Genomic DNA, 144,179 nt, shown 5'->3' on the forward strand with positions numbered 1-144,179 from the left:
AGAAACCTTACATTCAACATGTCACATCAGCATCCAGGCAAGAGAGGAATTCTGAGTCTGAGAGGAAAATATTGAGAACCAATGGATGAAAAATCCTTGATAGAGGCAAAAATCTGCCAAAACATCTCAAAACCTGCTTTTGAAAGATCTGGTCTGAGAGGAAGTCCGGATCTGAGAGGACAAGAGATCCAATGGGTGAAAAAACGTAGGAAGAGGCAAAAAACAGCCAACACGTCCCACATCAGCTTTTGACCCATCTGGTCTGAGAGGAAATCCCGATCTGAGAGGACAAGAGAACCAATTGGTGAAAAAACGTAAGAAGAGGCAAAAAAAACCTGCCAAAACGTCCCACATCAGCTTTTGACACATCTGGTCTGAGAGGAAATCCAGATCTGAGAGGAAAGAAAATCAAGAAAATCTTAGTGGTAAAATAAATCACATGACAAAAACTAGTGATGACATATTCTACGAACACTTTTAAAAGAGACATAAAATGATCATGTTATTGTACATAACTAATCTTAGAGATTATCTATACTTTACTAAACACATCTCATTAAACATTCACAGTGCTGCAGTAAGTGAACTTCTTGTTACTTAATGACCCACAAATGTTTTTGTTTTTTGTTTTTTTTGTAATAGTTGTTCATGATTCGCTTGTTTGTTCTGAGCAGTTAAACTGTCCACTGATGTTCGGAATAAAATCATCCCCCTGGCACCCTATATAATAGTGGAGTCCTCTAACTAATGAGTAGTTCTCATTGTGAAAAGATGGGTGTTAAAACCATGCAGTCACTATTGTAAAGAGTTTACTTGTTCAGAATGTGCTGGAAAACCAAAGACTGTGCAAGACATGGTGGATTTTTCTGAAGAACATTGGGCAGTTTAACTGCTCAGATCAAACAAGGTACTCATGAACAACCATCACGAAACAAAAACAACATTTGTGGTTCATAGAGGTAACAATGTAGTCACTTACAAAATGTACATTTTTATTACACTGCACTGAGAGTGGCTAATGGGATGTTTAGTAAAGTCATGAAAGATTATAATTGTTTGTGTAGCTAGCTTAAACACTTTGTTTGTCTATACATGTGACTGATGAAGAAATTTTATGACAAATTAATGCAGAAAATCATCCAATTCCAAAGGATTCAGATATTTTCTTACCACTGAATATGAATGCAGTTAAAGGGATAGTTCACTTTGAAATTAAATTTTGGTATGTTTTAGCTTACCTGAAGGGCATCCAAGATGTAGGTGTCTTTTTTTCCGCAGTAGTTTCAATTTTGATATTTTTAGGTCAAACCGTTCTTGTCTGTTAGTCATTTCATGCAGGTATATGGATACTGACTCAAAGAGCTTGCACAAAGTCCAAAATAAAACAGTTCCCCATCGTCCAAATTAAACAATTCCCCATCGTAAGTACACATTGATGGCCTAAGACACGAAACGAGCGGTTTGTGTGAGAAAACGAACAGTATTTATATCATTTTTAGCTCTTATAACACAGCCGCGTCCAAATGATCTGAGGGCTCGGCGGGTATAGATATATACACTAGATGCCGCCTTGGTTACTGCAGTTCATTGGAACGAAACCGTAGCCAAGCGACATCTAGTGTATATATCTATACCCGCCCTTGGGCAGGTATAGATATATACACTAGATGTCGCCTTCGCTACTGCAGTTCATTGGAACGGAACCGTAGCCAAGGCGACATCTAGTATATCTATACCCGCCGAGCCCTCAGATCATTTGGACGCGGCTGTGTTATAAGAGCTAAAAACGATATAAATACTTTTCGTTTTCTCACACAAACCGCTCGTTTCGTGTCTTAGGCCATCAATGTGTACTTACGATGGGGAATTGTTTAATTTGGACGATGGGGAACTGTTTTATTTTGGACTTTGTGCAAGCTCTTTGAGTCAGTATCCATATACCTGCATGAAATGACTAACAGACAAGAACGGTTTGACCTAAAAATATCAAAATTGAAACTACTGCGGAAAAAAAGACACCTACATCTTGGATGCCCTTCAGGTAAGCTAAAACATACCAAAATTTAATTTCAAAGTGAACTATCCCTTTAAGAGGTGTTGATTCTTTTAGGAAGCTGCACAAATGTGAGTGTCAGTGGGCATTTAAGTTTAGTTACCTAGACGAAGTTCCATTTGAAATCGAAGAGGTTCTTCGGGAGAGAAGCAACTTTGGGATTGACAGTGGCAGACTTCTTGCTGACAAGTTTTCCAGTCTTCTTTGAAACCACCTTGCCTCTGCAGGTCTTCGAACCTCTTTCAGGGTTTATCCCAATGAATCGTCTAAGGGTAATAAAAAAAACACACCCCCACACACACATTAAAAAAGAAAACTTACTAATTTAAATATTGGATTAAATATAAATAAGCTGTAATGCAACTAAATTGTCTCTTAACTTGAAAAGAGACAAAAAAAAATTGCAACCAGGCAGAGCACAACTAAAAGTTATATTGGAAACATGTCTGAATTCGCATGTGCCTTATAAATGCACATGGTGCTGCATGCTTGTGCACAAAGTTTGCAAGTATACATGGCGTGAAACTCACCAAAGATTTATTAGGGTTGTGTACTGTCTCAGTAAAACATTTACATAAAGTGAATGATTCCTAGAAAAAAAGAAGAAATAATTATTATTTCGTCATCTTAAACCAAGCAAAGAAATGATTCCTAGAAAAAAAGAAGAAATAATTATTATTTCGTCATCTTAAAGCAAAGAAATTCGACGTCGAGCACGGAGAACATTGAATAGTGAAATGCCTCTTAGCTGTTGAGAACTGTCTGTCTTCAAAACGTGTTTCGTTCGCGCCGAAAAGTCGAGAATATCCGCCTCCTCTTTCAAAAATAACCTCTTTGACTTTTTAATAGTATGTAAGTTACATGTGAATCTCACAAAAACACTGGTAACAGTTACTCGCACCACTAAATCTATATATATATATAAATATATATTTTGCTTTGGGAATTTGAACAGCTTTACATTATTTGCATGGAAACTAAGTTAAACAAATTGACCACTAACTTTTAATTATTATAATGGATCTGGATATTTCGTGTAGTTTTGTAATTATTCTCCATCTTATGTGCATGATATTATGCGAATATAATTAATGCATCTGGTAAAATTCGCATCGTGTAACATTACTGAATCAGAAATTCATGTAAATCGAGTTCAGGGTTACTACAAATGAAAGCCAAACTAATTTCTAAATGGTAACTTAACTTTAATCAAGCAAATAGTTCGCCGTGATAATCGGAGCTCAGAGAACATTCATTAGCAGGCGAAATGCCTCAACCGTTGAGAGCTCTGTCTACAAAACGCGATTCGCGCTCAGTAACAGCACAATCAAAAATACCTCGTGAAAAAGGCGATTGTACAGGTTGGGAGCAACATAACAGAAAAACAGTAAAGAAATAAACTTACCTTGAACAATGTCCTTCTTTAAGACCGTCTAGATGAGTGTTGCGAAACAATTCTGTTATTTGACTGCTTTCTGTTCGAAAATAGACTGCGTTGAAGATGCCCCGCCACCACGTGCTATTTTTTACAGTCCAAGACTGTTTTTTCCAGAAACAAATGGGTTTACACATAAATGCTGTAAATTTACGACAAGTAATTAATTTATGGAACATAGACTGTAAATTTACAGGATTAAACTGTTTATTGAAATAACAGTATTTTACTGTTGGAAATTCACTGTATTTTTACAGCAATTTTTAACAGTGCACACGCGCGCGCACACACACACACACACACACACACACACACACACAGACAGACAGACATTCCAATTCACATATACTGCATGTTTTGTTTTTGTTTTGGATTGTAGGGGAAACTGGAGCACCCAGAGGAAACCCACACAAACCCACAAAGTTCTGTTATAATCAATGAAACTTTCTACACTGCACAATGAATCTATTATTTACATTGTGTCTACGGTTTGTTTATTATAATGAGAGGATTCACAAGCATTCAGAACTCAGCACTGAACAAAGATTTCAGCGTTTTGAGTGGTGAGTGGATATAAGTGGATGTGAGTGTGTGTGTGTGTGTGTGTGTGTTTGTTTGTCTGATGATCTGACTCTGACCCTGTGATTTTGTGGCTTTTTGTGAAGATGTCGGTTGAGTCATCTGTATACTACTATACTCCATAGAGTTGACATAGTTCATTTCAACTTAGTTCAACTTTTTAGCCGAAATATTTAGATATATTTTTATAAATGCAATGGTGTTCAAAAGTTTGGGGTCGATGAGGTGTATTTGATACTCTTTTATGATCACCACCAAGCCTGCATTTAATTGATAAAAAAAATACAGTAAAAACAGTAAAATTGTGAAATAGTTTAAAAGAACTGTTTTATATTTTGATATATTTTATTGTGTAATTTATTCTTGTGATGGCAAAGCTGAATTTTCAGCATCATTACTTCAGTCTTCAGTGTCACAAGACCCAGTTCAGAAATCATTCTAAAATGCTGATTTGCTTCTCAAGAAACATTTCAAGATTGTTTGATGCATAGAAAGTTCAAAGGTAAAGCATTTATTTAAAATATAAATATATAGTTTTAACATATGTTAATGTCCAATAAAAGGTTCTCCATTTTACAAATTGTCTGAATGGAGCCATATGTGTGAGTTTGCCTAATTAGCCTACCTAAATAGCTCTTTGGTTGTTAGTTGACATTATCTAATAGCTCACACGGCCTAAGTGATGTCATTGGAAAATAAAAGTTGTTCCATGGGTGGACTAACATCTTGTCTACACCAGACGCGAGTGGCTCGGCATGACAAAAGCAAATCAAACCCATTATAATAAGTGATGCTGTCTACACTGGTTGCGGCACGACAAATCCCCGACAGTAAACTGACGCCGTGTTCTAGTGTTCTAACTCTCACGTACTTCAAGCCTTCACGAAACTTCTGACACAAAGAACAAATGGATTTGCAACTGTCTCTTTAGCCCCTTTCACACAGCGCGATGATCCCGGCAAATTGCCGGGAAATTGCCAGAACGCCTTCTGCGTGAACGCAAACACGACCCAGGATCGATGCCGGGTTGAGGACCTAGTAACATGCCGTGTTCAGTCCCGGAACGCGCGCTGTGTGAACAAAAGCCGTAATAATGCCGTGTTGTAGTGATGACACTGAAGCCGGGATCGTTCGCCAGCTGTGAAACGGTACGTAATGCGCAAGTTTATGATCGAATCAGAGAAAAAAATGCACAAGCGTGAGAGAGAAATCTCAGCTCATAAGCAAACTTAAGACGCTGTTGAGACATTGAAGTCACATCGATGTCACGTCACGTGTCTTTACGGGATCTTTACGGGATTTTTACGGGTTGTGTGTGAACGCAACGCACTCTCTGATTCCAGAAAATCAAGTGGCAGTGTCAAATCCCCGGTCACTTTATCCGTGTATTTTCCGGAATCTCTGTGTGAAAGGGGCATTAAAGACCTCTGATTGGCCACTGCGTTCAAGAAATCAACAGATATGTATGTGATTGGCTACAGTGATCAACCCTGCAAAAACACTTGGGTTGTGTTTCACAAACCTTTGACGTTCTCCTGAGCACAAACACAAATATGCACTTGAGCGCTTGCCAAATATGTTCAGCCAAATCAGATGGCCCCCTGATTCCCTGGGGACCTAAGCAGCCGCTTACCTCGCTTATTGGTTAAGTCCACCCCTGTTTATGTCCCAAATGTGAAACAAAAAAAAAAAGAGCTTACAGCAGCAAGGCTCTTTCTGACACCTGAGGGTTAAATAAACTCAAGGGTTTATGCTGACACTGCTAAGGCGAGCCACTCATCTTCCAGACTGAGAAGGCCTTAAGACATTTGTATTAACCAACATTAGTCAAAACACTTCATCATGGTGGATTTTCTTTACTGCAGTATAAGCAATTTACATTCACTTAAGTTTTTGAATATCAGATTGTCTGCCAGCAATGACCCACAAATGACAGGTATTGTAATCAGTTTGACTAAGGCGCAAAGAAGGGCTTAGAGATTCACTTTGGATCTGACACTCTGCTAGAATGCAGATCCATGTTTCCAGGGTGATGAATGTGCTCACATTGCACTTTCCTTTCTCTGTTCTAAGTCCCTTCATTTATGATGTCTACATTCTGTACATTGCCTCGTCTTGTGGCACTGAGCAACACAGGGAGCTCTGGAGGGAGAAAATGCTGTCAGGATTTCTAAAAAGAGTGAAGGAAGTGCAGTCTGTTCTACTAAACATGCATGCTCAAGTACAATAGGTTCAGCAATGAGCAAATGTCTGGGGAAAGATTTTAAAGTCTGCATGAAATGGAAATTTTCAATTTTCATCGATAAATCAAGCTTTCATTTCATTTCCATTCCCTATTTTCTAAATGCATTTTTATTGATCTTTTCTTGTTATCGATTCATCCATGAATATGTTTCATTTTTTTAATTTGTTTTGACCTCGTAATTTTGAATAAAAATAGGAAAATTCAATCATCTAGTGAAACGTCAGACTTCTCCTTGATGTAAAGTATGCTGGATTCTCTAATTATTTCAACAACAGATTTATTTTGTTTTTTTGATAATTCGTTTCACTCAGATGTACATCACAAAATGATTCGTTGAATTTAAAGGTCCCGTTATATGCCCCTTTTTACAAGATGTAAAATAAGTCTCTGATGTCCCCAGAGTGTGTATGTGAAGTTTGAGCTCAAAATACCCAACAGATCATTTTTTACAGCATGTTTAAATTGACATTTTTTGGGGCTCAGAAAAACGAGCTGTTTCAGTGTGTGCCCTTTAAATGCAAATGAGGTGCTGCTGGACGACACAGGGGGCGGAGCTTCATGAGCTCGCGCTCAGTTTGTCAGGAAAAATTCATCTCACGGAATGATGATAATATCAGAAACTCTCAGTAACGGCGTTCATTTCGAGTCGGACAATAATGCCTACAGAGTCAGAGTGCTGTATAGAGATGAAACAGGTATGGTTTAGTAGTTTAATTACGGTTATTATAACGTATTTGTCATCTGCTTGTAGGCTATGTATCCATTATTTATTAATAGCCTACAAGTCTGCTGTCTGAATGATGATCAAACATGTACTGATGAGTTTAATAAAGTTTATTGTACATCACACAAAAGATGAAGCGTCAGTTTTACTTCAGAAAATCACTGTAAGAGCTGAGTAAACACAGTAGCCTAAGTTATAAGAAGTGCACAAGTAGCCAGTAGAGTTGAGGGAGCATTCCTGTGGGCAGAGGTTAGTCAAGAAACGGTTCTAGTGACATCACTAAAGAAGGAAGTAGAGGGATGTAGTCCAATCGAGCCGTTTTTTGTAGTCAACTTCTGTTAAATAAAATATCTCGCTTGGCATTGAACTTTGAGCTTTATAATTTTACAGATATTATTTATGCTCTAACAGCAACATTACACACTAACTAAAGTTTGAAACATGGGATCACGCAGAACGGGACCTTTAATCATTTTTTTTTATCGTAAGTGGTTGCACACAATTGATTTTAGCCACAAGTTGAACGTAATAAATTTTAGTTCAACTTAATGCATTTGCTTAAATGTAGCTAAAAACAATTGTGTGCAACCACTTATGATAAAAAAAAGATTAAATTTAACGAATAATTTTTTTTCAGTGAAAATATCTGTTTCTATTTTTTTATACAAATTTAATGGTAAATACATACCTATAGAATATAATTGAGTTTAATTTCTGTGTAACAAAATTTTAAAAAATTAATGTTTTCTGACAGGTTTCTCAAACACTCTTTCGATCTGCCTTTGGTTGGTCAAACATTTGGTTGGTTTACACTTTTGGAGGGAATAAGCCTTTTGAAGTTTTGCTTGCGTCTCTTTTTTTATAATGCAAAATTCATAGTGCACATTTAAGTAGAGAAATATAACCCTTCAGATAACCCTACGAAATTCTGAGAGAGAGAGAATACAAATTGCCTGAATAATGTATCCAGTTTCACTGTAACAAATTTTCAGTCTTTTATCAGATACCATGCAGTGCATTGCAGTAATATGCAATAAAGAAAACATGATCAGATCACATTTTAATTTTAAGCACCGAAGAAAACGTTGACGTTGTTGTCAGCTTTCAAGCCAAGAGGTTTCACAGTGGTGGACCTCTGTACTTGAGCTGGATAAGGACAAACCACATTTGAGGCCCACAGTCCCTGTGTGGTTCAGTAGTAGAGTTTATTTGGCCATTGCTCGAGCTGCACTGGTTTGAGGAAGTGTTCTCATGTCACCTGATACTCATGACTCAGAGGAAATACACACATCCCTGGAAGCTTGAATTACTGCCTTACACTTAAACAAAGCTGTTACTTATGCAAGAAGATGACACAAACAGCTCAAATCACACATTTCAGGAACATTCATGGTCATGGATTGAGGCATACATTATTTAAAGATGGAGTTCAAAAGAAGACATAGTGAAAAGTGTTTTTTGTCCATACAGTGAAAGTCAATGGGGTCCAAAACAACACTGGACCACAATGTCACAATGTATGGACAAAAACAGTCAAAATATTCTTCAAATCTTCTTTTGTGTTTTACATGAGAAAGAAGGTCGTGATTACAGAATTCTCGTTTCTGGGTGAACCATCCCAAATATACCTGAAGTAAATTTACAGTTAATCTCCTGAGAAGATCAGTCTCAGGGGGAATCGCTTTCTAACCTGAACACCTCTAGGCTTTCACAGCCTTTGTGAATAAGACTGTCCTGCTTAAAACATGATGTTCATCCCAACCTTTTAGAAATATGTTGGCAGACGAGTTTTACAGCCCACTGCAAACAGTTGAGAAACACTGAATCGCCTCATTTCATTCTAAAGGGACTGAGAAAATCACAGGCTGAGACATTTGGGGCACGGTCTGCATTTGTGATGAGATTAGTAACTTCAATTAGCATTTAATAAATGGACTATTGTTACTTCAGCAGCACCACAGAAACGCACGGGCATGAGCTTGTGTGAGATGGTGGAAATACATTATGCACCTTGGGAATAATAATTCAGATCGCAACAGTTGCAGCATGTTCATCGTCTTACAAAAACTTTTGCAAGGCATTGAAACCCTTAATTTTAAACTGCTCTCAGTGATTTCAGTTTATTGTGCTGTATTGGTGCAACAAATAACTGTACATTTATATTAGGCCTACTAAAGCTTTTGCAGCTTTTGTGTGCAATGAATGTAGCGCTGACCAAATATTTTGAAAATGTTGTCATGTCGTGTGGATGTCATTAGATTTTATTGGACAAAAAATTGGAAATGCCAATACAAGATGCGTCTTCAGTTTTTTGGTCTATTTCAGGCAAATTCCATATATGTTTTTGGAAATATTTTAATTGTATTTTGTTAAACGTGAAATGGAATAAATTGAAAAGTTCTAAATAAGTAAATAGGCTTTATAATACACTGTTTAATTTTTTTCATATTTTTTTTTAGATTATATTTTATAATAATAAAATATGAATGAAAAGTTATTAAAATATAACTATGAGCCTGAGGTTGTAAGATTAAGGTGCAGTCATTATTATTTGTGGTTAATTCATTAGTTAGGCTACTTTTAAGGAGCTAAACATTGTTTAAGATTTGTTAATTGTAATAATTTAAATATTATAATTTTGTCAATTTAATATTATTTGAGTTAAAGCCTTACTGGTGGGGCTGACTGTTATGTAAGACAAAGGTTCTGAAACACTGTAGCCTACTAAAAATAGTTTTGTCCACTTTTGAGTAGCCTACACTTTATGATTAAAGTGCACTGAGATATATTGACTAAAAGCTGCATGAATAACTAAAACAGGAAGATGAAATGTGAAGCGAAGGTAAAAGTGAAAAGGGCAAAAACAATAATGAACAGAAAGTAAAATGAATAGTTGGGTGAGATAAAGACTGTCCCTCATATTGTGCTGCCTGACAGTCTGCTTGTGATCGCGCGCGCACACACACACACACGCGCGCTCTCTCTGGGTCTGTGTTGCTCTCGGAGACTCGCACTCGCCAGCGGTTGCCTGCAGCAGTCAGTCAGTCAGTCAGTCCTGTGCTTGTAGTTTGCTATATTGCATGTACCCTACATGAGCAGTCCGACACTCAGAAGCGAGTGCGCGTGGATTACAGTGCAGAGCACTCGCTGCTTTTAAACTAAACCAAACAAACGCTTGCGGCATTGAGAGACTCCAAAACTCAGTGTTGTCGTGAGCACTCGTGGGGGTCGGATCGGCGGGAATGGCTTCGTCTCCGTGCGGCGGTGGGAACTTTGATTGCGGGCTGGAAATCCAAACTCGCTCGGTGGAACAAACACTCATCCCGCTCGTGTCTCAGGTGAGTCCGGGTCAAAGAAACTTCTCGGTGGGGTTATTAATCATCCAAAACCCACACCAACCACTTAAATAAACCAATGTGGGATGTGAAAAAAAGGAGGCTACTTTTCCGTTTTATGTGTAAAGGTTAACCAGAACACTGTCTGAAACCTCACAACACTTCACCATGGTGAAGAGTTTTCGTCAGAATGCCATGTTTGCTACAGTTAATAATGTGCAAGTAAAATAAACTAATATGGGTGCCGTTTAAAGTTTAAACCGTGTACTTAAGTATATTTATGTCATTTAAGCTTCTGTTATTTTAATGAATGTATTTTTTAAATGGCAATGATGGCAAATTAAGTTGCTTCAGTTTAATTGGCGATCATTGTAGTAATTATGGTATTTTTCCGGGAACTGTGGTTGCCATGTTAAGTTCGTGTCAGGGAAGTTTGTTCTGTATTTGACAAGGTCATATTCTGATGAATGAATAAGAGTGAAACTTTGTTTCAGGTTATTTGAGAGGATGGTGTGCAAGCTTCTCCAATTAGTGAAGAACAATTATGAAAAACTGTTTGGATTTGACCTAATCCAACATTTATTTAGTACAATAAAATACATTTTTACTGTAATCAATGCAGGCTATGACATTTTTTGTCATAATACAAGAAAGGTTGTATATGCTTTCATTTATATTTTAATTTATTTCTTCAAGTCTTGTGTGTCCCCGAACAATGCACAGGCTGAAAGCCAGTTTGGAACAGCATATGAGTGAAGTGACAAAGACTACCCATCACCAGTTTATATCACTCCACTCCAGGTGCCCTCCGTGCTTTACATTTCCTTGCTTTCCGGGGTGCCTTTCCCAAAAGCATTGTTAGCCAACATTGCAAGTTCTGTTATTAGCAACATAGTTCAACGATTCTGTGTGAACATTCGCAAAAAGCTTTGCAAAGTCGTGTGGTTGGAACTGCAGCCATTAACGACAGTTATGGTTTAAAGAACAGAAGTGCATCATATTTACTAGTACGGTTTTGGGAATAGTTGTGTCTAACTAATTCCTCCAATGATGCATCATATTATGGTAGTTAAGCAGCGAATTACGCAGGTGTACAAGAAACGGCTACACACTTTCATGGCAATTTGTAACTATTCTTTTTTGAATTAGTGGCTAGTTTGTTTGAATTTGTACTCTATCATTCATACATTTTCTTATGATCTGCTCATGCCACTGATGGGTTAGGTTTAGACGCTTTTGTTTTTTTTCTCTAAAAATCTTACCTTTTCATACAAATCACATTGTTCAAATTCATGTCAAAAATTGTTATATTTTTCAGGAGATTGTAAATGCATTCATACTCTCAGGCCGCATTTACACTGCAGGTATTGATGCCCAATTCCAATTTGTTGATTATATTGGATTTTTTTGACAACCAGCTTACATCTTATTTTAAAAGTGACCAATATCCGATATCTACATTACACTATACTTGGTGCAACATCCCAAGGTAGACGTGCTGACCCTGAAAGGAATGGATTCAGACTAAATGATAATACAAGCTTTTGCTTTCTGCACCATCTTTAAAGGTCAGCATAACGTTGGTATCTTAAGGTGGAGAAAAAAAGAGAAGAGCCCTTGTTGCATGTGATCACGGTTGGCATCCACCTGAGTCACACAGTCGCTTTTTCAATGGCATACGACTCGCATTGATGGGAAAATCCGGTCTGTCCGCTTGCATGGCAGACGCAAATGCAGTGCACGTATATGATTCATATCAGATTTACTTCCACATTATGAATGAGGCCTGAAACAGATCTGAGAATATTAGAATCCATGTGCTTTTTCTTCTTGCTTAGAAGGTAAATTCGGCCTCAGTCTCTCTTTCAAACAGTCCTTTGGCTTTTGAAAAATGGCAGTATCGGTGTGATAAAAGCAGTGAAACATCCCAGTTCTGTAGTCTGATTTTAACTTGTAATCTATTATAGTACAGCATTGCTATAATCTTCACAGCTAACAGCTGCTGATTTCCATTCGTCATTAAATAACAGGATTCACCTAGGTAATGGTGACACAACACATGTGTGCTGTTCTGGGGCCGTATTCACAAAGCATTTTATCTTACCACTAGGAGTAGGCCTACTCCTAAATCGCACTAAAAGATTTTAAAAGAAAAAGATTTAGCTAGGAGTTTTCTCTTAAAAGTTATTCACAACGCCGTTCAGACCTACTCTTAGTAAAGAAAAATGACAACTCCTAAACTAAGAGTGAGTCTTCGTTGCTATGGATGACGTCATTACTCGTGCACGAGCTTGACTGAAGTGACCACCTTGATTGGCTGATGATTGTAACGCGGGAATGATTCCAAACACCTCCCCTACGATGATGAGTGACAGGTGACAGGTCTGAGAATGCGTGCGCTACACAAGTAGTGCGAAGGATGGAAGATGATGAATAACTGAATAAATAGCCTAAATGAATAAAGAGTAAGGCAAAACAAATAGCCTAGTAGCCTAATGAAACATATGGATTGATGCAATATCTTTGCAACATTATTGAATTAATCTGTCACTGTATGCCTCTGCCTACGTTTGCAAAGAGAAGAACATTTTAATTTGATTCACAATGAAACGTTACAATTAGTTTACATGCAATGAGTAGCCTAGTTTTGGTTGTTGTTGGTGGCGTTATTGCATCCCTAGTTATGCCTACGATGCAAAATTGTTCCCTCGCGATTGGAAGCTCCTGTAGCCGCCGCATACGCATTTCAAAACATCGCAACGTGAAATGCCACAAAAAGCGTTTTGTGAATAGGTCTTAGTGAGTTAGGAGTCCTCTCGACTTCTTTTAAGCTGTCCCAGACTTAGGTGCTACTTTTAGGGCTAAAATGCTTCGTGAATTACTCTTAGTGAAAAAAATGAGGAGTCCTAAAGTTAGGAGTGACATGCCCATTATTTTTAGGAGTTGCTCCTAAATTCGCCAGTTAGGAGCTACTTTTAGCCTTAAAATTCTTTGTGAATACGGCCCCTGAAGAACAGTGTTTTGATTTTAAAGCATGTGAGAAATTTGTTTTCATGTGATTTTCACACACACATAACAGCTATACTCAAAACCCTCCCCAGGCACTTGGTTAAAGACAAGCCTTTAGATTTGACATGATTAGAATTTCTATTGCTCAAGTAAATGCTATTTCACAACCATACAGAGGGCAAGGGTGGATGGTTGGATGGATGGGTGCTTCATTCTAATTGAAGTTGCTTTTGTATTGTGATGGGAATTGCTTAAACGTCTTTTGAAAATGTTGTTTAAAGTTCACTAGTTAGCAGGGATCACTAGGATGGCTGATGGTAATAAGGCTGAAAGGTCAGTGTTAGAAGACATGCTAATCGGCCATTCAGTGAACATTTGGGTAATAGGACCTTTTTCAGAGCTTTACAGATTCTGGACAATAGATGGTCAAAGTGGCCTTAGTCACAACCCTTCCCCCAACCTCAGTTTTGTCAAACATGATTGTGCTCTCTCTATAAACATTCACGAGTTCACACGTACATGAAATCAGATGTAGAAATGTATGCGTATTAGGCGTGCTGTCCGGGAGAGGGCACAGAGCTCGGAATTTGGCCCGAACCCAGAGTACCCCCCCCCTCCCTGACTGGGATAGAAAACCAGCCAAGAGTGAGGTGATGGGGTGGTGGAGGGATGCTGTGAAACTGTCATGGGACAGAGGTGAGGGAAGGCTATATTTATACCGGCTTCCTCTTGATTGATTGATTGGTTGATTACCTGAATGTGGTCCTCCCAAACTTTGTTAGATAAAACTTCATATAATGATCATGATACAAATGTAAAATGTTGCCTGCAACTGCCAAGTTTTCTAGACCGTATGCACAAGTCTGGTTGTTGCAGTGTGATAAGCACAGTTGGAGACCACTTTGAAATTGTTTCCAAAAAAGAGATGGTTCTTTGATTTGTTCCATGGGGATTGGAGCTGAATCAAAAAGTACTCGATAGCCAACATTCATTGTGTTGCGTGATGTTTGAATGTGAAAGTGCCATATTATCATCTCAGGTTGTAAGATTGTGTGAAGGACAGGAGGTTGAGTGCAGAGGTCAGATGTGTGCCCTCTCTGGGGGGTGAGCATGATAATGGGAGGAAATGAAAGCTCTATGTTGACGAGAAAGCGTTTTCAGAGCTTATTTAGTGACACACACACACACACACACACACACACACACACACACACACACACACACACACACACACACACACACACACACACACACACACACACACACACACACACACACACACACACACGCAGACACTGATCTCCCCCATATCCTCTCTGATATCAGTCTTACATTCACATCTGTGTAATTACTGCTGTTATCCTCCCAGGCCAAGATCAGTCTTAATGTGTTTTTGCCCGTTGGCCCACTCATGCAACATATGAGACCTTGTTGACAATAGCTTTCTCTGTTTTTCTTAAACTACTAAAAAATGTGATGTAGTAATGAAGAAAAAAAGCATGATTACAAGAATACATTTTTGTAAACCATACCAAGCAGTTTGTCATAATCATTTATTATTAATCTTTATTGACTTATTAATAAATTAATTATAATTCCTTAGAAATGCTTGCGCACCAAAATAATAATATCATTCAAAAACATGCAGAAAAATTGTGGTGCGACACTCCAAAAATGTAATATGAAATAATAATGTAAAAAAACCTTTTAAATATTTTAAAAAGTATTTAACATTCTATTTAGGCCCACTCTTTAAACTTTTTGAACACACTAATTTATAGGCTGTTATAGTCAGCTAAAAACACTCATAATAACTATCATAATAATTTATTATGTTTCAATTTAACTATGGTCTTGAATTTTGAGCCTAAGCCAGGACAGGATTTATGAAATTACTAAGTCTTTGATCTGATCAGAATGCTTTTAAACTTATGTGACAAGAAGGCTTGTTATTGCATATTTGTGCTAGCCGTGTCCTTATTCTGAAGGACAAAGTGTAGTTTTCCAGAAAAGATTTCAGCGATAATTGGCTAAAAATACTTTCTCTGCTTTAGTTTATTAGTTTGAGCCCTCGTGCTTTTGTAAGCTCTGTGCCATCTGCACTTTTGTGAACCTCTGAAAGGTGGTAAAAGTGAGAGATTTTTTTTGTGTGTGTTCAGTTAAGTACACAATTGGGCCAAAGTTACATTCCATATGCAAAGCCTCCGCTACCCTTCTCATGACCTAGAAAATAAATGTTGTCAGGGATACAAAGCTGTACTGTAAAAACACATCATATATGCCCTGTATGGAGACATCATCAAAACTGAGACACTGAGTTACATGTAATCACGAGAACTTCTGTTGGAGGAAATTACATCACGGGGAGCATTGTTAGGATAATATACCAACTAGAAGCAGAAAGGGTAAACCAGTACCTCCTGTAGAGACGGTGACAAGAAAGATGAATGTGTGCTCAGTGTAAACTGCCAAGGATTACATGGCCAAATACCCTTCAGTGCCTGAACAAAGCAAACTTCATGTTCAGTATGCGTAAACTTATGTGTGTGTGAAGGCATGTTCTCTGTGTTTACTTGACTGCGTGTAGTCCTTTGTGCCCCATGTGTTTGTTTAACTAGTGGAGGTGTAAAAAAAGGAAGCCAGAACTGATAAGAGCCGTATTGTGAACTACAACCTCCATCCAGAAACTTTTGTAGCTGTAATTGATCTAACACACCGTTCATACCATGGCAAATATAAGTGACAGTGAATATTCAACTTTAGTTACTAGGTTGTATAGGGCTGCATGATTGAGGTAAAACATTTCGCATAATGTGTTTGTTTATGATTCAAATCCATGGTTCTCTTACAGGGAACGAGGCCCTCTAGGGAGCCTCAGCAATTAGGTGGGACACAGGGTAATCAATAAAACTTATGGATGGTCGATTAAGTAAGGTCATCATTAGAGTGCATAGACACACGAGGAAAAATTAAGCGAGCACACCGTAGTTAAGTATTATGCCATCTGGTCTCTAATCGCTCTTGTGGTACTTTGATTTCATACACCGATCGGTCTGTGCAGCGCCACTTCAATTAGAACACACCTAAATGTCTTCAAGCCATGCAATGGATTAGGTAGGCTAGCCATTTATTAATTAACCAAGGGTCCAAAAAAATCCTCTCAAAGTGATTTTACTGATCGTAAGAACTAGCCTACTTACTGTAAATGCCACAGTAAAATTACATAGAATAAACAAGAAGTCATAAGATCCTGGTGGATGAGTTATGATCTTCCAGCGCTGTTCCAGCTGTGCGCTCCTTTTCTATGGCGCATGGTAAATCGAGACGTGCCAATCTGAGCGATCAAACCAATCCAAGAGCGATAGCTGTAAAACAGTGTCCGATTGGTGTCTACACGTCCCTACCCACCACACCCGAGATCCAGTTTCCATTGGTTCAACTTTCATATGACGTTGGAAAACACTGCGTCATGATCGTGACGCGATCGGATTCCTGAGATCCAGTTTCCATTGGTTCAACTTTCATATGATGTTGGAAAACACTGCGTCATAATCGCGACTCGATCGGATCCCGGAAGTCTTATAGCTTTAGCCAAGCAGCATGTCATTGTCATGCCTTGTCTTTTTCATACAAATACTTGGTATAGTTTGGTCTCTAACTGAAACAAATATGCTTCTTGTATTCTGCTTGAGGCTTTTCAACGATATATGACATGTCTATCTGTTATGTATGATGATTTTACATGACAAAAACGAGGTTTGTTGTAAACCTGAATGACTGTATGTTTTTTTTTTCATATAATGAAAGATATTGGACCCTGTTGACTCATTGTATGGACATTCTGTATCTGAAGTGTCCAAATACACTTTGGCACTGCCCCAAAAAATTCTCAAGCCTTAAAAAGTCAGATAATCCACTAGTTTTAGTTTAGAGTATGTCTGTTCTTAAATCGGAAGGGTTTCCGGTTGATCACTCTTTGTTGAGAGATGATGATTATGTTCTTTTCATTGTCATTCTGGGTTTCATCTGGTTTTCACAGCATTTGGTAATTCCTAGCATAACCTTACCGAGGCGGCTCTCAGAAGTTGCCCGTCTGATTAGGGGTGCGACATACCCCTCAGTTTGAGTTTCTGCATCAGTGACAGCTTGGCTCCGCTCCAGGCTGTATTTACGTTACAGGCTACGGGACCTGTCATTGAGCAGGAAGAGATCTTAATCACCACAAGAGTTTGATGGAATTCTTCCTCCCTGAGCTCACGCTAGTTTCAGGGAAAAATCTGGGAAAGAGGTGGGCTACCTCGGCCCCCCACTGTCTCGCTGTCACCACTGATCTTAGGGCTCACGGGTTATACTCACGGACAAAGAGGCTGCCAGTACGAAGAACAGGTCAGCTACGTTTTTTGTTTCCTGTTGTTTTTCTATTCTAGCTCGGTTTCTGAATTGCCATGCTAATGTATTGCTATTCAGTCTTTAAATGACATAAGCACATGGAGATAATAAATCTCTGTTTGTGAGGTTGGGCATTCACTGTCTTTCAGCATACATTGGCACTGGGACAGTGCTGGTTCAAGTTGCTGTGCATATGGAATGTGAGGGGCTTGTGACAAATACCCACTTACCTTAACAGTAATTACAAAAGGCTCATTATTCTACTGTACTGTACAATGGCTGTGCAATGGTATATTTTCTCCCTGGACAACAGCAAAACTAGAACAAATACTCAACCTCCCTAGACAACAACAAAATCGACATAAATGGTATTTTGCAGCAGTGTTGTATAATGATTTTGTAACAAAACATTGTAGTTTCTTGTCTTGCAGCTGAATGAACAGAGCTGAGTCCCCAGAAGAGGCCTGTCTCACTTTGGACCGAGGTTTTAATGACCTTAAGAATTTCACATGATCAGTTTAGGATATATCTAAGGTTTCAGCATGGAGGAGCCCAAATGCAATGAGACCTCTTCTTTTCCAGTCACCCAACACCTGACCTGTGACATCCATCACCTGTCTAGGATTGGAAACCTTAAGGGGGAAACCATAATGTCAAGGTCAAATTTCATTCCAACAAACCCCTCCCCCTCCCCCCTCACCAAAAATAATAATATTGTCATATTTGTCATAAATGTGACAATTAAGCACATTGCCCCCTCCCATCTTTCTTCATTTGTTAGTGAACTGCAGATGGCTTTCTACAGTTAGTCTAGACCTCCTTGCTCTGCTCTCAAACCAGCATTCCTCTTACCTGTTGAGCTCTTTGCTCCTTCAGAAGGCTTATGATCTCAGAGCTTAGCTTAAATCACCTGATGCCAACACAATGTGAGTCTTTTGTGAAAGCATTTACCTTTCCACTGTCTGCTGGGGAACTGAAGTTACAGACAGGCTTTGTGAAAACAGCCATCATTTAAATACATAGGCAAAAGCCTGAAAAGACACCAGTGAAAAGTAAGCCTGCTCAGTGGACCATACTGCTAGATCTCTCTATTCATTATTTCATTATGTTGAATGTTCATTATTTCATCAAAACCATTTTGGAGCGTGCAGACAGTCATTAGATAAGATCTATCTTAAGTAGCTTTTAGAAAACCGTATTAGAGCGACACCCTTAATCATGGCCTGTCATGGGTATGTTAACTTTTAAAGTGGTTAAAAGCACAGATACGTCACCTGGTCAATGGGAAATATACGGTGAGTGTCTTTGAAATTAAATGCTGCATTGTAAATGCATGTTGACTGTCACCAGAGCTCACAAATAAAAGTTCAGTTTTTGTGCACGGCTAACATAAAAGGCAGTGCAGAAACCAAAGGCATGATGTTGAGGAGAGTGCTTATCCTTTTGATTCTCTCAGATGGTGTATCCCTCAATACTCCCTCCATTAGGAAGATCTAAATGCAGCTCCTTGTGGTAATTACTTCCATCAATCACGTCACTGTTGAGCTGAAGGGATTTGTGCTGCTGCACATCCCTACTGTTGTTGGACAGATAAATCCTGATAATACTATGTTAATGATGCTACAACTAGCCATCACAGCTTTCTTCTGATTACACTCTGGCTGATCTTCCTGAATGTTACTTAGACTTTGTAGTACCTAAGAAGAAGGGCTAATATACATGGAGAACGCTATCCGTTCATTTATATTCATTTCAATGGCAGTTGCTTGTCAGGTGCATGCAGCCTGGGAAATATATGACCTGGGTGTTGCCATCTTTGCTGCTTAGGCACACAGTTCTGGATACATTTGTTTTGTTTTTGAGCCAATCACCTGAGCTGTGCATTGGATGCTGGTCCGCTATTTCTCCAAAAAGGCTTGAGTAGCTAGCAATTCATCTTCGTTTTGATGGTAAACAAAGTGGCTAAACCAGCCTGGAGCAGCATTGGCATTCATGGTCTTTTCAGCTAGGTGGTGAAACATCTACTATAATATAATGGTCAACGGATTTTCAATGGAAAAATTGGTGTAGTTATAACATCTACCAGCAGGGGTTGAATGTGCGGGCAAAAAAGTCCATTGTTTATTGTCAATAATAGTGTGCGATGTATGAAACAGCTCACAAACTAAGCAGCTTTCTGTTTGTCAACTTGGCGAATCCATGTGACCAACTTGAACCCATTGTGAATTTTGCCAGGGGAAATCTTTTGCCCTACCAACGTTAAATACTGAACAACATTAAATGTCCGCACCTTAACAGCCAAAGTTAACCAATAAAGTCTAAAAATAGTTGCTAAATAAGAGGAATTGGTGACAGAATTAAAACATGAGAATTCATTTCATAGATGGAGCCAGGTGTTATATTTTTGTTTTCTTTGGAATAACGTGCCCTAATCAGTTGTTCAAAGTAAGACCAGGGAATGTATGTTTTAAAAAAAAGTACATGGTGCATTTTGTTTGTTGATTTAAAGTTGTCAAGATGTTGGTGGTTGGGAATCTTTTCCCATCTCTTGTGCTTCATTGAGGGGATTGCCAAGGTTTTTTCTGTGAGCAGACTGACTCCAAGATGACCTGGCTATGGTCACAGGATACACATATTTACTGAGATCTTGTTGGTCCAGGAGGCTAGTTTTATATCTTTATGGCCTCTCAGGGTGACAGAAACTACAACTGGTGACAGGTGGGCCTCACATTAATGTGACTGCAGGCAATGTTTTTTTTCTCTTCATTTTTCTCTTCATTGTCATTTACTCTTCAATTAAAAAAAAAAAAAGAAAGAAAATGTTGTCATTATTTATTCACCCTAATATCATTCCAAATTGTTATGCTATTATATTTTACGTCAAGAATTTAAGAAATCCTTGAAAGTGTTATTAACAAGCTGTACAGCTCAGTCATTTGGATCAAGTCAAATATTGTGCATTCTGTTAAATGCTCTATTTTTAAGTGTGTTTATTGCAACACTTGGTTGTTCAAGCCTCTCATATGTTGAATGTCCCTATTTCAGACCCCTCTCTCTGTGTGTGTGTGTGTGGGTAAGGTACATTTCACTGTGCAAACACTGGTGTGGTCACTACATTCCTCAATGAGGCTTATGTTTCATCACTCTCACTGGATGAACGAGAATGTTTATGTGTGGCCAATGGGTGTCTCACTTAGTGTTGGAAAGGGGAGAAACAGGACCACAGGTCAGCCTCTCCATGGCTAGATCAGGATACAGTCTTGGTTATGGAGTCCCTGTGGTCTACCCACGACTAATACTGTTTTCTGAGGTTAGTTTGGTTTCTCAATGACGGAGCTTTAGTTTTTAGTTTTTTGCCTCAGTGTCAATTTAAAACTCAGTTGCTCCTTTTTGGATGCCTGTTTCCACCTCAGAGTCAGAATAGTAATAAAAGATAGGCTAATTGTGATTTTATTTTTCATTATAGTTACTTTATTTATACAAAGGTGACTTTATACATCGCGATTTGACTTAATATCTCTTTATTCTTTTATAACTGCGATTTGCATATTTCACAATTTAAAATCTTGCTGTTGTACCATTGTTTCTCATTATTATGACCTTGTATCTCATAAGCCCTATTCGGACGGGATTAACTATACAAGAGTAGATTGAGTAATGTAATTTAACCACAGGACGTCTGTAATATTAATGGCCAATTTGCACGTGATAAGATATCTCAGTAAAACTAGCAGAAGTGGGAGGGGTAACTCGATTTGCGCATCGCCGTCACCCTCCTGTCGTCATGTGCGTATACGTTGCTTCCTGATATCACGTGCGCAAACACATATAACCTATATTTATATATATATATAACACAGTTATGTCCAGTCCAACGATGTATTAATTCATTTCAGATTGGATTGTGTTGGTAAAAGGCACTTACCTAGCGCTAAAAGATGTTTCGTGCCTCTAACAAGTGCTTCGATCTTCTTTCTGATCTGAATGGCATGTGGAAAACACTTGAGTTTTGCCACAGACTTGTCCCAGCGTCTAGAACGCAACTGAATGCTTTCAGTCGCCGTAATCTTTACTGACATTATCCGTAATGATTACTGAGATGGCACATTCGGACGGGACTAAAATCACAGAGAAGCTCTGGTAATTATTACTTTACCCCACCTCTCCATGTTAAACTAGTCCTGTCCGAATAGGGCTATAGATGCAATTTTATACCTGACACATGATATATCATACAATGTGACTTCATATCTCAAAACTGCAACTTTATTTTTCATAATTGTGCCTTTATATCTTTGTTTTACAATGTGGCTTTACTTCTTATTTTAGATTTTTCTTATTTACCCATTTTATTTTTCATTCGGAGTTGGAAACTGGTTTCCATAGATCCTTCAGTGGAATTTAATTTGTTTGTTTACATGAATTAAAAGTCAACATGACATAACAATTTACCTTATTTCCTTCTTTAATAATATTTCTGCTCTCCATTCTGGGATGGAACATCTACTTTTCACAATCCAATCAATTCCAGATAGTTAAAATCAAGTCATGTTCACTTTAAAGCCTAGATATTCTTCAACCAAAATTTAATGAACTGGTGTGATGCCATTTCAGACAAAATCAGGCCAAAACAAAGTTCAAAGCCAAAACAAAATTTAATGAACTGGTGTGATGTCATTTCAGACAAAATCAGGCCAAAACAAAGTTCATTTGGGGTTCATGTCGGGAGTTCGAAACAGCTTGTCAAAGTGAACTTTCTGGAAATTACATGGGGCCTTAAGAAGCCTATTTTGACTATTTTGACTCATGTATAGTTTCAGAACTGACGTGCAATGATTAATCAAATCATAGTACCAGCTGTCTCATTCAGCAGTGACATCATATCAATATCACATTTCCAGTTCAGGCCTATTAATTGATTTCCTAAGAGATTAGCAGATTAAAAACATTGGACTGAAATGAAAATCTGATTGATTAATATGGGCTTTTCAAGACACTTCCTTTCTGTCATCAGGCACAAGAGCTGCCTTCTTGATGGAGCTTAAGACGGACACCTTATTCACCAGGGATGACCTTTTTTTAAGTAGACTTCTGCTGTTTTTTTCCAAAGGCGTGATAAAAACGAGGTGATAATTGCAATTCGGTGTTGTCTTCATTTAGACTCTGGGTGATAATGAATTAGACAGAAAGAGGTCTGTATTGACTTTCACTCTTAGAAAGCAATCCTCAAAGATTCAGCTAACCTTAGGATGTAGTTGAAGTTGGGTGATTTGCCAAAAAGAACTTGTTCCTGGTCTAACACCTTGCTTCTGCATGAACATTCCTGTTAATCAGATCAGATTTCAGAGTTTGGTTTAGTGCTAGATTTCATATTTAAAACTATATTTGTTTGACACAAACACATTGTTCAAGGACTAACTAACATGTTGATCCAGGAACACATCCAGCTTGGCGAATGAATATCACCCTGTCTAATCTCATATGAAGTTACAGCACATTCATCCTTGAAATTATTCCTGCTTATTATGAAAGTATATTTTGTTGGGATTCCTTTAAAGCTTTCCTCTATTTATTGATGTACCTCTGAGACCACACACTGCAAAGAGATCAGCTTTCCTTTTTTCTATTATGGCTCTGGAGTCATTTTTAAAATTCAGGCCACATTATAACCAGACATACATCTTGGGTAACAGTATGCCAGGGAGAAGGTGGAATCTATATCCAGGACACACCCTCTCACATAATAAAAAACAAACCCATAACCCCTCATCAATTCAAAGACACAGCGTATTTCATTCCACAGATCCACTTAGACATATACAGATGTGGTATAGTAAGAGTTTGTATGATGGCGGCATTGGAACAATGTGCACATAAGCTTTGAATGAACACTTTTACACAGTGTTTATAGCAGCAATAAAGCAAATACAAAGAGAATAAAGGGCTCATTGTTTGTGGAAAAGCTGTAAGACCACAATAATTGCATTGTGTAAGGTTAAAGGTACTTCTTTGATGTTACCTGTTCTTTTTTATCATACATTTGCAATAAACCCTCATCCTTCCCTTTGTAGTGGTACCATGTATCAGATGGCAATTATATCACATGAATATGATTGTTATCATATACCATGGTATTTATGTGGTACTCCTAGACTGACAAAGGATACCATAATAGACAGTGTCAGGAAAATGAAGTAAACCCGGGTGTAGACACAAACCCTGTACATGCTCTCTGCGATATTGGTTTTTAGGATTGAAGCATTTTAACGAGTTTGAATACATGAGCGCTGTACTGGGCCCGTACATGGAGCCCATATTTTTCCATTTTTTGTTTACTTCATGTTACATTAATTTAAGCCATACTGTCTGTGTTTACATTAATACTTTAGCAAGACTGTCATTTTCATTTTGACTTGTTACTGAAGTACTGGTACTTTGGACATCCCTAGTCTCTTTGTTGTTAATGATTGGGCTAATTAAGATGGCCATGTTTTAAAGGTATTCTCAGTCTGTTTTTCTGCTTGTGACACTCAGTAGATGCTCATTATACATCTCCATGTACCATTGTACACAGTTAAAGTGCTTTTCATTCATTTTATACACCCTTCTGACTTGTGGGCACAAGTTAAGCTTTTTTCAATAATTAATCGCTGGCATTAAAGATGAATGTGATGCTAGCTATATGCGTATCCACTTATCAGGAACTGAGCAGCTCTGCAGCTGGGCAGCTCTGTGCATTTCATACAAATGTCTCGATGGCAATGGCTGACTGCAATCTCAAAAATAAGAACAGAATCCTTGAAAGAAGCCCTCAGGACTTTGTACGGCTACTGCAAATTTGTCTCAACTAAAGTTTTAGCTACATAAACTCAGTACACTTTAGTGTGTCTGCAGTACCTTAAGCAGATCAGTTGTTTAAGGATCTCCCCTTCCCTTCAAATAAGAGGGTGAATAAGAGTGTATTTCTCTCCTCACGGCTCATCAGTCCGGGCAGATGATGGGGCATGACAGCCGAAGAGAATGGGCGAAGCACAAGTCCTTAAGGTCCCCTCCGCACTGCTAATACACTTTAAACAGAAATAGCCTGTACTCTTCCCACTCTGCAGTGAGTCACCAGTGAACACTCCAGCGTGACATTGTGTTATCTCTCCTGAGGAGATTGTTCCCAGCATACACTAAAGTTGAAAGAAATTCACTTTTGTTCAGCAATTAAATTGGTCTAAAGTGACCGCAAATACATTTAATGTTACAAAATATTCTATTTTAAATAATGCTGTTATTGCATATTTCATGTGAACTTTCCATTCATCAAAAAAATGAATTAAAAAAAAAAAAATGGAACATGAAATGAAAAAATGTATCACGGTTTCCACAAAACTATTAAATGGCATAACTGTTTTCAATATTGATAATAATAAGAAATGTTTTTTGAGCACCACCAGATCAGCATATTATATTGATTTCTATCATGTGACACTGAAGAGTGGCATAATGGCACAATGTAACTTTTTTAACTGTATGTATCTTTTTTTAACCTTGGTGAGCATTTTTTGGTAAAAATCGTATTGCCCCCAAGCTTTTAAATAGCAGTATAGTTCGGCAAAGCCAAAGTTGACTCTTGTCATCTACGTGCTGTTGGGAACATCTCTGGGGTTCATTGTGAAATTCTCAAGCTAATAGTTTATTTCTCATTTAGCTTACGCTTTTATCCAAATCAATTTATGGTACACTTATTGCAAGAACATTCTGTGAGGTATAGTGTCTTACCCCATTAAGCATTGTAATTTTAAGTTGTCTTCTCAGCCTGGAGGCTCGACAAGATGGAATATAGCTGGCTGCAAATTAAATGGATAAGAAAACTTAATTCTTTAAGGAAACTTTGTCTTGGTAAGTATTTTGTCTTATTGTATCTTGTCTGTTTAAGCATTTGCGATGAGGTTAGTGAAGACGGAAACAGTGTGTCTAACACAAAATATTAAATGCGGAAAAAGTGTCAGGGAGAATTTGGTACAGAACTGGAGGCTAATCTTTTAAAACACTAATTTAATAATAAATTACTTATTATACATCTCTTTTGTATACCGTACATTCTTCACTTGTAGCATTTAAAATGTTTGATTTTAGTTTTTAGTGTGTTCTTATAATTTATTTAGTATAGAATTTCAATCTCAGGCAGAACCAGTCAGAGGTTGTATCCCCTGTGTCTCGTAATTTCTAATTTATCCCTTGATTAGAAATCTCTGTTGGCGGGCCATCAGAGTATCCTGTGCTGAGCGTTAATATGGAACCTGTTTTTTTTCTGCTTGTGTTTCTCTTGACTGACAACTCTGCATCTCTGAATTGCTGGCATGAAGCTCATTCCAAGGGTAGAGTAACATTCATAATTTACATTCTCAGACCCTCTGACTTTTCTTTCAAAACTGAAAAAAACATCTTGTAACAAGAACCTCAGCATATCACAAAATAACAGCTCTTCAAAAAATATTAAATGAAAAGTTGAAAACCCAAATGAAAATGTTCCATAATTTCTCACCCTTATGTCGTTCAAAACCTGTACAACCTTTTTTTCCCAACTTTTTTTTTCAACACAAAAATAAATGTTTGAGAATGAACTGACCACTCTTTTAAATAAAATGAAAATTCCAAGCTCTAAATGACCATGCGCCACCATATAAGTGGTAAACATAACCATATTTTGATTTTTCCAAAGCCATGTGATAGCTTTATATAATATATATTGACCAGATGTTGTATGGACTACTTTTATGATACTTTAACGTTACTTTTGCATCCTTTTTGAAGCTTTAATGTGTCCATCCTCATTCATTTCAATGAAAGTCAAACTGCTTTTAAAACAACATGAGGGTGAGTAATTGATGACAGCTTTAATATTAGGACAAAAAAGTCTGTTAAAAGCTTATATTTTGAAAGCTCACTAGAGCATCCATGTGTTCATCATAATGCAGAATGCTATGAACATATGTTTTCATATTGTACCAGCTTAGCAGATCTGAATGTGTGGCTTCATGAACACAAAGATTACAGCTCAACTCAAAATGCTGCATGGCTGGTGTGCGATGAAATGGAAATTTATATTCATTTTCACTCTCTATTGGGACACCTGATACATGAACTCTGAGGACTCGACTGTCATCTTTGTCAAAGCTGGAGGCGAGAATGGTTTTCATGTGTACTGTACGTGACCTCTCACTTTCTACCAAGCCATTAGAGGGTGAGAAGGAGATTTCTCAAGAGGATCACACCAAGGAAAGATTTGCTTTTGGAATATGTGGAAAGACGTGATCCGCTGGTCAATAATGGTGAGGCATCTAATCTTCAATGAGATTTGTTTTTGAGAGTTTGAGCTCATTGTTTTGTGATTTTATTGGGTGTTCTGGTAGTTATAGGCCCTGTTTGCATTTTGGTCGATCGGATCACATTGGACGACATTAAATACAGGTGTAAACGGGGTCTAAAACATTTTGAGCTTTTGACCACTTCCAGAGGTTGTCGAAAACGCATTAGACTAGATTGCTTTCGAAAAGCCACAAAACACCACCTACTCTCTGCCTACTGACTTAATGCATGAACATTATGTGAAAGGACGCTAGCCAGATGGGATTAAAGCTTTATCGGCTGAAGACGCAAGTTTGATTTGAAGACGAAAAACATACCAAGCAAAATGTTCTCTTACCATTCCTGATTTCTAACACACACTCACCGCGTTTGGCGGGGTCTTGCGGCTTCAGAGCAGAAACTAAAGCTGATGTTCTCTGTATGTTTTTCCGTGCGCATTCATATGTAAATTACGTGAGTTTATTTCATCCATTAGATCGAAAGATCTAAAAAAGCATTTACCGACCCATAGACCCTCCCCTCGAAGAAATCAGGACTGAAGTGGTTGAAAGTGTACAAATGAAATGGATTAAAACACCAGTTGTAAACGGGTATGTCTCCCTCATCTACTTGTGATCCGATTGTCCAAAACACATCTTAATACCAGGTGTAAACAGGGCCCTAGTGTGTTGCTAGGTATTCTGGGTCGTTGCTATACAGTTGCTTACTAACTTAATCAAAGCAATCCAGCCCCAAATTATATTCTTGTCGCTTGAATATAAAGGCGTCTTTAAACAGCCGAGTTAAGGCTTCTCTGTGCCTGCTTAAAATTCAGTGTAAAAGACTCAATGTCATATAAAAGCCAGATTAAATTATGCCAGCTCTGACCCACCTCAACCCCTAATATCAAAGTATACAGTTGTAATTGCTGTTTTAATGCATTTGTCTCCTCTGAGCAGCAGTAAAGCGTCTGTGTAAAGACAACTAAATGGCACTTTAAAAGCACTTCTGAGCCACCTTTTCAGTGTAAATTTTGAAAAAAAATCACCAATTTTAGTATCTAGGCAAAAACAGCATTACAAAATGAAAACCAGAAATTAGTTTTTACATTTTGATGTTAAAGAATGACCTTGAGGATTGAACTACAGACCCAGCCCTTTTGATAAGTGTGGAGTGTTTGACCAGTCCTCTAAACCCAGAGTGCACCTCAGGATGCTTGTTCTGTGCTCTCTCCGCCTTAATGTACCTCACCTTTGCCCTCTATTTAATGGTGTACTCTTACAGTAATGGCAAGGTCAGAGTAGCGGTGTGCTTTTGGTATTTGTAAGAGAAGTTTCAGTGAGCGGTCACGTTGCCAGCCCCCCCCCCCCCCCCCCCCCCCCCCCTCGTGTCGGTAATCACGCTTGCGTCAGAGCTGCAGAATGAAAGGGCTTTATTGTGCTCTGCTGAATCCTCTGAAAGAGCGTGGAGCAGTGAGGAGGACCTGCACTGCAAAAAGATCTGGAAGCTTTTTATCAGTCTGCCCTGGACAAATTAATTTCAGATGACTATTATATTTGAACTAGTTGACCCATTAGAATGTGTTCACCTTAGTTTTAAAAGACAACAGAATTTCAAAATTTCTTATCATTGTCCTTGGTCTTATTGTGCATGATTCATTAGTGCACATTTTTGATGTAACAGATGCCGCATTTGTGGGAAAAATAATATTAAAATCAAAATGAAATTAATTTTTTTTTTTTAAAGTGAAACATGGTAAACAGAAAAGTATGTAGAATACATAGGCCGAATAGGAAGACTTATACAGGATCGGATTGGTTTGTGAAGAGTGGTCTTTATATTAAATATAATATGATTCTCTGCGAGAGACCCCCTTTATAAAATAGAAAGGCAGCAAGATATATTCACATATAAATGTTATAAATAAAAAGTATGAAAGTATCAAAGTATGTTTGATTTAATCTTATTAAATAATCTTATTTCGTATGTTTGATTTAATCTTATTAAATAATCATATTTCATTTTATATTTATACTAAAGCCAAAACTAATACAAAAATTATATGGAATATTTATTAAATATTTATAAAAGTTAACATTATATATATTTTTTTCCTGCTCACTGTTAGAGTAATTTGTCCTTGTTGTTAAAAACTAGGATGTCTATATAATAAAATAATTGTAATCTCATGATAGCAGTAATGAAATTGTAATAATAATAATGTCAATTATGAAAAATACTTTTGAAACCCAACATAAAAATATATATCATTTTTTTCCTTAAGAATAAGGTGCATCATTATATATCACAATGAGACCGTGGGCCTATACCATGAAGCCGGTTTAGGTGTCTAGCCAGGTAAGTTTAAGATTAGTTTGCGCCAACCCAGGGTTTTAGGTACTATGAAAGTAGCTCGGCTTTAATCACCACGGTATCTTGCGCTGCACGGCTAACCTGCTCCAGGGCAGATTATGTTCTGGATTCGAGATCTCAGACTAAATTTGACCAATCAGCTGTGAGCAAAGTGACACATGTCTGATGCGATAGTCACTCCACCTGTTTCTACTCCAAATTAAAGGTCACTACACAGCAAATTATTTTTAAAGACAAAATCATCTGGCTTTTAGTAATGCTTATTTAGAATAATAATTTTGTATGATTTAGATATTATTTATGTAATAAGTATACCCTTAATCACACATATACAATTTTAGTTTATCAATTGTTATTATGCACAGTTAAAATGAATAAATGTATAAAGTACCTTTATATCTCAATACCTTTATCAACTGTATAAACTAACTTAACAACTTTTACTTTCACTGAAGACTTTTTCTTTTAGTTGTCCTCTTTCATAGCAAGAATAAAATGGCGGTCTGTGTAAATTTGTTACAATTCTTTATATTTTTTAATATTCTTAATATTCTGCAGAAGAGAGAAATGAATCGCAGTTTCACTCTTTCTCAGCATGTGATTGGCTGTTCGCTACTGATGTCACACCTAAACTCACGTAAATTCAGGATCAATTGACAAGAGTTGACAGAGAAAGTTGATGAGCATCATGGTACCAACAAAGCCTGGTTGGATTGGTTTGGTTTTGTCAACTCGAAACTAATCCTGCAACCCTGAGTTTGTTCAGCTACCTTCATGGTACAGGCCCCAGGAACGTGTTGAGAAGTAAATATGTAATATGTAAATATAAAAGTAAATCATTTTTTAACTTTGTTCTATTAATATCAGACTAATCAGTCCAGTCTATCCAATCATATTCCAGTAAATTTCATCAAGTCCTGCCCTGTATAATTCCATATGTTATAGAATATATTCTGTCACTTTGAAATGTGTAGTGATTGCTGTCTTCAAGGATTTTCGCTGCTAATAAAAAAAAGTGTCTGGTTCCAAAAATGCATGGTCTGGGAACTGAAGAGGAACCTAGATAGTGTGGAGTTTACAGTTTAGTGTACTGTAAGTCACTTTGGATGATGGCAAGTATTGGTACTGTCTGCTCACTACTATATTTTAGGTGACATTTTAAGTTGTCCCAATCTAAAACCGTACATCTTGTTTTAACAGATAGTGTTAATGCAGAGCAAGTGTGACTAAAATGGAGTTAAACACTGGCCGTATAAAGAGTGATTAAATGGCTGAGCAGTTTGACATCCATGCTGTTGTGCAGCCAGTGATTCTTGGCAGGGCACAAAGCTCACCAATCACTGGGTATTATTAGCCTCAGCATTCCAACATCACTATGTACTACGTCTTCCCATTGCCCCCCCCCATCCAGCCATTCATCTCACTGCTAAGGCACATCTGCATTAAATCACAGTGAAAAGCAGCCCTGAATGTCTGCTGTATTGAGTTCCCAGGTACAAGAGACCATACTTTCCTGCCATCCCTGTCATGTCATAGCTCAGATGTAGTCTGCAAACACAGATAAAAGACAACTTTCCCCAATATGCTGACTTTTCATATAATACACACCTCTGTGATAGAAAGTTAGAACTGTATTGTGTTAGCCTGACTGTATTAATCTCAGAATCGCACCGCATGACCTGAAGGTATAAAAGAAAACTGATTAATTTCTGCTCAATGGCTCTTGAGTTCATAGATCTGCTGTATCTGCACATACATTTTCACGGTCTTGATGTCTATTTAAACATGATGATCAAATTTCCAAAGCCTGGGAAATTGTGGTCCCACCTAATCTAATAATAAGAATACCACAATCATATAACCGATCAGCCGTGTTAAAGGGATAAAACACCAGGAATGCACACAAAACAAATGTGGTGGTCTGCAATGTTCATGTTGAGCCTGAAGATATCCTTTGATACAGTATGCTTGTTCTTTCATCTCTCAAGGTAGAAAATCCACCCTTTTCTCATTAGCTTTTGTTTATATAGAAAGTTCAACGGCTGCGATGTACAGTTTTTGAGGAGCATGTGCTCTGGCTTCACGTTTGGCGCTCTGCCTGCCACATTGTAATGTAATGAGTGTACGGGAATAGATCAATGAGTCTTTGTACAGTGATGACCCGTGGTACCTTATCACAAGCCCTTCTGGTTTGATTTAGTACAGTCTGTGCTGTAATCAACATGAAGTGAGTCTGTATGGGAGCAGTGAAAGAATTTCTTAGTTGGTCCTGTGTTGAATGGGGGATCCCTGAGGTCCTTTTTGCAATTATAGGTGGAGGAAGCTTCATTGACTTTCTGGACAGATTGATGGTAATGTGATTGTAACAGAAAAATATCTTTTAATTTTCAAACTAATTAGCCTACTGCTTCACAATTTTAAAATGCTTTATTCAATGAGCATGCACTGTGTTCAGTGAATAACTTTTGTCTTGACTATTGATTAAGGGCATATTTTAGGTATGCAGGTGTTAGGACTGCATGATTAATCAATAAAACACAAATCGTGATATGGCTTAGTGCGATTAGGAAATCACAAAGGCTGCAATTGAATTAAATAAATATAAATGCGCTGCGTGTTTCAAAGTGATGTGTGGCACTGTGTTCGCAAGCAGCTAATGCTCAGTGTTTTTTTTTTTTTTTTTTTTTTAAATGCTCATTTATTCTTATTTTACAGTGATATTACAACTGTTGAATATCTTTATTTAATAATAATAATAATAATAATAACACTAATTTATTGTTATTTTATCTTATTGATTTATAATCGGAAAAGTTTAGGACAAAATGGGCAGCCCTACAAACAAGCAAACCTTGAGTTTTTTTTTTTAATCGCAGGCATATGAATTAAAATAAATAAATAATTTGCACAGATAAATCATTTATAATAAGCACTGCAACTTTCTGTAAAAAATAAGAATAATCAATTTTGATTTCATGGCAACTTTAGGCAAACCAGATCCAGAGGGAAAGAGTTTTTTTCTTTTCTCTTACTTTGTACTTTTCCACACACTGACTTTGGCTCGGCTGGAGTGCCAATGTTCCAGCTTCCTCTCCAGACCTGGCACTTGCTACCTATTCTACTATCTCGTCTTAATTATCTGTCTCTGTCTTATTGGATTCCAACCAGAGAACCTAATGTACTTTCATCTAGCCAATAGCAAATGCTAATTTTATCATGACCTCACCTTTTCCGTTGTGTGCTTCAGGTAGTCCCACATAAAGCTCAAGAATATTGAGATCTGGATAAATTTCCAAAAGCATAATTATATATTAGTGCTGTTATTTGCACAATAATTGTTTGGTTGGTGAAAATGAAAACCTGAATAAATAATCAAACTAAAAGTTTTAATCGTGTAGATGCGAAGTTTAAATCAGCCTGTACTTGTTATGATTGATTTTTTTAATTTTATTTTTAACTTTGGTTCTGTCAGCAATTAATAGACCATCATTAAAATTAATCAAAAATGATGGATGATAATGAATTCATCAGTGTCAGGCGAATGTTTAATTACTGTTTGTTTAAACAGTTATGCCCCATTGCATAATTGAGTGAGCTGTCATAATGTCACCATGTGTTTTTGATACAAATCTTTTTTTATAACTGATGAGAGATCACATGTATACTTTCAGAGCATGGCAAGATATGTTATATTATTTATATATATATTTTTAAATCAGGTTTCTTTTTTTTTAACCACTTTTATCTTCTATCTTCTTTAACCCATTGATAGAGAGTGTGATAGAGCTTTCTCCACAGGTGCGGCTCTTGAAATTAAAAGGATCTCTTTCATCTTTTACTCTGAAAGACTGTAATGAAATGGAATGCATCTTGTTTTTCAGAGTAAATGTTTTTTGGCAGCAGAACTATGTAATTTGTGACAAAGTGCAATAACATTGTGTAATGTCATGCCATTGCAATATCCCATTTCAGTCTTTTATTTAAATGATATTCATAACCTTTAGATAAGGGTAGAGCTTCTTCTTACAAGGGCAACCATTCATGTTTTAGTGTAGTTAGACTGGACACAAACAAACATGCAAGACTGAACCAGTTAATTTTTTATAAAAACCCACTGTTATTAAACTTTAAATGGACTAAGTTCAATGTATTTGTTTTGTAGTATATTTCAAAAAGTAATTTAATATAAAGCTTGTTGAACCCACAATCCATCTGCCATTGTTTGGCATATACCTACAAATGATGTTGTGCAGTGAATTATCAAGGCTGTTTTTCATTCAGGGTTTAGTCATCTCGCCGCACTCATCAAGGTTTAGGCTTTTTATAGTAACTAAATCTTGTTTTGCTGGAGATGTCTTTCCAGAGCCATTTGTTTTATGAGGGTGATAAGATGCATATGAAATATTAGCAAACATCCAACAGAAAATGGAATTGTCTCTGTAAAGAAATGAAATGTGATAGATGTATAGAGTGCTTGAGAACAGCTTTCATATGCACCTGATGTCAACATACATAAAATCTGATTGTCCTTCACGTCTCCTTTTATAATGGTGCAGCTTTTTTGACTCACAAGTAATATTTTATGAAAACAGGCTTTGCAATGCCAACATCTAGAAAGTGGCATTGCTGATGACTGATGTAATGGGGCTCAAAGTCTCAAAATGAGTCCAAAAATAAGATACAGAATTTCTGAAACCTGAAACTAACCTGAACATTTTGGGGCATTTTAAGCCTTTAGTTGAGAAGAGACAGGAAGTGACAGGAGGGGGAACAGGATAAGGGAAGGACCTCAAGCCATGGATTTAACTCAGGGCACCCGAACACTGCTGTGTGATATGTCAGAACACTGCCCATAAGGCTATGGTTCTGAGATAAACTACATTTTAGGAATTTGAAAATGTTTAAATAAAATAAGAAATATTTAAGATTGTCAGAGCCGATAGCCTGGGCAACCTGAGTTTGAGTCCCGGCTCGTGGACCCTTCCAGATTCCGTCCCACTCTCTTCATCTTCTCTTCCTGACATTTCTCTGTACTTTCCTATCTCAATAAAGGCAAAAACACTATAAATAAATCTTTTAAAAAAGAGGGTTTCGAGGTCACTAATCTAACAAGTGCATTTTTGCATGAGAACACCAATGTTAAGTCTATGTATTTTTTTAACTGATCAGTTAAGTTGTTATGCTGATAATATAATTTGTAAAAAAAAAAAGAAAGAAAAAATTAGGGATGCACCGATCCGATACAATATTATAAGTGTTCTGAAGCCATTATACACTCACCTAAAGGATTATTAGGAACACCATACTAATACTGTGTTCAGAACTGCCTTAATTCTACATGGCATTGATTCAACAAGGTGCTGAAAGCATTCTTTAGAAATGTTGGCCCATATTGATTGGATAGCATCTTGCAGTTGATGGAGATTTGTGGGATGCACATCCAGGGCACGAAGCTCCCGTTCCACCACATCCCAAAGATGCTCTATTGGGTTGAGATCTGGTGACTGTGGGGGCCATTTTAGTACAGTGAACTCATTGTAATGTTCAAGAAACCAATTTGAAATGATTCGAGCTTTGTGACATGGTGCATTATCCTGCTGGAAGTAGCCATCAGAGGATGGGTACATGGTGGCCATAAAGGGATGGACATGGTCAGAAACAATGCTCAGGTAGGCCGTGGCATTTAAACGATGCCCAATTGTCACTAAAGGGCCTAAAGTGTGCCAAGAAAACATCCCCCACACCATTACACCACCACCACCAGCCTGCACAGTGGTAACAAGGCATGATGGATCCATGTTCTCATTCTGTTTACGCCAAATTCTGACTCTACCATCTGAATGTCTCAACAGAAATCGAGACTCATCAGACCAGGCAACATTTTTCCAGTCTTCAACTGTCCAATTTTGGTGAGCTTGTGCAAATTGTAGCCTCTTTTTCCTATTTGTAGTGGAGGTGAGTGGTACCCGGTGGGGTCTTCTGCTGTTGTAGCCCATCCGCCTCAAGGTTGTGCGTGTTGTGGCTGCACAAATGCTTTGCTGCATACCTCGGTTGTAACGAGTGGTTATTTCAGTCAAAGTTGCTCTTCTATCAGCTTGAATCAGTCTGCCCATTCTCCTCTAACCTCTAGCTTCAACAAGGCATTTTCGCCCACAGGACTGCCGCATACTGGATGTTTTTCCCTTTTCACACCATTCTTTGTAAACCCTAGAAATGGTTGTGCGTGAAAATCCCAGTAACTGAGCAGATTGTGAAATACTCAGACCGGCCCGTCTGGCACCAACAACCATGCCACGCTCAAAATTGCTTAAATCACCTTTCTTTCCCATTCTGACATTCAGTTTGGAGTTCAGGAGATTGTCTTGACCAGGACCACACCCCTAAATGCATTGAAGCAACTGCCATGTGATTGGTTGATTAGATAATTGCATTAATGAGAAATTGAACAGGTGTTCCTAATAATCCTTTAGGTGAGTGTATAGTATAATGTGAGATAGAAATGAATATTTAAGTCGTTAAATTCAAGCTCACGTAAACGTTTCCCTCAGCTGTGGCTGTCAATCTTTCTTCATTCAGCATTCAAACAGCACGTCGTGTTTGGTTACGACAGTTTACACGATGAAACTTTCTCCAATATGATTCAATGTTACTATTATTATACTTGATCTGTAGATAAAGGTCTATGGTTTCGCATAAAACAACTTTATCTTGCTGGACTTTATTGCTGTCCCTTAATCATGTTACTTTCTAACTTACCGTACCGTGCCGTGCATTGGGCCGCGCTGTATTGGAGCCTTTCATATCATAATACAGTGACGAAATGAAAGATTATTAATAGCTGTTCTTGTTCTGTCCTATGTTGCTACCTCATTAAACAGCTGTGCTATACATTTAAAAAATGTCTCAATTTTATAGTAGGCGATATATAAAATAATTTTTTTTTATTTATTTTTATCTAGTTTTTCATGAATGTATTTTACAACAATACAAAGAGCAATGTGTAAAGTTTACCAGATTTACTGTTACACTTATTGTCTCTAATTTGTTCCCCACTAAACGTTTTTTTCACAAAATGTTCAGATTTTATACAATTATTGTGCACTCATGATTTTTCTAGACTAAATTTTACTGCTGAATTATCCACTAATCTAGTTTATAATAGCATTTATGTCAGATTATGATCATATATTTTTTGTTGTTGTTGTTTTTCTTATAATGAAGTTGTCTGTATTAAGTAGATTGTGTTTAACACACAAAATAGTGATTATCAGTTCAACACAGAGTTATAGAAATTCTACTTGATTAAAAAAAAAATCGGATAGGATCGGTATCGGTCGATACTCAGAATTTTTGGGATCGGATCGGATCGATTCTGAAAAAATGGTAATAAATTATAAAAATGAGATCTTAATTTTAGGCCCCATACATAGATTGTGTGAATACACTGAGACAAAAGATTATGACCACTCTAAAGGGAAGCGAAATATGTTGATCATTTCCTAACAAGGTCACATGTCAAGTTCTGATACATAAAATGATTAGTGAAAAGTCAATGTTCTGCTGGGAAACCCTGGTCCTGCCATTCATCTGGACGTAAATTTGACGTGCCACCTACCTAAACGTTGTTGTAAACCAGGTATACTGCATCTGTGGGATGTGCTGGACCAACAAGCTCGATCCACGGAAGCTCCATCTTGTAAAGGATCTGATGGTAATGTCTTCATGCCAGATACCACAAGACACCTTCAGGGCTCTTGTAGAGTCCATGCCTCGGCGGGTTGGAGCTGTTTGGTGGCGCAAGGATAACCAACATATAATATTAGGCAGGTGGTCATAATGTTTTGGCTCGTCGGTGAATGTAAATCTTATTTCGAATATATCAATTTACTGGACATTTATTCCATTTTTACATACATGCTCAAGACTTGATTCCATATTGACTATACGGGAATGATTATTGGCCAATGTCGATAATCTCAGTTTGGTCAAATATCTACTGTTTTAGTTAGCCTGGCCAATAAATTGTTCTTTTACTACAGCCCAGACACAGAAAAGGCACATACACGTTGCCATTTTTTTTTTTTTTGTGAGCACTCGCTTGTACAAATCGATATAGAGCCTAATTTGAGACATCTCCTTACTTTTTCATTTTATTTATAAACCCAATCTAACAGAAACCATGGGGGGTTTGTGCAGGCATTTCCAGCTTTTGTCCAATAGCTTGATCTGTATTGAAATACTGGCCCTTAGAGAAATATATATTTTTGTTGGAGCAATCGAGAGCCGGTCCTCTGAAGGCGTATTTAGTGCTCAAACAGACCACACTGTGCACGTAATGATTAAAAGTTTCAGTTTTCTAGCATCATTTCAGCTGGTTTGACATTGTCGTCAGGTAAAAAAAATCACGCTGAATTAATTTACAGCTTTCTGTTTTGGGTTTGTGTAGCACATTGTGTAATTTATAAGCACACATTGCATAGGCCTAATGTCTTTGAAATGCAGTTCACAGGAGTGACTTTACTTTAGTTGAACAAATCTAAAGCTCCATACTGTGTTTGCTCAGTAAAGTTTTAGAAAATAAATTAAACGAGTCGGTTTTGAGCTTTATCTTTCCACAAGATAAAAATAGCCTTCTGGTCTCTGGCTCATTCAACACTGTCAGCAGCGTTTAGACAGAAGCGATTGCTGTGCTGTGTCCCAGTGTTGAATCAGTGTGTTTTTGTTATGCAGCCTCTTTTCTGTTGACATAGCCTGAGTGGGCCATGTGCTAATCCAGCAACAGGAAGTTATGAGTGCCACCACCCTCTCCCTCTGACACATAAAAATACACACGTAAAAATACACACGCTGTTTGTCTCTAACTCTGTCTCTCACTTTCACCCAGCCTGTGCTTCTCACTCAGAGACTCGTATGCCAATGCTTTAAACAGTTTGTGTGCTTAGACCTTTCTCATGTTTCTATGGTCTGACCTCGGTGAGTAAGACTAGATCTGGTCTCGGGTCAGTGTCTCACTCTGGAGCACTGCCACTGCTGAAGGACATGTAAGTGTCACCACAACATTACCTCTACTGAGGCCATGGTGGATTCACACACACTGACTCACACACTCCCTCACTCATTTACTCACATTGCACTGGCCTGCCAACATTTCCATCAGCAAAATTAAGGGTGGACACTGACAGTATGACCAAATCTGTAGGCGGTATGGGTCATTTTATATTGTGAGATGAGATATATATACACCACCGTTCAAAAGTTTGGGGTCAGTAAGATTTGTTTAAACAAAAAGCCTACATTTATTCAGCAAGGATGCATTCAATTGATCAAAACTGTAAATACACTGCCCAGCCTATTTAGATTTAAATAGGCAAATGCTTAAGAGTCTATGATTGGATCATTATTGTGATTATTATGTTGCTAGCATGTTATACAGTACTGTGCAAAAGTCTTAGGCATGTTAATACCCCCCCCCCCCCCAAAAAAAAAAGGTTTTAAGTCAGTTATTTATATCTTTTGCTGTAGTGTGTCAGTAGGAAATATCAGTTTACATTTCCAAACATTCTTTTTGCCATTAATTGTAATAATCCAGTGAGATTTCTGTATGCACAAGGAATCTGACAACAGCCAGGATGACCTGATCTCACCATCATCGAGTCCGTCTGAAACCTTCCTGCAATTAACATGGGGGATATTAACATTAACATGCCAAAGACTTTTGCACAGTACTGTATGTTTGGCAACAGTTCTTCCCTAATTAATGGAGTGTGTAGCTTTTCATTTCTTAAACAGCCATGTAGGAAGACACATCACGGCCATATTCCAGGATGACAATGTCATGATTCATCAGGCTCAAACTGTGAAAGAATGGTTGGGACAGAGCATGAAGAATCATTTTCACACATGAATCGGCACCTCTGAGTCCAGACCTTCAATTAACTGGAAGTCTTTGGGATGTGCTGGAGGAAACTTTACAGAGTGCTGGACTCTTGCATTGTCAATACAAGATCTTGACCAAAAATTGCTGCACCTCTTGATAGAAATAACATCACAGCATTTATTTCCATCAAGAGGTGCATCAATTTTTGGTCAAGATCTTGTATTGACAATTCACTCAAGATCAAGCACTCTGTAAAGTCTACTCCAGCACAAACTGCTATAAAAGATTTCTATTTCAAATAAGTGCTGTTCTTTTGGATATGCTATTTATCAAAGAATCCAGTTTTCAACATTCTAAATATACTGATTATTATCAATGATTTTTGAATGATCATGTGACACTGAAGTAATCAGTGCTGAAGAATCAGCTTTGCCATCACAGATTTTTTTTTTTTACTTTTTGATCAAATAGATGCAGCCTTGGTGAACATAAGAGATTTCTCTCAAAAACATGAAATCTTACAGAACCTACACTTTTAACACATATTTATTTGCTTTTTGTATCGTTTAATTTTTGCACAAACCAAAGTTAGTTTTCTGAGTGGTATATATATATTTTTTAATCACACAACGGATCTACTGTGATATTATTAGTATAGCAGAATCATTACCAATTGATACTTTTTTTCTTTCCATTGCACAACACATACCATCATATTGCCTAAGCCAAAGATTGGGAGATAAACATCTTTAACTCAGAATAAACATTATTCGTTGTGCTTTTCCAGAACTGTTGACGTAATGTAAACGTTGAACCATTCAACCCTCCATTGTTCACAGCCCCCTCACACCCTTATCCTCCAACTGGATTTTTTTCCCTTCCTCAGGGAATGTTTCATTTTTCTCTTTCTATGACTCATGAATGGCCCTCAATTTGTTGGCAGGACCAGGACGGCTCGTAGCCGTCTAATATCAGCGCAAGAGCAGTGAGGCAGGGACAGGGCCCTTTATCTCTCAGTCACCCAAGCCATCTTCAGGGAGATGTGTCAGAGACAGGCCGAGCACTGGACCACAGGATGACGTAGAAACACCTCCCACTCGATTAATCACTCTCCCCTTCTGTCGGTGGGTGTCGACATTCGACTGCATGGGAATGATTCAAAGAACTCCCTCAGAATGACAAATTATGATAGCATAAAGCAAAATGTGAAGTATCCACAGTTTAAAACATCCACGTTTTACACTTTTGCACCATTTATTACTTTCCCTCAAGTCCATATGTGATGAAATTTGATGTTTCTTGTTGTTATTTTTCATCCATCTCCCTGACCCTTAGAATTAAACTGGCTGTTTTTGTTGGAATTCTTGAGGTTAAGATCATGCTATGTGTAAACTTGGGTGATCATTTCTGAATGACTCCTTTTTGCTTCTTAGTTTCAGTAAATTGTCTGGGTGGGCTGGGTAGGGTCTACATAGTACATTACACCATCACCTCTTTTACCGCAAAACAGCAAGACAGATCCTGTTTTCTATGATACGGTCCATTTAAGTGAATTCGGAAAAGACAGATGGATGACGCCAAACGTCAAACCCCAGATGACTCACTCGTGAGGAATGTAAATATGAAGAAGTGTTCGAGATTCATTCATCATTCACTATGCATGCTCAAATACACACTGCCGAGCAGGAGAAATCCGTCACTGATTACGTGGAGTTCTAAGCTAAAAAACGAAATATTGCAAAGGACATGCAAAATACAGAGGAATATTTTTGTATTTGCATCCTTTGTAACTTGCCATATTACTGTTGACTGGTTGGCAGTAGCACATGTTTGCTCCATGTGGCCTGTTGTAGAGTATTATTCTCAGGCTCTGGTGTTGTCTATGCTCCCTGCTGTTGTACTCCAATTAAACGTTTCCTTTAGCAGGCCACCTGCCATAACCCATCAGCAGGAGGTGAGGGATTTCAGCTCTTGAGAGCGGAAATTGTAAAGGGCTCTGAGTAAATGATTGATGAAGTCAATCCTGATGCAGACAGAAGACCATAGCTTTTATTGTATCTTAAAGTGTGAGAGCAAGTGACGTTAAACGTAGGTTGATGAAGAGGATTAGGAGGAGGGAGTCATTATTACCTCTTTCACTGCCATTCACGTTCATTCTTTTACTTTTTGTTTTTTCTATTTTCTCTCCATTCTGCATGCATTGTACTACTGTTCAACAGTTTGGGATCAGTAAGATTTTTCTAGAAATTAACACTTTGATTCAGGATACATTAAATTGATCAAATGTGACATTAATAATTTGTTGTATTAAAATTCTGGTCATTAATTACTCACCCTCGTGCCATTCCAAACCCCTAAGACTTTCGTTCATCTTCGGAACACTATATATATATATATATATGTATATATATATGTGTAAGAATCCTGATAAAATGTATCAAGTTTTCCGGAGAAATATAAAGCAGCACAACTGTTTTCAACACTGATAATAATAAGAAATGCTTCTTGAGCACCAAATCAACATATTATAATGATTTCTGAAGGATCATGTGACACTGAGGACTGGAGTTATGATGATGAAAATTCAGCTTTGTCATCACAGGAATAAATTATATTTTAAAATATATTCAAATAGAAATCAGCTGTAATAACATGAAACAATATGACTGGTTTTACTGTACTTTTGATCAAATACTCAATAAATCATACAGACCCAAACTCTCAGGTTAATGTGAAGTGTACCTTAAGTGCATTCAGTATTTTATGTTAAAGCATATTAATATATTATAATGTTATTATGCTAAACGCGGACTTTTTTGTCTCATTCCAGATTACCACACTGATCAATCACAAAGACAAGCTCAAGAAGACGGAGAAGACTTTACGGGCCATCCAGAGAGTGGGGCAGGCGGTGAGCGTTGCAGTTGGCCGCTTTGTGGCAGTGGGTGAAGCCATTGCAGTGGAGAATGAAGACCTGAAGGACGAGATGGGACTGGCTTGCTTTGAAGCTCGGAGAGCAGGTCAGTTTGACACTACTCAACTGGAAGAGCAGTGACACATAAGCAGCTTTTCCAAGGTAGAGTTACCAGGCAACGAGGAACAGGAAATGGACAGCTAGGTTAAACATAGTGTAACTTGTCAACAAGCTCAAGACAGCCTGTCAGGGTTGTGGACCATGCAGAATTGATTACAAATTTTTTAATTGGTGTAGCACCAGGATGCAGAATTGCATTTCCAATTTGAATTTAAGGAATTATAATTAAAATGGAGTAACATTCAGAGACATCAATTACAGTTTTTCTAGTAAACGTTACCACCCACATACGAGGTACTTCAAGAAACATTAGATCATATTAATAATCAGCCTTTGAAACCACCTAAATCAATGTGTTGCATACACTGAGTTTGAGGTTGGTAAGATTTTTTTTTAGAAAGTAGTCTCTTACGCTCACCAAGGCTAAATTTATTTGATCAAAAATACAGTAAATGCAGTGATATTGTGAAATAATATTACAGTTTAAATTTTTTTTTTTCAATTTTAAAATGTCATTTATTCCTGTGATGACACCAGAATTTGACAGCTCATTACGCCAGTCTTTAGTGCCACATGATCCTTCAGAAATCATTCTAATATGCTGAATTGGTGCTCAAGAAGCATTTATTATTATTATTAATGTTAAAAACTGTTGCTGTTTAATATTTATATGTAAACCGTGATTATTTTTTCCCCCAGGATTCTTTGAATGGAAGTCATAACATCTATCTTTATTCTCATGAACTTTTAACATACTGACCTGCAACTTTTAGTATGTTCCATATAAACTGGACTAATTAAATTCCAGTCTATCCAATTCAAATTTCATTTCAACATTCTGGAGGATGTAGCCAATTGAATACGGCTGTCACTTTTGTGAAAAAATCCTGTTCGATTTTTGAGGCATAAGTGTTCATTGAATCGATTGTAAAATCGATTTTCCATGTCTAAAGACGTTTCCATTTTCAATGCCAAATATTGGCCAATCCACGGACAACTAACAGGCATTAGGACGAACGTAAAGAGGGCGCTTGAGACGCACAAGTCAGCAATATTTCTGATGATTTATTGGCGTGAAGTTTCGTGCACAATGACAAACAGGCGTGCAACATTCTCGAAAAACAATAAGCAGAGTGGACTGCCATAACTTCAATGAAAAACATATAAGCATGATATGGGAACTCACGATCGCACAGTTTGCATACCACATTTTCCTTCTTCATAGTTTGATCTACAGTCCAAAACCCGAAGTGCTTCCATATCGAACTCCTCAAGTTATTAGGGGTTATCACTCATCTCTCATGTCGCACAGGTTGATCGTTGTTGTTCTCCATTTTTTGGGCAAAACACCAGCAGCAGCCGATTGAAACCGATTGAAACTATAGGTGCGTAAAATTTGTGGGAATTTTCTTTTTAGCTTTCACAATGCCTACTGCACTTTTGGAATTCTTTATTTTCTTTTTCTGCTTGTTTGTGAGTTTTGTTACATCTATCTTTTTTATTTGTTTAATTCGTCTAAAATTAATAGTGTACATATTTGGTTAAAATCAATTCCCTATTTTCATTTTCGAAACTTGTGTTGGTTGGTCCGATCGATTGTGCAATCTATTTTCGAACATAAAGCGACAGCCCTACAATTGAAATCAAATTCCAATTGTGTGATGAAAAGTTAACCTTTCATTTATTATGAGCTGAAATTAATATGAATTAAATGAATTTGCACAATGTAATATATTTAGAGCCTATAATTTTATTAAAATGGGGCTTTCACATCCTTATGAATGCAGCTGTTTTGTGATGCATAAGAACCAAATGCAGCATTTCCTAGGCCTGGTTTCTGTGTGCGATTTCTGAATCTGTCCGTGTATGTAAAAGGGAGAGTGCTGCAGTTTCTCTTCTATTAAACTCTCCATGTCCCATCTGTCTCTGAAGAGTTTGACTAAAAATACCCCACAATTGTGCGTTTCCATATCTCTCGTTCATGGTGAAGTGTTGCTGTGCTTGCTCTTAGAATAACCAACATGAGCACAAAAAGATTTGATCTTTTCTGACAGTTTAAAGAGGTTTACAAAGTCAAGCAGCTGCGGCTATAAAGTAAATCTCATGTGAGATGACATCTGTGAGGTTTCTTATAAAGACTAGATGATTCTGAGAATTACTTATTTCTGCATTAACTTATTTAATAGACTTTTACCCCAGAAATGATTGTAGTGATATTTGGAGATTGTCTTAAATTTGAACAAAATAACTGTTCTTTTATCAAACCTGAACACTTATTGTTATTTTTTAATGGTTTGCTTTAAAGGTTTTTATGCTACATATCATTGAAATAAATTCCACTTGGTCTGATATTTTGCAAGTCCAAGTCATTTTTGGAAGACTGTATATTTAGTAGCTAAACAAGTGCTGTGTCAATCAAATCCATGTATCTCAAAGTGTGTTGTGGTTTACATTTGTCTCTCCGGTCTGAAATAATAGGAGCTCTGTTCTGTATCTATAAATACTGATAGTTGGTGGTCTCTCCCGCCTCCCTTCCCATACCTCCCTGGGCAAAAGACTGCAACAACACTGGAATTAGATTGGCTTCAAGTTAGTTATCAGACTCCCCACAGTGTTTGAACGCTCACCCACGCATTTAATCCTCCTGATTATTACACGGGCCGCCCATGTGTGACGGGCAAAAGTTTAGCCCAAAACACATCGAGCCAGGTGGAGAAAAAAAGTTACGTAGTTACGTGAATTTAATTAATCAGATGTTAAAACTGGTGAAATTTTTCTTTTGGATTTTACCACAAGTAGTTCAGCTGAGGTATGAGAGCACATCATCTAAAGGAGATGAAAGAGAGCTTTCGTTAAAAAGGGAAAGCCCTGATTTGAGAAGTGACCCGTGACTTTGTGTTTAACCACAGATGTGACACAGTGGCCTGCACCTCTTTTTGAATTTTTTTGAATGATGTATAGATTACATTGCTGTGATTTGCTTTCTCCGTCTGTGTGGTCTTAAAAGTGCACTGCATTTGTTCCAGTGCGGCTGTTTCTTCCACTATGGACATTTTTGGCTCTGTGTACTTTTTGAAAAGTCAAAAACTTGTTTGCTTACTAAGAATTTCCAGCAGCGCGTTCACAAGAGCACCATGGCATATGCGTGTTGTGTAGACGCGAGAGCAGACATTGTTGCGTAAACGCGTTTGAGATTTATATTTTGGAAATAAAGTGGTAAATTATGTTTTTTCGCAAACAAAGCTCTTTGTTTCACATAGTTCACCCAAAAATAAAAATTCTGTCATTAATTACTCACCCTCGTGCCATTCCAAACCCATAAGACTTCCGTTCATCTTCGGAACACAACTGAAGATCTTTTTGTTGAAATCTAATAGATTTCTGTCTGTCCTTTGAGAACTACGCAACTACCACTTTGACGCTTCAAAAAGTTAATTGTAAAACTAATCCAAATGAATTGAGCGTTTTAGCCCAAATTTTTTGAAGAGACTCAAAATATGATGAACAGATTGAATTTAGGCTTTTATATTAACGTATTAACATTTATCAGCTCACACATCAGTTGTGAAGGATATTCCCTTGACATGTGAGAACCACTGATGTTCATTCTTGTGTGTTACACTGCACGTTTGAGCTTCTGCGAGGGGTTTGTTCTCGCGTGCCAAGCAGGTTCGGTTGAGATTCTGTTTATGTTCGCTGATCAATGTTTATATGTGAATAAAAGCCTAAATTCAGTCTGTTCATCATATAAAGCGACCAGTTTTACGATCACTTTATGAGCTTTTTGAAGCATCAAAGTGGTAGTTGCGTAGCTGTCAATGGAGAGACAGAAATCTCTCAGATTTCATCAAAAAGTCTTGCGGGCTTGGAACGACATGAGGGTGAGTAATTAATAACAGATTTTCATTTTGGGATGAATTTAAGGATTACTTTAATGATGTCTTTACTGGGGTTTGAAAGTGGCAGTTGCGTTGGCTTTTAATGAAGGGGAAAGAAAGCTCTTCGATTTTATTAAAAAGATCTTCATTTGTGTTCTGAAGATAAATGAATGTCTTTGGAACGACATGAGATTGAGTAATTAATATCAGAATTAAAATTTTTGGGTGAACCTTTAAGGATTACTTTAATGATGTCTTTACTACCTTTCTGGGGTTTGAAATTGTCAGTTGCGTTGGCTTTTAATGAAGGGGAAAGAAAGCTCTTCGATTTCATTAAAAAGATCTCCATTTGTGTTCTGAAGATGAATTCATGTCTTTTGATCGACATGAGGGTGAGTAATTAATATCAGAATTTTCATTTTTGGGTGAACTTTCCCTTTAAACACAGAGATTTCAGTCACTTTCTTCTGAAAGTTTCCTTAACCCGAAGCTGATGTAGAGGTTATAAACTCTAGATAAAGTTTTGCTGAGAATGCATTATTTTCTGTTTGTCTTGCTGCTCAGGGACCTCTCGGCCTTATGCAGATAGATAGGTGCTTTTGAGCTACGACTCGATACTATAGTACTTCAAATAATGAAGTGCATTCAGAAGAAGCAGATGCATGCTAAAGACTATGTCTTTAAAGGGCATCGCTGCAGAGATCTCAGTGTTTCACCCTCTATGCAAGCCGAACGCCTGGGGCCATGGTCTCTTTAAAGCAGGGAGCTTTCTGAAAGGAGCTGGCTGAAAATGCCAGCCGCCTAGGACAGCACCACGTCTCTGGTGCCGCTCAAGGGATTCAACTATAAGCTTCCACAAAGACTCTGCTTCAAAGCTCAGGAAAGACACAGAGCTAGTGAACAATCCCCTCCAGAAACAAGAATGTTTCAGTATGGCCGCTGCTAAACAAGGGACTAAAACCAACAAAGCAGGAAATGTCTGCATTGTGCCCATTCAGATGAATATGGATAGGTGTACACAAACTGGCAGAGTAATTTGCCCAACAATACAGCGTTCTGCACAAGGCACCTTGATTGTTAAAACCACTGTGAGATTTAACAAAAGAAAAGCTGTTAAATGCAATCAGGACGGTGTCTTCAGATGGACAAATGTGTCGTTGAACATCCAACAGAGCTGTTTCCCTTCAGAAATTACTCTCATTCAATGCCTAAAACCTTACTATGTATTTCTCACCCTCATTCTTCTCAACTTTTCAAAGAGCCAGTCTTTCCGTCTCTCGGAATAACATTTCTTTATTGAGGCACGAGGCAGGGAACTGCCCTCATCAAGCGTCCTTTCAGCATGTTCCAACTGGGACATGACATCCCGTCCGTGCCACCCTGTCCAAAAATAAGCCAGTATAGCATTTGTGTCTGGACAGGGCTGTGAGCTAGTGAACACTCACTGAGGAAAGTGAGATGTTTATTGATGCTTTAAAAAAAGTGACCACCTGGTGTGATGGATTGCTTTGTAAATGAAACGGTCTGTGACTTGATGTCTTAATGTGCTTATTGAAATTGCTATTTTTAAAAAAATGTATTTATTTATTTTATGAATACTTGTTTGTTTATCTATAAGGGATGAGAAGACATGTCATACAGTATTATGTATTTGTTTTACATGGCCTTAAGTGTTTCCCACTGGCCAGTTTACAATTTCACTGCTGGTGAGGATTTATATACAGTGGCCTCAATGGCTTTCATAAATTTTAAGTGTCCCAAAAGTGTCCAAATACTTTTTGTGGACTTTTTCAGCTATTTTTTGGTGACAAATTTGTAAAAAAGGTGACAGAACCTCCTTTTCTGGGTGTCCTCTGAAGGAAATTTGTTCATTATTATTATTTTTTTTTTTTTTATAAAACTGTTCGAATAGTTTTCTGTTGCTTTGGTTTGGCTTTAGTCCAATTTGAACTTTGAACTTTCTATTCATCAAAGATGTAAACATTTTTTTATCATGGTTTCTAATATTTAAAATATTAAGCAGCTCAACTGTTTTCAACATTGATAATAAGAAATGCTTCCTGAGCACCAAAGCAACATATTATAATGATTTCTAAAGATCATGTGACACTGAAGACTGGGGTAATGGCTGAAAATTAAGCTTTGTCTGTTGCTCTTGTAGTTACTAATAGCTCAAGTCAGTAGAACCCACCCTCAAGTATGTATAATATAATAGAGAATATATAATATTTTCTTGATATGGTTCAGTTAAAGATTTTGTTATCCGTTTCATCATCCTCGAGGCAGAAATCATGAGTCTGAAGTAACAGCACACCTCTCCTCAACAATCGACATGATTTTTGAGGCATCATTCAGTCCATAATGGGACAAGTTCCATGCTGAAGTTTAATACGTAGGAATAGGAGTTTGAAACTATAGACACCTGTGCACGTTGCTAAGCTCTTGTGCGCACATCTTTTACATTCTGCTGTATTTTTCTTTTGCAGGCACTGCAATAGCTCAACTGACAGATGTGTCCGGTCTGGAGCAGTGTGATGGTGACGGGCGCAGCACGGTGTTTAGTGACAGGACTGGCATGGTGAAAGCTGCTCGCATGCTGCTCTCCTCCGTTACCAAAGTCCTGGTGCTTGCAGACTGCATCGTTATCAAACAGATCATAAGCTCTCGCAACAAAGTACGTATTATTGTCTGCTGTGTCCATGTACTTGCGCACTGGCCTTTACAAGCTCAAATGACACTCTTATTTTCCTGTCAAGTACACGAGTACACAGGCGCACACAGGTTAGCCTTTGCTCTCCGATGCTATCGCTGCATGGCCACAGAGGAATACTTAAAATCCTGCTGCTTTGGAGATAATTGATGAGACACGGCACAGGATAAATTAGGAGGCCTGTCTAAACATCCATGTCGGTGAGATGAGGAAGTGGGCAGTGTTTATGTGTGTGTGCCTGTTTGTGCTCTCAGATCTGGAGCTAATCATGTCCAGTTAGTGATGTTTGGACAGCCAGGCAGCAGAACAGCTCTCCATTAGAGAGAAACACAATTGAATTTGTCCCTGACCATGCCTGATAACGCCCACTCCTAGCTAGCTAACCTCAAATAGAGGCTTCTCTTATCAATATTCTCCAATGTGAGCGGACTGCTTCCGCTGAGCTTCTCAGTACAAGACAGGCCATCGGGCAGACCGGCACTTTCCCAGTGGGCAGATGTGCTTTTTGGGCCGATACATCTCATACATAAAAAAAAAAAAAAAAAAAATGTATATATATATATATATATATATATATATATATATATATATATATATATATATATACATATACATATACATATACATATACATATACATTTTGTTTTGTTTTTTTCTGAACGGCCCATAAAACTCATACATCGGCGGCCCATTCGTTTAGTTTTGCTTAATTGCCGGCGCTGGGAATTTTCATTTTATATATATGTATATGTATATGTATGTATATATATATATATATATATATATATATATAAAATATAATATAATATAATATATATATAATATATATAAAAGTTAAATAATAATAATTATTAAAACCACAAGAACCAATTTTTTTTTTATCAACTTGGAATTTGGAACATCACTGATAGCATGACATTTTCTCATTTCCAAAGAAACAAACAAAAATACTTGGAAAACCTTTTTATGTAATAATCATGAAGCCATTAAAAAAGTAAATTTACAACATATGTGATTTACTGTCCGTGAGATTAAATGGAGCAAAATTAGTCTCTTGCTTCTCAGATCCCTAGTAATCTAAAGAGATCTCATACTGTTTCACATGCTGTGCTCAGATTTGCCACAGTGGCTCTATGCTCTTACTGTATATCAACAGTTGTCTCAGTTGGATCTATTTTTATTTCTTGTTGAGAACATTAGGACAGACATCTGAGATAAAGCTCATCCCTAAATAAAGCACAAACATCTCCTGAGTTATGAAAGCAACCTTTACACAATACATTTTTTTTTTCTCTCTCTAAGGGCTGTAGCTTTATTTGTAAAGACGTGGGTTATACGTTTGTGTGCAGGTGTTGGTTACCCTGGAGCAGCTGGAGAGAGTCAGCACTTTTCAGGAATTTGTCCAAATCTTCAGCCAATTTGGGAATGAGATGGTAGAGTTTGCCCATCTCACGGGAGACAGACAGAATGTAAGCACACTCTCTCTCTCTCTCTCTCTCTCTCTCTCTCTCTCTCTCTCTCTCTCTCTCTCTCTCTCTCTCTCTCTCTCTCTCTCTCTCTCTCTCTCTCTCTCTCTCTCTCTCTCTCTCTCTCTCTCTCTCTCTCTCTCTCTCTCTCACACTCACTCACTCACTCACTCACTCTCTCTCACACACACACACACACACACACACACACACACACACACACACACACACACACACACACACACACACACACACACACACACACACACACACACACACCCTCCATCATTCCCTCACTTCACTTCACAGATAGTCAAACAGTGATAAGAACACTTCCTATGGCAGATTTGTAGAGCTTTACACAACGCATGAGGGGTGAGGGGGAAGATAATGGGGGGATTTAAGTTATAAGAACTGAACTGTGCCGCACACTACAGTTTTAATCAGCAGCTCTTAAACCCCATTGATAAAAACCTTTGGGGTAAGATACACTCGACCGCAGTGCAGAACAGATGGGTTTTTGGAAACGGCAGTGGTGCAATATAACTCTTATCAGCATGTGTTTGCAATGCAAACATATTCAAGATCGGGGAATTGTACTGTTCGTATGAATTAATACTAGAATGTTTTTATAGACATAGCCTTCATTATCAATGCTCTATTAGGAAAAAAAACACACCATACCTGCATTTGGTCACACTGGTTTTTAGAACATGGTATCTGGTTTGCTGCTGGGTCGAGATGGTCTGTCAGCTCAAACCACTTTAGATATGGGTTTGTCAAGGGCATATGCTGATGTTGATACATAGATAGATCAAAGGGTCTCAAAAAAGGTTTCTAAAGGAAAATGTGAGCGAAAAATAAGTAAAAGAAGTAAAAAAATAAAAAAGCCCTGTTCTATAGATTAGGGTGGAATCCAAAAGTGTGTGAACACTGCTGTCAATATCAAATTGGCCCAAAATTAGTCATGTCCTGACAATTGCTCTATTACTACATGAAACTATATGAAACCAGCCACTATCAGCAACTGGTTTCTTTGATCTTTCCAGCAGTGCATGGCTGTTTCTCCTCCTGAGGCCCCCTCCGAGGTCCCATCATGATTAGGAAAGTAGTAATGTGAATACAAATGAAACCAAGAACTAATAGGAAAGGTTTTCTCATTTCAAACTGAAATCACTATATGTGCTTGATAATGTTTCACAAACACATCACGTTCCTATCTCTGCAGAGCTTTCCTGCCAATCTGCGGCCTCCATCTTTTCAGTTTTATCCAGAAGAACATAATAACAGATAATCACTTCTCCTTTTGTGAGCCCAGCCAGGGTGAGAGAGATCAGGTTCCTCTCATTCTCTCCACCATGCACACACACAGTCTGTCAGTCACAAATCCCTAATGCCTAACGCCGCGTTGAGTGAGCGCAGATCTATTGAGTTATATTCCAGCTCTCTCAGTGTTGGTGGAAGGCATTATGTCAGTGCTATCTCTTCCAAGGACCAAATTTACCGTTCATTCTCAGCAAGACCTTGGAAAATGAACACTTAGAATGAAGTCAGAGAGTTCTGTGGACCTCCTGACAGGCTGCGCCAGATGGTTAATATTCAAGACAAGTGCTCTTGATTTGCTGAACAAATTTTAGTTTTATTACAGTCAATGAAATGAGTTTCATAAGCACTTTGTGGAAATCATAACTGAACTAAATTGGTAATAGTTAAATTCCAGCCTTGTTTGTTGCAAGCAAATGATTTATTCTCTCTATAAAGTCAACTGAGGTTAAACCTAAGCCGAGGTTTCAAAACGCTCGAAAGCACTCAAGGCATTGCGTGTTTTCTCATATTTGTCTTGTGGATTCTTGTTTTCCTCAGGATCTGAAGGATGAAAAGAAAAGAGCTCGGATGGCCGCCGCACGTGCTGTGCTGGAGAAATGCACCATGATGCTCCTCACAGCCTCTAAGGTAGGATTGTGGAAGAGAGTACCATCTGCTGTCTAAAAGATGTTAATATAATATCACCAGTTCTTATGCGGTAACCACGCATTCGCACACATTTGTGCATAAAACCTGTTCTCAAACGTTTTCATGCGGAAATCACGGTGCATCAAAAAAGTTTATACTACAGATTCAAATTTAGAAACCGATTGAATCATCAAATCATTTCTGGTGGCCTTAGAAAGACTATATAAATTTGAATGTGAATATATTTATACATGTACAGAACCGTTCAAAAGTTTGGGTTTAGTAGGATATTTGTTTTAAAGAAATTAATATTTTTATTTTACATTGATGCATTTAATTAATCAAAAGTAACAGTAAAGATGTTTACAGTGTTACAAAAGATTTCTGTTTCAAATAAATGCTGTTCTTTTGAACTTTATCAAAGAATCCTGAAAAAATATCATGGTTTTCACAAAAATATTAGGCAGCACAACTGATTTTAACATTAATAATAATAATAATGTTTATTAATAACATTCATTAATAAATGTTTCTTGAGCACCAAATCAGCATATTATTTATTGCATTTTATACATGTAATAATATTTCACAATATTACCGTTTCATTCTATTTTTTGATCAAATAAATGCTGCCTTGGTGAGACTTCTTTCAAAAACATAAAAAAAAAAACTTACTGACCGCAAACATTTAAAAGGTATTATATATAATAAAATAACGCAAAATGTATATATTAAAAATGTTTATATAAAAGTTTTAATTTTGCATGAAAGTAAGAAAAGTTGTATGCAATTATTATTGAATGAGAGCCATACCTGACTTGACCTCGAATATTTAAGCAGATTCATGTGGGAGTTCAAGATAAAGCAGTTGGCTCTATTAGGTCCGTTACATTTAAGATTTAGTAAGAGAAAGAAGTTAAAGTAGTTAATATGTGAAAAGTGTTCATTCTGTCAGGAAATAAGGCCTTGATTTCAGCAACCCACTCAAATGTTTTGAAGCACTGCATAAATGACATAAATGGGTGATTCTCCAACTACAGGCACTTTTGTTGTCCCTGGCCTTTTTTTGTAAATAAATAAACAAACAAGTGCACAAATAAACTGTCATTATGAAGTTCATGCTCCAACATCATAGTAACCACCAAATCTTGCCCCTTTTTTCTTTTAAAAATGCTTTTGCATGGCTGTTTATTAGCAGATTTTGCAGTTTTATGCTTGTCCCCAACCCAGACTGGCCCTCTTTGAATGTTAGAAAATTCTATTAAAGGATCGATTTAAAAATATTTTTTAACATGTTTGTCTTAAGGACAAATAAAATAATATCATACCATCGAAATTCCATATGTATATCATAATTTTAAACTATTTTTGGAATGAAATACGTCTGTCCCCAGGTTTTCCGTCATTTCCACCTCCCTCAACAAAATCCACTTTAATAGATCCACCTTAAATATTTTATTTACTTGGTAATCATGGAAATAATAGTGAAAAGGACGTATTAGTTGAAGATGAAACTTCAGGCACATGTGCTCTTCAGCACAAGAAAATAAATCAAGGTAAGTCAAGCTTTTATACAGAATATTTTTATTCAGCGTCATTTCCACCTTGGCTGTAGTTCGGTTGAATTATGTACAACAAATATGAAAATAATGTATTTATGTTTATTACGAGTAAACAACATAATAAGTCCAAAAGTAGCTAAACCTGACATGAGGGTGTGCTAATATTGCAGAAAAACTGCTAAAATGTCATTTCCACCTCCGTCATTTCCACCTCTGAGAAATTTGAGGCGTAGATTTGGACATGATATATGCTGTTTTTGTGCGCTTTTGGCATGTTCTCATGACATATTTGTGCTTTTGGACTGAGAACTTTATATATCACCATTCCAGTACACTCTAAATGTATTTTTATTTATCTATATTTATATGAATGTTTTGAGCAGGTTTATATAATTTGCATATAATTTGTAATCATTATTTTTAAAACTATTAGGTATACTGTTCAACTCATATATGTTAAATAATAAAATACATGGTTAAAAATATTTTGGACTGGCAATTTAAGTAAAAATAAACAGAAACAATCTTTCCACCATAAACCGTCATTTCCACCACTACAGTTTTTAAGAAAAAAAATAAGAATAACCAATGATGTGGATCTAAATGTATTTTAAAATAAGTAGTAATAGTTCATTACTTACAATATATGTGTGAGTGACTTATAATAAACATAGACCTGAGCAAAAATGAGATGCTGTAGGCAAAAATCCCAACTCGTGGCAACCCGTGGCATTTAGCAACTTTAAATGAAAATGCATTAAGTTCATGAAGTATTAAGATTTATTTTGTTACATGATTAGGTAGCCACTGATGTTGTTGACAGATACATAATCTTATATAACAATTTTACAATATTATATTGTAATAAAATACATAAATTGAAAAGTGGTGGAAATGACATGGCTCTTCAGAAAAACTGTTAAAAATAATAATAATCCATGGAATTCTAAAACTGCCCACTGTTATATTGTGTTAGAAGACAAATGAATGAAGCTAGGAAGATTGTTTTAAGAGTGTTTTAAGAGAGTGAATTTTACATAAACTCACAGTGCCAAAAGTGCTTCTAGTTGGAGAATCACCCAAATACGACAAGGCCAAAACATTTTTGATGGTTAATTGCTTATGAAACAGCATAATAAAAAGTTTTTATTCTAAGTCATTAAGCTTATTTGTACCTCAATATCTCTTTCCTTATTCTGAAAAATGAAGTGAAGTGTAAAAACACCCTGTTCACATGTCAAATTTGTTCTGTTGTCCCTCTCTGCCTCTCAGACTTGTCTGAGACATCCAGACTGCGAGTCGGCACGGATCAACAAAGAAGCAGTCTTCCAGCGTATGCGTCTGGCCCTGGAGCAAGTCATTGAGATTGTGACTGACACGAGGAGCGGAGGGGAGGCCAAAGCACTTCCTGTCAGCATCTACGCTGGGATTAAAGACTTTAAGGTGCAGGTGTAGGCCACGGGCTCTTAGATGAAGGTGTCAATGGATGAAGTTTCTCTTTTAATGTCAGACTTCTTTTAAAAGTATTGCTTGTTGTCCAGTAAGTCAAACAATACACCTATACCTTAACTTTTTTTTTTTTATGGGAAGAAATGAATAATTTCATGAGCAGCAAATCTGCACATTATATTGATTTCTTAAGGATCATGTGACACTGAAGACTGAAGTAATGGCTGCTGAAAATTTAGCTTTGCCATCACAATAAATTTACATTTTGAAATATATTACAATAGAAAATAGTTATTTTAAGTTGTAATAATATTACGATACAATACACTTTATTAATCCCCGAAGGGAAATTAAGGTGTTACATCAGCACAAACCAATAAAATAAAACAAATTAGATAAATGTTTAGCATACAACAATACCATGTAAACTGCTATTCATATTACTAAGCAATACCTAAAATTATAGTATGTTTAAATATAAAAAAAAATTAATAATAAACTGTACCTAATATGCATTTCAATTCAATGTGTGTTTGTACATCCTAATTGCTGTGGGTATAAAGAACCTGAAGTAAGATTATTTTCTTCGATTTTCTTAGATTCATTCTGTGCTCTGACCAAGCCAAAGAAATTTTGACTGATTCTGATAATTGTTTTAATGTTATGGATTGGTTGAAACAATGAAATATCTTATATAAGATAAAGATGCTGACACTGAACAGTAACTGATATGTCATGCACCACTAATCTTAATATCTCACCAGATGTTTGTGTGTATGTATGTATGTGTTTCAGGTTAAAGTGGAGGGTCTGAGAGACTCTATGTACTGTGTGTCCTGTGAGGCAATGGCGGCTCAGCTGGAGGCTCTGGTAGAGAAAACCGAAGACTTTACAGACTCTGCCTACACCAGCCACGAGCAGAGAGAGACAATCATACAACTCTGCCAGATCACACGTCAGGAGACCAAACAGCTCATCAACACATGGAGACATGCGGTAAGACACATACACGCATTAGGGATTGCACCGACTAGTTATTCACCGCATGACTTGAGTCTCATTTGATGGGGACAGCAGGGGGGAAAACTTCACAAACTACATCCCAGATATATTAAAGCAAAGTTTTCTCTTGGCTTGTACATCTGCCATTCACGTCTTTGTTGTGCAGTGTGTGAAGGATGTTCTGCATGTCTCCCCTCCTGTGGAGTAACTGTCCCTGAACCTCATACACTGGGAAAAATAAGCCCTGCAGTGCAGATCTATAGGTTTTCATTCATTCCTGTAGATCTGCCTTTGGTTTCTTGAATAAGCTATTCATTTGCTTGCATTGTGACATGTTTAATTGATACTTACATGATTTTAAGTTCTGTATGTAATAACGTTTATATATGTTCTTTAAGATCAAATATGGACTAAATCTTATGTCTTTAAAATATAGAGGAATTAAAAGAAATATGAAGAATATGAAGGTTGGTATTTACTAACGTGGTATTCATTGCTATACACTGAATGGCTTGTGAAAGAAAAACTCTGTTCTTTTTGATTCACTTTACATAAACAGGAAAATGTCAACATCTTCACAAGTTTTCAAAAGGGAAAGTTGAAGTGTTAACTTTGCGTAATTCTTATGCATTTGTGCAAAGCAACTTCCCGTGACATTATTAGTAACATGATCTCACCAGAACACATGGCAAATGTTAAATAGTAGCCCAAAATGTATAAAATTAAGTCATGGAAAACCTGGATATTAGGGAATTTAAAATGAGGCCTAGAAAAGTCATGAAAATAAATAAAATCATTAAAGTGAAGGAAAAGACCTTGAAATTCTAGTAGTATAATTTTTTTCTAGTCATGCTCAAAACTATTTTGTATGCTAGAAATTTCTCTTGGGTATGTAGCAAAACTTGCTCATTGGCTCATTTTTGAGCCTTTTGAAGTGATGGTTCACCCCAAAGTTTTTAATTCTCTCATCATTTACTCACCCTCACGCCATATCCAAAGTATATGACTTGCTTTTTTCAGATAAACACAATCCATTTTGTGAGTCCATAAAATGCCATTGAATGGGTGCTACTGGGTTGACTCTTGAAAAACCACACAAAATGATTGTGACGGTAATTAATTTGACCCCAGTGGATGAATCAGTGTCTTCTGAAGTGAATTAAGGGATATAGAATATGGTCATGCAGAATAAAGCATTAATATGTGCTTTATAAGTACTAATAAACAGCCAATATGCTAGTAATATGCATACTGATAAACAACTAGTTAATAGTTAATGTGTTCTCTAATCTAAAGTGTTACCATTTTTTACCAGTGTTAACATTTATTCATTTTATTTCTATACATTTGCTTATTTTCTTAATTTGTTTTTTCCAATGAAACCGTTTCCTAGTTTTTATAAGTCTCAGACTATTCAAAAAATGTGGTCTTCATCACAGCTGATTCTGGCCAAGAATCACCCACTTAGACAGGAAGAGACTGTCTGACCAACATCTAAAGTGACAATTTGTTTTCTTTTACTTGCTATTTAGGGGGAGGGTTTATCTCAAATGGGTTATATCAGAATAATAGATAATAATAGTGTGGAAATTTGAAAGCATCCTTTAAAATTATAGACACTGATCATAATTACTGTTTTCCAAAATGTAAAATATATAGTTTCCCCCCACAAACAACTCCGAACACAAAGTGAAACATACACTTCTGCTTATGGATGACTGGTTCACTAGTTTTCAGACAAAACTCTGATGCCAATCTTGCAAACTTCAAATCCAGTGATTCGTTCTTCCTCAAAAGAAAATGGATTAAAACAAAAACCTGTGTACAATGTCTGTAAGTTGCAGAAAACAAGCCAATCAGATTGGAACTGTCCATTTAAACAAACTCCTGACGATTTTGAGTGCACCTGTCAATAAACAGACCATGGGCATGCGTTTTCATCACTCAAACACTGCAATTTTTACGACGGGGTATGTCTTTGCTGTCATCAGCCAAAACTTATTTAGAGACAGTGTTGTTTTTACATCATAATATTAGGGTTGTTCCCCACTTTACCTGTCCAACATTTCAGTGACAGAAACATTAGGTGTGTGTTCACTGAAGTGCCTGGTGTGATGTCTCCGAGTAAAGCATGAAAATGAGAGCGCTTCAAACATTCACATGGCTTGTGTGCCGTGTTTGTATTGACATCCCACCGTAATCCCGTCTGAAAGCAATCCCACCCACCTGTCTGTCTGTCCTCTGAAGAGAAAACCGCAGATAAAGACTGTCATGTCCGTCTTTCAGGCTGCTTGAGCCACACTGACACTTGTGTTGAAACTTGACAGGCTCTTCAACATGGCTGGTGCCTTGTGCACGTTCGGTTGGTTGAAAATCAGTGCAGTGTGTTAAGTTCTCTTTCTATCTTTGTTTCTGTTTCCTTCCAGCAGCAATTGCTTAAAGCCAAAGAGGCCACAGACGAGATGGAGCTCTCTATTTTGAAGACTTGTCAGAGTGTCAGTGATCTCAGGCGAGAGGTGAGATTCTTGTGACAAGCTATGCGCAGGGATTGAATCCCATGAGCCAAAGCATCTAAAACAATCTTTCTTCAAAGGCGTCCATCGCAGTGTTTCCTGTAGCGCCTCTGCTGAGTTCACAGTGCCATGACAACTCATATTTGCTCAAGTTGTACATTTGTATTTGATCTGAATGTCATGAGTTGAACATCTGTGGAAATGTTTATGTGATAAGTACTGTGTTTAGGGTCTTATTATAACCTGTATATAGGACATAACATGACCCTATGTAATTAGTATATTGATCTGAGAAGGAGAAAAAAATCAATATCAACCCTTTTATTTGCCTGTGCAATAAATAAGTTTAGCGCAGATATAATTTCATTGCCTGCTGAGCTTTACGCAATGTCGCTTTGCTGAGAGCGTCATCTGTCGCTTTCTCACACACGAGCATTCAACGTGAGAAAGAGTGGCGTACACTTGAACTGACGCAGAATTGACACACTGAATCTAAATGCAGGGCTCGACAATAAAGACTGCCCAATGGCCAATAGTTGACGGAACTGTCACTGTCCCGATCAGGCCAGTGCTGTATTGTCATGAATGTTTATCATTTGCAAGTGTTTTTAAGCATTCAAGTGCAAGAAAACACGAAAGAGAGCTCAATTCGGTACTCGCTGTGTGAGAAGTTTCCGGAGCGCACGCATACTGAATTGATTTCTCTTTCACTTCTTCTTGCGCTTGAACGGACAATTTCACACAAAATTGTCAACATGTCTGTATTGGCGTGTATTCATAGTGAACATAGACATGCATAGGTGAGTGACGCAAATACACAATTTCCCATGAAAAGCATCCCGCTTGGCCTAAAATATAAACGCGTATAACAGGCTTACCATAGTGAATCAAGGTAAGACAAAAACATGTTTTGGAAGAAGGATTGATGGTGTATTGTATTGTTCGTTTTGAATTATTATTGAATCAGTACAGTTTCTTCCTGGTTGTTCATAAGTTAATAAGTGTTTTTAAAAAAACATTTAGTTATGTTACTAAAACAATATTGTCTTGTTTAGCATGTAATTAATACCAGTTCTTCGGGGGAATTCACTGGTCAGCCCACATTATTGCACATTTTCCCCTTCGTTTAGCTTCATAAGGTAGCAGTGGGGAGGGCCACTGAACTGCTGAAGCTGCATTCAGATCATCTGGTGCTGCAGGCCCTGAAGGCCTCGGGTGGGGATGGAAACCTGGAGGCTGTGGCTGACTATGCCGGCACACTCACCGAACACAAAGAGCAGCTGGTTGAGGTGAGCTGCACTATTTAACATGATTACATTATGAAGCATTTCACATTTAAAACATTTCTGAGGACTCCAATGTAATTGCAGGGCCGATTTTTACGTTTCACTATAGGTTCAACTTTAATGTGGTGCCATTTATTCTGATTTCAGACTTGTCGTTTGCTCTGCCACATTTCGGGGACCGAGCCGTTGGAGATCACCTGCATTCACGCTGAGGAAACTTTCCGTGTCATTGGTCCGCAGGTAAACAAAAGAGAGGTTGTCTGCTATAAGAGTAGGAATCTGGCATCTCAGCTTGATATGTTATTTGGCAAGGCTTTCAGAGACTTACACTATATAGATTTTGTTAATAAAAACACTGAATATTGTTATTCGCCTTTTTTTGTTATTCATGCTTATTTTTCAAAAATCAACAATGCTTATTTGACACATTTTGTGCTCTGTTGTTGACTTTGCGGCTCTGATTACAGAAAAACAGCCGAGGCAAACACACTTAGACACGCAGGCAAGAAAATAACTAAAATTGCTAAAATGGCATGAAAATTGCAATTAAAATGCATCTTCAGCGCACAGAGCTGGATGGAAATCATCTTTGCTGTTCAAGTTTCCCTTTTCAATACAAACAGTAAAAAAGATACAAACATTCCTTTAAAACGAAAAGGTTAGATTGGGCCAATATGCAGAATGTAATATTTAACCGAGTATATTTGCAGTGCATTTTATCAGCACTCTTCATTAGCATATCTGATTGCATGCTGGAATGAGTGTTCTGAGAGAGGGCGACCTCTCTCACCAGCCAATAATGATGAGGCCTAAAGATCAGGCAGCCAATAAGAGCACAGCAGGAGAGCAGCAGCTTCAGGGGTGCATGATAATGAGTTGCTTTATCAGTTATTCCAAAAGCCACAGGTAATTACCAGCTGAATCCACACCCTCAGCGGAGACCAGCTCTGCTTCGCTGTGTGTGTGTGTTTTTTGAAACGTCCTCCTAGTAAGCTGTAAATCATAATTATGCAGTTGCCGACGGAGTTAGATGCTGCATTTTATGCTGTGGGACACTGGAGAGAAACCAACGATGAATATTGATATTCAGATGTTGCACAGGAGTCAAATTATGCAGTCACATAAAAATTACACTTCAGTTCAAAAGTAAAAATGTTTTTGAAAGAAGTCTCTTCTGCTCACCAAGGCTGCATTCATTTGATCAAAATAAAGTGAAAACAGTAATATTATAAAATATGACTATAATTTAAAGTACCTGCTTTCTATTCCTGTGATGGAATAAATACATTTTCAGCAGCCATTACTCCAGTCTTCACTGTCACATGATTCAGAAAACATTCTAATATGCTGATTTGATGCTTAAGAACTATTTATTATTATCAACGTTGAAAACAGTTTTTTTTATGATCATTTTGTTCAGGATTTTGGAATAGAAACAGCATTTATTTGAAACAGAAATATTTTGTAACATTTGTCTTTTGTTACTTTGATCAATTGAATCTGTCCTTGCTGAATAAAGGTAATAATTCCTTTAAAAAAATCTTATTGACCCTAACATTTTTTAATGGTCATGTATTTAAAATGGGTGAGAAAGATCTTGAAAATAGTGCGCTAAAATCAGAGCGCTGTTTCCTCCCAATTTCTCCTCTCAGATCATCTCAGCGGCACAGACCCTTGCTCTTCACCCCACAAGCAAGATAGCCAAAGAAAACCTGGATGTGTTTTGCGAGGCCTGGGAGTCCCAGCTGTGCGACATGGCCATCCTACTGAAGGAGATCAGTGATGTGTTTGAGGGCCGCAGAGGTACGTCAATCAAGCTGTTCAGTCTTATAGGACTACAAACTCGAACAGGTCCTTCTTGCAGCTTCTTCCAGCCCAAGATATGAAGCACCCATATGTCTTTTATGTTATCTGCATTTACTGCACTACCACAGTACATACTACAGTATTGTAATCTGGCTTCTATGGGTGCTTTGATTCCATTTACTAGAAGTTATTTTCAGGTGCACAAAATGCATTTGCTCATGCCTATGGGCAGGGCAGCGATAACAGTTTTTAAAGGTCTTTTTCCTCATGGCCAGATTGCTATCTTTTCCATCCGCTAAGGATGTGCGGCTTTGACATTTACACTGCATCCACATCCCTCACATGAGATAATTGAATAGAGGCTGGATAAACCTCTGTAGGCAAGGTTATGGGCGCACTGCAGCGGTCCCAGTGAGATTACAGGTCTGTGAAAGTCCTTTCGCCCATCTGTATTTGGACATACCGCTCAAGGATGTGTTTTGAGCGATGTCGACTCTTCCGAGTGAAACTGTGGTTTTCTCATGGCAGCGCATAAAACGCTTTATGTAGGAACAATATTTGTCAGAGTTTGAAGGAAGGCATCAGTAACATGACAGAAATCCGGTGCCTGGGGAGATGGTTTGTTCCAGATGAGAGATTCCCAGTCATCATCAGTGCCAACCAAGATATTTCCCAAAACAAACTGTCACCCCCCAAGATCATGCCTTTGTATCTGTTCATCCACATCATAATACACAGCCATTTTTAGGCTAGACGTACATTTGAATCATGTTTTATAGGGTTCTGTTGGCATATTTTAATGTTATGGATATTTTTGGTCTTAATTCATAAAATGTCTACCTCATTTTAGGTGATAAGAAAACATATCTGTCTCTTCCGAGACCAGGGGTGAGTCTCACAAGCAATTATGATTTTATTACAAATTTCTCTTTTCATATAATTTCCTTCATTATATTTACTGATTCATCTGTTCTCTAGAAACACTCTGCTAACCTGAAGACAGTCAAGGCTGCCAAACTTGATGCTGAGGTACAATTTCACATAATAAAATGATCAGAAGTTGGCCATATGTGACCAGAAGTTGGATAAATGTTAATTAACTGGGTTGACATTTTTTCTGTCATGCTCTATTTTTGATTCTCTTGTTTTTGTCCAGCAAATTATATAGCTGTTTGCCATTCCATTTCCATATGTAGATGATAATATTTGCATTTTCAATCCATGACCCCCAAAACCCAATAATTGTCTATAAGTGTCGATAATGACCTGGACTTGACATAACATAAGCTATAATGGAAGTTAATTAAGATTTAAAGAACTAAAATTTACAACTGATAAGTATAAGTGTGATAAAACAGAATTAATTAGTTTTATTTATGAATTTTGTCGCAAAATTATTTCATTTAAAAGTCAAAACTACAAATCATTGCATCTTTTAGACTTACAAGATGATATGCAGTGTTATTTTAGTATATTATCTATTTTTATTATTATATTATTTAGACACTATTATAGTACTTAATTTATTGAATTTGCTTTAATATTTATATTTTCGGTTTCATTATAATTGTAATTCAAGTTTTACTACTTTTGATCTATTCAGGAGCAAACCACTATTGCTAAGCTGGGGCTGGAACTGTGTCTCCTCACCTCAGATGTGGACTCAGAGGTGGAGCGCTGGGACGAGCAGGACCATGAGATTGTTCGACTGGGTCAGATCATATCCAGCATGGCGTATTCCATGTACCTCTTCACGAGGTAACTCCCTTTTCATAAACTTTATAGTCAGATTATCAGATTGGTTTGAGTAGTGCTATATTACACAGGAAATTAAGCACAGTGTGCTGGAAAGTTTAAGCTTTCTGAAAAATGTCTGTTCAGAAAAACAAAACCATGTTGTTTTTCCACTCTATGTCAACCTACACAATCAGTTTTATGGATCTTTAAGGATGTTTTATTAACTCGGCTGTTTTTCCATCTGTGATTTAGGGGGGAAGGCCTGCTAAAGACAACTTTGGATCTATTCCACCAAGCTGAGGTAAGCCAGCATTCGTAGGTTTTTTTTAATTGAATCTGTTCGAGGTGTCATTAGGAGCGATGAGTCCCCTGGAAAAGATGGATCAATATATTATTAGAAGGGCCAGCTGTCATTTGTCTGTGAGATACTGTGATCCAGAGCAGGTTGTGTGCTGTAAATGGGGAGGAAATGCTGATTAGGCAGTGTGTCTTTCTATTAGTAGAGGGTACGCTGACCTCCATCCAAACACACCACCTTCCTCTTAACACCCTCTTATCTGACAGAGCAAGCCTGCTCAACATCACAGCAAAGTTCTCTTAAAGTGCCCCATTATGCTTTTCTGGATATTACCTTTCATTTAGTCTAGCTGTTTGTGAATGTAAAAGGTCTGCAACGTTTCAAACATCTAAGTGCACAATAATTAGAGTTATTACCTCCCCAAATAAAGAATCGTTTCTTAACTGCAAAAAAACGTATGAACCTATGTAGGTTTGTAACAAATCTTCATAATGGCAGCCTATGGTCTTCATTGGCTGCCCGTGAACAGCATCTACTTTGACCCGCCCTCAAACACAATAGTTGTAGCTGAGGCCTGGAAGAGTTTGGTTCGTGTTGTCGACATTTTGGGAAAGACGCTGTTTTCTGCGCTGCGAAAGCAAATCCACTTTGCATGCACTTCCAAAGGACGAGGACTCGCGTTCGAATTGGTTCGTATCGCTGTGTATACAAGTGCTAATGAAACGTCCGTGGCTACAATTCAGATATGAAAATGGGAATTTGGTTTCTGACATGCACTGAAAGCTGTAGACCAATCACAACAGACTTGGCCGTCTGACCAATCAGAGCAGAGTAGGCTCTCGGAAAGGAGGGGTTTAGAGAGACTGAATCCTTGTTTGAACCATTTCAGACACTAAGAATAGAGCTGATGCTATGATGTATAATTTGAGAAAATTAAAGTAAATTAAAGTACAATCTTTTGACCTTGGATGCATGTAAATCTATTGTAGGAGATTTAAAATAGCATAAAAGGGGCACTAATACGTACCTCTTTTAATGGCCTTTTCTGACTTCACTGAATTCACTTTTTCAATTGCCATAATTATGAGTTTCCTACTAGTAAACAGATCTCGTCAAACTCACAATTACAACTTGGAAACTCATAATTTAAAGTAACAAAGTCTCAAACTTATGTTTGTTCTGTCAAAACAGCGGCAACCATACATTAAAACGTCTACTACGTACCTCTATACATATATGCCATTTTGTATGACAGTTACCTGATTCGATTTGTTCTTTACAACTGTGCAAGAGCAAAAAGAGGTGATTTAATATAACGATTAAGTATTTTGCTGTGGTAATTATGGTATTTTTCCGATATGGATCAATTTTGATGTTATGAGCATTGCTATAGTAACGACCAGTTTCTGAAGATCCGACCCGCTTCAAAAATAATCTCCTGGTAATTATTATTAAACATGACACAGCGTGACGCTAACCTTTGTATTTGACTCCTGAATGCTGCTTTTGTCATTTTGACATTTTCACTGAGATGTCGGTCTTCAATTTCAGTGCGGTGAATAATTTTTCATTTAGGTTTTGCTGGCTAAAGCAGCAGTGATATTGGAGATTATACTGATGAAATAGATTTAAATAGTAACAAAGGCTAAGGTGCACTCATTACTATGAATGGGAGAATGTGCAACATGAAATATGGTGAAATAAGTCTTGTGTTGAACTGCACATGTGCATTGACTGGACCAACTTAAATATAGTTAAAAAAAAAATACGTTTTTTTTTTTTTTTTCAGCATAAGAAACAACATTAATGAGATGGTTCATGTCAGATCTTGTTGCTAATTTGAAATATTTTATTTAAATGTGAGTGAGACGATTAGTTTTGTGAGATTGCAGGATTTCCCCATTTAAGTCTGGTCTTGGATGCCCTCATTAGCTGCCCGGAGGCATTGCAAATATGACCACGGAGAGAACTGACTTTCATTGAAAGTAACTTTGATAGTATTCAGTTGGTCATGTGATCTCAACAGGCCACTGAAATGACCTGAGTCTTTATCTTGTGCCAGTGTACAGTGTGAATCTTGATGCACTGATTTGTGTCATTTTAATCACTTTATTTCATAATCCAAATTGTGTAAATTTTGTGTACAATCAGGTCTTACATTATGGATTGTTTTTTTCAGGTGTTGTCAGACCAAGGTCTCCAGCTGTGCCCAATCCTCCACTCTCTCTCCACACAGGTAACACAGCCGGCGTGCACACCAGTCCTTTATGTACCAGTTTAATTAGATGCCTGTAAATAAAGGACTGTAATGACTGCCATCCATCTCATCGGGACCACAGAGACATGGCTATCAGTGTTAGTTAACCCCTGCTCGGCTGGGGCGGACAGGGGCCACACATCCATAATCACAGAGCCTGACACCTGTGGTACACCGCACGGTTTGATTAATAATCGCAAACATGCCTGACCCACAATGCATTTCCCCAGCTGCTAGCTGAGTACAGCTAATACAGATTGCTTACGTCCACTTATTTATCCATCAGTTCAAATCCAGCAATTACCTCACTTTGGCAAACCTAATGCAGTTTTGGGTGCAAGTCTCAATCAGGGCAATTAGATTGTTAAATTTGTCCTTGCCTCAGGAAGTCCTGAAAGGGTCATAGAAAGAAGGAAAAACAATGCTATATGCACAGAATACAATACACCACAATAAAAAAAGAGGAGTATAAAATATATATATATATATATATATATATATATATATAGCTCAGTTTCAAAAGTTATTTTATTTTATTGTATATGTATTATGTAAAATAAGTATATATAATATATACAAATAAAATAATAAAATTTGCATTATTTCATATATATCTTTTTTTTTTTTTTAAATTGTCCTATTCAGCCTGTCATGTTAATACTTTTGCATATTTAGAGGGCATAATAAAAAAACTTGATGTCTAATGTAAAAAAATGAGTCTCCAAGCAAAACAGCCACTGCGTTAGAATTTGTTTAGACTTCTCATCTCTCATGTGACAGTACTTTAAATGTTATGGCAATATATTGTGTCTGTTTAATAGCTGCTGGATGAAGACCGAATGCTTATTATATCTGAGACAGAGAAGCTGTCAACCGCATGTCAACAGCTTCAGGTCTGTGCCAAGACTCCGGTTCAGGGGAAGAGCGCCATCTTTCAGAAGGTAATGCAATATAACCGCAGGCCTGTGCTTGTGAATCAGTGAGTGAATGGAGCAGATGAGACACAAATAGGGATTTTGTTTGTTTGACTTGACAATTTAATCCAGTAATTCACTTTAATTTATAAATTAGAATTGGATGATTCAAATTAGATTAATTTTAATATAGGCATTTAAAGAGAACGATAAAGACACAGGTCACTGCCACGTGTGATTAGATAATAAATCTGTTTCTCTTGCAAAGACCCTGACCTTACTCTATCGTGACTCCATTTAACCCGATAAAATGGCATGCTGTCTAGGGTCATCCTTCTGTTTTGATAAAGCAAAGGTCACAGCCAAAGGCGGGTTTAAATAGGTTTATAGAAGCTATGTTTGTGTCGTGCTGTGAAAACCAAGAAAACGATCTCCGGAAAACAAGCTCAATCAGAATCTCCCAGCATGTCTCGCCCTCGCATGGTTTCCAAGCATTTTATTTAGAAAAAAACAATTATGTGTGAACCAGTCTGTTCCACAAATCACCTGTCAGATATGTATAGATTTTTGTCGCAGCAAAATGATAACTTGTCTGAAATGTGAGCCCAAACAAGCAGCCATGTTGTACTTGTTATATTTTTTTTATTTTGGGTAGTTTGGTCAGCTAATGATGCATCTGTTTCTCGTCTTGTTCAGGTCGACTCATCCATACAGAATACCAAAGGCATCTTGACTGTGGTGGTCTACTTACTGCCGATCTGTAATAAGCTCATCAGAAAGGTTGGTAGCAACATGAAGATCTGGGATTATTATTTTTTTTTTTTAAATGTATTGGTATCGGTATATATTATATATTTAATTATGTTTGCTCATTTATATATATTTTTATATTTATATTACCTTCATGTCATCTAATACAAACTTATAGTTAAAGGTATAGCGGAGGATTTTCACGAATTTTAGAAAAGAACCGCCCTCTCCACTTTTTGAAAAAATGCACATGCGCAACACTCTACCTGCTCCCGAGAGGGAACGCCTATTAAACGTATGCACGAGCTAATCATAGCTTACATTAACTTTTACTAGCAGAGATTTTAAATGAATTTCTCCAAATAGCATGCCAAACTTTACCTGTCAAGTAGAAACTTCGCGACTGAGGCATCAGTGGGAAGCCCAACCTGTGTTTTGAGCGCACGCCATCGTGTGAATCGTGTGCACGAGCACGTACGACGGCCTTACGTAAACATATCACCAGAATGATTGACACTTAGGAGGACCAATAGTTTTGATAATCCACCCGGAAAAAGAAAATCCTCTGCTATACATTTAAGCTTTAAAATGAAATAAATATTCAGAAAATATATTTTTTTAAATATATATTTACGAAAACGGCTTTTCAAACAAGAAAAAAAAAGTAGGGCAGGACTTGATTTTGTCCATTGGGAATTAATTTGACCGTTAATTTGCCCCGCACTCACACCAGTGAAGAGATATCACTGCAAGAGGGAGGGATTACGATGGCACATGAATAATAAAAAAACAAAACAATGATGTGCATGGATAAATAATTTACAATAAATACTGCATTATTCCATAAATAATAAGAACTGTTCATTTTGATTTCATGTGTGCCGCGTCATCCTCCGGGTGGTTTCTACCGCGACCACGTAACTCTATCTTGGTCACGAGCCACTTCCTCTATTTATAGTACTCAACTCCTGTAAAAGGTGTACCTTTATAGATTCAGGTAGGCGTATAATATTCTCTCTTTCAGATTATATTATCTCAGTGTCTACTCTGATCACTAACCAAGCACAACCAAGCCTACCTGGGTGGTGTGGGTTAGCCTTCCGTTCAGTGCACCACAGCTGGCTCCTCGCCCTCAGAGGACAGCCATGCCTGCTTATGCACTCCCACGGCCCACACTATTGCGACTGGTTGGCAACCATGACCGACTTTGTAAAGTCTGTCGGGATATCGTTATACAAATCTATCTTTTTCAGACAGTCATCTCATGATACCCCAAATGAATTCTCACTCTAAAGCAATGAACAGACTGAGACTATACTATCAGAGTTTGAGGGCAGTCCTCATTCTCATTTTATTATTTCTTGCATAGACAAAAGCTAAATACACCCCTCTCTGCAAGCTGGAAGTTCCATGGGCCAGATACACAATTACATTTTAAGGCTTACCCCATCTCTGTTCAGTGTATGTGTTCTTCTCTAAGAATGTCAGGCGTCTTCTCTTGATGTTGTGGTTTTGTTGCTGGCTTCCGCTCGCTTGTATGCTCTCTCTCTCTCCAAAAGATCTCTTATTATAATCACTAATGACGCATAAAATCTCTACATTTACGCACATGCTGCTCATTTCCTGCGTGCCTTAATTGTTACATTACTTGCGTCGATTGCTTTATTTACCTGCTTCAACACTTTTATGTTTGCGTTAATGGCATTTGCAATACACAAATCAGTTTTCTACCTTTCTAGACATTTTATTTATTTATGTCTTTATATTTGGCAGTCACACACAACAATGTTCTTGTCCCTCAGAACCCAAATTCACCCACACACATAATGCAACATGCATCAACTTTACAGGATGTGGTAAACCTGTAAGAAAAAGTTTGGTGTTTTTGTCACCTTATGAAAACTTCATGGCCCCTAGAGATTTTCCAAGATCTGTAATTCTCTGCGTTTTATTATATCTTTTCTTATCTAATTGTTTAGAAGAGAAGACTCCATTTCTTTTGACACATGGTGACTTAAAAAAATGTATATGATCAAATCGTAGCATGTTTGTATTTAACTTTACCTTCTACCTTTAATTCCAGTGTCAATCCGAATGCAGTTGCCTGTCTTCTCCTCAGCACTGGAGGGAGAAGCAGCTGAGCACGCCTGTCAGCGAGGAAACTCTGAACGGCAAAAGCTCCAACGGCTTTGGGGTCAAATCCCTGGAGCAGCACATGGCCAATCTAACATTCCTGGAGAGCAAATAGATCTGAAAACCTGCCTGTTCTCCCATACACAGTGTATGGCAATGCACTCGCTCACAACGTGCCATTCTTTGTGATTCTGCCCATTCGCTTTGTGGTGTACGATAGTGTTAGCGTTACCAGGCTCATTCCAGATACCAAAAGATATTGAAGAAAAACCCTTCATTGCATGTGTTGAAGTCATTATGCAACTGTTTCAAATGTAATGGCTGGTAAATAAGCTACGGTTTTAACCGAAACAATATTCAACGGCGTTTCTCGTGATCAGCCAACATTGAGGTGTACATTCTAAAAAGTTTTGATGCAAAAAAACTGCACACTGTATTTAACATAACTGCCTCATGTTCAAGTTGATGCCAAATATATCCAGTTTTAATCATCTTCCTACACTGGTCTTGCCACATGGCAGTCTGCTCAAGGCTGTAAGACACAACTTCAGTGACTTTGGATATTGCTATGAGAAATTAGCATCTTTGTGTTTTGTTTGAGAGTTTACAGCAAGGGAAGTTACTTTCCAAAGAGGCATTTCTGAAGGATGTTAATGAAAAATACCATTTCCACTTTTAGAAGACAGTTCATCCTAAAATGTTTTTTTTTTGGCACCCTCATGTCGTTCCAAACCTGTATGACTTTTATTCTGTCAAACGCAAAACAAGATACTCCGCCCGGCCAAAAAAAAAAAAAGTCACTGTTTGGATTCAAACAGGCAAATAGCTTTTCATTTCTTAAACAACCATGTAGGAAGACACATCATGGTCATATTGTCAAGATTCATCAGGCTCAAACTGTGAAAGAATGGTTGGGAGGGAGCATGAAGAATAATTTCCAGAGTCCAGACCTTAAATTCATTGAAAGTCTTTGAGATGTGCTGGAGGAAACTTTACAGAGTGCTGGACTCTTGCATTGTCAATATAAGATCTTGACCAAAAATGTATTCATCTCTTGATGGAAATAAATGTTGTGACTTGTGATGTCTGGACTCAGAGGTGCCGATTCATGTGTGAAAATGATTCTTCACACTCCCTCCCAACCATTCTTTCACAGTTTGAGCCTGATGAATCTTGACATTGTCTTCCTGGAATATGGCCTTAAAGCGTCTTCCTACATGATAGTTTAAGAAATGAAAAGCGACACACTCCATCAGTTAGGGTTAGAAGAACTGCTGGCAAACATATAACATGCTAGAAACATAATAATCACAATAATGATCCACATTTTTTTTTGGCTGGGCAGTGTATTTTGAAGTTCCAAAAAATGTTTTTATCCATATAATGAAAGTCATTGGGTCGTTATATGGACAAAAACAGTTGAAACGTATTTTAAAAATATCTTCTTTTATGTTCCACAGAAGATCATAAAGGTTTGGAATGACATGAGGGTGAGTAAATGATGACAGTGTTTTTGGCTGAACTGTCCCTTTAAGTGTACTTTCTTGTAATAGTATTGACTGCCTTGTAGGTCACTGTGATTTCTATTTTTACTTCAATCCTAACAATGTAAGTCAAGCTTTGGTACATTAACCTAAAAGGTTAGAGTGAAGAAGGTATATAAATCAATAGTTTAACTTTAGGCTGTCGTGTACTGGAGAGCAACTTTTTAGTGTGGCACAGATTAAAAGGCTCTTCAGAATTGGGTTTCCACTCACACACCAATTGTAGTTGATACTTTGCTAAAATGTTCCTCTGATTTATACTGCAGTCAGTCAAACCATAAGCTTTAGAGATGATTGTGCAGCTATGACCTCAAGTTGTGTTAGTGTTGGACCATTGAATGATTGTTAAATCCGAAAAAAATCTAAATATACGTTATTTTTCTTATAATATTAATGACTGAGTGATTTATTTATGCACAAAACATGACATCTGAGGTTTTACACATTTCTTACTAACTCAGTTTTACACTAAGGTTATCCAATTTATCTATGAAGTACTTATTCTCCTCAATTAACACATTTATTAAAGCACATACTAACTTCAAAACTATTAAAGTGTTCTCTGTTGGGTACATGTTCAGCTATGGACACAATCCTATTGAAAATACATATTTACACACAATACTGATCACAAGATTTGGTAAGTTTTCTCTTATGCTTATGGTCTCTTATGCTCAAGGCTGCATTTATTTGATAAAATATTTTAAGATATAATTTATTCCTGCGATGGAATAAATAAATTTTCAGTCACCATTACTCCAGTCTTCAGTGTCACATGATCCTTCAAAAATTGCTGTCAAGAAATATTTATTATTAACATAAGTGTTGAAAACATTTTGTAATATAATGTTTACTGTCGCTTTTGATCAATTTAATGCACCCTTGCTGAATACAAATATTACTTTTAAAATGGTAGTGTACATTTTGCTTGTGATGTACTGTATGTAAATGTGTTATCTGTATAAAGTGCAAAATCTTGTTTGGGAAAATTACAAAATGTTCACATGGCTATTTATTATTTTGAGAGCACTGGCTTTAGTTTGGGTTAATGTGTAAAATTGATTGATTAAAAACAAAACATACACACATAGCATATGAACGGTGCAATACATGAACATACAGACAGTATGAGAGCCAGTTCAATGGGAATCTGCCCAGAAGAGAGCCGTTCCTTTATTTAGCATTTGTTCAAAACTACAATGATCTCCAGCAGTTTTATAGCAACCAGAAGGAAAATAATGTCTGTGAGGATATAGGCTTGTTCCTCCTCAAATGAAAATAGTTCTTAATGAAACAAACTAAACAATAACCATGAAAATGGCATCTTTGTGCATCTCATGAATAATGGTCCAACAAAATGCAACCCAGTGAAATCCAAGACTGTTCTGGATCCAGCAGACAGGTCTTCATTCCTTCAAGTCGTCATTTTCTCAAGATGTCTTTTTGAATTTAAGTGGCACAAAGCCATGATGCCATAGACGTTATTCCTCAAAGGAGACTCAGCAGCTTCAAAGTGCAAGTTGATCTCAGCAAGGCTCTTCTTGTTGGTTTCTTTTCACGATAACCTCCTCATATTGTTCTCTGGTCAGAAGGCCCTCTGTGATGCTCTTACTCTCTTCAAATTTAGGTAATATAACCGCAATGTATCCTTCTGTGGAAGGCTGTGCCAAAAATAATGAACGCACAAGTCACACACGTGGTCTTAGGCTTTTTTTTTTTCTTTGTACTGTGAGTTATGATGTATACAGATGCTCACCTTTTCCAATAATAGATCCGGCTTGTTCATAATGGCTTCATTTACTTCTAGGAGACGTCCTCTGATACAGCTGTGAAAATATAGGTTGAATTGAGATCATTTTATGATTATAGAAACTGAATGTGATATATATCCAGTGGTGCTCTATATAACTGACCTGTATATGGTGTATTCCTGTTCATCTGTACACGTTATTCTACACAGTGGTGCAAACTCTGTCAGGAACTGACCACCCTGCAGAATAAATTGTACATAATGTATTATAATGTTCAGGAAAAGAGTAAATTAAGATATTAGTAATTAATCACAATTATCATTCAATTCAAAGGTACCCACTCGCTTTGACTTTCCAGACACTTTGTTCTTCAGACGGCTGCATCCATCACTGATCTGGTAGTTTATGTTTTTAATTTTTCGTCCATTCTGAAGGATAGGATGAGACTCTGCAAGTGTGATGACGCATATTCTGATGAGAAGAAAATGTGAATTTAGAGATAATGGACACTTAAAAAAAAAAATAGACATGTCATGCATGCATGCTGACATGGTGTCATTTCAATCCACATCTCAGATTATATATTCAGATTGTGTGCAACTGTAATTTCTGTAAAAAATAAAATGTTTATAAACCATTTCATACAGTAAACATGGTTGATTTTTTATAGATAAAGATTGAAAGGCTGGATCTGGGATTTATGTACAGATCTGAATGTACATAAAATGTATTTGTTATGAGTTTTGATATTCACATACTAAAAAGAACCCTGTAAAAGTGTAAGTAGTTGAAGAACTTCACAGTAAAGAGGGAATAAATATAGGCTAACTTATATAATATATCTAGGCCTACCTGTTGGAGTGCTGTAGAATGCAGTGATCCTCACATACTTTTCCCTTCAGATCTGCGTCAGTATTTACACCAAACACATTAATTAATCAACAAGTTTAAAAAGCATAGTGTATATATTTAAAGAAAATCACACTTCAAAATGCTAACCTGAACATGCATTAAGCTAATAATATCAATTGAACATATCACCTGTTCTATACCAGCGTGTGAAATATCGCTCGATCACTGATGGGGCTTTCTTTTCACTGTCTTCCATGTCAATATCCACCGCTTATAACAGCGATTATCTCAAAAAGAAAGAAAAACCTTTAGAGAGACAGTCTGGTCAGATCCAAACAGAGACGCTTGAAGCCGGACGACAAATTAAGCTACACAAAAAACCCCGTCCGGCGTCCGCTCTGAATTTACATCCGGTTACACTAAGTTGTGGTGTCTGCCGGAATTTTACATCACTGTGTCATGCATATTTACTTTATATAATAATAAATGTATACCAATTGTTTTTCAATCACATTCAACTGTATTATTAGAGAAACCTAATTCTACTACAAATTTCAGGAACTACTATCATGGCATATTCTCCCGGTTCTTTTTAACTGTAACACACAGCAGCGTCGAAGATGTCAGCGCCTGTAATGGACACATGTCATGTCTCTTGTTGTGCTAATCGCACTCCCAATGTTGTGTCTTGGGGCAGAGGAGGTCTCATCGCATTTGGGACATGCAATTCAGTTGCCCTTTATAATCCACAGGTACCGTCTGAATGATTATTTACTTTAGTTGAAATGATGCTGATGCACTGTGGCATATTATTATTACACTTACATTATGTACTTACACATGTTCCGATTCTTTAATGCAATGATGTGCAAACTTAAAACTCAAAGCTAATGTAAGTGTACCTTGTGATAAAGCAGTTTAGTGAACTGTCAAATAAGATGTGACAGGTCACTGATACTGTGACAGGTTTGTTTCACCCTAATTTGATTTTTTATTGATTGTCATCAGGAAATAAGGATTGTCGAGTTGCTTAATAAACATACTGGAAGGGTGAATGCTGTCCAGTGGGTTCATAAACAAGATTGCAGTAAGTCTTTGACTTTAACCATCATTAATAAATTATCTTTATGCATATAGACATTATATTTCAACTTTCTGTCAAGGCCAGACACAATAAAAACAAAGGAACTTGTAGAAATGTAAGCTGTCTGTTTCTGTAGGTCCGGAAACCCAGCTGGTATCTGGTGGGTCAGATAATAATGTTATTGTTTGGGAGAAGCAGGATGGGAAGGTATGTGTTTACAATAACAGTAAATATAAATACTTATGCTGACAACATAATTGGGTCCTTTTTGTTATGCAGTACTTTTTTTTCATTGTACAGTATTTTCTTAATATATTATAAAATATTAAATCAAATCAACAACCTTTAAAGATATTTATTTTTTCATTTTTACAATATATATATATATATATATATATATATATATATATATATATATATATTCAATTTTACATAAATTTACTAGAACTGATGTTGCCATTTTGTTTTAAAACCATGTACTCTGGTTCTATGCTCTCAGTATCACTTTCCATCTATAGTGTTTTGTAATATCTTTGGAATAACAGCCGAATAGAATAGAATAGAAAGCCTTTATTGTCATTATACTCACGTACAATGAAATTAGGAAGTGCTTTCCTTGGTGCCAGAAAAAATATAACAAACAATATTACATATGACACAAATATAAAACCTATAGTAAAAAATGTAACAATTATGCAGTCAAATATTTATAAATATTGCAACACATCCGTTGTTTTAAGAAATCCTTAGTGATGCTAACACCCTTACTAACTGTTAGTAAACGGGAAAGTCCGTGGAAAATTCTAGAGAAACTGTAAAAAAAAAAAAAATTAAGAAAATAGTTAAATTAGATTAAAGTAAATGGATACCAAAAAAAATAAAATAATAATATATATATATATATATATATATGTATAATATATATATATATATATATATATATATATATATATATATATAAATTAAACATATATAAAATAAACATATATTCTATTAAATAAATTAAATTAGTTTAAAATACATAAATATAACTGATGAATATAAATAAATAAAAATTTGATTACAGAACAGGAATGACCCAGCTTTGTCAATTATATATATTCTGTGAAGTATCTTTTCTTCTGGTATATTTGTCTATAAATGGATAATCATAAAAGCTTAATTAAAAGAACACTAATAGTGATTTGAGTTGAGTTTGTCCCTCTTCTGCTCAGTTCACAGCATGCGCAGTGTGTTCAGGACACTCGGGGCCCGTGTGTGCAGTGGACGCCGTGTCTCTGTCCTCCTCTCACTTACTGGTGGCCTCAGCATCATCTGACTCCACTGTTAAACTCTGGACATGCACCTCTGGTACAGGTAAAATAAGAAGTGAGCTTTCAGTTCATGAGAGTGTGGATTGAAAGCACTCAATCTATTAATGCATTTTATTAATAAGTGTTTGAGGATTTTTCGAATTCTCCAAGCCTGACATCTGCTGGTCGGTTCTTGTAAATGATAACAAGCCCTTAATTCAAATTCAGTGCATGTAGTTCAAAATCTATTTATTTGTCATTGTAGGGATAAAGTAGCATTTGCTATGGATTGCGACCAAGAACAACAAAGATTAAATAGTACATTTAAATGTAGTAAGATTTAAAAATGTATTTGATCAGCAAGGATGCATTAAATTGACAGAAATAATTTGTAACATTATAAAATGTCTTCACTAATGTAACGTTCTGCATAACTTTCAAATAATCCTGAAAAAAGGTATCAAACATTTTAAGCAGCATTACTGTTTTCTTGAGCAGCAAATCAGCATTTTAGAATGATTTGTGAAGGATCATGTGACACTGAAGACTGGAGTAATGATGCTGAAAATCAGCTTTGCATCACAGGAATACATGACCTTTTAAATTACATTAAAATAGAAACCAGTTATTTTTAATTGTAATAATATTTCACAATATTACAGTTATTTCTGTATTTTTTTATCAAATAAACGCAGCCTTGCTGAGCATTATAGACTTTCTTCTCAAAAAAATCATACCCAGCCCAATCTTTTGAATGGTAGTGTATATTCAACATGTTTAATATGTCTATATCAAATACATGTGAGCTTGTCATGTATTTAGTGACTTTAGACAAGTCACAGTTACATAAGTAATAAGAAGAGGCTAATCATGAAGGAACTTTAAATCTCTCCCTAAAGATCAATGAATCAAGAATTAAGAGCTCAAACTATGAATGAAAGCTCATGCATCATTAATTGATCTTACTGCTTTCTTTCTGATGTCCATTCTTACTGTTCAGAAAGAGAGTGATATTTCCGTGGCCAAAGTTTGTGATGAATTCTTTGCAGAGTGTGTGAAAGCCATACAGTATATGGTCGGGTAAATGCAATATTTCTGTATTGTTTTGACACAATTTGAGTCATGCGATGATGATGATGATGATGATGAATTGCATCATCATCCCCTAACATTCAATTGACAGTAATCTAATGAGCTGTCACGCAGAACCCAAACTTCATTTTGAGTGCATTATTAGGTTTTCTGGGTAATTGGCCTTATATCAATATATATTTTTTTGGATTAGCAATACCCTACTTTAAAATAACAAGTTGTTATTTTCTTCATAAGGATTCATTATGAGTTAGACGGGTTGATTCTGGTGTTTGTGTTCTCTTCATTAGCTGAATGCCTCCAGACTGTATCTTTTGGGAGTGGGTTCATGATGGATGTGTCCTTGGTGCTGTTGCCAGGCAGCAGAGGTAAGCTGTGCCTGGAGCTCCGTGTTGATTTGCAGGACTGTCCATCCCTATCACAGGTTAAAATCTCATTCAGTGCTTTAAAAATGTCCTGGGGCGACGTTAGCCTGCCCTCTTACATTATTCACGCCTGGACTGTAGCTGTATTTTGCTTCTAGATGGCGTGAATAGACTTAGTCACTTGTCTGCCTCGTATGTCCATGTGAATGAGGAGGATAATTCCATCTCTTGCAGTTCCAGTGCTCGCCTGTGGAGGAGATGACAGCAGAGTTCACCTGTACGTGCAGCTCAGTGGACAGGTAAGACTGAGGGGTCTGTACTTTATATTAATGCTGTAAAGTCTGTCATGTAGGTGTGTGGATGTTATCTGGGGTTGTGTTTAGTTTCAGAGGCTTCTGACTCTGACAGGACATGAGGATTGGGTCCGATGTGTGGAGTGGGCCACGAAAGGTAGGACTTCTGAATGGAATAAATGTGCTTAGGAAGAAAATATTATATTTAGTGTGGTTAAAATGAAGCCTGTTTTAGGATCTTGATAATTAAAGACACAACAAAAACTAAATTTAACCTTTGTAGCCTTCAGTCCTTCAGAACGAGGTCTGAACAAAAGACATTAATACTTGTACTCGGGAAGGACTCTTAAACTGATTGAAAGTTAGAGTAAAGACATTTATAATGTTACAAAAGAATCAATTCATTCAAGAATCCTGAAAACATGTATCAAGGTTTCCACAGAAATATTAATCAGCACTGTTTTAAACATTGATAATAAGAAATGTTTCTTGACCATCAAATCAGCATATTAGGATGATTTCTGAAGGATCATGTGACACTGAAGACTGGAGCAATGATGCTGAAAATTCAGCTTTGCATCACAGGAATAAATTACATTGTAAAATAAATAAAATTGAATATTTAAATTTGAAAAAAGTAAATTGCAATGCTATTTCCCAGCTTTACTGTTTTTACTTATTATTTTTAATCAAATAATTGAATTCTTGATGTGCATAAGATTCTTCTTAAAATGTTTTTAAAAAATCTTACCGACCCCACACTTTTGAACGACAATGTCTGTTAGCTGTTAGGTGATGCTAGCTAAGATATTACAGTAACTGATAAACATATTTCAAATTTGACAGCCTTCTGGGAAAACAAATATACAGTACAGGCCAAAAGTTTGGACACATTACTATTTTTAATGTTTTTGAAAGAAGTTTCTTCTGCTCATCAAGCCTGCATTTATTTGATCAAAAATACAGAAAAAAATGTAATATTGTGCTATATTATTACAATTTAAAATAATTGGTTTTCAATTTATTATACTTTAAATTATCATTTATTTCGGTGATGCAAAGCTGAATTTTCAGGATCATTACTCCAGTCTATCAAATGATCCTTTAGAAATCATTCTAATATGATGATTCATTATCAAAGTTGGAAACAGTTCTGCTGCTTAATATTTTTTCATAACCTGTGATACTTTTTTAGGATACTTTGATAAATAAAAAAAGAAAAAGAAAAAAGAAAAGAAAAAAAAAGAAGCAAATGTTTTCAAGATAGAAATCTTTTATAACAACAATATACACTACTGGTCAGTAATTTGGGGTCAGTAATTTTTTTCTTTATTTTTTTTTTAAATAAATCAATAATTTTGTTCAGCAAGGATGTGTTAAATTGATAAAAAGTGATAATAAAGAAGATTTATATTAGAATTTTTTTTTTTTTTTTTGGAATAAATGCAGTTCTTTTTAACCTTTTATTCATCAAATATATTAGGCAGCAGAACTGTTTCCAACACTCATAATAAATCAGAACATTAGAATGATTTCTAAAGGATCATGTGATTGACTGGATGTCACATGTGACACTGAAGACTGGAGTAATGATCCTGAAAATTCAGCTTTGCATCACCGAAATAAATGATAATTTAAAGTATAATAAATTGAAAACCAATTATTTTAAATTGTAATAATATATCACAATATTACATTTTTTTCTGTATTTTTGATCAAATAAATGCAGGCTTGATGAGCAGAAGAAACTTCTTTCAAAAACATTAAAAATAATAATGTGTCCAAACTTTTGGCCTGTACTGTATATGACTCATAACAGAATGTGTTGTAGACTGTCTCTCCTTTCCAGCTACCTACCAGGAGTTGACCAAATTGACTATTTAGTTTTTACTTGCTAACTAAAAGTAATTTTAGTGGCTATTTATTAAAAAGAAATATGTCCCATCCAAATCAAAGACCCATTTAATACATATGATACAGTAACGGCAGTGAAAACGATTTAAAACGCCGGTATTGTCACTTTCACTCTCATGTGAAAATAAGGAGCTTGCTTAAATATATAACCGGGAAAGCATCACATACTACTTTCTCTACTAATTTTACTACTACACATACTACTTTTACTTTACTTGTGTTTGAACTGCTGAATGTGTAGATGGAGAGCTGTGGCTAGCCAGCTGTTCACAGGACTGTCTGATCAGAGTGTGGAGACTGTTTGCCAAGACTGTGGCTGAACCGGACCATCAGGCTGATGCTGTTATTAAAATGAAGGAGAACATCTTTCAAGTGTCTGGAGATGGTGAGGCTGGAGGCTTTGCGTGATTGTAATTTAGTTGTGTGATGACTTATAGAAATTGGTTATTGTTCAGTTGAATAGTTGCTTGATTATCTTTTTAGTTTTGAAACCATGTCTTGGTTTATAGATACTTAAAATCAAGGATTGTGTACACATTGTTTTGTAATCAGAGTCTAAAAATGAACTTGCCAGGACCTAAATGCAAAAATTTGACTGGCTAGTAAAGACTTTATTTCGTAAGTAAAGAAAAATGTGCAAGTTATTTATTTGCCCCTCACTGATAAATAAAGACATAGTGTATTACTGTCATAACTTCTTTCTCTATGTTTGTGCTCTAGAATTTGCTGTGAGTCTTGAAACGGTGTTGGCTGGACATGAAAACTGGGTTTATGGAATTCACTGGCAACCTCCATGTGTCAAAGGTATTCCTGAATGTTTTCATTTGATTTTGTGTCTTAATTAAACTGTAATGTGCTGTGAAATTAATTACCTGTTGACATTGCATTATTTTGTTTGTATTACCTTTTTATATTTATCCTGTCTCTGCCTGTGTTTTGTTACTTGTCTCCCCCTGCAGGTGACTCAGTGGAACAGCCCCTGAAGCTGCTCTCTGCCTCAATGGACAAAACCATGATCTTATGGGGGCCAGAGGAGGATTCAGGCGTGTGGGTGGAGCTGGTAAAGTCACCTTGTTTACTACTAAATAAATACTGTCATTGAAAAAAAAAAAATGGGTATTGGAAGGCATTATGCACTAGTGATACACCTTTTAGAATCAGAATCAGAATCACGGCAAGTACCGTATGAGCATATATATATAAAAAAATTAGGAAAATAAAATTAGAAACATTAACTATGCATTAGTGCAGTATGTGCAAAAGAGGAGCAGTGCAAATTCTCACAGTTTGACATAAGAAGGTACAGTATAGCACTAGAGTTATGTGTGTTAATGTAACACATGAGACAACATTGCTGGGTTTTTTGTTAATGTGTAATGGCCATAGTGGTGGATGCTGGATATTGATAATGAGGCCAGTTGTGGATGGAAAGAAATTGTTCTTGTGGCGTTAGGAATTAGTCTTGATGGACCTCAGCCTCCTGTTGGAGGGTAGTGCCTCAAACAGTTTGTGCCCACTGTGAGAGGGGTAAGAGGGCTGCCCGCTTCAGGGTCCTGGAATCGTACAGGTTCTGAAGAGGTAGCAGATTTCCACCAATCATCTTCTCAGCAGTGCGAATGACACACTGCAGCCTGCTTTTGTCCTTGGCATTGGCAGCAGTACCAGATGGTCATGAAAGAGGTGAGTATATGGACTCGATGATGGAGGTGTAGAAGTACACCATCATTGTCTTTGGTAGGTTGTACTTCTTTAGTTGCCACAGAAAGTAAATTCTTTAATCAGAGAGTTGATGTTCAGCACCTACTTGAGATCCTGGGTGATGATGATTCTCAGTATGGACTGGGGAGTCACACAGGATGGTAGCGCTAGGTTCTTCCTGAAGTCTACCACCATCTCCACTGTTTTCTCAGCATTAAGCTCCAGGTTGTTCTGTCTGCACCAGGTCACCAAATGGTCAAACACCTGTAGGCAGACTCATCCCTTTTAGAAATGAGCCCAATGAAGGTGGTGTCATTCGCAACGTCAGTAGTTTGACGGATTGGTGACTGGAGGTGCAGCTGTTAATTAAAGGGAGAAGAGTAAAGGGGGAAGAACACAGCCTTGGGGGAACCAGTACTGACGGTCCGGGAGTCAGAGACTTGGCTTAATAACTTTATTGTATTAACAAAAACTAGTTTGTGACTGCTATTTAACAGCCTTACCTTATAATACTGTTTATTCATGCAGGATATATCTGCCCTTTTTCGTCTAACTGCGTCAAATTTAGCCCACACACTGAGAATTGCACAGATAAGCTTTTTCTCTTCCATCTGTGTGAGGGACTGTGAATGATTGGCGAGTTCCTCTCAAAAATGGGATGGCGATACCTCAGATAACCTTAAATCTGGACATTTTTTTCACATCAGTTGTAATAAAAGGTTTTGATTGGCATTGCCACAGCAGATAACCGCATCGGCTGTGTGGTTGATTAAGAAGAGGTAGTCACTTTGATCTTGGCACACAGACAAAGGTCTCTGGGTTCAGATCAATGGCTCCTCCTGATTCTGACACTTGGAGCGTTTTAGTATGATGATGCACGTGTTTTGTCATACTAAGGCATGTCCAATTAAAAATGAAAGGCTGTGAGCTGTAGTTGTAAGAAGAAAGAGGTTGATTTCAGGTCTTGTGTTGTACCTGGATGCAGTGGGGTTGTTCCACATCTGTTATTTCTGCACTGCATGTGTCTTCTGTATTGAGTCGTAAAGGGCATATGATATGAGGTGGGTGTATACTGGGTTATCAGATGTGGATGAGAGCCTTTGAACTGACGGATTCATGGAGACTAAGTAAATAACTGTGGGTTATCATACATCCTTTCTGATTTCCACCTTCTGATCCCCTACTTCAGCTTTAGCTCAGGCTAAGAGATAAGTAACAGAATAAACAGATATAATATGTGCTCATAAATGGGGATTTATATTTTAATTTGTGCACTTGAAAAAACTAAACAAAGACTGATAAGGTTGTACCATAAAGGCCCTTTCACACTAAACATAAATATTTGTCAAAATAGATTTTGAATGGACACAATGGTTTCCTGTGGAGCAATTTACACCAGGAGTGAACATTTAGCTGATGACAAGCAACGATTTTGTGAGTGTGTAGAATTATTATTATTTTTTGCAGAGGATGAAGCAAGTCGGGTCAATAATATAAGCTAAATTATTAATTAATTTCGATACATATTTTTATAATATACACTTTATGCAAACCTCCAACAATTACATAATAAATTAAATAAGGCAGAGTCATTTTATAGACTTAATCTAACATTGTTTTTGCTGCCAATCTTTGATTAAATTAAATTAAATTTCTGTATACAATACAGTATTTCTTACTGTATTGTATTTGTCCTATTGTTTGTAATTTGCATCTTTATTCTTATATATAATAACAAAAATAAAATAATGAAAAGAACTGTTTTGTGATATGTATTGTTATCTGAAATTAGATTTTGGTCATATTGCCCACCCCTAGCTTTGCTATAGTTTTGGTGCGTAAAGGCCTGTGCTAATTACTTATCCATAAATATGTCAGTTTATGTTATCTAAAACTTGCCTTCATTGCACAGTTATTGACTGACTGCCAGTGCCCTACTAAGCAGAAAATGACCAACATCGCTTTGACTAATTAACACATCTACAAAGAAGAGTCTTCTCCATAATGATTAGACTAATTGGTCAGATTTAGTAGAGAACTGCTTTGCTGTGGAGTGGCCAGGCAAACCGCTGGGTAAAGTACACCCTCCTAATAACTCATGAACGGTGTGGGGGGGACTGAGACTCTGTTGTGCTAATGGTTTGTTCTCTCTGATAGACCAGAAGGGAGAATGGATGGATTATGATGATAGATCTTTAACATCTAGACCTCATGACACACACACACACACACACCTCCAGTTGGTGTACTATTGAGCTGCTCTCAATATCCATAATTGTTGAATTGCTCACTTTCAGCTTCATGAATCTCTCATCTATACAGGAATGAAACTATTAGTTTGTTCGGTAGTGATTACCTTTATCTTGTAAGATAAAGTGCGAGATAATCCAAGTAGTCATTTAGCAAACGCTTTTATCCACAGTGACTTGCAGTATACTTATTAAATCACCCTGTAACAGCCTGCGCTAAGTTCATTTCAAGGGCATAATGCTGATAGTTCATGGATTGCTTCTGGTGGGCTTCAAACCTACATTTTCTCATTGGTTCTGTCCAAAGTGTATTCAAATTTTTTTTTAAACGTTTATTAGTATGTGTATTCTCTGGGAATCGAATCTGCTGCCTTGCCAGCCCAGATCTTTCAACTTGTAGGCCACATCATTCACGCATGACCTGATGTAGTACTGAGGTGCTGTTCATTTCCAGAATATCAACCTCATGACAAGTTTCATGGTTCCCTGCATTGTTTTCTTTTGTGCCATCCCAAACTCTGTGGTTGTGTTAAACACACATTGTGCCACAGATCTATATCAGTGTTCAGTCCCTAAACAAGAGTGATTGCACATTTTACCCATGAGATTTGGCCGTGATATACGAGTAGCCATGTGGATGGAATTCAAAATCAATCTGGTTAATGTTGCATCACTCTTTCCAGAATGGCTCGCAGAGATCCGTGCCATTCAAAGTGAAGGGCTCTCTTTATCGCAGTCATTAGTTCCGCCATATTCACTCCGTAGTGTAGGATATGCCTGTGAAGGGCATGTCTCTCTATCGACGTATACCGAAGCATTGATAGCCCTTACGTTTGGTGGTTTGTCGATTTAGGTTTAAATCCGTGTTTTCCAGCCATCATGGCTCTGTCTGAACTGTCCTGCATGTCTTGTGGCAGTGTTAAAATCTCAGTGTTAGATAGCTGATTTGTCCATCTAGTGTTGTCGTTTTGATGAAGAGCTTAAGCTTACCACATGATCTGGCAATATCTTTGAGACATGCTCTGCTGGGCATGACAAGAGACTGTGAATCATTGAGCGGTGACACCCCTGAACGCGAGGGATCACCGCTGCTCTTAACACGGCTGCTGGAAGTGTCTTGTCCTGCTCAAGGTCAACGGGATACACCATTGTGATGCCTGTCAACTGACATTTTCATACCTGCTTTTCACAGCCGTAAGTGTGTGTTATTTTTTTAAAAATTATTTCTTCACTGAGTGTGTATTGGTAATGCAGATGTTGAGGCTGGAGCATCAGTCTTTGCTTGCACACAACCATAAATAAATGTAGAGACAGGTTATCGCTGATGGCATAATCATGACTAATTATCTTGTTTTATGCAATGTTACCGCTTGCTCTGTTGCACGACTCGCTTCCCCTATTACCGTGAGACACTCGAGCTGCATTAAGCATGTTAGACACGGGCCAGACAGAGGGCAAGCCGCGCTACAGTGTGCTGAAAAACAATTACAGTGCTTTGGTATTCATAGCCCAGCCCAGTCAGGGGAGTTTACACTGATTCATTCTTCATGTGACCATTTGTCTCCTAGCCTTCCGAGGCTCATATTTGATTTAATGTGTGCGTGATTACGTTCAACATCACATTATTGCATTCAAAGGAAGCAAACACGATTTATTTCTCATTTAATAGTCTCCTCTTTGCATACATTGTGCTTTTCGCTTGTCCGCCTGATTAATTGGTGTCCTCAGACTGTTACTTAACGGAGATGGAGCACAGCTGTGGACTCTCAACTCAGATTGCTCAGGATTCACGACTACTAATTAGCATCCTGCTTGACCAGCCGGTTCATCAGGGGCAGTGACACCAGCAAAGGCCTCTCTTATACAACTCTCACCATCAAGAACGTGACAGAACAGAGTGTAGTTCCCAGCTTTTTGTTTTCCTATAAAGTTGCTCTTTGGGATTGAATTGTAGCCACCCCAGGCAATTAACTCATAACAGCTGCAACACAATGTCATTCTCTCTGTATAATCAATTGAACAAAAAAAACCCAAAAGAGTTTATAACCATAGTTCTAATGAACATTTGTGAACAGCATTGCAAAGTTGTATGGTTGGAATTACAGCTATCAACCTGTAGTTAGAACCATAGTTTCTTGTTAGTATGACACAGGCTTGAATAGCTCATACTGTAGAACAAAATAAGCACAATCTATATCATTCGTTCCATATATATACAAATTACATTCACAGTTTAGTTTGTCGAGAGAATGAAAGTGCCGTTTTTGAATAGTGCGGGTGTATATGTGCCCTAGTACCCCGAAGGAACTCCAGAATATGACATATGGAGAACCCGTGATTGAATAAAACATCTGGGAATAAGGCAAAACAACAGAGAACAAAAACTTCTCAGATGCATTGCTTATTTACAGAAATAATCTTTTACATTTTGATCTCAATTCTCAAAATGATTCATTGGCAGTTATCACCACCTTTGTGACGTCAACTAACGTGATTGAACGACGGACGTGTGACAAAGTTACTATGGTTTTGGGAAACAGTCATGACTAGCTAGTTCATCGCACTATGGTAGTTATGCAACAAGCTACAGTGATGTATGGGAAACATACAACCAAAATGTCTTTCAAGGGGTGACCAGTCCACTATGGCATCCTTGAACAAAGCGTTTAACCCTAGTTTTTTTTTCCAGAGATATTGTGTAATATGTTGTTTTGGATTGAACAAATAAAATCAAAACTTCTTATTTAACAGACATTTTTAAGTAGTTACAAGAACTTTTCAGTTTTGATGTGTAGTATTGTACACTAGAATGTGGATAGGTTGAATAATTATTTGTCCATTGTTTCTTGTTGACCCCTGATTAAGGTTCGTGTTGGGGAAGTTGGAGGAAACACCCTGGGTTTCTATGGATGCCAGATGAGTCCAGACGGCTCTATGATTTTGGCTCATGCCTTTCACGGAGCGCTGCACCTCTGGCACTGTGACAGAAACCAGGTCAGATGTAACTGACAACATCCTTCAGTAACAAGCTCTTTATGCAGACATTACTGTTTACCTAATAAAATTGTGAAATAGAAGTCTATGGTTTATAGTAAATGGGGTAAATGACTATGGAGATTTGTGTGTTGCACAGGGAGAATGGAGGCCTAGTGTGGTCATTTCGGGTCACTTTAATGCAGTGCAGGACTTGAGCTGGGACCCCGAGGGAGAGTTTATCATCACTGTCGGATCAGACCAAACCACTAGACTCTTTACACCCTGGACGAGAAAAGGATGCTCACAGGTTTAAACAACTATCAGCACTTCAACCCATTGATTTTTGATTGATCAAACGCTGTCAGTTTCTTTTTATCTGGTGAAGATTGATCAACTCTTTCTGCGTTTTCAGATTACTTGGCACGAGATCTCGAGGCCGCAGATTCACGGCTTTGACATGCAGTGTCTGACTATGGTGGGGCGTTTTCAGTTTGTGTCCGGTGCTGACGAGAAGGTCCTGCGGGTGTTCAAGGCTCCACGGAATTTCGTGGAGAACTTGGCTAACATATCATGCACCTCTCTGGAGAAACTGCTGGGCTGTAATGTAAGTACTTAGAATCATCCAATCTTCAAACTTTAATTAGTTACGTCAAATAAAACCTCGGGTTTAATTACTCTTTGCGCTGTGTTAGATCATCAAGAGATTTTAAGATGAGTCTCACATTTTTCCATTATACTAATGCTAATGTTTATGCACATGCTCTTAGATATATAGCTAAATGAGTTTAATTTTCTGTAACTTGAGGTCATGGTAAATGAGACGGCATAAATGGCATTCTCCATTCAGGATGATCTTCTGTGTCACTCGTCTCGTGCTGCCAAACACAGTCGTGCTCGTATACAGAAAAATTGCAAGCATTTTGCTTTTATACAACCGTATATACAAAAAGTTTACCAGTTAGTAATGTAATATAAAAAAATGATTGTATTGAAGGGTTTATATAGAGAGGTTTTATGGTGTAGCTCTGTCTCCTGTGTGTTCAGGATATAGCAGACCTCCCAGAGGGAGCCAGCACTCCTGCCCTAGGCCTGTCCAACAAGGCAGTGTTTCAAGGTATGAACCCTTGGAAATCGTTGGCCACAGGAGAATTTGCATTGTGCTGATCCCAAGAAAGTGGTGAGGCAGTTGTTAACTTTTACTGTGGCGTGTGATCTGTTTACAGGTGATCTCGCATCACAGAGCCCTCAACAGGACAGTAAAGATTTCAATAGCATGTCCGACCAATATAAAGAGTCCTACTTTCATCCTGTCAAACTCACAGGTACTAACAATTGTATACACTCCAGTGTTTCTGAAATGGTGGATAAAGTTACATAGTAAAAAAAAAAGTTGGTTTTAGTGAAATTACCTCTTTCTCTCTAAGTAGGCAATATAATATACAAATGGCTTTATGGCAATAGTCAAAAGCTTGTGAGATTAACATCACCAGTTAGACACTGTAAGTGGACGAGTTACTCCTAGAAAACACTACATTTGTGACAAGCAGTTATTAAAAACAGTCTTCTCTGATTTATTAATGTATCTGGGGCATGAATCAGAGATACTGGAGACAAATGAGGGGGATGGGTGGAGGGTGAGTGTTGAAGCAGGGGGGTTTATGCCTCTATTGCTCCGGGCAAACAGTAGCAAACATTGTCAATTTGATTGAAAAAGCTCCTTAATCTGGAATCATAATTAGAAAGAAGGCTTATATAATTGCAAAGTTAAAATATTGATGACTCTGGGCTATGGGGAGCGCAATGAGGCGGACACAGAGTTGTTAATGGAATAATACCACTCTCTCCATCTCCCTTCTTCTGGAGGGGCAGAGAGGGAAATAATTAAAATAAAACTGCAAACCAGGGATGAAAAAAATAAAATAAAAAATGCCTGGTCTCCATTCCATTTCAATTGGGGCATGTGTTGCATAAGTGTCTGTGTATCTAAATGAGACAATATTATTTCAGGCTTGCACAAAGAGAGCTAAATTTGATTTACACCATGTCGTAAAGCTAACGGCCATTGAAAATTGTAGATAAAGCTGCTTTTGTTCCAAACAGCTTTGAGTAAATTGCTCAGCTGTGTATCTGTTGCTAAATGAAAAGATGACCCTTTTGAAAAATACCGTCTATAGGAGTCTGCTCATTTCTCATAATAACTATGTTTATATTTTGTGACTGTGTGTGTGTGTGTGTATTTCCAGAGCCTCCGACAGAGGACGACCTCTTGCAGAACACACTGTGGCCAGAGGTACAGAAGCTGTGAGTCTCCCATCAATTCTCATTTGTGCGCGTCTGCCCTCATTGGATGTTTTGCAGCAGGCACTAATGCTGCACCACATTATTGTTTAAACAGCTTGTGTGACATAAATAATGCAGCGTAATAGGTATTTTGAGCTCACAAGAACAACCATTTGTCCTGTATGTTGACACTAAACAAGAAAAGACAGAATTGTTAATTAAAATGTCTTTTTTCATTCTCTCTTCAACTTCCTACATTGAAACTAAGGCAGGAAACATACTGTATGCAAGTTTGTGAATAACAATGATTCAGGTTATGCAAGTTCGATGTTGTGTCATTGCGTTCTGAAATGTCAGACCACAGTTTGTTGCTTTCTCAAGTTTAGCATAAACCAGATATCGACTGATATTATTATTATTACTATTAATATTAATAATATAATAAAAATTAACAACCAGTAGCAATTCTTTTTAAATGTCTAATAACCATAAATGTAGAACTGATATTTAACAATTGTTTCATGTATGTGTTTTCGAACAGTGGTACTTTAAAATAATCATTATGCTACAAAAAACTTACAAAAATATTAATTATTAATGTTGAAAAATAATATAATAATATCATACATAATGTCATAAGCTCATAAGTCACAACACAAAGACACTTTAGACAAATGTTCATCACACCAAGAGTTACTTTACCATGGTAAACTGTCTTATATGATCAGTTAAGTCTTTCAGGTCCACTACTGTCACGAAACAACAGTTCAGTGTCATTTTAGTATTATTTCTATACTGTTATAGTATTTATTCATATTTTTGTATTTTCAGTTTTCATTCTAATTTAGTTTTAGTAATTTTGTTATATGCTTTTGTTTATTTTTATCTTTCTATTTAGCTTTAGGCCTAATTTTTATTTCACTCATTTTTACTCATTGTAGTACTTAAACTTATTTCAGTTAGTTTCCAAAGCAACAAGCAAATTTCAATTCAGCTTTATTTGAATACTTTGTTACCAAAAACAACAGATTTGCTTGGTGTTCAAATGTTTATTAGCTAGCTACCTGAATAGCATCCAGTTTAATAGCAGAGACATTTGAAGTCTCTATCGAACCCTTGCATACTGAGGTTTGTTATCGCCACAGCAATGCGAAGGGCCGTTTGCATTAGCCGAGCATTTGTTCCTGTGCTTACTTGCATATAGTATTTTCTGGCATAAGTTTCCTAAGCTTTTGCTAGCAGAGAATAATGCCATAAAATGACATACGACTCTGACATTTGCTGAAACTATCTGCAGTGTATTACAGAATTGGTTGCTTTTTGGCATTTTGCACTGGTTGGTGGGAATAATGGGCGTATTATTCAAAACAAGATTTGTGAAATTATTATTAAACCTTTAATGGGGTATTTTTCACAATTAAATATGAATTTTCCCCAAGGCATTTACATTCAATTGAAATGCACAGACTTGTATTATTTCAACATGCTCAAAAGAATTCAAAGTCGGTTTCCCTGATACACAGGCGGCACTGGATAAACTCTAATAATTTACATACACAGCTGTAAGCAGCTGAAGGCTTTGACAGCCTGGCTTCACAAGCTATTCATCCAGTGCTGGAAATTACTAAGCAGATCTGCTAATGGCTGCCAGAGCGCACTGCTTTCTTCCACTCCCATAAGCACAGGAGAGAGCTCACGGCAGCCCTGACACACAAATCATCCGTCGTGTTTGAATCACCGCCCCGACTGTCTCTGTGAACCTGTCACGGCGCTCGGGCTTTATTTGTGAGCAGGTACTGACAGAGCCCTCATTAACATCCCCTATCTCCGTGTCCTCTCCGCAGGTACGGGCACGGCTTCGAGATGTTTTGTCTGGCGTCTGATTCTGCGAAGACTGTGGTGGCCTCGGCATGTAAGGTACATTCACGCGGGTGACCAGATGGTCATTAGTGTCACACAAACGTAGCCGTGGACTGTAATAACAGGACACAGGAAAGCATGCGTGCATGAAGCTGCACCGATCCTTAAGTGGTTTTAAATATTTAGTAATTTGCCTTTTTAACAAGCTCGTGTCAGTTTAGCCCCTGATGTCCACGTTTAAGTTCATTTTCCTTCTCTTCGAGTAATGAGCCGCCTATCGTATTAAAAGCGCATTGAACTCTCATGACCAGGGCTGGTAACCAGCCTTACGTGCCCTCCGGCCGCCGTGACACACATTCTGAGACAGTTGAATGGAGATCATTGGTTTGTGTCCTGGTCTGGCCCCCGTGGTTCTGCCAAACCCACACTGATCGCACACAAAGCCCTTCCGGATGAAAGCACATTCTGCGTGTCACCTGCCATTGTTCACGCTCGAGCGGAGCCTGTGAGGTTTATTCAGTGGGGCTGATGGCGAGCTCAAATGGAGGTTCTGCAGGCTCAGAGGACTTTGCTGTGGACATGAGGTTGAGCCTCTAGCAGTGCTGGCTGAGCTGTAGGAAGGGGGGTTGAGGTTCAGAGAAAGAACACAAGCTCTGCTGAAAATGTGAAATGTTTTGATTTTGTATGTGGTTTTGAAAGATCTAGATGTGTCTTATGCCACAGGCCTCTAAACCAGAGCATGCTGCCATTCTCCTGTGGAGCACAAGTTCCTGGAAACAGCTTCAGTCGCTGCCCTGCCACAGCCTGACCATCACCCAGATGGCCTTCTCCCCAAACGGACGCCTTCTGTTAGCGGTTTCTCGAGACCGCACCTGGTCATTATGGAGACGTGGAAACCCTGACTCTGATACAGGTGAGCAAACCTGTGGCCAATAATTTGTCCATAATTGTAGTGATTAAATGTTAATATGACTACATCATCATAATAATAATAATTATTATTAATCATGATAATATTATTAAATAAAAAATATGAAACAAAATAATAAATATTACCATATTATTCACTGCATTTAAGAAAACTACTATAGTAATAATAGTAAATAAAATTAGATTTTACCACCTGGTTTTCTGTGCTAGTTTGTAGGACTGTACAATTTGGCACAAACAAATTGTGATTGTCAAAATGAATTGAACAAAATAAATTCACTGTAATATAATTTAGTGTTTAAGAACTGTGTTAAGTGTTTATCGTAATGTTTTTATTTTACAGTACAACTAAAATTACTATACTAATGTTTATGGCTGTCTTAATTTCTTTATTGTCAATCATTAAACCAATGAGCTTTTAATTAAGTGAAAACTGCAGGGAGCCCTTAAAGCATTTCTTTTGTTGACAACAGCATTTCATTACAAGTTTGGGAAGATGGTTGGTGCATATTGCGTTCCCAAATGCACTTTATAAGTGAACCAAACTCACAGCAGAGGCAGAGATGAGTTCGGGTGAACCGATCCGCTGGGAGACAGAGACTGAGAAAACTGCAGATCGTGAGCTCATCACGTGTTAAAGAGCGTACTGTTGTGCTTCACTCTGAAACATGCAAGCAATTAAATCCCAGCCTTTGCGATTTGATAACCACACAAAGCCATATTGTGATTTCGTTTTTATTTTGAGTAATCGTGCAGCCCTACATAAAACCCCTCAGAAGTAATGTTCAATAAGATGAATGTGAATGCTAACAGATAGCTTCCTCCAGGGTTTATAGACCTCCTGACTCATCGACAGCTTTTATCTTCCTCCATTTCTCTTTGTCAACACTGAGATTGCGGACTTCAGTTGTTCGCCCACTAAGATTCTCCTGCCGTTTAGCAGCAGTTGTCTAGCGCCACCCGTTTAATCACGTGTATTCTGAGCATACGGCACACGGCTAAATCACTGTTGACACAAGGTAACCAGAGGAGCGTCTGTTTTTCTTTCTCCATTTTCTGATGTGTCCGAGGCATCGCCGAGACATGCCGCAGTCTGTTCTCGTTGAGGCTGGTATTACTCAGCCTGTATGCTGGAGACGTGGAGAGGTTAGACAGTGTCACAGCTGATCAGAGAACAGGCCAGTATAGCGGTCCAGCTGTGTCATGTACGGAGAAATCTATCCGTCGCTGCCTGAGCTTAAATTAGCAGTGTTCGGTTGGTGTGTTCAGGGCACACACTGGCCAAAGTGGCATCATCAGAGTGTGATGACCTCGATAGCTAGACTTTGGGTGACCACAGATTCAGTCTAGAGAAATTAGAGCAAACACAGAGGCTAAACGTTACTACATTTTACTATTTTGTGAATGTTAATTTAGTAATGATACAGATGCGAATGCTCTTTTGTGTACATCACATCACATTTGTTGTCTTTTATGGTTTACCTGTTTGTTTGTTTTTTTCCAGAGACAAGCTTTTCTCTCTACGCAAACACTAGCAAGGACACAGCGGTTCACACACGCATCATTTGGTCATGTGACTGGAGCTCCGACAGCAAGTACTTTGTGACATCAAGTCGAGACAAGAAGGTAGGTCCAGTTTAACGTAGTGTTGCGCTAGTCCACATGGCAGTTGTTTTGAAATTGCACAGCCAGTTGTGTGAATGCAGCATTATGTAAAAGTTTTCAGCTACCAATATACCATTGTAGAAAACTAAAATGTCAGATAATGGAGGGACTGGCGAGTTAAAGCGGGTAATATAGAGTGCAACAATCCGGAAGTACAATCTCAAATTGAAAATTAGATTTTTAACGATAACTTGTAAACCTTTAAAGAAAGACCTACAGTTAGTTTCACTCAACCAAAGGCATATACCATTGATTCATATTTTATTGATATATCCTAAAGTCCTCCTGTGGTGAAAATTAAGCTTTTAATGTTGTTTATATGTCTATATGGTGTTTTTAATATGCTTTAAGACAAACCATGTACAAATTCATGTCAACACTGTTGCTGAGTATTTTCTCCTTAAAACGGCAGCGAACCAAAGACAGTCTCAAAAAGGCGGTTTTAAAATAGCTGGTGTTTCTGACGTCACAAACTACCTTGTAACCAATCACGTCAACGCGTGATCGTCAACAAGTGGATCTCAGCTGGTGCGAGTGAGTGGAGGCGGGGCTAGTTTGCATATTCATAGAACCGCGTATACTAAATGAGGCAAGGGTGAAGAGTTACAGTAAAGCTATTTTAAGGCATGAAGGCATTTTTAAATGTCATTTTGGTGATCAAAGATAAGTTTTAGGGGATGAAATTCTTGACTACAGGGGGACTTTAAATATCTTATTTTTTAAAAATACTCATGCTGTACAGAAAATTCCTCCAATTAGAGTCACTGCAAGCAAATTTCACCAAAAGACTGTATTCAGCTGGTCATGTGATCTCAACATGCTCACCGAGTACAACATGTTCCTGGATCAACATCTTTTTTGATCTTGGAACAACATTCCAATCAACCAATCAGATTTGAGGGACAAGTTTAGGCTTATAACCAGGATTAGGTTAGCCTGACGTCGTCATACTCAGATTCTAGTCAGAATGTGAGTCTGATACTGCTCCATTGAGCTGTGATTAAGGGGCGTGTTTCAACCGAACCAGGAAAGAAAATGCCTCTGCACTCAATTGGATAGAACTACAACCAATCAGAGAAACGGAGTAAGTGATGTATGTTTTTCATTCATGTTTCCGATCGACAAATGCCTTGATCGCGGTTCTCTGTTCCTCTTTTAAAATTAATGCGCTGTCGATATCTTCTATAACAGATCGCGATGGCAGAATCTACACATAATGTTTTATAAACAAAATTCGGGAGGAGCACGTTCAAATAATCAATCCAATCAACTTGTCATGAAAAAATAACCGTCTACGGTCTATACTATCAGCATGAGAGAAATGTATTCACTATGTCAACTCACCTAACATTCCTTGACAGTTTTCAGCATCCCTCTCACTCTCGGCTTGTTCTTCCACAGCCTGGAATACGGGGGGAGTACTTTGGGTTCGGGCCGAATACCGAGCCCGAAGCCTCTCCTCAGAGAGCACGCCAAATATGCATTTATTCTATCTGACTTATTTGTAAGTGTGAACTCGTGAAATCTCAATTCTCCAGCGGCAATCTTCTTTGTTGTAAACGAATTCAACCCAAGCGCTCGTTGGTGACGTGGATGATTACGTTACGTTGCTCATCTGTCCATCATCGCATAAAGCCCGCCCCTGACAATTTGATTGGTCCGAACAATTTTTGTTCGGGCATAATAGCTCCTCAACGGATCAAGTCCAGACCGAACTTCCCGACCTAAAAATTTTGTGGGCGGGGCTAAGTTCGGCTGGCATCCAGGCTAGGATTAGGTGCTTCTACACACCTCATATGATTTTAGGGATAAGTCATGGGTAGGGTTGGGTTTAGAGGTAGGGAATTTTCAGACAGGAATGGTGATCCAGGAACATATCTTATTTGGCAAAATCCCAATGACCTGTCTGCCCCCATGTAAAATAAAACCACTGCTATTAGGCTACTGTTATGATTGAAGTTTTGGTTTTTCATAAGTTCTATTTAATTCTTTATGTATAAAACCTTTTTGAATGAGAGTGAAAGGACTGCATGCAACTTTAAACTGTTTAACACCTTTCTAATAAGTACACCTCTCTCCTGCGGTCTGAGCTTTGACCTTTGACCCTGTGTGTGTTTATAGGTAATCATCTGGGGTCCTGGTGTCGGTGAGTGTGAGGGTGTAAGCGTGACTCCCTGCTCCTCTGTTCTGGATGTCGGAGATTCAGCCACTGCCGTGTCTATCTGCCCATTTCTCTGTTCAGACCAGAGGTGACCATTTTGTAACCAATGATCTTTATGTGACGCCATCATTAGAATTAGCATCATGTGTCTGGGAGAAATGCTTAATTATACGTGTATGTGTGTAGTTATTTGCTGGCTGTAGGTCTAGAGAATGGGCAGATTGTGCTGTATAAATGGAGGCCATCAGAGGATCTGTCATCTGGATCAGACTGGAGCAGATGTGGAGAAACTGATGCTTGGTATCCTTTTTTCTGCTCATATTCTTACCTCCCCTTTTTTACACTCTTGAAATGTCCAAACTAATGAGAAACGTGTATAAACCAGCTTTTGTCAACAAAATAGAAGCTTTAAGGGCTTCCTGCATTTTCCCACCCAAATAAAAGTGAGAAGGTTTAACGTTTCGAAAAGCAGAAATTATGACAGCCATAAATATTAGTAATTTTACAGTTTTACTGTAAAATTAGTATTATATTATTTTTCTTAAATACATTTAGTTAGAAATATTAGAATAGTTATAGTTCTTATTTTGTTTAAAGTTTTTAATTATAATTATTATAATTTTATATATGATTATATTTTATTTATGGATTTGTAATCATGATTTTGTGGCCAAATTGTGCAGCCCTACAGTCGGCACAGAAAATCTGACAAAAGTGAGCAGGTTCTTCAAAGCTTTTTAGCCAAAATAGACAAGCACATTATGCATCATAAGCCCCTAAAAATAATCTCACAGTTTCTCAGTCTTCAACTTACCTTCTCAGAAAGAGACATGATTTCAAGTCAAACAAGACAGTCGTACCTCCTCCCAGAATCCAGTGCTGGTGGTGTAATTGACAACAAAAGGGCCTCGTGTATCTGAGCTGGCCCACGCTGCTCGGGAGAAGCTTCAGGTTGATACGGGGGCTCCCGTGGGCAGCTTCCGCATTGATCCGTGAAGAGAGGGAATGAGGTGTCAGAGAGAGGCCAGGCCGTGTTGTGCATTCTGTTTCTCGCTTGCTATCTCTCTCTCTCCCACAGCGGATTGAGTCCCGACTGGCTAAACTCTCTTTCTGTAGGTGTAATTGATAAACCGTCTGTGTAGGCACTTACGCGTATCTCTTACCTAGAAGTCACTCACCTTAGAAGCTCAAGAAGTCAAAATTTGACTTTGCCTTGAACTCAGTGAGTTCTGAAAAGCAAGATCGATTCGTGTGTTTATTCGTCTGCCTGTATTATTTTTTAAATTGGCCAGCGTATAATCACCCCTTGAAGTATTTGGACAGGCAGAGCTGAAGTGAGACATTCAGGGGTGATTTGGGTTGCCTTGAATCAACGTCCTTCCATGCTTGTGGCTTTCCTTGACCACCCATCACAGTCAGAGTCACACGCTGGTGGTGAAGAGGCTGCGCTGGAGGCCAAGGCCGGGACGGGCAGGACATGGCGAGCAGCAGAGGAACGAAGAGCAAGCTTGGGTCCAGCTAGCCAGCGCTGGTGCCGACCATGTCGTCAAAATCTTCAACATCAAAATCTCAGCGCTGTGACGTGCGCTCTGGGTAATCTTCAGTGTCCAGCTGAAAAACGCAGTAATGAACTACACTCGCCTGATCAGCTCTGAAGTCGTCAGCGGGTCTGAATGGGGGATGATGCTGGGAGCAGTTTTCTCGTTCCCTTAAATCAGCTTCTGTTCTTTGAATTTCAGCACTATTACTTATGACCTGTAAACACAAACTAATATACTATTTATGATGTATAAAAAAACCACATTGCTCTGTATTACAATAAATGTCTCTTTTCTAGTAATGAAATGTCACAGGAGTGATTTATCTCAAGCTAACTATAATTCTTTTATTGGCTTTTTAAAGCGCCCACATTCCATGAACGGCAAATCCTCTTGTAATAACCTACAGCCCTAAGTGACGGTAAGAGAATAGAAAATCCGGCTCACATCCTCTCGTTTCCAGTGCCTGAAGGACAGATGAGCATTCGGATAAGATGTACAATGAGCCGTGAGGGCCATAGACTCACCAGGCGTGAATCATTCACAGGAGAAATAGTGTTTCATTTAGGAAATGTGCTCCTTTTTATTGAGCGCGTCCTTTATTGAAACCAATGACATTCATTCTTGAGACATTAAAGGAATGTTTTCTGGCTTCAATTCAACTTAAGTTGTATCGACAGCATCTGGGACATGCTTTTGATTACCACAGAAAATAATGAAGACTAAAATGCTAAAAATACTCAAGAAGTACTTTTTTGAAGTATAGCTGCAAGACTTAAACATAATGTTAACATGTTTTCGCAAGGGTTTATATGCATTTTGTCAACCTATCATGACGGTAAACACTGTAAATTTTCTATTATATGTACAAGAACATCAGAAACGGACACCACGTGAACACTATACTTCCAAATACTGACTGTTTTGGAAGTGTAGCTGCAAGACGACAAACAACATTAACACATTGTGTAAAATAAGAACTTGCAAACTTGGGTTTTTGCAAGGTTAAATGCAATTTGCCAACTTGTCATGGCAGAACACCAGAAAAGGGTTTTATTTCAGCTACACACATTAAACTCAGTACATGAACACCTTGGAAAAATCCCCATACTTGACCAATGCCAAGCCGTGTTCAACATCTAGTGGAAAACCTTCCCATGTGTCAAAATATTTTTCTGTGGTAAACTTTAACATTTCTTAACTTTATCTGTTCTATTGACGCAATTCACTGCGTTCTATTTTGAGGACACCCGCTGGCCCATTTCTGTGTTGTGCTGTTGTGAGAAGTGAAAAGGTCTTCTACGTCCTGTCTAGTACTGACATGTTAAATATTTGAGCACTTGATGGAATGGGAAAACTGACTGTGACATGAAGGCTTCATCCTCCACCATCCAGTTTGGCATGAAGTCCCTGCACGCTCAATAATTCATTATACTGAATGTACAGAAGCACTTGTGACAGATTCACCCGCCTTGCCTTTCTGTTTGTTTTATGATTGTGTAAAAGTGTGTGTGAGAGAGATCAAAACATGGGCTCATTGAAAACTCTACACTGTGCAATCATATCATTTGAAAAGAAAGTTTCGTTTTGCCATTATTTACTCACCCTCACGTCATTGTAAACCCTGAATGTGGCTCTCTGGAATGCTTCATTCTCCACATCCAACTGTATGATATAAGCAACACTGTACTATATCTGTCCGCTCTCTTTCAATCACATACAACTGGAGCTGTGCAGACTTAATTATCGATTGTCGTGAAAATAACCGCATATTAGCAAAGTCCCTTTCAAGGAAAGTCTGTTCACTCGGCGGCCATATTTGCAACGCCTCCAGGGCTATTTCGGGCATCCAAGACCAAGTCCTATCTATTTGAATAGGGGAATCCTGAAATCTCAAAAACTGCTTGTGGAACTCACAATTAAATATCATAATTAAAATCGGCAACAAAATCTGACGTGAACTGTCCCATAAAGTTGTTTATGCTCAAATAGCGTTAAAAAGCTATTTTTAGGCTTGACCAGCCAATGCGCATGTGCAGCCCTAAGCTCGAGCCTCAGATCAGAGATAGGCTTTTTTACTTAGAAGACGTGACGTATTCCGCCATGTTGCACGTAATACGTTGCAGTTTCTCCCATTCATAGGAGTGAACCGTCTCTAACTAGTCTTTGATATTAGTCAACATGAAATTTACTTTTTTAATGGAATATTGCAGTATTTATTATAACTGATCCGTGCACGTAATTATTTATCCCCAATCAATTCCAGACAAAATCAAGTCCTATTTTTCTTGTTCCACATGGAAAAGACAGAAAAGACTATCGCAACTTCCGTTTCATGCCGAACTTAATGCTGTTACTGTATGTAATAGTGTATAGTGTGTGTAATACCAAATATATTATATAGAGTCTTTAAAGGGACTTTGGTAGCCTACTACTGCAGTGTTCGCCTTGTTGCTAGGCTGACTGTTATGCACCTATATTATAATCGACTAGTTCTTAGCTGAAGCTTGCAGTAAGATAAAAAACAGTTCTTATCCACATTTATTTAGCGCCAAATTTAATATTTTAACAGGAATGAAAATGAGGCTGTGAGGGATAGAGGTGTGTTTAAGTTGTTCAGCTGACGAAACATCTTTCCAAAAAACGTTTTTAGTAGACAAAAATTATATTTTGTGTACATGTTGCTACTCTGACTAAGATCTATTAACAGGAATATCACACTTGTAGATAGTTTGTTTTCATACTTCATTTTTTAACATAAAATGACACATTTTGAAGAATGTAAATGTTTTTTTTTTTCATAATAAAGGGATCTGAAGAAAGTCATACAGATTTGGACCAACATGAAGGAGAGTAAATTACAGAATATTCATTTGTGACTGAACTTTCACTTTTTAAGTAGATTTTGGTGTATTTCCTGTCTTTATTTCCAAATGAGGTGCTTGATAAATAATGAAAATAGAATAATTTAAATTATTTTATTAATAAAACATTTTTTGCAATAATTTATTAAAAATGTTATGATTTCCATGCAGTTTAAGGGTACAAGAAATATGAAATGAACACATCCACTTTGATTTGTTCAAGAGCTCCTGTGTGTCTGTGTGTGTGCCAGTGCAAACACACGGGACGGTACCGCAGTGGAGCACACAAGTGTACACTTCCAAAAAGCACTGTATAGAAAAACAAAACAACAGATTTGTGGAGTTCCTCTTTTTTTCTTTTTTTTTTTTTTTCTTTCTTTTTGTTCTTGATGGGCAGTGATGAGTTTTCTGAACTCAAAAGAGATGATAAATTCAAAAAATTATAAAAAAATAAAGCAAAAGGACCAAAAAAAAAAAAAAAGAGCGGTAAGTCTTCCAGCACAGAATAAATAGTTTGTATAGCAATGTGTAAACTTGTAGACAGCACGTTTTCACACAGTGGCAAACAGACATACACGCTCACTGCTAACATTCTGTCTTTTTAACGTCATTTGTAACACCCCCCACTATCATTGTATTGTACCTCTACAGAAAAAAAATAAGTTGTTTACATTATATACATTAGAAGTTGTTCATTCTCCTGGGGTGATGACAAGGCCTTGCTATTGTTTGTTACATGATGCAAAGATAGACCAGTTCACACCAGAATACGCATGGAGTCCAGCCCAAAATTTTCACAAATCTTGTAGACTGAATTCATGAATCTCTTTGCACAAACGACTGTTTTCTTGCTTTAGAAGAACACAACACTTAGATCATTTTCAGGTTTTTTTTAAGGTAAAATCACAGATTTAAGTGACCAACAAATCAGCTCTTCACTTCATTTCCAAGGTTATTGCCAAGATGGTCATAAACAACCAGATGTGCATTCAATAGACCATGATGCATTCTCAAAAGCAACGCATTAACGGGTTAACCTTGTGTTTCGCTTGATTCACAAACACATGCACACACAGTGATTTGAATCCACAGTATAGAACATAAAAAAAATCATATATTGCACTACCTTGTATCTCATTATCCAGTTTTTGTGTTTTTCCAGTGATTTCCTTCAAACGAGACTGTCACAAATTCACTTTTCCCATAACGGTAATGACATGTTCACATAGACGGATCAGTGCTTACCATTCCATTGTAAAAAGAACAGTTTGTGGTGCATGGTATGTCTTCATGTGGTGCTATAAATGTCTTCATATTTGTTTTTAGTACACTTCATAGTGTCAGACAGTCTTTATGGTTGTTCTGAGAAGCATGATCTCTTTGACAATATGTCTGTGCAATGTCAACATTAGTGTCATAATTACACACCAAAAGTACAGGTAGTGTAAAAGATATTTTGGATATGATTCTGCCTTCCAGCTTAATGTACCATCAAGAACACACTGTAAATATACTTATCTATACAGTTATAATGAGCTAATTATTGCCACTTTCATAATTATTATAATTGTGCATTTGTCAGTAATGGAGTAAAATTATCTGCAAAAAAATGTAATATATATATATAATGTATGCATAGGATACCATGCATGAAAGATTAAAAAATAAATAATTCTTTTTAATCAATCTAATACATTCTTTGTGTATACATACTTTACCGTATGATTACTCTGAATAAGAATCTCTTGATAATCTCTTGTTCATAATTACGTCACCAGGCTTCTGTTGCCTCAACTAATTCATATTATGGTTATCATTATGATTTAAAAGTACTGAATTATGCCCACTCCTTGAGCAGATGTTTGGCCGGATCACTTGTAAACATCCCATTCACTTAACTAGTAATAAAATAGATATTTGAGTTGCTCTTTTGGATGATTTTCTAAAAATTATTATTTGAATACTAAAGTTCCCGTTTATGCTTGGAAGTTTAAACCTCATTAACCAGGGGCCTAATTTATAAAATGTGTGTACGCACAGATTTGAACATACAGTGTGTGAATGCTAAAATCCACGCCAACGTTCATATTTATAAGAACGTAAAAGTGCTCAGCGCCACATCAGGTTCTAAGCAGACGTACACGCTTCTCCTTGTGGCAGAGTTGGAGTACTGCAGGTATTTGGAAATATAAGCAATTTTTGCCGCTGCGCACAATTTCAAGAACATTTGCTATTTATAGATTTCACATCTGGATCAAACGTTTTATGAATCAGGCCCCAGCAACTCGAAGATCAAATAGGACCAGTGGATTTCAGTATGAGAATCTACCCATTTGTAAAAGGTTGTAATAACAGTATTGACCGTATACTGTAAGTTTACATGTCAGATATGCCATATACTGTTTAAAAAAATGAAATGCAATATGTAAATGTGAGCTAGCCCTTTTACTTCTACTGATTCACCGAGCTTCATGGTTGCTTATCACCGTCCATTCCTCCATTAAAATATATTGAAATTATAATCTTTTAGGAGATCAGAGCATGTTTGTTAATGCCATATTAATGAAAGTTGTAGATTATTACCATAACATATTTTAACAGGAGGTTAAAAGGCGATGAGAAACAATGAACAAATAAAGCCAGTTATAAATTCTATCTATTGTTTTTTAATGTCCAGTGTACACTATTCTCTTGATTCTCTAATATAGGACATTAAATGTGATGTTCACATGTGCCAACGATGATCATCATATTGTGGGATACTGACAGTTGAACGTGCCAAACAACATATCATAAAGACATTGAAGAAGAATAAACAATAATGTTGAAATGAACTTGGAAATAAGAGCTGATTGTAGTCAGAATGAAAACTCAGTCATAGTCATATGCTGCACAAGTCCCCTCCGTGTACTGAAAAACTCATTGTGTATTAGAAACGTCAGTCTAGGTCGTGGCCGTCATGCTAAGACAAGCTCCCGTGGCGTTGTGGGATTTTTGCGTATCTGTGTTGTTTTATTTAAAGGTCTTTGTCATCGTGACACATTAGTGAGCGTGAGGTACAATGACAATCACTGTTAGCAAACGAACCGTGTTGTTTCAGTCTCCTCTTTCTTCCCCGAAAAGTTGAGACGATAAATACCCACGAATGTTGCGTTATAATCAGATAACAGCCATACAGAAGGAAGTCACGAGTTAGTGAAATTCTCGATGAACTGACTTATAGTTAGGAATAGGATAATATGTGAAGTCACTGTTTTCGTCATCCGGTCGACGCGATTGGACGACAGGCACACACGTACAGTAACAAATCTGACAGAAACTAAAACCAAGACACCGACGGTGAGATATCAGCCGAAACAAACTCTTGCCATTGATATGAACGATACGTAGCTTATTTCCGATAATTCATATTTTGATTACATTTCCAGATTTACAAAACAGCTTTAGCTGATGCTCCCTATCTCTGCAAGACATTGTGCAAAGTTCACAGCACACAATAACATTTCTATAGCAACTATGAGGTTATTTCACTGTTGCTAAGAGCGAGGTGATGTATTTCACAATGTCACTCTGCCATTTCTCCTCTGGAACAACACGGCACACACACACACGCCTCAACCCGAGCCCTTTTAGCCCAAGCTACAACCGTAGAGGATTCACAAATGTTTGGGTTTTTTTCATCAACCAAAAGAGAGGAAAAAAAAACGAACAAGAAACAAACAGAGGGAGGGTAAACTGAGAGACTGCACCAGAAAGTCAAAACGAGGCTTTGTTCTTACGTGACTCGACTTATTAAGTTAATTACACTTGTGCTCATTTTTCAGTCCCACTGTTTAATACAATATCGTCCTTCTGTCTTGCTGCGTGGACCGCTTCTTTTGTGTAACCTCGCAGCTTTCTGTGAGGATATTTTGGTTTTGCTCTGCATGGAGTACCACTTCCCTGTTATTATCGCAATTTGTGAGTCTTCTTGTTTTGTAACAGCCGGTCACATGACGGCGATTGTACATCCGAAGCATGGGGCCTGCATCTGTGTGTTCAGTCCTGGTATGCAGGATCAACTTGCTCGACTGTAATGGAAGACTGACTCTCTAAAATCGCCGGATTTGTCTCTTACATCCCTTTCGGCTGGACCTGTGGCTCTTTTGAGGTCGCAGTTGCGCGACTTCTAATGTGACATTATGCGATAAACCAAAGTGGTACTCTCGGTACTCTGTAACCAGGACAGGCCTACATGATGCTAGCTGTTTTTGAAGACAAACAATGTGTGGTACACGTCTATCCAGGTGAGAACGGTTGGCCTGTGTTTACACTCCCTTGTTATCTTTAGTAAAAAATCGAGACACAAATAGTCTTATTTACCATTAACCACTTTTTCACACCATTGGGACACTGAAGCAATACAACAAATTCATATCGGTTTGCAACGTCGTACGTGTCTGTTCCTGGTTCGTCGACTGTTTGTAAAGTTCTACGGAGCACCAGGCCTCATCAGAATAATTCATTTCACAGCATAATCAAAGCTCACTTTGATGTTCAAATATGATATTTACATGGCTGTTGACGTGTTGAATAAAGAGGAGGAGTCCTCGGTCACATCCGCTGCCCCTTTCCCGCAAGTTTCAGCAGAACCAATGTGCACAGATTTCGTGGAAAGGCTGCCGGCGGAAGCGTCTCTTTTTTAGCAGCCCAGGCTACAGCGCCTGTCCTCCGTTGATCCACGCTGCTGTTTGGGGTGGGGGGTGTGGGGGCGTTGAGTCTATCGAGTTAGGAACGGGAGGTGACGGGATATAGATAATGGGTTGGGTTGCTGTGTGAGAACCTCCGGTCACCTCCCTCCTAGCCTGAAGATCAGTCCTGCTCTGATGTGGCTATGGATGGTGGGACGGGGGTCATGGATGGATGAAGAGTCGGACCCCCCCACCCCGGGTTGCTCACACACTTCTGTTAACCGCTGATATTGCTCAGTCTGTCTTTTCAAAAAAAAGCTGATCGCTTCCTGGGAGTGCAGTGCAGGGCAGTGGTAAGGCTCACAGGCCGGACACCATAACCCTGTAGGAGGGGGGCATGTGTCTGTGACGGGGGCTGGAGGCCGGGCTGCTCGTGGGACTGCTGCAGCTCGCGTCCACCCCTCCTATGGAGGGTAGATATGCGTGATGCAGGATCGGCAGCTGTAGGGACAGCCTGCGCTGTATGCTGTGAACACAAATCAAACAGAGCAAAATGGTTATTATACATAAAATACCCAATTCCTCATTTTCTTTAATGCTCTTTAGTTACTGTGTGTTTAATAGTGGGGAAGAACTCTTGTATGGCAGTAACAGACGTTCATCTATAATTATATCACAAAGCACATTTAAAGCAGACTTTGCCACATACATCATGTTTCGTTCTTAATCAAGGGTTCAAGGTTTAACTGGTTAGCATGACCCCTTTAGTCCCTGCTGGTGGATGCCAGAACTACACCATCTGGACCTACACTACCATTTAAAAGTTTGGGGCCTGTAATATGTTTTTGTATGCTCACCAAAGCTGCATTTATTTGCCTTATTTGAAAAATACAGTAAAAACAGTAATGTGAACTATTTTTACAATCCAAAAAAAAAAAAAAAAAAAGTTTTCTATTTGAATATATTTTAAAATGTAATTTATTCCTGTGATGGCAAATCTGAACTGAAAACTGCCATTACTCCAGTTTTTAGTGTCACATGATCCTTCAGAAATCATCTTATTGTTATCAATGTTGAAAACAGTTGTCATTCTTAATATTCTTGCTGAAAACTTGGTAACTAAAAAGTTCTAAAAACCCCTTTAAAAAATAGAAATCGTTTATAACATTATAAATGCCTTTGCTTTTAATGTGTCCTTTCTGACTAAAAAAAAAAAAAAAAAAAATCTTACTAGCCCCAAACTTTTATTATTAGTGTATAAAGCATCTTTCTCCATTTTTTTGACAACAACAATGAAATCACACATATTCAATTACATTACAGTATATATATATATATATATATTTTTTTTTTTTTTTTTTTTTTTTGGTGCCATGAATCCTGTATGTACCTGGCAGTGTGGATCACCTCATATAAAGTACATTTCATTCCTGTGTCTAGATTCAAACTGCACCACAAGAGGCCGAAGCCCTTTAAATCAATTACAGAAACCAAATAGCAGTTATATAAAGTGCACACACCACACCTCTCATGATTGGTTTTATGATTGGAGTCTCTTTGAGTTATTACTTTCAATCAAATATTAATTTCATACATCAATTAAGGAAAATGTCTTCTGTGTTTAGAAATAATTAACACTGATTAGTCAGATGTTGCAGGTTCACATGCAAAACAAAAAAAATAAAAAATACTCTTTATGCAAGTGTTATTAAACTAAATATGTATTTGTTTATTCTTTACTGCCGACAAGGAGAACAGCCACAATAAATGAATTCGCTGCATATTCCCATGGCAGAGGTGGTGTTATTTTGCAAGGTCAAGACTCCATCAGCTACTGGGGTAAGTGTGTGAGAGTATGTGCGAGTGAGAGTGCGTGTGTGTGTGTGTTTGATGAACAGTGACAGTGCAGAATCCCTCCTCTGTGAGATCAAACATTCATGTGCTGGGACAGCCTGTAGTCCTCTAATTCTACTCTCATGTCTATTTTCAGGGTCCAGTGCCTTTCGCTCTCACTAGATATATCACACATTATGTAACCACAGCCCCCCTCCCACGTCTCCCTCTCTCTGTCCCTGAACCTCTACTTGCTTTCATTTACTTTTTTGTATTATTTCTCACCTTCACGTAAATGAGTCTATACAGCAATGTATGTTGTATCTGTTCACCTTGTTTTTAACGCAAGAGTGGACCTGACCATTGGTATTTGGTATGTGTTTACTCTAATGTGCAAGGCTTCCGGTGTCATTCGCTTCCAGATATTGTAGCTGTACAAAAACTGCCCGTTACGCTGCTTGATGTTGAAAACTGGTAATTGTTAAAATATTATTTTAATTCATTATCATAATCATAAACACACCGGTTTGTAGCACTAATAGTTTGACCATTTACCGCACTTTGTTATTCTTCTAGTTATGTACCAATAGCGGCTAGTAAATCAGAAGAAAAAAGCCATCTAAAGACCCATAAAAAGAACTTATAGCTAGTCAGTAACAGGTGGTTTTGCAGAGATGGATATTCTCATTCTAGAGAGCAAAATAAAAAATAAAAATAAAAATTCTAATCAGTTCTAATCAGTTTAACATTAGTCATGATAATTTTTTGGTCCGTTTTCCTAAGAAAGATGTGGTAAAGTAAATAGTATATACACTGTATGTATATATATATATATATATATATATATATATATATATATATATAACTGACGAGTTTATGGTCATTGAATGAATTTTAATAGGTATGACTATGGGTCACAAGAAAAATATATAGAAAATAAATTTGATTCATTTCTCATTGTTTCTAAGAGAATATGCACAGTTAATGCAGCGTCAGATGCCAAAAACTCGTCAGTTTATACTTTCAGTTTCTGTAGTGAATAATTGACTGCCATATGAGACTTCTTCACCGGCATAACTGTCACGCAAATTTTTACTTTTTTAAATTGGACTTTTTTACCTTATCACCAGTTGCTCGCAAAATGATGGACAATGATTCACATTTTTGTGCGCGTCATTTTCCGTGATAATAAATTATAGTTAATTAGTTAGATAGTTAATTATTAAATTAATAATTAAATAAGTAACAAGCAAACTTAAACTTAAATTTGCTGATGCAGGTTCAAAAAGACTCTTGAAAAAGAAAAAAGATTTTTTGCCCCTCCCCCAACTCAAGAGTTAAATGTATAGCTAAAAGCATGTAGATTTTTCTCAGACTTATACTTTTGCCTTAATACTGTCATTGTCTAACAAATCTTTCGTCAAATGTTATGTCTGGTAAGTTGGACTGATATTTTGTTCCAGAAACTTTTTTTGGCCTAAAGTGCAAGAGTAAACTCACTGTTCTGGTGAGTTGATGTCTTCTAGTGGACCTCTGCTTATCCTAGAAGGATCCATGGATCCCCACTGAGCCTGAGGTTTCTGCTCTAAGTGGTTCTTCAGAGATTTCTCTCCATCTGAAAACAAAGACATGATGTTCAGAATGCTGCCTTTCCATCAGGATGTCAGTGGTGGATTCAGCTGAAGAAGATGTTGAGTCAGAACACCTTATATGACACCTCAGGTTGACATGTTTGGGGGTGAAAAATGTATAACACCAATAAATTGTTCTTCTCTGGGTGACAGACTCAGGAACAGAGGAAAAGAGTTTCACATACTGAAATGAGTCACGACTGACAGCTGTGTGTGATCGACAGGTGAGGAACACAAGGTTTGATATCTACCTTTGCCATCAGTGAAGTTGCGTATGCTCAGGATATTGTTGACATCTTGGTAGTGGTTTTGTTTAATGTATGGAGTCTTTTCTGGAGTGTCCTGGAGTTGCATGGTAACCTCTTCCAGTTCCTTATCCAACTGTAACACAAATTCAAAAATCCAGTAGCACTTTACAATAAGGTCCCATTAGTAATGCATTAGCTAACAATGAGCAATCAATTTGTTATAGTATTTCTGAATCTTTGTCAAAATTAGCTCATAAAATACAACTGTTCATTGTTAGTTCATGTTAGTAATAATTTGGTAATTTATGTCGAATGAAATCGGAAAAGCTTCCGTCACCTCTGTAATTCTCATTCGGAGGCGGTGGTTGTCTGTCTGTAGTCCGTCCAGACGGGAAGTGTTGGCCTGGTTAACACTGGTTACTGAGGTGGAAGTCTTAGAGTCTTCCTTCTTCTGGTTCTGGGTGAACTTTAACCTCCGGTTCTGTGTGGCAGCATCCGGGTTTGTTCGCATTGTTACAAACTAACAAACGAGAAGAGAACAAGGACATAATATTGAGATCTTTTGGCATTGAGTCTGCTTAGGATGTATTTGTTTAGAGGTAGAGTCGAATCTTTCAAATTTCAGTGTGTTCATTTCCAGAGGGCTCCAGGGAATGCAAAGTAAGCACTATTCTCAATTATATTCCGGTGAACTTGCTAGGGATTTGCACAAATCAAAATGCCAGAATGTGGCTTTCGCTGACCTCTACAATTCTTTCCCAATTGCTGGATCAGGCTGTACATTGCAGTACTTACCTTTGGCACAAAAACCAGACACAGCGTGATGGTGCTGCAGAAGATGATGACCAGTGCCACGATGCAGAACTGCACATTAGGCTGATCTCGGGTCAGGAAGGACACTGCTGCCCCAATGATACACATGATGCCCACATTATACACACTCATACCGATGTACTTGCTGTCGTTCAGGGCTGGAATGCTCACATTTCTGGTCTCCCAGGCCAAAAAACACCCAAACAACTAGACAAAAAAAAAAGAGAAAAGTGCAATGAATTATAAGAGCAGTGAAATCTTAAGTTTTGCATAGACAATCATTCATTTTCACCTTCATCGCCATCTGCAGTTCTCAGTTTACAGTGATGAATCATAAAGCCAGTGAGAATGAACTGTGGCTGACTTATTTAACACCCTAATTCCTCTAAAGGCAGCTAACAACACCTGTCCAACTCTCAGGAAGTCAGAGAAGTAATCAAAGCACCTTTGTGTGCGACTAGAGTGAACTCTGAGAAATATGACTCAGCTAACATAATGACGCACACTCGGAGATCTGATTCTGCACCCACTCGCCTCAAACCTATTCAATCCTAATCCAATCACAGCCCGTCTCAATAGTTTTCCTTATTCACCCTCTCATTCTCTCTCCCTCTCTCGTTCTACAGGAACACGTCAGCTGTAAGTGAAGCCGTGCAGCAGGTTTTTAAGCAGCAGGTTTTCAAACATGACAAGAGGAAGGTAGAGGAAGTTTTCTGAAATGGCACATAGGCCTATAAGAGAATGTGAGTGTGATGGCATTAGCAGTTGTTCACTATTATGATTTGATGACTTTCATTTTAAATACATTTCAGCTTCGATGTAACATTGACACCTTTACAGCTGTAGTTTTTAGAGAGAAGAGAGACCAAAGAGACTGGAAGAGATACTCTGTGGTCCACAGATAAACTTTGACACGGATCGTCTACTGTAGAGCTGGGTAAAAACAGAGGTAATGGCCTGCCAGTCAACCGAACCACCTGCCGCTATTACAGCAGCAAGAACAAGAAGACAGATCATTTCCAAAGAGCACAAAGTGAGTAAGAGGGCAGATTTTTATTTGAGGATGTTGCCACCATTGACTCAGAGATTATGGTCTGTGCTATGGGCAATTAAATGACTGGGGGCATTTTGGTTCCTGAGGCACCTTACCAGTAATCTAAAGTGAGGTTAATTGGAAAGAGCAATCTTGCTCATATTATATCTCCTCCTAGGGGTACAATATATCAAAGTCCAGGTAGTGAGTTCGCTAAATGTGGATTTCCGGAAGGAAATACCATCCCAGTAAGCACTGTTTGTAAGGAGGCAAAAGAACAATGTTGAAGTTTACAGCAGTTTCTTAATCTTTTTGACTCCATTTCTAAAAACACAATATTTGAAGGCACGCCAATATAGGCTACTTTTAGTGCTTCTGCTGTAATGTCAAAGCTGCTTATTTGCAAATTTTTTTCTATATATATATATATACAGAAATTAGGAGTGGAAATATATAATATTTTCAGTTTCAGAAACTAAAAGTTCACCAGGGTTTACACTTTCACAGCAATGAATTTACATGAATTCTTTTACTTTCTTTTTTTTATACTGATTTTTTAAACTCACAAATAGCAATTTCTAAACAATAAAATATTTTAGAGCTTGACACAACTAGAAAAATTATATTCATTGTAAAAATGGCCAAAACTTTTTAGGATTTTATTCATTTCTGCTTTTCCAGGTCTAGAAATCACACTTTCAAAATTCTGTGGCAAGACAAAATGACAGCTGTTGAAAAAACCAAACTTATTTTAATGCTTAATTTAACTCATTTTAAGCCATATTGCGCCCCTCTTTGCTGAGGCCCATTATTTGATAACCATTAGTTTACAGTAAGTTTTGGTTACAGTAAGACTTTTTAGTTCAGTATAAACAACATAAAAGACTGATATTTAAGCAATAAGCAGGGGGTGTTCATTTTGTCACTGTAAGAGCTGTTCTTAAGCCTAAAACTAGGGGTCAAATCATAGTAATGCAGACCTCAAATGGCTTAGGTTTTTTGATTTGTAGCTTTTATAAAGTATGATAAAAGACAACATTGTTCCCTAATAATTATCCGAGTACTCTAATTTGTGTTTGTTAACACTCGGGTGGGTCATGAAAATTAGATAACTGTATGTATGGCATTTGTATTTCCTGATGTATTGCAAATGGATTTTCATGACAGTGAGATATAGTGTATATAATAATTTAGCAAGTAGCAGAATATTCAGACTCGGTTGTCTGCGGGAGCAGATGGCGATCATGTTGTTGCTCTCTAGAATGTTCTCACTCACCATAAGGAGGCCTTTGTAGGCATAGACAATCCCCAGCCAAATGGTCATGTGCGTGTTCTCGCAATGCTCCAGGAAGGGCCGGATTGCGATGTCTCGTCCCTGAGGATCTGCCTGTGGAGACACAGTGAGAAAACCAATGAGTGGAAATAATCCTGGCTAAAAAACACCTTTGTCACTAACAACAATAACAAAATACAGAGCCAGGGCTTATTTGCCTTGACTTAAATGCGTTTAATATGAAGGTTGATTTGGGGTTGAATTTAAGAATTTATTAAATACATTTGCATTTAGATTTAGAAGTAAATTTGCTAAATTGCATTTGCATCGAGTATCGATACTGAGGATGAAGGCATTACAGGAACTGGGATCATTTAACCTCCTATGGGAGACCAACCTTAATGGACTTTCTCAGAGATAGTAACAATAATATAGTCACCTCAACGGGATGCCACTTGAGAGTAAACGATTAACAATAACTCTTTATGGGTCAGGCATTGATCGCTTGATATTGATCGAGATATTTACAGTATTAATATGCAAGACAGATCAGGAGTGGACTGCGAAGGAGATCTGAGGAAAGAGAAGATCTCAACCGAGTTCCCCTCAAAGTGCTGGGTCTAAAAGTAGCCAAGCTCTAACCCACTTTCTGCTGCCCCAGTTTGAAAAACCTTAAGCTTGCCATGCAACAACCCGGACACAAAGATAGACAGGGATCCAGCCTCCAAACGCATTCCTAAGTCTTGCCGATTTTTCCCAGTTTAGTCACAGAGCGTAACACCCCCAGCTTTCATCCGCCGCTTGTGTGGCTCTATCAGCATGATTTGAGTTTGGCATTAAGGAGTTCACAGCACAGAAGACATCTTCACAAAGTGACGGTGCGAGTAAAGTGGGCCAGCCAACACAACAAGTTCTATTTATAAATGACACATTCCAAGATGTGATGAATCCTAGAAGTCAAACAGACATTGTCAGACAATTTTTAAACTCAGCGAGAGAACAGATTAGAGAGGAACTGCTGATGATGTGTAGTCTGCGAAAAATTTAGATGTGATAAAGTGCTTCTACAATAGCAACGAATGACATAGCAAAAAATAACTATCTTTCCCATCACTGAAAGCAACACAATAATGCTTTTACTTCTCTGTTAAACATTCAAGTGTTCCTTCTGACCTAAAAAACACAAGCTACAAAAGATAAAACTTAAATAAACTGCTTATTTCTAACTGCACAACAACAAGAGCTCTGCTTTCCTCATAGCCTGAGCTGTAGTTAGTGGAGCTGTGTGGTGTTGCCAGGCAACAGTCGGTGGGTTGGGCTTGAAGAGAGTGCTGGGTGCTCAGTTATTTCTCACTGCATTAGGCGTCTAATGTAATTGTTCACTGGAAGCTGGAAGGATGTGTGACTGACAGAGTGTCTTTGGAGAGACGGTGACAAGAGGGACACAGTTAGCTGAGAAGAGAGAATTATATCAGTTTATAGACTGGAATGAACCATATGGACACTGAGAACTGCAAACAGACAGCCATTAGGTGTGTCTGTACAGTAGCAGGTTTAGACACAGAAGGGGCAGCATACAGATAACCCTATAACTCCTGCCTGAGACTTTTCACTAACAAATGTATTATTAAAGCCTAGCTAACTAAATGGTGGAAGATTGCATATGTAAATTATGCAATATATATATATATATATATATATATATATATATTCCCCCTCTCTCCACCCCGTGGCTTTTTATCTCACAACTCTGACTTTTTTTCTCACAATTGCGAGTTTTACATCTAATATAAAGTCGCAATTGCAAGTTATAAAGTCAGAATTGCGTGATATAGTTGAAATTGTGAGAAATAAACTTGAAATTCAGACTTTTTTCTCAGAATTGCAGGTTTGTATCTTGCAATTCTGACTTTATAACACACAATTGGGAGATATAATGTCAGAATTGCATGATATAAAGTCGCAATTGTGTGTTATAAAGTCAGAATTGTGAGATATAAACTTGCAATTTTGAGATAAAAAGTCCGTCTTTATAACTGTAACGATCAGCAGTGAGAGTGCCCAGGATAACCATCAGAGGGCACTCCAACCCGGACAATCACCACACATCCACAAACTACATTTCCCATAAACCTTTGCCCAGACTAATCAGCCATGATCACATTCACCTGTATGTCTTTACCTTGTTTAGCTCACCCCATATAAGCCTGGTTTTCACATTCATTCCCTGCAAAGTCTTGTTTAGTGTTTGTACTGCAATTCTGAGTGTGTTTGTATCCTGTTTCTCCTGTGTCCTGGTTACCTTGATTCTCTGCCTGTTTCCTCGGATTTCTCTCCTTGCCTCAGCCCTTTTCTGTTATTGTTTGGATTGCTTGTTTGTGTATGACCCTTGCCTGGATTTGGATTACGTTTTTGGATTACCCTGTTCAATAAATACTGACTTTATAACGCGCAATTGCGAGTTTATGTCTCACAATTATGACTTTATAACACGCAATTGTGACTTTATATCACGAAATTCTGACTTTATATCTCGCAATTCAGAAAAATAAAGAACTGCAAGATGTAAACTAGAAAGTGTATTTCTAATAACAGCATGTCTTTCCTGTCATTTTTTTATCAGTTTAATACGTCATTGCTAAATAAAACTTTCAATTAAAAAAAAAAAAAAAACTAATCCAAACATTTGAACGATAGCGTTTTATTGTATGTGATCTCATTTCTTAATGCATTAAAGCCTAGGTCTTCAACCCTGCTTCTGGAGACCCAACTGTCAGGCAAAATTTATTTCCATCCTGCTTCAGCTCACCTGGCATGCGATTTTTCAAGTGATCCTGAAGACCTTGATTAGCTGGGTCAGGTGTAACTCGACCCACTCCGAGCGGGATTTGAATCGGGGGTCTCCGGCATGAGAGGCGGACACGCTAACAAGGTAACAAGGACGTTAAAGACGTCAGTCGACAGTGTGCCTCTTGAGGCCAAGGGAGTGAGATTTACCAGCACAGCTCTTAGTACTAGCTGGCCTATGTTACACACGATTAGGATCTCAATTAGGATTTGATTAGGATTGTAGCTAAACTCTGCATGACAGTGTGTCCCCAGGAAGACCTATAGGCATTAAAGTTTACATGGTGTGATCCTGTCCTCCATATATCTCAATCTGAGCATGAAAAAAAATGAATCAACCTAAAATGATGGGGAGAGAGAAAGAGTCATGGACTTCAGGGTTCTCTGCCTCGGTCATTTCTCCATGAGCATATATTTTATTCCATTGAGAGTTTAGTACAGCATGAATGAGATTTCTATTATCCAGCCTCTTTCTAAGACCTTTGATTTTGAGCTAAGCTCTTGTTTAAGAGAAATGATAGTTATAATACTCATTTGTACGGGTCAGTCACCCTTCTGTCTGTCTGTTTCTCTCTGACATGGCTTCTTGTGACCACAATCTCTTATCTGTAGTAATCCTTTAACATTACACCCTGTGATCTCTGCGTGCCACTGCTTGTAGTATGGAGAGGCAGATATTGTTCAATGGAGCTGAGAGTTGTTTAACGAGAAGTTAAGTCAATTATTCAGCCATCAAATCTTAAGGTCAACTCGAACGTCTAATTCCACAGCAAAGACATGACACACATCAAGGAACAAGGTTTAGCACCATGGTTCAAAACCAACACTCACCAAGTACCAAATACAAATAAAAACAGCTCAGGTCAGTAAATAACACACTCACTTTTCCCATGTTTGCCAGAATGCAATATAATACATTATCTAAATTAAAAATGATAGAATGATCTCACGTGAGCGATTCAAATCGAAGACAATTTATCTAGGATGTGGCAGAATGTGGAATATTCATTGCAATAATCCACCGAAAAGAAAATATTACGAACAAAATTATGATTTTTGACAGTTTGCCTCATCTCATATATATTGAAATTGATGCAATGGCCTGCACAGCATGCTATACATTTATATATATATATATGTATATACTATTATTTATTATTTATATTTATATATATATATACTATTATTATTTTAAAAGTTTGGGGTCGGCAGCATTTTTTTTTATTCTTACTTTTTCTTAGACTCTTACGTCACCAAGGCTGCATTTATTTGATCAAATTATTCAATTTATTATTCAATGATTGAATAATATCAATTCCTATGAGTTTTCAGACTCCAGTCTTCAGCATATTAGAATGATTTCTGAAGGATCATGTGACACACACGATCCTTCAGAAATCATTCTAATATGCTGATTTGCCGCTCAAGAAACATTTCTTAGAATTATCAATGTTGAGAACAATTTGCTGCTTAATATTTTTGTGGAAACCGTGATGCATTTTTTTCCTTCAGGATTCTTTAATAAACAGAAAGTTCAAAAGAACAGCTTTTAATTGAATTACATTATTTTAATCCAAAATATACTTCCATTATGCCACTTTCTCTGATCACTTGCATTTTGCAGGTGTGGCAAATGTAAATTTTGGACCATGTTTAGCACTTTCCTGCTCGCTGACTGCATCTCTGTGTGGCTCCTCCAGGGTTACATCTACCTGCTCCAGTTTGAGGATGAACCTGCAGCTGCACGCTGAGGCTTTGCAGATCTGTCTCCCTCTGGTGTGAGCTTATTTTTGGAGTCCACTGCTCTAAACTCCACTTCAAATGCAGTGACTTCAAAGTGGCCCTGCTGCAGTCCCTGCGGCTGAGCCTGGGAGCTGCCATCACTGATTCATTACAGGCTAAATGCATCATTAGACCAGGAATCAAACCCCGAACATCAAGCGCATTTAAATATGCAAATGAGAACTTGCAGTGGCATGTTTCAGATTGCCTTTGTTATTGCAGCCTAAAATGCTTTTTATTGACATCATTCTTTAATCTAATGCTCCGGAATATCTCGGTTTTAATCACAACTCCCATCTGCTCGCTCTCCGCGAGTCTCCGATGCAAATGACTTTCGCTATGTTGCCGTCACGTGACTGCCGTACCACGCACCCTTCGCCCGACACAAACGCACTCACTTATGAACATGCAGCTAATTTGCGAATAACAACCTTCATAAATGGAGTTCGAGTGCTCGCTGTCAAACGTTATTAGAGCTCACACATGGGCGAACATTTGAATCGGGTGACTACTGGGATTATACTGAGGTATGCACACAGATGCGCTCTCAGTATTACGGTCACGGACACATAAACACTCGCATACACTCACACACTCGCAAAATTGGAAGGCCATAAAGCATACAGCATGTTTTCTTTTCCGGGGGACAGTTGCGATTTGTGACTCGGGTCATCTATACATCCTTGTTGAGTCAAGGACACGGAGAGGTCCCACACACGATAAGCCATCAGCCCTGATAACTCATTAGGACTGCTGTTTTTTTCCCCCACGAAGGCAGGCGTAGCAAACTGTGAGTGATGGAGGATGGCCGCCCTCCATCATAGTGCACTCTGCTGCCCCCATGATTACTGAAGCCACAAGCACCTTTCTGTGCCGTGGACATCAGGGTGCGGAAAAGAGTAGATGGGTGTTTGTGCGACTGTCCTCTAACCATGACCAACATTGTTTATAAATACACCACATCTTAAATTCTGTATGTGTTCACATTCGGTGATGGGAATAATAGTAGTGGAAATCAAATGTGAAACATTTTTGGAATGAAATGGCTGACTTCACATAGTATTGCAAGTACCATCGCATATTGCAATTATGGCTTAAAGGGGACCTATTATCCCCCTTTTCAAAGTCTTGATTTTGTTTTAGGGGTCTACTAGAATAGGTTTTCATGCTTGAATGTTCAATAAACACAATATTTTTCTCTGATTTACATTATTTCAGCACCTCTCTTCCCAGTCTGTCAGTAACGATCTGTTTTGTTCCTGTCTCTATGAAGCCCATCCTCCTGAAAAGCGCAATGTGCTCTGATTGGTCGGCTGGACCAGTGTGTTGTGATTGGTCAACTGCTTCAAACGTGTTTCGGAAATGTCACGTCCCTTACTATAACCGTGAGTTTCAACACACTATACACAACTTAACCAGGCCTCGTCCCCTTTTTTGCACATGTCTTGGGTGGGAATTATTTAAATGAGGAATATTGTGACGTGTACATTCCCGGATAAATAATAAAAAGAACACTGCATGTGAGGTCTGAACTGACCCAGTGCACTTCTCATTAAACAAACTGCCAGCCTACTTCAAACACTGTCTGATCTAATCCTCGAGGTAAAGTCCCACTTGCGTCTCATTTACTTTATCATGCCTGGGATCATCCGCACCTCATTTTCTCTTGTTCTCGGTTTACCTTGCCTTCATTGACTCCATTGAGGTGCACGTCCTGTCCAGGATATTACCCCTTGTGTTAACATTAATTAAACATGATTATAAAGCTCTGAGTGAACGTGATTTCTTTTGATGATGTTAATTCCGTACAAGATACTGAATGTTCCCGGTTGTAATAACAAATGTGTCGATTATTATGTGCACGGCTACTGTCAAGATCTGTTAGGCTGGTCCTGCTGGAGTTGAATTTAATACAGAATTTAGTTTTTAGGAAAGTTAAGCCAAAACTATACTTACCAAAAACTATACCAAAACAAAAAAACTATACTTTCATCAGTGAGACAAAACTCTCTCTTTTTTCTCATTTTCTGTCTTTGGCAGACTCAAATGTGTGCATGCACATCATATTCCTGTCATTGCTAGCCGAGATAGCAGAAATTGAGTCCTTGGAGGCTCCATGGAGGTGTTGTGATGTGTACTGGACTGTATTATGCAGACTACCGAATGTACAGATGGGCTGCTTAACAGAAGGAGAATTTTGTTAGGATTGAAGTCAGTATTGAAGTAAAAGAATTGAAAGTGGTGGGAAAAAAATCACATTATGAAATAAATATTTTTCTCCAAAACACATTGGGAACAATTATTTGCCCCCTTTTATTAAATACTTTTTGAACCTCCTTTTCCCAAGATAACAGCTCTGAGTCTTCTCCTATAATGCCTGATGAGTTTGGAGAACACCTGACAAGAGATCAGAGACCATTCCTCCATACAGAATCTCTCCAGATCCTTCAGTTTCCCAGATCTTCTCTTCAGTTCAGCCCACTCATTTTCTATAGGGTTCAGGTCTGGGGACTGGGATGGCCATTGCAGATGCTTGGTTTTGTGCTCAGTGTCCCATTTTTGGTTTGATTTTGATGTTTGTTTTTGGATCACAGTCCTGTTGGAAGATCCAAACATGGCCCGTCATAAGATTTCTAGCACAGGCTTTGATTTTTTATCTGTTGGTATTTGATTGAATTCACGATGCCATGTATCTGAACAAGATGTCCAGGACCTCTGGCAGAAAATGAAGCCCACAGCATTAAAGATACAGCAGAGTATTTCATTTTACACATGGGGTACTTTTTATTCCCTGTATGAACCAAACCCATTTTAAGTGTTTGCTGCAAAAAAGCTCTTTTTTTTTTTTGGTTCATCTGTCCACAGAACTGACACTACTGGGACTTCAAACAGGACGGGTTCTATGGTCAGATAAACAAAACAAAACAAAAAAAGCTTTTTTGGCAGCAAACACTTCAGATGGGTTTGGTTCATACAGGGATAAGAAAAAAAACCCATGTGTATGAAGGATCTGGAGAGATTCTGTATGGAGGAATGGTCTCTGATCTCTTGTCAGGCGTTCTCCAAACTCATCAGGCATTATAGGAGAAGACTCAGAGCTGTTATCTTGGAAAAAGGAGGTTGCAAAAAGTATTTAATAAAAGGGGGCAAATAATTGTTCCCAACGTCTTTTGGAGAAAAGCATTTATTTCATAATGTGATTTTCTCCCTTCAATCCTTTTACTTCAATGAAAGGTTCGATTTTTGCTAATTTATTTAATAAAATATCAAAAGGATTAACGATGCAGATTTAATTTTTACAGCCATCTTTGATCATATTTACCAAGGGGGCAAATAATTCTGACCAGCACTGAATAATATATTTCAATATATTATTTGCAATAAGTAATTGCAATGGTATAACCCATTTTAGGGACAGAAAAATTACACTTTAAAATCAGCTATAGAAATGTTAATATTTTTATATAATATATTTATAAATATGAACATTTCTATAGATGATTTTAAAAAGTAATTTTATCTTTGCCTAAATTCTGATTGGGTGGGCATCTGCATTTCACTCCATTCACACCTTACAATTACCATGTTAACACCTGTCATAACATGAGCAGAATATGTGATTTTTCCTTGCTGTCTTCAGGGCCAGGTCACCTGACATGGCCCCCAAGCAAGGAAACGTTGAAGTGTGATCATGTGACCGCCTCTTTCTTCCACTTGTCTGTTCTCCTAGGCAACCCTAAAGCTGTGAGCTGCATGACAACTTTAAAGAGTGTTGTAACACAGATATGTAGTGTTTCTTAGGACCTCAACAACATGCTGCTAGAGCAAGAACACAGTAAATGACTACAAACATTAACGGACGGACGGACAGACTACATCGAGGTCAGGCGTAAGTAAAAACATGAACACACTGGAGAGTTTAAGCTACACTAACCATAGTTTAACCATCAACACACTGAGAAAAACTATTATTTGTAGTAAGATTGTAGTTATACAAATTGTAATTGATTTATTTTATTATAATTTTGCAATATCATGGTGACTGAATACTATTGGACGTCAGGGAGTGGCACTGTCTCCTGGATTATGTGCCAATGAAATTCACTGGCTTCAGGAAAACTGATGCACTGCCACACCAAATTGCTCTTTTCTGGCTACTGCACATTGTCCGGATGTGTACAACTCTTGTTTTTTGTTCCCTAGCTCGCCTCAGTGCCAAATTGGAGTACTGTGATTGTAGGTGGCCATTTGAACCAAATACTTTGCACTGACTTCAGAGGGACTCGAAGATAAAAAAAAATAAAAGAGGATACACGCTTGGCTTCTGCACCTCTGCATTTGGAAGCATGTTAAAAAGGAGCAGCCTATTTGGATTTTTCTGAGCGGCAGCCATGTTCCCCTCCCATCGGCCCACTTTATACCAGCCAAGAGGCCAGCAATCTGTCTCTTTAACTAAGAGGAACAGGGAAAGGGAACTGCTTTTGGAAGGACTGTTTCTTTTGCATTCTGATGAGTCGAGTAAATCTCACAGTCAGAAAACAGAAATGTGATGTTGTAGAACATCATGAAGAGAAACAGACTGTGCTTTTGCAGTTGACACATTGTGAATATCTCAGCCTATCAAAAAAGGACAAGCTTTTGAGGACATTTTGATTCTCAAATTTTTTAATTCATCTACTCAGCGTGTGTGCACAAGAAAGAGAACGGGAGACAGAGAGAAAAATAGAGACAAAGAGAGATCTTAGCCTGACAAATGACTTAATGATTAATAGTATGGAACTCTATTAATTTGTTTCCATAGATACAAACGAGCAGCTCAGTTCCAAGTCTGTTGGAATGTTCTGCTCAACAGTGATAACGGGTCTCTCCTAACTTCACTCCTTATGATACATCAAACTGCACAATGTCAGCCAATGAAATAATCCTGCAGTCACGCTCCTCACATGCAATTATGCATATGATGGGATGTCTCCTCATTTTATACTCGTTTCTTTCACTCACACTCCATTTGCATTCACGTTAGTCACGCTGCTGACAGTGTCACATGACTTCAGATCTGTGGAGTATGTACTGAATGCACGCACACATGTCCCTGTCAGATTTTTGCAGGTGTGAAAGAGTGTGCATTGGTGTATTTTTGTGTGCGTGTGTGCGTTGGGCAAGGGGAACTGATGTCCGCCTGACTTCAGCTGGATGCTCTCCAGGCTGTGGGCTGGCAGGGTTTCAGGGGGTGCAGTTGAAAACGAAGGAGGGGGGCTCGACTCCATCCGGCTGCCAGGCAGCCTGTCTTACTGTCAGATGGTCAGAGCTGGTTTGTTATCGGGTCTCAGCTGCTCAGACTGAAAACAGTGTCAGTCGGCAGGCCGGTGCCACAGGAGGTCATCAGCCATCAGGGGCGCTAGAGAGGTTGAGTTTGAAAGCATTGAGAAAATGTTCTGTAACTCCAGCAATGGAGACGCATGTCTGTTCCTACAAAGCTCTTCTCGTAGGAAGCTACTGTATCATATTTGATACGCAATTTCTAAGGCCTATAAATTATTGACATGATTAAAACTTTTCTAAAAAACATGTTGTACACAATCTACTATGTGCCTTCTGTCATCTGATTGATAGTTTATACTTTATATAAAAGGCCTTTTAGTATCCTTCTGAAAATGTTCCTCCTTAGGTCGTGGTTGTTTCTTGTTTTGCTGAAATGGAACATGAAAATAAAATTTGCGACATCTGAATGTAACATTTTTGACAAGCCAAACATGTCAGTAGTCTTTGAGTAACATGTAATTATTTCAGCCATGAAATAAACTTCCATCAAATTCCGTAAAATAAGAGTAATGAACTACACAAAAAAGCATTTAGAATGTCTCCAGCAGTTTTTATAATTAGCCAAAAATCTAATATAATTCACCCTTCACAGATGTTATCTTGTCCGTCAAAAACTTAGGCTGACTGTCGGTTGGAATATTAGAACTAAAAACATCGACATAAACTTTTGAGCATCAATCACTTCACTGAATATTTGCCAGCTAAGAAATAAATAACTCTTATCTTACGATCCATCTGTTTTCAAATCTACATCATTTGAAAAGCACAACATTGATGTCCGTCAGAAAATAACACGGTAGTATTTGCGTGAATCAGAGGTCCAGTGAGTACACGCATTTCCTAGAAAACCCACACTACTGATATTTTTGTACTAAAAAATATCATAGCAATATAATCATACTAATTTAATATCATCATACTAATTTGATTAATAAGAGGAATCGAAATTCAATTTAAAATTCATAGTATTTGGTGCATTCCCTTTTTGCTTAATTTTTTTATTTAATCAAATTTCTCCTAAATAAACAGTTTATTTTTAAGTTTAAATAAAAGAATAAGGTAATAAAAAATGCTTAGTCCATTTTATTTCTCTTTTAATTTTTTTTTTATTTCAAATTCCCTACAAATAAAATGTATTTCCAGTTAAAAAAAAATTAAATAAGTTTGAGCAAAGTATACCTTTTACATTATTTTTTGTTCTTATTTCCCTCCAAATTCTTCCAAAAATACTTTTGTTTATTTCCAGGTTTAAACAAATAATAAAAGATTCAATGTGGTCTCAGACTGTCAGACCCCACTATATTTCACTCCTACATCATTGCATAAATTATTTATCAATTTCTCTCAAAGATGAATCTAAAAAAAAAAATCAGCTCATTTGGAGTCGTGCGGTAATGACGGACCACCTGCAGCCCGCCACATCGATCCAATCCCTCAGATCGGCCTGCAGCACCTGCCTCTCATATCGGCCAAATGACACATTTCATTCTCACGGAGACTCGAATCTTATGAGAGTAATGAAGAGCTGTTTGTGGCTGAGTTATCTGGCTCGGGAGGTCTGTGCGGTGCCAGCGCCATCGACCCACGCTTCAAATCAGCTCTCTTTCACACACAGAACCATTTTGGGGGTGTGAGCTTCAACACACGGCTTCATATTAAGACTGGAGAGAGCGAGAGAGAGCGTGAGAGAGAGAGCGTGAGAGAGAGAGAGAGAGAGAGAGAGAGAGAGAGAGAGAGAGAGAGAGAGAGAGAGAGAGAGAGAGCTTCTTGTGTAAGGAGTTTGTTCTGTATGATCATTTTCAGGGCCAATAGAACACAAATATAGCTTGTGTTCACATAAAAGACGATGTTGGGAAAAAAGCCCAATAAATAGGTTAATCAAAAAGTTCCTGCAAGTGGATCTGACCGATCCTGGTGAGTGGATCCTGGCACCAGTCAAGATGATTAAAAATACATGCGTTCTCCAAGCTAATTCATCATGAAATCTTAATGAGAGCAGACGTTACACACAAAGTAGCATCAGCAAATAGAGGAAAACTCTGAACCTTGCCCATAATGCACCCTGTAACCAAGATTTCTTTCATTGTACAGCAAAATCTTTCATCGCTTAGTGTTCAAAACCTGTATGACTTACTTTCTTCTTTAGAAATTTAGAAATATGTTCATACAATGAAAAGCAATGGGGTCCAAAACAACATAAGAAAGTTACACAAATTTGAAATGACATGAGGGTGAGTAAATGATGGTGGAATCTTTTTTTTTTTTGGTGAACTATCCCTTTGCATAAGGTACAGTCTGACATCGATATTGCAGAGTTTGCCTTGGCTTTTACAAGATCACTCTGTGTTAATATTGTACACTCTGACAAGCAACAACGATAAAAGGCCGGAAAACTTGAACTGTGTGCACTGAGCAGCACCATCAGATCTGGATCCCAAAAGGAACGAAACCCACTGCGGACTATAAATTCATTACAGCTGGTCTGATTGCAGGCCAAGTCTGTCGAGATCTCAGAGCTGATGAGAGCGGGAGGAGGAACGGGCAGACAGTCTGTGTGATTGCATAAGAGAACAGACTGATAAAGAGAAAAGACACTCTTTAACAGTGTAGCTGTAGCATTCTGGACTATGTATTATATGATTTCAATCATCATTGCAAAAGCTACCAAATTAAAATTGCCCATTCAACCACTCTGGAGATAAGGATGGGCCATATCGAGATGGCAGTGTGGAACAAATTACAGTCAGAATCAATACATGTCAAGCTCTGATGTGAACATTACAGTGTGTGCGGATGTTATGGGACCGTTCTCTCCATCCAGCTCCTGATCATGGCTGTTATTAGAAACAAATTCCTAAAACTAACCATGTACAAAAATAAAATTTGATCTGCTCTAATGTGTGGTTCTCCAAAGCACATCCTTCCTTAATTTAGTCTTTTACTCTATGGGTATGTTTTCACAACAATGTTGTACTAAAAACGGAAAAGATTTTCCTTTGCTTTTTTTTGGTGTACAGAAGACAACGTTGTCTGTTCAAATGGATCAGCGAAAACCGATGCGATAACACTTTGTATAGAAACACTACGACCCGTAGACTGGACAAATTCACAAATTTTCACAAATCCACATTTTTGTAGTTTACAACGAAGACGAAAACGTTTTAAAAAATGTGTACTTTGGAACCCGTTTTCAAAAGCTTGCGTTTTCAGGCCCCCAAAACGCCGTTGTTTTGTAAATGAATGGCCAAAACGCATTAAAAGTTTTCGTTTTTTAGTTGAAAACTAAACTGAAGTTACAGTACCAGATGCAACATCACTGCTCATCCACACCAGCAGATGGCGAGACTCAAACACATGACAATTAAAACATGCAGCTGTTAATTACCACATAAATAAGATAAGCAGTAAACATGCGCTGCGTCCAAAATCGAATACTTCCCTACTATATAGTATTTGAAAAACAGAAGGCGAAAAGTCCTTGGATGACCTACTACTCTGGAGAGATTCTGAAGTGTGCATTCGATGGCATTACTATCCCATGAGGCCAAGGGAGAGGATTTATGAATGGAAGTGAAGCTATGCAAATGACACTGGTAGGTCACATGATAACATGGTGAGTGTACTACATAGAACATACCTTTTTAATGGTCGCAAAGTAAGTTCAAATTCAAATTTAGTACGTGAATTCGGGCGCACCGCTGGTCTCTTTCCAACTTATTTTGCAACGCGGATTTAAGCAATATTCTGTGAATTCGCAAGACTTCCGATTCATTCGAAATCTCGCACATTCACAGGAAATAATTTACTTCACATTGAAAATTTTAAGACTGGCTATGTGAATCAAAATGAAAAGATAAATAATTCATAAATAGAAAATTATATATACACGTAACAAAATTAAGCAACTGTCTCATAAAAAGCTGTTTGCCTGGGTTACAATACGTTATTAATAGGTGTTTACTTCAAAGGCCCTTTGAAGCCCTTTGATGTGGCCTTGTTTTGGCCCCGTGGAGCTGTGCATGTGAAGGGCATCAGGGGCCACAGACCTCTCTGATGTCTCCTTTGCCCTGCCCACTTACTTAACACAGACATCTCTAACCAACACAAAATTAATTATGAAAGAAAAGACTAATCACAATTCAGCACTTAAATAAGTCATAATAATAGATTCAAACACAAGCTAAATCACATCCGACACCATGCAAAACCGTTAAAACACTGCCTTTCTTTGTTGTTCTGAAATATGTACAGAGATACAATCTTAATTATAGATTTGGTAGATGAGCAGAGACACACACACACACACACACACACAGGCTCCTGATTGGCACGTCCCATCGCAGCAGTCTGTTGTGGCATGCAGGTTAATGAATGTGCAGATGGCGGTCAGGAGGGGGGCTGTGCCTGCAGTCGGCTCCATCTCCCCTCTTCTCTCATTCTTCACGTCTCTCTTTCTCCTTTAACATCTTATTTACCTACGTTATTCCCACCACGTGCAGCTTTACAGCTCTCTCAGTGATCACCTGCTGCGTACTGCCGTTTCGCATGCAAGTGTGTGTGCATCCCGTGAGCAGAAAGCTCACTTGATTTCACAGCTTTCCTAACAAGGGATTCGGCAGGGCAATCACAATAGCGTTATTACTGCCTACTCACGCAGCAGAGAGCTGTAACTGGGGACAAAGGCGGGGTTAAATATGTTCGGCAGGCACCTGCGGCATGGATCGCGGAAGCATGAAATCTCAGGCTAAACATGTCCTGAAGGACAGAGGCTCCGTGCGGGACAGGGCAGGAGGGCAGGAGGGCGGGGTGAGGAGCGGTGATTAGGAAGGCAGCCTTGCATGAGTGTGTCGAGGAGAACGCGGGGGAGAGAGCAGACTTGTGTACGGACTCCCACGGCCTGCTGCACTAAGTGACTGTTGTAGGGTTTAATAGTGCCATATGGTTTACATCTCCACTCACACCATGCCTTTCCTCCAGTGCTTGTGTGCGTATTGATCCTGAGGGCTCTTTCCTTCCCCTCCTCTTCCCTTCCCCTCCACTTCGCTCTCGCTCTCAAATCTCTCGGTTTCCGGACCGCAGAGAGGATGGAGGCCTCCACAGCAGACTGATGGCGATAAGAGCAGGAAGCAGAAGCACTCTGGGTAGAGACAGTAGACGATGTTCCCACCACATTGAGATTTCCATCTGTGATGTGCATTGAGTTCTCCGCAATGCTGCTAGATTGTTTTTAGGGACTGAACAGGCTGATCGCATGCAGCGATTGCTTTAAGAATACATGGGTAGCACAGTTTCATTTGAACATATTTAAGCAAAAAAGAGTGCTACAAGTGCTATTGTGAAATTCAGCATGTTCCACCAATTAAACGATGAGGTAGCTTGAAAGTACAGTATTGGAAAATAAAAACACAGCTTGTTTTCAGTCATACACAGATTGCTGTGATGTTCTGGGTTGTGTTTCCCAAAAGCATCGTTAACCAACTATGGTCACAAGTTCCATTGTTATCAGCATATTTCAACGAGTCGGTGTTTCATGAAAACATAATTCCAAAGAGCATTCGCAAACAGCATAGCAAAGTTGTGTGGTTGGAACAACAGCTCTCGACTTGTTTGCAAGACATGTGAACTCAATAAATCCTTATCTTGAGCCAAATAAGCAAGCTGACATTCAGTACAATCTAGATCTTTTATTGAGAATACATACAAATTTACATTTACATCTTTTAGTTTGTCAAGAGATTTAAAGCGTCGTTTTTGAAGAGTGTGCATGTGCAAACGTGCTCTAGTACATAAGAACGAGCCTATGATTGAATCTGGAAATAAAGCAAAATAACTGAGAAAATAGTCCTCAGATGCAATGTCCGTAATTTATTGCAGAACATCTAGCATTAATTCGATCTCAAACAGATTCATTAAAAGTAGTTATTGCTCCACCACCTGCATGACATCATTAACCAACGCGGTTGAACGACCAATTTGCGACAATTCGAGAAACAGTCGTGACTACCTAGTTGATTTCTTTAATGATGCATCGTACTATGATAGTTAAGCAGCGAGTTAAGTCGTTGTACGGGAAACGCACCCCTGGATGGTTGCTAGGGTGTTGCTTACTGGCCCCAAAACTCTATGACAGAGGCCCACTATCCGGCAGAGTTTAGGTCCGTCTCCAAACACACCTGAAAAAGCTAATCAAGGTCTTCAGGATCACTAGAAAGTTAAAAGCAGGTGAGTTTGATATGGGTTGGAGTAAAATTCTGCAGGACAAAGGCCCTACAGGACAGGAGTTGAAGAGCCCTGCTCTCTAATATTCTAGATGTGGCTCGGGTATTGTATTGGTCTACAGGATTTTTTTTTTCATCTTTGATGTGCTTTGAGTTCCCTGCAATGCTGCTAGATTGTTTTTAGGGAGTTAAGAGGCTGATCGTATGCAGTAATTGCTTTAAGACTGCACGGGTAGTGCAGTTTCACTCAAACACATGTATATTGTATAGAAATATTTACTGTAAATAATATCCCACAAACAAGAGTGCTCTTGTGAATTTCAGCATGTGCCACCAATGAAACGGTGAGGTACCTGACAGTGTTTGAAAATAAAATAAAAACTTGCTCAGAGATACAGATGCTGTTAGCTGCTATAATATTTAGCTTGGAGTTCAAAATTTTGTTTCTTGCCTACCGGCATTTAAAAAATACCGCAGTTCTGAACCTGGTAAAAAAAATTCAATAAGACCAGTTTAGTAGCAGTTTGCAAAGCAGTTTTGGGAGCAACTACATTTTAAACTGATAAGCGACATCTGTGCTTCTCCACTCTGGATAAGCACCAGCCGCCACTGCACACATCTGAGTCTTAAGGCCTCTTAAATGTAATGCCGTGTAATGAACTGTGGGGCACAAAGAAACACACGTTCCCTTCACAGCTGCTGATAGATTATGAGTGTGTTTGGGCAGCAAATTTTCATTTTCTGTTTCTTGGACTGGGGACTGTACAATTAAACTAGATTTTCACATTTTCTGTAGTAAATGTGAGTGTGCAAAACCCGCCACCACAATGCTAGATTGTTCTGGAAGATTGCGCGGACATTTCTACGCAGATACCAGGGTTTTCAGAATGGTTGCATGTTCTGCATAGTCTCTAGGGCAGGGATGGGCAAACTCTGTCCTGGAGGGCCACTGTCCTGCAGAGTTTAGCACCAACCCTGATAAAACTCACCTGCCTGTAGCCTTCTAGTAATCCTGAAGAAATTGATTAGATGGTTCAGGTGTGTTTGATTAGGGTTGGAGCTAAACTCTGCAGGACAGCGGCCCTGCAGGACCGAGTTGGCCCATGCCTTCTCTAGGGTGTTGCTGGGTGATTGCTTATTAGCCCAAAGTCTCTGTGACAGCTCTTCAACTTTAGTTCTGGAGGTCCACTATCCTGCAGAGCTTAGACACACCTGGATAAGCTAATCAAGGTCTTCAAGATCACTAGAAAGTGACAGACAGGTGAGTTTAATCAGAGTTGGAGCTAAACTCTGCAGGACCGCGGAGTTGAAGAGCCCGGCTCTGTGATATTCTGGTCTCTAGCTATTGTTCGGGTCCCTCCATTGTACATAGGTCTACAGTATTTTTTTGTGCCTGCTTTATGGTCTGCCAGGTGAAAATTTTAAGGTCATTCGCTTTGAAAAGTAATAGCACACTTTTCACAACAAGCCACATGATTTGAGGGCACATTCAAAATTCATGTCTGTTGTGAGTTAGATGGCAAAGTTTAATACTTAGGGTTAGTGTTCAGTGCCTTAAAGGGATACTCCACTTTTTTCGGAAATAAGCTCATTTTACATCTCCCCCAGAGTTAAACAGTTGAGTTTTACCGTTTTTGAATCCATTCAGCCGAACTCCGGGTCTGACGGTACCACTTTTAGCATAGCTTAGCACAGATCATTGATTCTGATGAGTCCAGTAGCACTTCTTTCAAAATGACCAAAGAGTTTCAATATTTTTCCTATTTAAAACTTGACTCTTCTGTAGTTAAACCGTGTACTAAGATCGACGGAAAATGAAAAGTTGCGATTTTCTAAGCCTATATGGCTAGGAACTACTCTCATTCCAGCGTAATAATCAAGGAACTGTGCGGCTGTACCATGAGTGCAGCAGGCGTAATGATATGACGCAGCGCCTGAAAATAGTCCCCAGCTCGATAACTTCTTCCAACGTGACCGGGACTAAGTTTGTCTAACCTATTAGACCTATTTTCAGGCGCTGCGTCATATCATTACGCCTGCTGCACTCATGGTACAGCCGCACAGTTCCTTGATTATTACGCCGGAATGAGAGTAGTTCCTAGTCATATAGGCTTAGAAAATCGCAACTTTTCATTTTCCGTCGATCTTAGTACACGGTTTAACTACAGAAGAGTCAAGTTTTAAATAGGAAAAATATTGAAACTCTTTGGTCATTTTGAAAGAAATGCTACTGGACTCATCAGAATCAATGATCTGTGCTAAGCTATGCTAAAAGTGGTACCGTCAGACCCGGAGTTCGGCTGAATGGATTCTAAAACGGTAAAACTCAACTGTTTAACTCTGGGGGAGATGTAAAATGAGCATATTTCCGAAAAAAGTGGAGTATCCCTTTAACAAGCACTACTAACATTTCAAAGAATATCACATATCATTTCAAGGCTGCTAATTATGAAGCTCAGATTACGGCCACAAATCAGAGCAATAAAACCCCAAGGTCCGCATCTAAACCCTCTCCCAAACCTCATACCTAGACTGCCACTTCCAGAGAAGTGAGGACTGTTTCCAAATCCAAAGCAAATATAATCAGACGATGCAGCAGACAGGATCACAAATCAACCTGACATCCTATTCATCATTTTAGCCAAATAAACCAACACCCACACTACCACTGTTATTTACAATCACATGATGTATGGATGAATACATAAGTGTCTCGTTGCAGCATTGGACTCAAGGGAGGATGGCCACCAGTGACTAAGGGGACCGTGAGCAAACACTTCTTTATAAGATCCGCTGTGACTCAGAGAGGGCAGATCATATGAGTGCTGCTCTCTGGTTCATGTCACCAGCTGTGTGCGTCATTATGCCCAGGTGGGTTGGCACCCAGCCAGCTCCCCTGCCACCGCCAAGGGTTTAATTAGTTGAGCCTCAAGGCTGCGGAGTCCCGGATGCCTCGGGGGATGGAGGAGGGTGATGAATGTCACACGCGATAGCGTGACGTTACCCAGACATGACACCGTAGCTCTGTTCCATCTTGCTCAATATAGCGCATATCCGTAGCAGGTGAGTTTACGGAAGAGATCTGCCTTTTACCCATGGGACAAGGAGAGAAAAGCATCTCCTCAAAGACTCAAGGAGTTGATGCAGCTGTGCGCTCAGCATCTGTATGCATCCTGCCACCACACTGCTGATGCAGCAAGAAAGATGTGCACACAAGGGAGAAGAATGCTGCCCTCGCTCCCCCACACACTGATGAACAGCAGCCAACCGTCCATCCACCCAACATGCAGGTTATTCAGAGCCCTATACCAACATTTAGATGTATTATGAACACACATTTACTTAAAGCCCCCATGTAGTCAATAATTATATCCCTTAAAACTCATCTTTGATCACCAAAATTACATATTTAAAAGTTTTTTCCTTGAAAAAAATTGCTTGAATGTAACTCTACACCCTTGCCTCATTTAGTAAACGCGGATCAATGAATATGCAAATTATCCCCGCCCCCACTCACTCGCATCAGCTCAGAAATCCACTCATTGACGATCACAAGTTGACGTGATTGGTTACAAGGTAGTTTGTGATGTCAGAAACACCAGCGATGTCAAGCTGTGTTTTTGAGACTGTCTTTGGTTCACTGCAGTTTTAAGGAGAAAATACTAAACAATGGTGTTGACTTATGAATTTGCACATGGTTTGTCTTAAAGCATATTAAAAACACCACATAGACATATAAACAACATTAAAAACTTGATTTTCACCACTGGGGGACTTTAACACTTTCTAAATAGTAGTGTGAAAAAACCCACCAGTGACAATCATTTGTATTAAAAAGGCCCAAAAGTAAAATTTCATCACCACATCATTCTGCACCACAGCAAATTAAATTGTATTTTCCTAAAACTTGTGAGCTTGCAGCCTGAATGTGCTGATAAAATGTAAAGACAAACGTTTCTAATGCACTTGCTGCACAATAAACATGCAGAGAATCAATATTCATGAGTAGATGAGCAGTTCTTCTAATGAATCACTAAAAGTTGAATCAGTCTGACAAATCCTTCTCTGAATAAACTGGCATAATCTATCAGAACAGTTACTGAATTACAATTGAAAAGACTCAGAAACTAAGTTATTGGTTAGAATCAGTCTAAAGAATTCTTCACTGATTTAACTGACTGAATAGTAATCCATCAGAATTGTTATTAAATTACCATCTGACTCACTTATTGAACCGCAAATCTTTCAGTCATGTCTGACTTGAAATGAAACTGTTTTGTTCACTTAAGGTCTGTGAAACAGTATCATTATCAAAGAAGTATTCAAAATTATTATAATTACGGAATTGTTGTTGATGTGAAGTGTAGCTTTTTCCAAGATTACTACAAAAAATGTATTTCTTTTTTTATGTATTAAAATGTTACTAGATTAGTATTTTTATGTACACAAATTGGTGGGGGGAATGGGATGTATTTGGCTCCCCAGAATTATGAAATGTACCATGATATTTGAAAATTCTATAGATTCACACTGAACTATTAAGGGAAGCAATCTATTTTTTTTTATCTGTGGGTATTATGGTTTTACTACAAATACCAATGTGAAACAATGGCCATTATCCAATAACTACGGTAAATGCTGCCTGATAAGAGAGAGACACACAACACACACACTGTGATGACAATGCTTACAACAGCTATAGTGGAGACACATGGAGGACACAGAGGTATTGCAGCTATGCGTTTCTCTCTCCATTTTTCTTTCTATTACATGCCCTCATATTCGCTCTCTCACTCTCAAACACACAGACTAATGGATTTTCTTCTTTGTGAGGAGCTGTAGAGTTGAGTGTAATGGATATGTCTGGGGCCGTGATTGAGAGTGTCTGTTCAGGACCAGAAGAGAGCAAGAGAAATAGAGACAGAGCGAGAGAGAGCAAGGAAGAGAGAGAGAGAGAGAGAGAGAGAGAGAGAGAGAGAGAGAGAGAGAGAGAGAGAGAGAGAGAGAGAGAGAGAGAGAGAGAGAGAGAGAGAGAGAGAGAGAGAGAGAGAGAGAGAGAGAGAGAGAGAGAGATTCTCTATATTCCTCAAGAATGCTGATTTTTTTAGTCATTCAATTTTTTTTTTTTTTTTTGACATTATTACTTTAGTAGCAATAAGTCAAGAAACAATGGGGTTTCGGATTTTGAAACATTATTACATCATAGTGCGACGAAAGACTGCCTCCGTAGAAGATCAATGCCTACTTCTACATCATTGCCTCTTCAGCCTCGCCCACCAATTTGCACACATCATGTAGTAGTAAATACGAGACGGACACAAACACAGGATTACTCAAGCAACAAATCGATAGAGACGCCTCTAGTGTCAAGTTGTGGGAAAACACTGTCTTTGCATTGCCATCCTTGTGATCCTAACATTAAGAAAGACTCATTTCAGAACATTAAGAGTCAGTAAGGCTTTTGTTATTGTTTTGATCGAAGCCATTCGTTGTAATCCTGAATAAAAGCTTCAGTGAGACATTACAACACGTTTCGTTTATTTAAAACATGACACAGCAAATGACAATGTATACGTTTTACACTTTATCGAAAAGCATGAACGATTAATAGCCTATAAGAACGAATTTATTCATAATTCCGTTTACATGAAACACCACAAGTTATCCAGTAAGTTATAACTTTGGTCATTCCAAGTACTTACTTATTTTAATATGCATAACTGTTACCCATCATAGCAGTGGCCGTTTACTTCCAAGTCTTGAATGTGGCATGCCTATCAAAATGAAGTGTTCGAAGGAGAGGGTCAAAAACAGGACAGAAAAGAGCTTATTTACTTCTAAATCTTGATAACATTATAAGTGGACCTCAGAGAACATTATAAAATAAAACAATAAAAAAATTCAGTTCATGAAAAATTGTACTGACCCCAAACTTTTGAAAGGTAGAGTACAGTATGCAGTTATCCATGAAATTATACTCAACATCTATGGTGAATTGATGAAAACTGGGCTCCGTTTTGCCATTTAGACATCAAAAGTGACCGAAATGACCTGAATTTACCCCATCAGCATGTCAGTGCATGATAAATGGGCTTCAGAGAGCTCCAAATCTCTTGAAATAGCTGAATAAACAATATCATATTCAGCTGCAGGGGACTCAGACCCTTAACAATCTGTACATCAGATGGCCCTGATGGACAGCGCTTCTTTCTAAGTACAGGAACCCTTGACACTGTCTTTAATTTAGAAGGCCTCTAATTGGTAAATTGCATCCCCCTTATGCTCAATCAGCAGTCGCATAGCAACAGTGAGCCCAGAGACAGAGTCTGCTTATCCAGACCACATGAATGCAAGAGACAATGGGAAGACAGGATGATTTAAGAGAGATGGAGGGAGAGACATTTTCTTGGATCATGAGGAGCGAACTGGATTTCATAAAGCTTAGCGGTAAGGCCCAAAATGCACACAACCAATAGGACCCGTCACATTAGACATTCAAGAAAGACTCATTCAGGATTATGTTAAATATACACTTAATAAACCACCATCAATCATCTCTTGTCTACTACAAATACTGTATACGTCTTTGGCAACATAAACAGAGCCCCAACAAACTCCTGTCAAAATGACTGATGTGTAAGGCAGACAATAACCATGTCCACATGATCCCGCTGCTCCTGAAAGCAAGGTTTTCACTCCTGTTCCTCACACTTGATCAATGGAGGAGAGAGGTGGGTGGCTTTCCAGTCCTAAATGACCCAGTTTGTTTTGTTGAGCCATTGATTCCTGCAAACCACAGCCGTTTAACATAAGGAGTCCTACAATGCCTTTCAGATTCCTGAACACGCACGCATACACTTCTGCAAATGTACTGAATGAACATGATATACAAAACAAAAAGCTTAGGACACAAATGGACAGATGGCTTTTATTTTGGGGACCAGCTAACAAACATGCTACTGCTTATTAAACATGCTAAATGTTTTAATAAAAATGCAAAAACGCATTTTGTGCGGTGAATGAAACCACAAGGATTCAAGAGAAATGTTCACAAAATGTATGCATTTACAAAATTGAAGTCATGTTTAAAACCAAGTTAATAATTTGGCATACTGCTGGATGCATGCAATTAATGGAAATAAATAAATGTAAAAAATTATAAAAAAGAAATAGCATTTCTTATACATTTAAATAAATGAAAATTAAACAAATACATATATTATGCATTTAAAAGACAGAGGTTTTACAACTACTTTTGTTTACTTTTATACAATTTTGGTACTTAAGCAATTTGATGTCTCATGTAAAATGTGGTTTATAAAAGCAAATCCACCACTAAGAATAACTAATTTAGTAGATAAAAGGACATTATCTCTCTATAAAATGAATGGAAATCAATCAAATGTCCCCAAAATGCTAGAATATACATGCCTATTCATTAGATTGGTCCCCTGCCAACAAAGTGAATCATTCCAGCTGTACAGTCACATCAGACCCCATCACACTCCAGACCTGCATCTAAATCAATCCACTATCAAAGCGCACAAGTTTAGGCCAATTATTTCATGTATTAAAGGTTCGCCCTAAAATAAGCATTTGCACGTGAAAAGACCCCATGACTCACGGCTGTCTGCCTGTCCTCAGTCTGACACCGAGAGTGAGGAAAAACTGCCATTGGAACACTTCGAACACTTTGACAGACGGCTCCCTTTCAGGAAAATACATGAGAGAGTCCCTTATATTATATGAGCGTGTTCCTGTGTTTTTCTGTGTTCAGAAATCTGCAAACACGTCTGGTATAATGCTCTTCTCCATCATTTCATCCATCATCATGATTTGATGAATTACCGCTGCCGTGATTGATAGAAAATGTACTGAAATGTCTCTATTAAATAGTATTCGGTTTACCGTCTGCTTTCTACAGGCAGGAACAGCTTCACCTTTAATTACGGCAGGTAAATGGAGATGACTTTTGTAAATAAGATGCTATAATGCGTCTAATTTACATAGAAAGCAGGTATGTTTGTGCTGAAAAAAAAAATGACATGATGATAATAGTGCAGCACTATTTCAGCACATTTTGTGGCTGGTTAAACTGTATGGGTGGTAATTGAATAAGACGTGGGTTATTGTGCTGGAATATTGCATGCAAAAGTGACACAACTGTTTAGTGAATTCAAGAAGAGTAAAAGTACTGTATGCTGGACGCTTCGCTGGATTATGAGAACAGGAGCATCTCAATGTACTCAAAATGTTTGCATTTTGTTAGTTTAAGTTACATCTTACACACATTCTACATACTTGTCATGATGTGTGTGCATTTGCAGGTATCCGTCATTACAGCGCCTGTCCAAAGCCTTTCCCTGTATTTTTGTCTTGGGGATCAGCAATGACAGCACTGGTTTATGTGTGTCAGAAGCCTTGGCTGTTGCCATGGCAATGCCACACTACAATAGTGTGTGTGTGTGTGTGTGTGTGCAGGCAGACTGCGCTTGCTGCAGCGTCGACACAAGAACAGGAGCGAGAACGGTGAGTGTTGCAGAAGAAACCTGCTGAATGCTAATCAGCTCCTCCACAGTTTGTCCTTCATCAGACCAGAGAAACACTCAGGATCTACATTATACGTGCGCGCTCACTCTCTCTCTCTCTCTCTCCATTCTACAACACATACCAATATCCACAAGAAGAAACATTTTGTTTGTCAATCTATTTAAGGTTCAATCAAAGTTAATCCAATACTGTATTCTGTTTGTGGGTATAGTTGACAAATCCATGTCCATGAATGTTTTTTTTTTCTTCTTTTAAACAAAATGTTCAGTTTTACAGATATTTTAGTGTTTCATAGATCTATAGATTTATGTTCTATAGATTGTTTTAATGTTTTTGAATGAAGTGCTCAAAAATTCAGTAAAAACGGCAACGTGAACTGTTACAATTTAAATTGTCATTTCATCAAAGCTGAAATGATTACAGTCTTCACTCAAAAAAATGTTGAACAAATGAAACGGGTAATGGTAACAGTGGGCTACTAATAAACTAAATGTGTTTTAAATACACAATAACAAGGTTTATATATGTATCATTAATAAATCCAATTTGTTTCAATGTCATACATTTTAACCAACTGAATATTGCTTGTTCTAGAGCTAGCACCATTTTAACAATGATCATACTTTTTTATTTAAATTTTAATGGTTTTCACAATGAACAGATTTATGCTGATCTTAAGCAATATGAATAAATGCATTTTAAAAAAAAGATTATTTAAATAAAATCAAATAGATGCAAATCTTACCTGTTTCATTTACGACTAGCAAATATGCATCATGTTAAAGGGTCATTTCACCCGTGGAGACATGAATGTGTATTGAAAGTGGGTCATTTATGTAGAAGAAATGTGAAATTATTTTTGAATTTGGAGCTTTCTAGACTGAGAAAAGCCAGAAAATGTATTTTTGGCTTATGTGGATAAAAGACAACAACTCCCAGAATGCACTTGCTTCGCTGCCCTACAAGGCCACTCCCAAGCCATGCCTACCGGTAAGACAGCGCAGTTGAAAACAAAAACATCAAGGCAAGGCTAGGCTACGAGTGAGTCTCCGTGACGAGTTTGCCCAAAATGTCCGGGATTCGGCTTTTGCGTTCTACAGTCGCCATTCATCATGTTTACTGTGGCGAGCAGGACGAGGCTGAGGGGCGCGGGAGAACGGCGCGAGGCCAGTGGCGTGATTACTGACGACCGACACCTGTGAGGCACTGTTCTCGTATCTCGCACGGAGGAGCAGGTATTTTCTTAGCAATGGTAAAACACACATCAACCGATCACGCCACCGGCCTCGCGTCTTTCAACCGATCACGCCACCGGCCTCGCGTCTTTCTCCCGCGGCGCTAGCCTCGTCCTGCTCCCTGTATTACTGTGATTACTGATGAGCGCGCCTGTGAGATGCACCGGTCTCATGGGCTATCTCTCACGGAGGTGCGGGTATTTTCTTAGCAATGTTAAAACGCAAATCAACCGATCACTTGTTTAGCATTCATGTAAACATTACATTCAGATTCACCAATCGGGGTGAATTCAGTTAGATTGAAACAAAAGGTGAGCATGTAAACAATGGATGGCGACCGCAGAAAGCAAAAGCTGAATCCCGGACATTTTTGTCGATCTCGACGGCCGGACATGTCCGGGAAATAGAGTATGGTAACCCCTACTACTCAGCTTTCTTCGTCCCTGTTTTCTGCAGGTTTCTGCCGTTGAAATCAAACGCACTCGCACTGATCTGTGATAGGTCTGTTAGCGCATTAGGTCCAACCCCCTATGGGCGGGTTTGAAAGGGTGGATCTAGTGCTTGTAGTCTTAACAGAAATCCCCCCCTCTTACACTTCCTCCTACAATGACGCAAAATGACGATTTTTGCGTCATTGTAGGAGGAAGTGTAAAGAGGTAAATACAGATTTCTCTCGTCTCGGGGGAAAATGAAAAAATGTTGCATGACCATTCAATAGTATGACTGGGTTTCTAACAATGCAAAGCTTAATGCAAATGGGTGAAGTGTCCCTTTAAGTTTATTAGCTTGTTTATATATTAAAACTGTGTAATCCAAACAGATGGAAATTTGATATGAAATTCAAATGCGTTTTTTTTTTTTGTTGAGTGTTCAGTGAAAACAGTTTTGCTGCTTAATATGCTTGTGGTAACCGTGATACTTTTTTTCCGGATTCTTTGAAGAATAGAGAGTGCAAACGAACAGCATTTATTTGAAATATAAATCTTATGTAACATTATAAATGTCTTTACTGCTACTTTTGATCAATTTAATGCATCACTGCATAATAAAAGTTGTAATTTCACTTTAAACATTATTTTGCTGTTCACTAGTTACGAGAGATGCATTAAATATTGAAATATTACAATACGAGTTCAAATTTTACATGTAGTCTTTCAGTTCATATGAGGTCATAGAAACTACTATACAAATTGACATGAATTAGAAAAAGATTGCTTAAAATAGTTCTGGAAGAAGTAAAGCATGTCACACTGCAGGGCACATTTAGACATGTCATGTCAACCACCCTCATGTATTTTAGTAAAGAACAGGTATAAAACTTTAAAAATCTTCCGCATGTTTTTCTTTGTCATAATGCAGCACATATGGCCCAGTTTTTTACTTTTTACAAATGTCTGCAAAGTTTGAGTACTTAATGTGGATCTGAGGAAGCATCAACTGAGCTGGTTTTCAGCAGAGCAGCGAGTGAAGCTCTAAACACAGAAGTTTGCAGCTCACATCAATGCTGTCCGCTGCACTCAGATCTGTTTACATTCCTCCGTTTCATGTCCCTGACAGACTGTCCACTGTAATTGTCTCCAGCCTCACATACATTCATTTTAAATAAACACACACTCAGTGTCCTACAGCAGTCAACAATAGCTTATTCCTGACCCAAACGTGATGCAGCGATTCTTCAAAATAACATAAAAGCCCTAAAGTTCCATTCACACTGACAGAGTTTCAACTTAGAGGTTCCTAAATTGCTGTACTGCTGGTTACTAATAGTCATGCCTAGTAAATCCAACAACATCAGGCGACAAATCATTCAAGCTTCACTGTCTGCTCAACTTTGTTGCATCCTCAGCGGTCACTAACACTGGCATCAGATGGCCAACTTTCATTGAAAATGAATGACTTTTAAACTCTTTCTTGCTAAAATTGCAGTTGATGTGAACACCTACGAAATGGCTTTATTGAAGCCCAAAGACATTGTCCATTCCCGATTCTTTGACCTTTGAGAAACGCTTATGGCCTGAAATAACTACATATACAGTAGAGGACAGGGCAAAGGAGGAAGGAGAAGCTCGTCTAAACACTCTAGAGTGATGGGAAAGTTAATGGGCCTTTTCCTAGGACCAATCAATCTGCGCTAATCTCCCTGCCGAGAGTTCTCTGGAGAGACGGCGGCCATGATTCCATCGGTGTGACGGCAAAGTCCGCTCAGCCACATCGCCTGTTAGTCGCCAGGCCTTTCACTCTTTAACACACTAAGTACAGGGATCATACACCTCAGGAATTGACAGACAGATGGAAAGGAAAGCTGCACGCCATTAAAAACATACCTTTAAAGGGATAGTTCACCCAAACAATTTAAATCTGTCATTACTTACTCATCCTTATGTCGTTCCAAACCCTTAAGACTTTGGTTTATCTTCGAAACACAATTTAAGATTTTTTTTTTTTCAATGAAACCTGAGAGGTTTCTATCCCTCAAAGGAAAGTCCAGGTAACCAAAAACTTAGAAGAACCAAAAAGGTCATAAAGGCATTGTAAAATGAATCCATATGAATCGAGTGGTTGAATCCAAGTCGATGTGATCTCTTTATATGATGAACAGATTTAATTTAGCCTTTTTTTCCACATATAAACACATAGAGCGCATCACATATGGTAAACACCAAAGCTGATGCGAGCGCCACACGTTAGAACAAACCTCATTGGTTATTGTACATCACATGCTTAAGCTTCATGGTTTAGATGTAAATATTGTACAATTCATATGGATTCATTTTACGATGCCTTTATGACCTTTTTGGATCTTCAAAGTTTTGGTTACATGGACTTTCAAAAGAGGGACAGAAAGTTTCTGTCACAAGATGAAGACGGAGGAAGACGAAGGTACACAGGATCCAATGCGAAGTGATTTTAATAATACAATAAAAACAGGAACAGACAGAAGTTTTAACAGTGTGTGTGTGTGAAACAGGGGTAAACACACACAAAACGCAAACATAGACCGACAACTGAAACAGAGCAACTAAATACACAGTGATCTGATGAGTGTCCATGAGAACTGATGACTGGCGGGAAACTAAGACAAAGAAACACATGTGACTGAAAATAACAAACCAAAGGTCCATGAAAACAAAAACTAAGAAAAGTGTGAAAGTTTCGTTAAAAATATTCGTTCGAAATACCAGTCATATGGGTTTGGAACGACATGAGGGTGAGTAAATTAAGAGAGAATTCTCTTTTTATTTTGTGAACTATCCCTTTAAATAAAGAAAACAACCACACACAAATCAAGGTAACTTTAATAGCTATCCAATCAGGTCTGATCTTTTTGCTTTGCTTTCAGCTAAACACGTCTAATCATTGTCTGACTCAGGTCCATGAAGGCACATGACTAAATGCACATGACTAAAGCAAGCAGACGTTTAAAATGTCCAGCCCATTTTGAAGCCCTGCTCAATCACACACTTCCCCTTATGTGTCAACATGGGACGGGCTCGTGAAAATGGCTTTTTTTCCAAGCAATTGTGCCAATGTCCCACATTCCAGCTGGCCTATGTCCCCAACCGCCGTGGATGTGGGGGCAGGGCGTCTCACTTCCTGAACCAAAAAAACCGCAGATGGTAATAAAACCTTGGCCGCTACGTACTCCCCCAGTGATCCCAGCTCCCTGTGACTATGATTTAGTTGGGATTGATTAACCATTACTACCTGGTCGAGGGATTCTGCTGAATCGTTACATACAACATTAATAATAACCAATTGGACTCGCCTCCAAGCTGTACTCTTCCACAGTTCTCTTCAGGGGATCCACGATCTGCCAGCATATGAGGATGCACAAATCAATCAGCAACATCCCACCCACGATGATAAAGAGCTTCTGGTCCTTGATAATCTGGAAGAGAAAAAAAAAAAAGAAAAGCAATGGATGAGGTGATTAAGGGATGAGAAAGAGGCAGAGATGGGCAGGATCCATCAATGGGCTGTTCGCTCAATTCAAACGCATGATCTTCTCTCGCATTCTGAACCTTTGTGGATGAAAGCGCTGCTCCTGTCTGATCTTTTTTTCTTTTCTTCTATTTAACAGTGGTTGACCTGAACAGAACCTAAATCAAAAGAAAGGTCATCGCGAGGAGGCCTGCGCGTATTCAGACGGCGGGAACGAACAAATTCTTCCATGATTCAGAATAAAAATGCTAACTCGTTTTGATCTGATGTCTTTTGATGGCTTACCAATAGCCAAACCCTTGCGTCGTGGGAAACAAGGAGGTGGCGAGGAACTCTATGACCATTGAGCGCCATACTGAATTCTATCAGAATGGATGCTCTTTATCTTCAATCAAACAGAGGTTGATGGTTTCATTAAATGGCCAGACATGTGAAATAACACAGGATCATGATGCTTCAAGATGCATTAGCACAATCACTGGAAGCAATGCTTGGCCATATGACCATAGAACTTCACTTTATTGCACAAAATCTCCTTTTATCTCAGCAAACGGAAGGTGATGATGGATCAAATACGAATAGCAGTCCTAAATCCCCCACCCCACATTTTTACGGCTACAAATAGCACCTGAACTTAAAAATTAAGTTTAAGTTGTTTGCAATAGCAAATAAGTTATTTACTAAGTGAAAATAGCAGCCTTTTCTTTGCACTAACTGTAACTATTCATAGTTTGTGCAAATAGTGTCAGATACAGTTTGCACCTCAGTGTATTGTAGTACATTATAAAAGAGTGTGCAATAATAACAAAAATAACAACAGTATATATTATTATATGTATTAAAATAATGAATTAATCAAATTTCAGGACTTCCTGATAGGAACTTTATTTCAACTTTTGGAATATATTCTTTATTTTTGATGTAACAATCACTTCTTTGAGGTGATATGCGATGGGAAAAGGGAGAAGAATAGGATCAGAAATACATGGATTCGAATTTCAAATTCACATCAAAACCTAAATGGAGAGTCTCTACTCTACCGGTTGCTGGAGTGGCTTCTTTTGTCATTCTTTCTGGCCTAACCAGGAAGGCGGGCAGAGTTAGTGTAAATAGCCTTTGCCAGAAAGATGGCAATTGTAAATATACCCTCCAAAAAAATAATTACAATTGATTCTCAGAAGACTCTGTCTAGGTCATAGGTATAAAAAATGGAAAAAGAAATAACTGTTTTTAAACTAAAAAACTACTTTTCACCCCCATCTGCCATTAGAAATTTGCTAAAGTATCCCCTTAAAGTTTAAGCAAACACTGTTGCATCTGGCCTAATTATAGACATCTGTGCACGTTTAACAGGTAAGTAGTGCTTTAACATCGAAAGAATGACACACTTCACCTTTAATGGCGCTAATCATGAGCTTGTAAACCAATAACACTTGGTTTTAAGACCCAATAGTTTAAGCTTTTGTATTCACAGTTCAAATTGCTCACCGTTTGTACAAGATTATTGCAGCAGGTCTACAAGAGCATGTGGTGCATTAGTGTCAGATTGTGTTTGTGCTCAGTCTATGTTATGCAGGCCATCATGTGCTTGTGTCTGATTGAATTTACAGATGCACACATCTCTGATGCCATCTATTTGTGACAGTGTATGTTCCATAATGCAGTCTGAATGATGCATTATGCAGTATGTGGATGTGTACGTAGGTTTATGTCATAAAATAATGAATATTTTAACTTATTCTGCACCCCCAAAAATAATTCTAACTGTATATTCAGATAAAATAAACAAAAAAAAAGAGGAAGAATCAGACTGATAGACCAAAGAAATTGACGGCTTAAAGGGGTAGTTCACCTAAAAATGTAGTCTTTCAAGTCAAGAAGTCAAAATCAAGTATTTCATGCTTCTTAAAATTATGTAAAAGCACCATACTGTAAATGTATCATAAAGTGTTCCATATAACTCATGCGTTATATATCAAGTCTTCTGAAGCAGGGTTATTATCTTTAACTAAACCAAAAACAATAGTTAAAAAATTGTATTAATTGAAATAAATGTTAACTAAAATAAAACGCTTATTTTATTTCAGCAAGTTGCCAAACATGTCTCATTTCCATTTAGTTTAATTTAACACAATTAAATAACTAAAACTAAATACACTAAAACTAATAAATAAAAATGACAAAACACAGTTTAGTGCAAAAAGAAAATATGTAAATAGAATATAATTCAAAATATGAACAAAAATTATAACAATATAGCAATGATACTAA

General features: G+C 38.0%; 4 protein-coding genes across 5 annotated transcripts in view; 2 read left to right on the top strand and 2 right to left on the bottom strand.

Moving 5' to 3' along the window:
- Positions 1–10,002: 10,002 nt before the first annotated feature.
- On the top strand, positions 10,003–72,037 carry ctnnal1 (catenin (cadherin-associated protein), alpha-like 1). 2 transcript variants are annotated; one of them, XM_079877844.1, is made up of 19 exons: positions 10,003–10,374; positions 42,186–42,375; positions 48,754–48,941; positions 50,327–50,446; positions 52,307–52,396; positions 55,231–55,401; positions 56,203–56,403; positions 58,836–58,925; positions 60,053–60,211; positions 60,356–60,448; positions 61,861–62,011; positions 62,865–62,902; positions 62,993–63,043; positions 63,618–63,772; positions 64,004–64,052; positions 66,229–66,285; positions 67,128–67,247; positions 67,917–68,000; positions 70,054–72,037. In XM_079877844.1, the coding sequence occupies exons 1-19, from the start codon at positions 10,279–10,281 to the stop codon at positions 70,216–70,218; spliced, it is 2,268 nt and encodes a 755-aa protein (XP_079733970.1). In that variant the 5' UTR covers positions 10,003–10,278; the 3' UTR covers positions 70,219–72,037. The 2 variants fall into 2 exon arrangements, with proteins under 2 accessions (XP_079733970.1, XP_079733971.1); XM_079877845.1 differs by having other exon boundaries at positions 58,839–58,925.
- Positions 72,032–74,622, bottom strand: abitram (actin binding transcription modulator). The gene is made up of 6 exons (XM_079877846.1): positions 74,440–74,622; positions 74,251–74,302; positions 73,740–73,869; positions 73,561–73,637; positions 73,404–73,473; positions 72,032–73,308 (listed from the first exon to the last, which is right to left on the bottom strand). The coding sequence occupies exons 1-6, from the start codon at positions 74,504–74,506 to the stop codon at positions 73,174–73,176; spliced, it is 531 nt and encodes a 176-aa protein (XP_079733972.1). The 5' UTR covers positions 74,507–74,622; the 3' UTR covers positions 72,032–73,173.
- A 219-nt stretch (positions 74,623–74,841) lies between these two features.
- Positions 74,842–100,472, top strand: elp2 (elongator acetyltransferase complex subunit 2). Its single transcript, XM_079877843.1, has 22 exons — positions 74,842–75,002; positions 75,259–75,337; positions 75,471–75,541; positions 76,549–76,690; positions 78,009–78,086; positions 78,318–78,382; positions 78,467–78,533; positions 80,532–80,675; positions 81,011–81,094; positions 81,250–81,350; positions 87,103–87,231; positions 87,371–87,520; positions 87,626–87,817; positions 88,258–88,327; positions 88,437–88,535; positions 89,457–89,514; positions 91,338–91,410; positions 92,077–92,266; positions 93,788–93,909; positions 96,070–96,197; positions 96,296–96,409; positions 97,525–100,472. Exons 1-22 carry the CDS (start codon positions 74,871–74,873, stop codon positions 97,688–97,690), a joined length of 2,454 nt encoding a protein of 817 aa, XP_079733969.1. The 5' UTR covers positions 74,842–74,870; the 3' UTR covers positions 97,691–100,472.
- A 4,401-nt stretch (positions 100,473–104,873) lies between these two features.
- Positions 104,874–144,179, bottom strand: part of gabbr2 (gamma-aminobutyric acid (GABA) B receptor, 2) — a 199,542-nt gene continuing 160,236 nt past the window's right edge. Inside the window, exons 13-19 of the mRNA XM_079877842.1 lie at positions 141,733–141,855; positions 112,016–112,126; positions 109,689–109,913; positions 109,231–109,413; positions 108,897–109,026; positions 108,515–108,629; positions 104,874–105,707 (exon numbers count right to left, since the gene is read on the bottom strand). Coding sequence (XP_079733968.1) covers positions 105,542–105,707; positions 108,515–108,629; positions 108,897–109,026; positions 109,231–109,413; positions 109,689–109,913; positions 112,016–112,126; positions 141,733–141,855 — 1,053 coding nt within the window. The 3' untranslated portion in view covers positions 104,874–105,541. The remainder of the gene's footprint in view (positions 105,708–108,514; positions 108,630–108,896; positions 109,027–109,230; positions 109,414–109,688; positions 109,914–112,015; positions 112,127–141,732; positions 141,856–144,179) is intronic.

The sequence above is a fragment of the Squalius cephalus genome (assembly GCF_949319135.1).
Source record: "Squalius cephalus genome assembly, chromosome: 8".
Classification (NCBI taxonomy): domain Eukaryota; kingdom Metazoa; phylum Chordata; class Actinopteri; order Cypriniformes; family Leuciscidae; genus Squalius; species Squalius cephalus.

Coding starts and splice junctions, on each gene's coding strand:
- ctnnal1 (XM_079877844.1), top strand. CDS start 10,279: ATGGCTTCGTCTCCGTGCGGCGGTGGGAACTTTGATTGCGGGCTGGAA. Junction 50,447..52,306: donor TCACGGGAGACAGACAGAAT/GTAAGCACACTC, acceptor TGTTTTCCTCAG/GATCTGAAGGATGAAAAGAA. Junction 60,212..60,355: donor ACAAAGAGCAGCTGGTTGAG/GTGAGCTGCACT, acceptor TTCTGATTTCAG/ACTTGTCGTTTGCTCTGCCA.
- abitram (XM_079877846.1), bottom strand. CDS start 74,506: ATGGAAGACAGTGAAAAGAAAGCCCCATCAGTGATCGAGCGATATTTC. Junction 73,474..73,560: donor CAGGAATACACCATATACAG/GTCAGTTATATA, acceptor ATATTTTCACAG/CTGTATCAGAGGACGTCTCC. Junction 73,309..73,403: donor CGGATCTATTATTGGAAAAG/GTGAGCATCTGT, acceptor TTTTTGGCACAG/CCTTCCACAGAAGGATACAT.
- elp2 (XM_079877843.1), top strand. CDS start 74,871: ATGTCAGCGCCTGTAATGGACACATGTCATGTCTCTTGTTGTGCTAAT. Junction 92,267..93,787: donor AAACCCTGACTCTGATACAG/GTGAGCAAACCT, acceptor GTTTTTTTCCAG/AGACAAGCTTTTCTCTCTAC. Junction 96,198..96,295: donor TTTCTCTGTTCAGACCAGAG/GTGACCATTTTG, acceptor GTATGTGTGTAG/TTATTTGCTGGCTGTAGGTC.